Below are 144,179 nucleotides of genomic sequence, written 5' to 3'. Positions count from 1 at the left end.
TCGGACTAGGGAAGGACGGGGAAGTCGGCCGTGCCCTTTCAAAGGAACCATCCCGGCATTTGTCTTGAATGATTTGGGGAAATCACGGGAAACCTAAATCAGGATGGCCGGCCGCGGAATTGAACCGTCGCCCTCCCGAATGCTAGTATATAGTATGTCTCCGTCTTCCTGCAGCCTTGAAAATTGACAAACTGACACGAAAAATAGAGTTCTTCAGCTTCAGTTTTCACCCTGTAGCACTATTCGTAATTCCCAAATAGTGGTACGATCCTCCATAACAACATAATTTTTTGAGTAGAATTTCAAAAAATTAAAATCAATAGGAGAATACTGCTGATTTTTTCTAGTATTCAACCACTTATCACTTTTCAAATTACAGCACCGAGCAGTGGACGGACTAAGTTTTCCTTTATTTACCTATTTTCTTTCATATTTTGATTCTAAGTATCTTGAAACTGAGGAAGTCAAGATCCTTCAGCCTTTGTTCGGTTTTTAAGTTTATTACAGGAAATAATAGGAATAAAAGTAAACGAAAATCGGTTATTTCAGATACCAATTATTTTGAGCGATTTTAATACTCGGGCCGGCCCGTGTGGCCATGCGGTTCTAGGCGCTTCAGTCCGGAACCGCGTGACCGCTACGGTCGCAGGTACGAATCCTGCCTCGGGTATGGATGTGTGTGATATCCTTAGGTTAGTTAGGTTTAAGTAGTTCTAAGTTCTAGGTGACTGATGACCACAGATGATAAGTTCCATAGTGCTCAGAGCCATTTGAACCATTTAATAGTCGGGTTAAATTGGCGTTGAAGAAACCGGTATAACCGGAACTGTTTGTTCCACCGATAGCCGCCGTCCTTACCACAGTATGCGCACGGCGTCAAGCCCTTGTGAGAAAATTATACGGGGTAGCAACTTTAAAAAATGAAGCACATTGATTTGTAAAACAATATGCTGCTACTGCAACCTTTCATTTTTGCTAGTACCAAGGAATATGGCAAGAACTGGAAAGGGCACAACTTACCAAAGAACTTTCGGTGACTCTATCACTTTCTTTACCCTTATCAAATATGATGTTGTCTTTACTTCCGTGTTGATGAGGGCCTGGTAGCGTCAGTGGACGACGTTACTTTGCCACGAATTCGTCCGCCTTCTGTAGCGTCTATTTAGGACTCGCGAAACGAAGCAACGATATTAATTAATCTTGTACTGTTTTATCAACGTTTGACAGCGTGTTTATGTGATTGAATTTTAAATTGGCTATCGAACTTCTTCTGAAGCGTTTAGCGGACAAGTTATTTGACAGTTAGCAACAAAGTATTCACTGCGCTTCACTGCTTCTTTTGAATTATCGTTTTAATAATTAATGTTCTAAACTAAACACAGTGATGCATTCACCACTGGAACTGGAAGTGTAGCTAAACTCAACTTAAGGGGAGCCGGAACGATGAAAATGACAAAATTAACGTTTTTTGCTTTTTTTCATTATAAAATTATTTGGAGTTTTCTGAATAAAACAAATCAAGTTTCACCCTACTAAGTGAATTTTAAGTGTGTTTTTTATCGCTGCAAAGTTGACGCGCCGCGTAAACGGTTGTAGCGACTTGGTGTGTCACCTCTGACGGCGCCGCTCGCTGGCTGCAAGCAGGGTATATTTGTGGCATTAGACAGTGTTTTGTTTTCCATCGTTGTGTGGCTTTATCTCTGTGACAAGTGACTGATCATATCGGTAAACATAAACGCTATACCGTGTGTGTTGGCTTGTGGAGTTTGCTTTCTGTTCTTTAGCTGTTCAATTTTGCGTATTTGACGAATTTTGCTCGTATCTGTTTTATATATTTGGTTTGTGGATATCAATATGCCCCATTTCAGCAATCGAGTGTTTAAGAAAAGGCAAAATGAGTGGAAGAAGAAATCTTTTGTTGTTTCGAAGGCTGATGCTGCTCAGACTACTTCACCGACTACTCCAATGAATGTGATAGAACTTCTTCCAGCAAGAAACTTTGTGACAGCGAAGAAAAATTTGAAAACTAGTAAAGTGACAGTAATGATGTGAATGAAATAATTAACATTTCCTTGCTCTCTAATATTTTGAAACATAATGTATTATGCCAAGTTTGCAAAGAAAGAGGACTGGCATTGAAAATAAGTTCACACATTGGTTTGGCATGTAAAATGTTACTGAAGTGTAACAAATGTGCTGCAGAAGTTTCGTTTCCTAATTCTAACAGTATTCCTCGTAGTGGTAATAGTGGAAAGAAGGTGTATGATATAAATGTTAGGCTAGCGTATGGCTTGCGTTGCATTGGCAAGGGCAGTGTTGCAGGGACAGTGTTATGTGGAATTATGAACTTACCAAAACCACCAACAAAGTTTGGATTTTATAATGAATTGGTGGGATCTTGTGCTGAAGATATTGCTCAAGCAACAATTAAGAAAGCAGTTGAAGAAGCTGTGACAGATAATGGTAATTTTAGAGATTTAACTGTTGCTTTAGATGGATCATGGCAACGTAGAGATCATAAATCTCTGAATGGAGTTGTGACAGCTACCAGTGGAGACAGCTGCAAAGTATTTTAATATTGCTATTCTCTCAAAACATTGTAGATGTAAGGGCAATACCAAGGACGAACATAGTGAAAGTTGTGAAGCAAATTTTCACGGCATGAGGGGAGCGATGGAAGTAGAGGGAGTGAAAGCAATTATTTCCAGATCACACGAGTGGTGTAATGTACGATGCACTAACTACCTAGGAGACGATGATTCTAAGGGATATAAAGCTGTAGAGGAGCTCAAACCTTATGGCAATGAAATTCACATTAAAAAACAGGAGTGCATTGGACATGGTCAGAAGCGCATGGGGGCTCGCTTGCGCAAACTAAAGCGGACATTAGGCTCCCAGAAACTAAGTGATGGTACGACCGGTGGAGGAAGAGGAAGATTGACAGATGAAGCGATCGATAGATTGCAGAGGTATTACGGGTGTGCAATTAGGTAAAATACATGAAGCATTGAGCATATGAGGAGAGCAGTTTGGGCATTATTTTTTCATACTGAATCAACAAATGAGCACCCACAACATGCACTGTGCCCCACAGGTGATGACTCATGGTGTAAGTACCAATCAGGAAAGGAATATGCCCATAAAAACAGTTTGCCAAATGCTGTAATTGATGTAATTAAGCCCATAATCAGAGATTTAACACAGCCAAGTTTATTGGAAAAGTGTTTATATGGGAAAACACAAAATCAAAATGAAAGCGTAAATAATTTAATTTGGTTTATGATTCCCAAAAGAGTGTTTGTACAGATAAAAACATTGCATTTTGGAGTGTATGATGCAGTGGCAACATGCAATGAAGGAAACATTAGCAAATGTGATGTGCTGAAATTTCACAATGTAGATGTATTCGTGAAATGCAGTTGAACTAGACTACTCTTCATAAATACATCTACATTGTGAAATTGGTCTAATATTCCATGTGGTTGTCGTCTAACCAAGCGCTATTAGTGCAGCTTTAATAGGCCTGGATTCAAAATGAACTTCGTAATTCGAAACTAGTCGCCGACATTATAAAACGTGGCTGTGGCAAAATTTTTGTTTCACAAGTTGCTAGTCCTGCACTGACGTCATGTTGGAAATACGTAAGCAGTCTGTAGCCTGCCTTGTCAGGCGCAGTACCGTTGAAGATATGGTGCGACTTACACACCAGCAAAGTCTTCAAGTCTCGGGTTAAAATAATAGGCCATAGACGTCGTAACGGCTGGCCTCTTTAAGCTTGCTTGCTGCAAAGAGGTGCAATTGTTGCAATGTCATTATTTAGCCTTGCAACGATGGCTAATATTTTATAGAGACGCCTTAACTACTGCGGAAGTATTAATAAACATATTCTGCCAATAATTTGTGCATATTAATAGGAATGTCTTGCGGAGCTCACTAAGACTCGACTCCTCGCTATCATTGCTGGCTGGGCACCCTCCACCGCCCAAAATGGCTGCGGTAAACTTTTTTCCCCATAAAAGGTTGTCGCAAAGCGAAACGCTACAAGATCACCTTTAGCCCCTCTCTCAAAACTGCCCACCGGATCTGTCGACTGAGCCTTTTCCCTTGTAGGAAAGGCCAACACCAAACGGGACGATAAGGAAGAAAGATCAACCTTCCTCAGGCCTAGTGATTTCCTAGGTCTTTGGCAGAATTGCATTCTTTCCGCAACAGCAAATAATATCAAATTAAGCACGAGCTAAACCATACAGAATCGATTTTTTTTCATATTCTTAACTATAGAACACTAAAGTAATGGTGCATTTCCTACTCTAATTAAACTTTTGCAGACTCATTAAATAAACACTTCATGTCTCGACAATACACTACGTGCATGGAAATTAACATTGTTCCGTTATTAATCTGAAGGCTAACATAAGTATGTATGCAGGAGCCAACACGTACTGCGTAGGTGGGTGGAAGTCTGAAGCATTTCGAGATGAGGACTGTAGTGCGACAGACACAAACATTTACCGTCAAAAATTTGTTCTCCTGATTAGCGCATTGTTTGCTTACAAAAATCGTGATATAATCTTTTCACTGGATTTCGAGATCTTCTCCTATTCTAGTTTGAGTGACACAACTAAAATTGACCTAATATGCATGGAAAGTTATGTGTCCAGGTTAGTTGTGGCAAAATATATCCCAGCGCGGAATTCGTCTGGATGTACAATGAAAATTTTGTAAAACCACGAACGAAAATAATGCAACGCTCAAAAAATCTCGAGAAATCGGACTTTGAAGTTTTCCAAGTCTGTTTAATATCCTAACATAAGGTCGTTATTTCGAAGGAGTAATATGACTATTTGGAAGAATGTTCATCATGTGGCTGGCCCAGGTTCAGTTCCTACCTGGGGCAGGCCTTTAAACAAAGGTACAAAAACTACAGGCATTTCCATGAATCATAAAATATGTAAAGACGAAAAAATCCATTTGTAATGTATTTCTAATTTAAACAATCTTTATTAATAATCTTTTATAAAATACTGATAGTTAAGAATTTATATAGGGCGTTCCAAAAAAAAACATGGAAAAACTTTAGGGACAATTTCCCTATGCAGGAATAAGTAAAAAATGTGTAGTAAACATGGATTCTGAAATGCGTACTTTCTCTAAAATGCGCATTTTCAGAGCACTTGTTCATCTTCGATTCTATGAAACAGATCTCTTCCACTGCAAGGTCTTTGCTTTCCACATTTTGACCAAAACAAGAAAAAGTCTAGTAATCGTGGGGTCCAAAACGCATACTTTAAGAGCTATCATCATTTGTTCATCTTCGTTAGTGTGAAACACATCTTTTCTACTGAACAAGTGCTCATCGCTCTTGAGGTATGCAGAGCTGATGTTTACTAGATATTTTTTCTCGGTTAGGTCCGTACTACCTCCTCCCGAAATATGAGAAGCAAAGAGCTTTCAGTTGAAGAGATATGGTAGATAGTATCTCTTAAGGTATGCGCTTTAGAGCCCTTGTTTACTAATTATTTTTCCGTTGTACTGTTGTAAGGAACCTGTTGTTAAAACTTGTAGATATTTTTATGAGACACCCTATATTTGCAACGAACAATGGATGTTTTATCCAATGTGTAATTAGAAAAAAGCGAACATAGCGTTTTTCTTAAAAATTGCAATTAGATGCGTCTTAATCAGAATCTTTTCTGAGGGTATTTGTCTGGAGTGAAGCCATGTATCAAAGTGAAACATGGACGATAAACAGTTTAGACTAAAAGAGAATACAAGTATTCGAAATGTGGTGCTACAGAAGAATGTTGAAGGTTAGATTGGTCGATCACGTAACTAATGAGGAAGTACTGAATAGAATTGGCGACACACGAAATTTGTGGTACAACTTGACCAAAAGAAGGGGTCGGTTGATAGGACACATTCTGAGATATCAAGGGAACACCAATTAGGTATTGGAGGGAAGTGTGGGGGGTAAAAATCGTAGAGGGAGACCAAGAGGCGAATGAAATAAGCAGATTCAAAAACACTCGGGCTGGAGTAGTTATTCGGATGTGAAGAGGCTCGCACGGGATAGAGTAGCATGAGAAGCTGCATCAAACCTTTCTTCGGACTGAAGACCACCACAAAAACAATATAATCATAATATACTTGATGACTTTTCTATTGAAATGATGCAGGTATTCGAAATGAGTGGTGCTTGCAACAAGCGGTTGTATCTTCAGGGGATACCAACTAACAGGCCCTGTTGGAAGGGCTGGGGAAAATTATTGAACATCACTTATTACCAAGTACTCTTTATAACAGTTATTAACCAATAACAATTTCTTTTCCTTAACAGCAACTAGGAACAAGGCTCAACTTAAAAATCACATTAAAGATTAAACTTCACCCTTAAGAAAAGGCACTGTGCTGCGCCAAAACGCACGGGTTACGTTCGCCCTTACTAGTGCTGAGCATCTTACAAAATAAATGGTTCAAATGGTTCTGAGCATTATGGGACTTAACATCTACGGTCATCAGTCCCCTAGAACTTAGAACTACTTAAACCTAACTAACCTGAGCACTATGGGACTTAACATCTACGGTCATCAGTCCCCCTAGAACTTAGAACTATTTTAACCTAACTAACCTAAGGACATCACACAACACCCAGTCAACACGAGGCAGAGAAAATCCCTGACCCCGCCGGGAATCGAACCCGGGAACCCGGGCGCGGGAAGCGAGAACGCTACAGCACGGCCACAAGCTGCGGACGAGCATCTTACACGATAACTTAATAATAGCATCTGGTGGTTACAGTAAAGATACGTGTATGATGTATAAAGAAAAAAAATGTTGTAGATGAGCCGCGAACGTCGACGAAAAAACAGGTGGTGAACGCGCGCGACTTCAACGATGCAACAACTTGCCTTCGCTGGGTCCAGAGATGCTGCCTGGGCGACGTGCAGTAGCCGGCCGCTGTCGTAGAGAACCGACAGCAGCAACGAGTACTTAATTATCAAAAGTTGGCGTGGCGCTGCGTGTTTGTTCGTTTTAAATGGTTCCTATGGGATGACATAAGGAGTGAGTTAGTTCCCATGTAGACCTCTCACCGACTAAGTGGTTATATCGGTGTGCGCCTAGATCCGATTGTAGAGCGACCCACTGCGTGGTGTATTGAGGCACCGCAGTTGGCGGTTAAGGCTTGGGAGAGGCAAAGGAATTTAAATCGGTAGTACCAGCATCTTAATTTGGGTACAGTTCGCGGAGGCAGCGTGGCTATTTAGTCCGTTAGGCCTCTGCTCATATACGTGGCTGCGACGATTGTTTCCTCCCAACGCTGAATAACGGAATATACAGAGATTCTGTGGGATTTTCTGACAAGGGAACCTCCCCATCGCACCCCCCTCAGATTTAGTTATAAGTTGGCACAGTGGATAGGCCTTGAAAAACTGAACACAGATAAATTGAGAAAACAGGAAGAAGTTGTGTGGAACTGTGAAAAAATAAGCAAAATATACAAAATGAGTAGTTCGTGACAAGGTAGGCAACATCAAGGACACTAGGACCGCAGGAGCGCTGTGGTCTTGTGGTAACGTGAGCGGCTGCGGAACGAAAGGTCTTTGGTTCAAATCTTCCATCGAGTGAAAACTTTAATTTTTTATTTTCAGTTTATGTGACAAAACTCTTATGTTTTCATCACTTTTTTGGGAGTGATTATCACATCCACAAGAAAACCTAAATCGGGCAAGGTAGAAGAATCCTTTTACCCATTCGCCAAGTGCACAAGTTAGGTGGGTCGACAACATATTCCTGTCATGTGACGCACATGCCGTCACCAGTGTCGCATAGAATATATCAGATGTGTTTTCCTGTGGAGGAATCGGTTGACCTATGACCTTGCGATCAAATGTTTTCGGTTCCGATTGGAGAGGCACGTCCTTTCGCCTACTAATCGCACGGTTTTGCAATGCGGTCACAAAACACAGACACTAAACTTATTACAGTGAACAGAGACGTCAATGAACGAACGGACAGATAATAAATATGCAAAAATAAAGAAAGTAAAATTTTCACTCGTGGGAAAACTTGAACCAAGGACCTCTCCTTCTGCAGCTGCTCACGCTACCACGGGACCACGGCGCTACTGAGCTCACGTTTTCCTTGATGTTGCCTATGTGGCCCATGGACTACTCAGTTTGTATATTTTGCTTGTTTTTTCACAGTTCCACACAACTTCTTCCTGTTTTCTCAATTGATCTGTGTTCAGTTTATCAAGGCCTATCCACTGTGCCAAGTTATAACTAAATCTGAGGGGGGTGCGATGGGGAGGTTCCCTTGTGAGTAGTCGCTTGTGATACACTGGTTTTGGCGAATTTAGTTGCACGAGCTATCAATTGATTATCGCCTTGTGGATAGTTTCGGTCGTGAAGGTTGCTGTGGTTAATCCAGCGTGAGCCCGGTTAGAGAGAGAAGTAGATTTGAAGGTGCTGAGTTTATTGGAATCGGTGGAACCGATATCCTGTCCGTGTTGTACGATTAGTGGTCGCGGCTCGCCCAGAGGTAATTGGGTTGTTAGCCGTTTTGTTGAAGTGGTTTGGTATTGGTTGGTGTGTTTGTCGAGAAGGGAAAGTCTCGAATACACGTTCGTAGTTGTTGTTCAAACACCACTATCTTACAGCGGACCGAGAATTGGCTCGAATAAATACGAACTGTTCCACTATATTGTGATATGGTGCACCAGTAGTTGAGTGGATAAACGACGAGAAAATAAAGGAACCATTTTACAAGCAGCACGCAGCTAAACAAAAACTTGATTAGCCGAAGTGACGAGAGGCCGAATTCAAGTAGGGAACTTAGCGGGTCGTGTATTGTCAGCGCCTGAAGAGGTTCAGAATTGTTTTAAATTGTAACTTAAGGTTAGATTTAAAGTGGCGGTGGCACTTAGGCTTTTTGTTTAATTTTTTTATTACTGAATTTCCGTGTTGTGGGGTGTAGTCTTTGATGGTACTTGCTCACTTACGTGAATGAAATTGTATTGAAATACCTAGAGAAAATAAATTCAAGTTTTCTTGGGTTAACATAAACCTTACGTGTATTTAATTATTGTCTGGTGTGTGTACATATATTTTACGGGAAAAGAAAAGGGTCAATTCCAGATATTTTAATACCGCGTTGCACGATCCAAGTATGCGCTGGTATTTGTAAGTTTGCCTAATCAAAAGTTCATTGATTGAGTGGAACCACGATAAACCTACAGTGGGTAGATATCTAAAAAGTTAAAACGATTGCATTGATGGCAAGAGTGTCTCAGTAAATGCAAGTAGAATTGAAGTTGTCGTAATTTATTACGGAAAGGTTAACGATTACACCAAGGACAAAGATTATTAAATCTGTGAAGTACGTGATGTCGTATTATTTACATAGCAACGCTGGTTCAAATGGTTCAAATGGCTCTGAGCACTATGGGACTTAATGTCTGGCCGGCCGAAGTGGCCGTGCGGTTAAAGGCGCTGCAGTCTGGAACCGCAAGACCGCTACGGTCGCAGGTTCGAATCCTGCCTCGGGCTTGGATGTTCGTGATGTCCTTAGGTTAGTTAGGTTTAACTAGTTCTAAGTTCTAGGGGACTAATGACCTCAGCAGTTGAGTCCCATAGTGCTCAGAGCCATTTGAACCATTTTTGAACTTAATGTCTGTTGTCATCAGTCCCCTAGAACTTAGAACTACTTAAATCTAACTAACCTAAAGACATCACGCACATCCATCCCCGAGGCAGGATTCGAACCTGCGACCGTAGCAGTCGCGCGGTTCCGGACTGAGCGCCTAGAACCGCGAGACCACCGCGGCCGGCAGTAACGCTGGGCTACATGGAAAAAGATTTAGTGAGGGCATAAACTATTTCAATTCCTATTGATATTGGTGGAAGCGTCTTAGTACAAACTGGTCATAACACGACGGCATATGGAATAGGAATTTTGTAAGTAATTATAATCTTACGAGTCTTTTCCAGAGATAATGTACTGCGTTGTGAGAATTTCGTTGTGTGGGAGCATGGAGTAAATATCTCTGGAGTGAGCACTCACGTGCGCAGAACAGATGTTGTGTTGTCAACATACATTGTCGGCCTGGTCACGTGAACTCGGGACGTCGTGTGTTTGTTCGTATAGCGCCCTGTATATTTAGAATGTCACTACATCCCTAGTACTGACGGATTCTTTTCGTACGTTCGTGGATTATTTATATACGTTGCGCAGACATTTTAGCAGTATCCATTTGGTACCGGGAATAAACCAGCTACGTAACTTTTAAGGGCAAGTGATATTACATTCAGCTTCTTTACGATAGGTGTCATAGTTCAGATGTACTCGATTTTTGGTAGTTTTTGGTGTGATGCCGCACTTTATAGTATTACAGAGCCTGAAGTACATTTTTGCGGTGATAGTCCTGCAAAACGACTTGACAGTACGTTAGTACTTTCGCAAGTGTCCGAAAAACACCGAATTTACCACACATTAGCGATTATATCCCTGCTAATTCGTCCTTTTTTTCTTGTATTTCTGCGTATTTATTTTCTCGTTTTTGCGACCTAAAGCACAATTTTTCTTACTGGTGGCACTTTGAGGTATTTATTTAACGCATTTTAAGTACTTGCTCCCGGTTCATTAAATAAGTAGTAGACGGAGTAATCTATATACATAATTGACAAGTCACTGATAAATGCATGGAGGATAGTATTTACTGAAACAACTAACCTTTCCCTTTCCTGTTCCTCTAGAAAATTTACGAGAGGAAGCGATTGTTTGTAAGCTTTTGTACGAGCCGTAATATCTATTATATAGTCATAAAATCGTAGAAAAATGGGTCTACAGAATCAAGTCTTAATTATAATGCGTCTCGAAATTTTTAAACGTATACAGTGTCTCTTACTAAAATGAAAACTATAATTAGAGCTGTATGGAATGTACCCATGAAAAGTTACTATTCCTCCTTTCACATATTTTTCTTTGCATCCGTAGCAACAACGTAATTCACCATCGCTATTACACTATCAACAAACCGTGAAACACAACAAAAACTCTTGGTATTATAAACTTCAAACGCTGCAGAAAGCACACAGGCACAGCGAAGTCCCGAGATCATGTGACAATCCTGGTTTTGTTGATAACATGCGCAGAACGCAATGCTCACTCCAGAGATATTTACTCTATGTGTGGGAGAACACCTGAAAGCTAGTTGGGGCATTTATCTCGACCTAATATAAACAGGTACTGTATTTAAAGAGATTTGATGCTTACAAGGGAACCTCCCCATCGCACCCCCCTCAGATTTAGTTATAAGTTGGCACGGTGGATAGATCTTGAAAAACTGAACACAGATCGATCGAGAAAACAGGAAGAAGTTGTGTGGAACTATGAAAAAAATAAGCAAAATATACAAACTGAGTAGTCCATGCGCAAGATAGGCAACATCAAGGTTGGTATGGGCTCGGGAGCGTCGTGGTCACGTGGTTAGCGTGAGCAGCTGCGAAACGAGAGGTCCTTGGTTCAAGTCTTCCCTCGTATGAGAGGTTTTTTATTTACAGACGATTATTATTTGTCCGTCCGTCCGTCCGATGCGAGGTAACTGCGCCGTAGTACGGGGACGCTACACCTAAACAAACATATGTTTTGACAGAGCACAGGGAAAACTGTGCGACTGTGAAACTGTTGCATTCATTTGTTGCAGTTTATGTGACAAACTCTTATGTTTTCATCATTTTTTGGGAGTGGTTATCACATCCACAAGAAAACCTAAATCGGGCAAGGTAGAAGAATCTTTTTACCCATTCGCCAAGGGTACAAGTTAGGTGGGTCGACAACATATTCCTGTCATGTGACGCACATGCCGTCACCAGTGTCGTATAGAATATATCGGACGTGTTTTCCTGTGGAGGAATCGGTTGACTTACCACCTTTCGATCAAATGTTTTCGGTTCCCATTGGAGAGGCACGTCCTTTCGTATATTAATCGCATGGTTTTGCGGTGCGGTCACAAAACACAGACACTAAACGTATTACAGTGAACAGAGACGTCAATGAACGAACGGACAGATCGTAACTTTGCGAAAATAAAGAAAGTAAACTTTTCACTCGCGGGAAGACTTGAACTAATGACCTCTCGTTCCGCAGCTGCTCACGCTCACCACGGCACCACGGCGCTCCTGAGCGCAGACTAACCTTGATGTTGCCTATCTTGCGCACCGACTACTCAGTTTGTATGTTTTGCTTATTTTTTTCATAGTTCCACACAACTTCTTCCTGTTTTCTCGATTGATCTGTGTTCAGTTTTTCAAGGCATATCCACTGTGCCAACTTATAACTAAATCTGAGGGGGGGGTGCGATGGGGAGGTTCCCTTGTTAGATTCGACCAGTAGCTTAGATAACGAGAGTTGTTATCTAAATCGGCCTATATCGTAATTAATGCTTGATATTGGTGACCATTGTCATTAGAATGTTTGGATGTGTCTATTCGTAGTGTAATCGTGTCATTGTTCGATCTCGACGTTGTGTAAAGTAAGGGTACTGTCTTTCATTATTAGATGTTCGAGCCGTCTGCATAGTCAGTGGTTGAGGTTGCCGCAGTAGTAATTATACTAAGGGTGATCTGTCTTCAATTTGTTCCTTGAGAGTGCGATTACGCTACGAGGCGCTCCACTACGACCGGAATCTTCTTAAACCAGATAGTGATCCGCAGTAATAACATCGACTTTAAAATTAAAAACTGTACCTAATTAAAGCTGTAGTGGTCGATTGGTTCGCCCAAGTATTTTGGGTGGCAGGAAGCCATACATTAACGGCATAGCGACTTTGGTACAGTACGATCCATTGTCGTTGTACGTTCGATCTTGGGTACCGCCAGTCGGCGCGTTACAGCACCAAAAGTGAAATATCAGGAATGGAATACTTCAGATATTCATTACAGATTTTTAATTACAGTTCATCAAATCATTAAATGTTAACAATTTATAATGGAAGTCATGCCGAGTCTCACTATAAACTGAAAATTTACAATAGCGTAAGAGAGCGGCCTCACGTAAGGTCAGTACACAAACCCACAGACGACGTAAACCTCGGGACCCAACTCCCCGGCGATAACAAGTCGAGAGAGGATAAATACTTCACTACAAAATATACAGCAAAGTTCTCTTAAGCAGCGAACAGGTTGAATAAAACCGAAGCCTTTGTCCCGGTTGTAAAACAAATCCAATAACTTATTTGAAGTTAAGATTAAAGAGCCACTGAATGTTAATTCGCCTCAATATGCTAGATAAAGTTCACAGATTCTAACAAGCGACACACGTGAAACTGGAATTGCTACTTGCCAGGGATCAAAATTATTAGTATCTAAAATGTAGAGCAGATATCAGTATAATCTTCATAAATATAGGAGTGACCTTCAGACTAGCATCCACAATTTAGGCTATACAAATGGCCTTTTATTAACTTAATGATCACATCAAAGTTTCTCAATTGTGCTCAAGAAATTATTTTAACACAGTTTTACGTATAATTTAACAGAGGGAAGCATCATTTAAGCATCATATAAGGTATTCCACTTATTGCTTCTGAAGTTTGTTCTTCCCCAAGGAAGAGAGTTAAGCACGTACCACAAAACGTTTTAAAATCAGATTATATGGAAAATGGGTGAGCGAAATACAGCAGAGAAACTGAAAAATCGAGCGGAAGGCCAGAGCCAAGCGCTTCAGAAACATGCAGTAGCAGGCAATGGAGACATGTCTCCGGAGAACATACAAATGAGGCTCACCGTAAACACAAGGAATCGGAATCGCACTCTTTCCTCGACCAAGGAACCCAAAGAAGGCGTTGACTCGGCGACCGGCTAATCCTGTGGGCTACACCGAATTGGACCACATTCTCCGGGGGGAATCCGGGTGCTGCACGGACTATTACAGCAATGGCAGGAGAGGTGTCTGCGCCAGCACGGCACGCACCACATTACATCGAGAGCGCCGACCATCAACGCTAGCATCAGAAAATCCGTGTGCCCGCAATGCTGACCAGTCGCTCTCCAGGAAGCCCCTACATTCCACCGAACACACAATCCTCCATAACCGGCCAGTCCTGATCGCTTCCCTGCCTTTCAGCGCAACCCACTTCCTCTCTTCCACCAGAGTAGAAACCAAAGATCCTCTAACCGGGAAAGAACGTGCTCTACTCGGCGTTCGAAAGCTACCAAACTTTTTTTCTTTACTGAGTTTCAATTCCCCCCCAAGGGGGCGGGCTGACAGCAGCTTAGTACGCCGCTCTTCATCCTACAGAATTTGTTTTAAAAAGATGAAGATAATAAATAATAAAATCAGGCGATAAAATCGGTGACTTAAATGGTAAAAAGACGCAAAATCGTGGAATTTAAAACATAAAACAAAACGTTGATGATGCTAATAAAATATGTATGAAGCAGACAGGTAAAATAATAGACAGACAATTAAAAAACACAGTCTGGTTTCTGTTCGCAAGAGATATAAAATTCACACCTGCGACAGCATGATTTCTGTTCGCAACACATTGGAAAGACGAACAACACTGAACATTCACTTGAAGACTGCACTAAAAAATTGGCAAAAATGTGACATACCACAGCCGAGGGCAGACAGGGGGAACCTGGACAGATGATGGGAAAGGAAAGGGGGTGAAGTGAAGGAGAGGAAAAACGATGTGGGGGGAGGGGGAAAAGGAGCTGATGGAGGACGAGGACCCATAAGAGGGGGGGGGGGGGTGCTGGGCAGACGCGACAGGGAGTGGGGAAAGGCAGAGGAGGGGAATACAAAAGGACTCTGGGGGGGTGGGAGGAGGGAGGCAGAGAGAGGTTAGGCAGGGAGAAAACAGGATGGAAGGGGGGCAAGAGGGAGCCAGGGGAAAGGACAGAGGAAAGGAGGGGGGTCGAGGATCAGAGTTGATAGGAGGGATAAATGAAGGGAGAGAGGGCATCACCCAGGAGGGGGAGTTGGTGGAGCCATCTTGGGAAAGGAGATGAAGGGTGTAGAGATGGAGGGTAGGGGGGACACAACAGTGAAGGCGTGGCAGAGGGCGGTGATTGGAAAGGAGTGGAGCAACCAGGGAGTGAGGGGGATCAAGGCGGCAGGAGGTGTAGAGTATGCGGATATGTTAGAGGAATAGGAGCAGATGGGTGAAAGGAATGAGGTTGTAGATCCGCATGGGGGACGGGAGGCGTATACAGAAGGCGAGGCAGAGTGCATGGCGCTCGAGGATCTGGAGGGGCTACCAAACTCTGCTCACAGCTCAGATATGAGAAGGAGTATAGCCATATATGGAAGTGAAACATGGGCGATAACTAGTTTGGACAAGAAGAGAATAGAAGCTTTCGAAATGTGGTGCTACAGAATAATGCTGAAGATTAGATGGGTGGATCATATAACTAATGAGGAGGTATTGAATAGGATTGGGGAGAAGAGAACTTTGTGGCACAACGTGACTAGAAGAAGGAATCTGTTAGTAGGACATGTTCTGAGGCATCAAGGGATCACCAATTTAGTGTTGGAGGGCAGTGTGGAGGGTAAAAATCGTAGAGGGAGACCAAGAGATGAATACACTAAACAGATTCAGAAGGATGTAGGTTACAGTAGGTACTGGGAGATGAAGAAGCTTGCACAGGATAGAGTAGCATGCAGAGCTGCATCAAACCAGTCTCAGGACTGAAGACCACAACAACAAGTACTCATATCGCTTAAGGTAAGCACTTTACAGCCCTTGTTAACTGGATATTTATTTCTTGTACTGTTGTAAGTGTGATGTAGTCAGTCATACGACCACACCGCCACCTGAGAGATCGAACCGCCGGATGCGATCCTCTCGATAAACGGAACAGAAGAACGTCTGTGTTAGCCAGAGAGTACACAGGCAGTCGCAGTACTTATGCTCGCCGCGAGGCGTCGCTAGGCCACTTCATGTGCAGCAGGAGAGTAGTGCAGTTGCGCCAGTCTACAGTTTGTAGCCGTGCTCAGTGGTCAGGCAGCGTCGATGTTAGTAATCGTCTGCAGCTCAGTCATTGCTGCCACCAAGTCTTTGTAGCTCCGTTCCAAGTTAGTCTTCAATTTCTCCGGATTCGACATTCAAGATTACGAGAGATTAATTCGTCACTGCAAGATTTGTGACTTGTAAATTATGTCATTCTACAGACGCTTAGTCTAGTCGCGTCTTCTATAATTGTCAACCAACTGATCATAGACTACAGCAAAGTTAATGGCTGGCTCTGAGCACTATGCGACCTAACTTCTGAGGTCATCAGTCGCCTAGAACTTAGAACTAATTAAAACTAAAGAACCTAAGGACATCACACACATCCATGCCCGAGGCAGGATTCGAACCTGCGACCGTAGCAGTCGCTCCGTTCCAGACTGCAGTGCCTAGAACCGCACGGCCACTCCGGTCGGCAGCAAAGTTAAGTAATAAATACTTTCTTATTTTGTACTCCTGATAATTAATTGTGTTTTCCTGTTGTAGCTACGAAGCAGTCTTGGCATAGTGGAACACACGTTTCCACCTCCTTGGCTACCTCATATTTGCCACCCCATGTTGATGGACTCGATTATGGTGGAAGATGGAGAGACATCAGTAAGAAACCTATTCATACTGTTTGTCAGTGTTTTTCTGGGACACCATGTATTTACAATGAGAACTGGAGAATTTTATGCGATATGTGAGTAGATAAAGGAAGACACGAATTTTTTTTAAAAAATGGCAATTACGAGGGCTATTCGGAAAGTAATGAACAATAGGTCGCGAAATGTAAACCACTGTGAAAATCAAAACTTTTATTTGCAACAGTTAGCTACAACTTCCAGCTACTTACCTCCATAGTCGCCGATCCGACTTAGACGTTTGTCGTAACGTTGTACCAACTTTCCAGTACCCTCGTTATAGAAGGCAGCCACCAGTGCTTTCCGCCAATTTTCTTCGCTAGCCTACAGCTCGTTGTCTGTGTCAAAATGTTGTCTTCATAGCCAGCGGTTCGTGTGAGCAGAGATGAAACTCAGAGGGAGACAATTACGGGCTGTATTGTGGGTAATCAAACATTTCCCATTGAAAACGATGCAGGAGCATCTCCATTGCCCCTGCAGAATGCGGCTGAGAATTGTCATGAAGAAGAAAATTCACGACAGTTATGTACTGTTGGCTGCATAGCTTCAGGCCAAATTTCTTACCAGGCCCTCGTACTTGGCGGGAGACACTATTGTTCTAGGTATCTTCATACGCTCCCTGTGTCCTGAGAACTAAAAAGATCGACGTAATGCAATCGTCGGACATACTAGAGACACTGCCCAACACATCTGTGCAAAATTTCATCGGGTTTTCACTGTGGTTTCCATTCCGCGACCGATCGTTCCTTACTTTCCGAATAACGCTCGTAGATACATGCTAATCAGGGCATATTTGATGAATTTGGTGTTAAAATGACTTAGGTATTCGGTGAGCAGAAAAAAATGATACCCGAAACGAGACTGGAACTAGCGATCCAACAGTTATTAGTCGCGAGTCTCGAACGCTACCTATTTTGTTTTCCACCTTCATATACAGGGTTGTTATAATTACACTACTGGCCATTAAAATTGCTACACCAAAAAGAAATGCAGATGATAAACGGGTATTCATTGCACAAAAATATATTATACTAGAAATGACATGTGATTACATTTTCACACAATTTGGGTGTGTAGACCCTGAGAAATCAGTACCCAGAACAACCACCTCCGGCCGTAATAACGGCCTTGATGCGCCTGGGCATTGAGTCAAACAGAGCTTTGATGGCGTGTGCAGGTACAGCTGCCCATGCAGCTTCAACACGATACCACAGTTCATCAAGAGTAGTGACTAGCGTATTGTGACAAGCCAGTTGCTCGGCCACCATTGACCAGACATTCTCAATTGGTGAGAGGTCTGGAGAATGTGCTGGCCAGAGCAGCAATCGAACATTCTCTGTATCCAGAAAGGCCCGTGCAGGACCTGCAACATGCGGTCGTGCATTATCCTGCTGAAATGTAGGGTTTCGCAGGGATCGAATGAAGGGTAGAGCCATGGGTCGTAACACATCTGAAATGTAACGTCCAATGTTCAAAGTTCCGTCAATGCGAACAAGATGTGACCGAGACGTGTAACCAATGGCACCAGATACCATCACGCCGGGTGATACGCCAGTATGGCGATGACGAATACACGCTTCCAATGTGGGTTCACCGCGATGTCACCAAACACGGATGCCACCATCATGATGCTGTAAACAGAACCTGGATTCAGCCGAAAAAATGACGCTGTGTCATTCGTGCACCCAGGTTCTTCGTTGTGTACATCTTCTCAGGCGCTCCTGTCTACGGCGCAGCGTCAAGCGTAACCACAGGCATGGTCTCCGAACTGATAATCCATGCTGCTGCATACGTCGTCGAACTGTTCGTGCAAATGGTTGTTGTCTTGCAAACGTCCCCATCTGTTGACTCAGGGATCGAGACATGGCTGCACGACCCGTTACAGCTATGCGGAATAGATGCCTGTCATCTCGACTGCTAGTGATACGAGGCCGTTGGGATCCAGAACGGCGTTCCGTATTACCCTCCTGAAGCCACCGATTCCATATTCCGCTAACACTCATTGGATCTCGACCAACGCGAGCAGCAATGTCGCGATACGATAAACTGCAATCGCGATAGGCTACAATTCGGCCTTTATCAAAGTCGGAAACGTAATGGTACGCATTTCTCCTTCTTACACGAGACATCACAACAACGTTTCACCAGGCAACGCCGGTCAACTGCTGTTTGTGTATGAGTAATCGGTAGGAAACTTTCCTCATGTCAGCACGTTGCAGGTGTCGCCACCGGCGCCAACCTTGTGTGAATGCTCTGAAAAGCTAATCATTTGCATATCACAGCACCTTCTCCATCTCGGTTAAATTTCGCGTCTGTAGCGCGTCATCCGCGTGGTGTAGCAATTTTAATGGCCAGTAGTGTAAGTTTTCGCTACATGAGATAGTGTAGATGGTAAGCTGTTTACGGTATGCGTACCCAGCTGCATAGTAATGATGTTCAGACTGTAGGATTCCAGGATTTGGGTTCTTCAAATGGTTCAAATGGCTCTGAGCACTATGGGACTTACCATCTATGGTCATCAGTCCCCTAGAACTTAGAACTACTTAAACCTAACGAACCTAAGGACGTCACACAACACCCAGTCATCACGAGGCAGAGAAATTTGGTTTTTTACTAATGTTAGTGTCATGGCTTGTCATTAGACGCCGGTACTGGTACGGCAACGTAGGGTTGAAACACAAGCATCGGTGTGCCTTCCACTTGCAGACAGTCGACATGAGTGCGGACAAGGTGAGCAGGGCGTACTCGAAAAACTGTTTTATCACGACGACACCAACAGCGGTTCTGCTCTTCGCGAGTGTCGACATATTAAGGATTACGGGGAGGTCTTCTTTCCGCATCGGTGTTGCAGAACGTGATTCGAAAGTTGGAATCAACTGGCGATTTGGGAATTGCTCCCTGGAGAGGCCGACGGCCAATTGCAGCACACGTTGTTGAAGAAGATGCTTGTTGCCATGGCTGAGAATGTTGGGCGTAGAGTACTATATTCAGGCAGTGCTCGGTCTGTGTCACGACAGCTCAACATTCCGTGGTCTACATTTGTTTCTCGTGGCAGCAGAGCAATCTCTACGACTGTTCCGGGCTGTCGTGGATGTAGATGGTCGTCGCACTGAGCAACGTTTGTCACCTGGAATTTAAAGTTGGTACACAAGTAGCAGATTTTAGCGTCTCATGTGGAAATTCAAATGTGTTTACTTAAATGGTTTATTCTTCCGCATGTACAAATGCCTACACAAAGTTTCAATGTCCTATAATCACTACAGTGTCATCGAGGCCCTCTGTAGTAGCGGAAGTTATTACTCTGCTTTATTTATTTTATTTTATTTTACACTTTATCGAAATGTACCTCTGTTCAAACATTCGCAGAAGTAGGTAATCGAACCAAGGCCGCGAGCATTCAACCACAAAGCCACACTACCTGTGGAATAGTGGACCTTAGTTTCTATGTTAGAGAGGCTGGGAAAACTTCAAAGTCGATTTTTTGGACAATTTTTGACAGTTACATCGGCATGCCATGAAGAGTCGATTGAGCCGTGGTAAAAGTTGCTGTTTTGAAGAGCCCGCCGCAGCGCATAGTGTGAAGCAGTCGCCCTCCGTTTTTGGCGGTGGCGCCGCTGTGGCAATCGCAGCTTTGGTGTCTCCCTCTGGTGGGAAAGGGGAAAGGTTGCCTGTTCACGTGCACTTAAGGGGCGCTATGAGCTCGCTAGTAGGTCAGTCTGGGTCTGTCTCTCGTCCGCATTTGTTAGGCAGTTAGTGTCTGTCTGTCGTTCGGAGTGCTAGTATGTCTGTCGTTCGCATCAACCTTTAAAGCCGGCAAAATGAGAGTCTTTCCACTCCACCAGTAAGAGAACTCAGCGAGTGGTCGCCCGGTCGGGGCTTACTTCCTGTATGTGAGTCGGCGCGTTAGGCCGCCAGTCTGCTCGAGTTTGCTCAGGCAATGGTCATTGGCGGTTGGATCGATCGGTTGGTCGGTCACGCACTGAGACACAAGATGACTTGTCCGTCTTGAGGGACGGCGCATGTGAGGTCGCCACGTCAGTCCAGTGGGCCGCGGCGTGTAGCTAGGAGTAGTGACTTCGCGGTCGACACGAGAGCAACAGGAGTCAACCCACGACATCACTCTGGCCGGTGCGAGCTGCGACGCCGTGAGACGGGAGATGGGCGCGCCTTCCTGCGTCCGTTGAAGTGGCTGGCAGCGGACGGTTCGGGAGATCGATTTGGGGGTGCTGCGCCAGGTCTTCTCGAGAAATCGCAGTTTATTAGAAGTTAAGTGATTGGTGACATGTTGTTTGATTTACTCTTGTTAAATTCTACTTGCTTTCTTGGCGAGGTCACCAGTCGTTTTGCTTTGGCGTCGTCCCACCATTCTTCTCCGTTTGCCCACCCACGGGAAGGTGGTTGTTTATAAATTGGGTGGTCCGATTTTCCCTTGTGGAGTAGGGGCCGGTTAGAGCAACCTGCGGTTCGGGCTGTTCGGTAATCTCCCTATCAATCTACCGTAGGTTAGTAGCTGCCTCTGTCATGTTAGTCGGATTTGGTGTGTTAACGAATTTATTGCTTGGAGTGTAACGGCCTAATATCTGAAATAGGTTTTGATCTTTGGAAACTTTGATATTATTGCGTATGATCTTGAGAGGCAGTATCTGTGTACTGTAAAGCGTCTTAACTATTGTTTGGCCAACCTTGTAGAATTTAATATAAGATTGCATTTCATGGGCTTTTATTTAAATGATCATTTTAGTATATAAAGTTGCCACCCTTTCACCGCAAGACTTTTCTTAGAAGTTAAAATCAAGTTACACCTTCGGTGGCAAGGTTAATATTTTAATTGTTAGCGTTTTGTACCATTTCTATCCCTCCTACGGGGGGGTGCATAGTGTGTGTGCTTGTGTAAATTGTTAAAACTCTTAAAGTTGTCTGGTGTGTTGCAGATTTGCACCAGTGTAGTCTTTCAGAGGCTGTTGTGAGCGGTCGTAAATACGGCCGTGTGAAAAGGGAGCGGCAATGTTTTCTGCCCGAAAGCTCATACAGTCAAAACTTGTTTCTTTCTGCCTCTGAATAAATTGTAACTTTGATATTTAGAGGGTGCTTTCTGATTATAATTGTAAATCTGTTTCTTTTAAAAAATTCTTTTAGGCACTATTAAAGTGACTAAAATTTCCATTTGTTAAAAGGAATTTGGTTATGATTTCTATCAGTTACTCCCTGGCAACTACTTCCCTGCTTACATAGTGTGATTAAATGTGTTAATGTTCTTGACAAATAAAATAAATTCTTAAGAATATTCTTTGAAAATAAATCACGGTTCATCGATATTTGACTTCTGAACTTCACGCACTATTTATATAAAATATAGCAAAAATGAAGAAACGTGGAAAGCATTTTGCTCGCAGGTTTTAGCAATAATTAGAGTATATTTATCATTCTGAGCATGAGGACAGGGAAAATCGTTATAAAGAATACTATTGTTGTTATAAGAAACTGTGACTGGCAGTAGCATGCCCTGGGTAATTTGCATGTCTCTCTGTATTAACCTGGTGACGGATTTTTATTGATTATAAATGATTCTGGGGTGCATACAAATATGCAGAGCAACAGGAAACACTATGGCCAAGCAGGTCTGTGACCCGTGGACGGGATTGTGACAGGGGTGGCGTAAGATTCTTGAAAGTGAATTCGGGCTGGAATCCACAAGCGGTGGCAAGCATTGTCCTCCCACACGGCTCCTTGTGGCTGAGGTCTGGTCAAGGGTGGTACGGTGCCGCATGTGGCACTGAGCGGCACCTTTCCATGCGTTTCAGACTTGTTTCAAGATAAGTGCAGGCCACAGAAAGAAATTCTACCCTAATAGCGATTCTCTCTGAATTTCTCGAACCCAGTTCTGGGCAAACATACGGTTGTCGTACGTATTTGTGATATCACAAATGGTTCAAATGGCTCTGAGTACTATGGGACTTAACATCTGAGGTCATCAGTACCCTAGAAGTTAGAACTACTTAAACCTAACTAACCTAAGGACATCACACACATCCATGCCCGAGGCAGGATTCGAATCTGCGACCGTTGCGGTCGCGCGGTTCCAGACTGAAGCGCCTAGAACCGCTAGGCCACATCGGCAGGCTTGTGATATTAGATCCCAGCGTTGAAATGAATGCTTGTTGGTAGTAGGTGAGAGCGTCATGTGATTGGAGGCCGGAAGAGACTCGTTGTTTTTGGCGGGATTCTCTGTTGGAGGGAACCCTCGAGATTGGTCAGCAGTGGTCCGAAATTTTGCGGTTTGCGAATTGCAGTATTTGGCAGCAAGGAATATGCGTGAGTACCCCAAATGAAAGACTGGGCGATATGACGCGAGACTGTCGGGTTCGACATTACGATAGGACGTGAGGGTGTCCTCACCGATTTGGCGTACCTGCGCGGTAGAGACCGCCACATCTTGGAGTATACCGGGAGAGTGCCGTACGACTCTGTCCATGCGAAGGAACCAGACCGTCTGTAGCGCACAGCTTGGCGCAGCACAATCTTACTTACTGTTGTAAAAGGAAGAGACCCTTCATTCAGACACAAACACCATTCTGTGGACGCGCAGGCGGTGGCTAAGAAAGGGGTATCTACATCTACATCTACATCCATACTCCGCAAGCCACCTGACGGTGTGTGGCGGAGGGTACCTTGAGTACCTCTATTGGTTCTCCCTTCTATTCCAGTCCCGTATTGTTCGTGGAAAGAAAGATTATCGTTATGCCTCTGTGTGGGCTCTAATCTCTCTGATTTTATCCTCATGGTCTCTTCGCGAGATATACGTAGGAGGGAGCAATATACTGCTTGACTCCTCGGTGAAGGTATGTTCTCGAAACTTCAACAAAAGCCCGTACCGAGCTACTGAGCGTCTCTTCTGCAGAGTCTTACACTGGAGTTTATCTATCATCTCCGTAACGCTTTCGCGATTACTAAATGATCCTGTAACGAAGCGCGCTGCTCTCCGTTGGATCTTCTCTATCTCTTCTATCAACCCTATCTGGTGCGGATCCCACACTGGTGAGCAATACTCAAGCAGTGGGCGAACAAGTGTACTGTAACCTACTTCCTTTGTTTTCAGATTGCATTTCTCTAGGATTCTTCCAATGAATCTGTCTGGCATCTGCTTTACCGACGATCAACTTTATATGATCATTCCATTTTAAATCACGCCTAATGCCTACTCCCAGATAATTTATGGAATTAACTGCTTCCAGGGGACCCGCTATATTGTAGCTAAATGATAAAGGATCTTTCTTTCTATGTATTCGAAGCACATTACACTTGTCTACGTTGAGATTCAGTTGCCATTCCCTGCACCATGCGTCAATTCGCTGCAGATCCTCCTGCATTTCAGCACAATTTTCGATTGTTACGACCTCTCGATGTACCACAGCATCATCCGCAAAAACCCTCAGTGAACTTCCGATGTTATCCACAAGGTTATTTATGCATATTGTGATTAGCAACGGTCCTACGACACTCCCCTGCAGCACACCTGAAATCACTCTTACTTCTGAAGACTTCTCTCCATTGAGAATGACATGCTGCGTTCTGTTATCTAGGAACTCTTCAATCCAATCACACAATTGGTCTGATAGTCCATATGCTCTTACTTTGTTCATTAAACGACTGTGGGGAACTCTATCGAACGCCTTGCGGAAGTCAAGAAACACGGCATCTACCTGGGAACCCGTGTCTGTGGCCCTCTGAGTCTCGTGGACGAATAGCGCGAGCTGGGTTTCACACGATCGTCCTTTTCGAAACCCACGCTGATTCCTATAGAGTAGATTTCTAGTCTCCAGAAAAGTCATTATACTCGAACATAATAGTTGCTCCAAAATTCTACAACTGATCGACGTTAGACATATAGGTCTATCGTTCTGCACATCTGTTCGACGTCCCTTCGTGAAAACGGGGATGACCTGTGTCCTTTTCCAATCCTTTGGAACGCTATGTTCTTCTGCTCCAAAATTCTACAACTGATCAACGTTAGAGATATAGGTCTATAGTTCTGCACATTTGTTCGACGTCCCTTCTTGAAAACGGGGGTGACCTGTGCCCTTTTCCAATCCTTTGGAACGCTACGCTCTTCTAGAGACCTACGGTACACCGCTGCAAGAAGGGGGGGAAGTTCCTTCGCGTACTCTGTGTAAAATGGAACTGGTATCCCATCAGGTCCAGCGGCCTTTCCTCTTTTGAGCGATTTCAATTGTTTCTCTATCCCTCTGTCGTCTATTTCGATATCTGCCATTTTTTCATCTGTGCGACAACTTAGAGAAGCAGCTACAGTGCAGTCTTCCTCTGTGAAACAGCTTTGGAAAAAGGCATTTAGTATTTCGGCCTTTAGTCTGTCATCCTCTGTTTCATTACCATTTTGGTCACAGAGTGTCTGGACATTTTGTTTTGATCCAAAATTTCTTAGGATTTTCTGCCAAGTCAGTACATAGAACTTTACTTTAGAATTCATTGAACGAGTCTCGCATACCCCTCCTCACACTACATTTCGCTTCGCGTAATTTTTGTTTGTCTGCAAGGCTTTGGCTATGTTTATGTTTGCTGTGAAGTTCCCTTTGCTTCCGCAGCAGTTTTCTAATTCGGTTGTTGTACCACGGTGGCTTGACAGGAGTACGTGGAGGGCCAGTTTCACGTTAGGCTCCACAGATGTGGTTGTGTCTGCTCTTCCACTGATCTCTACGGTGGACCACGTGACCAGGAAAACCCTTCCGTTGGGCAGCACAATGGCTGCTCGTTCATCATGGCTGCTTTTCGCGTCCAGTGCAAAACTAAAGCTGACCCCAAAACTTAATAAATAATGAACCACATTTCTCACTGTATGGCCAGTAGACTCTTTTGAAGCGGAAAAACGGGCGATTGCGTGTGTGAAGACGCGCCTTCGATATCTGCATTAGTTATGAGTTATTTTGAGTTAAGTGTTACAAATAATTCCTGAACTGTAAAAATGAATATCTTGGCAATGCATTATGCGGCTGCAGCAAACGAGGTGTTTATGGATACATGTCGTAGAACTGTTTCGGACTATGATAGTAGTTTTACTGAAATCATATTTAAATGAGAGCCTGAGAAGTGGACTTCGTACCATTAAAACAGCTCTTCTTACTAAATAAATAGAGAAACATTGAAAATAGCGACAGTACTGTAAACTTTAGATATACAGAAAAATATTTAATATATAATTTAAATTGTTTGTTAATGCTCACACTCATAAATCCGAAAACGCATAAAAACCATAGAAATTATTGTTTATGAATAAACTCTGGCAGACAAAAGAAAACTGATAACAGCATAATATTTCTCGGAAAATAAGTGCATAAAAGATTTAAGAATTTCAGCAATTTTCGTGTTCAGTGGTTTAACTGGGTGAACAGCGGCATTTGAAGGGGAGTCTATGTTCGGACGCCGTTGGGGATCAGGCGGTGTGGGGTCTTGTTACGAGAAAGTTTTATCTGATGAGCGGTAAAATAGCCACTAGTTCGCGTGTGAATTATTCAGAGTTCCTACTTCCGGACATTGAAATTTTTCAGCATCTCGTGGACTTGTTACTCTTCGGGTTGCGTGTGACACAAGTCTTACGTAGAAGGTTTCAGTGTGTAGCCATTGCGAAATTTGAAATTTTTGGTACTTTGGAACTTTAATGGTTTTAGAAAGATAATTCACGCAATTTGTCGTGGTTTATTCAACCGCCTCCTAGATCTTAAGAAACTCGGTCAGGCTCTGAAGTTAATTTATTGTGAACTGTCTCTTTCAATTTTTCTATGTTCTTATTGGAAATTAACTCGAATTTATGAAACATTAAAAAATACGTGAGTGCGTATGTTATTTTTAAATACCAAGTCTTGCCTGCGTTAATATTAAATACTTTTGTCGAAGATTGGGTACATTTGCTACGAATGTGAGCTGGCGCTCCTTAGACGAAACGTAGCCAAACTTTTAAGTCCAACCGCATTCACGGGGGGGGGGCTATTGTAGTGTTTGTGCTGTGCAATGCGTGGGTAAATCGATTCACGCAAGAGCACCCGGGGACTCCGAGCTGATACAGAACTTGAAAGCAGTACATAATTCTGATTTTCGGCGAGTTGATAAGAGAGATTGTATTTTATTTCGTCATCCACAGCACATGCACACTTCCATACAACTCATAAGGTCGCACGGTGAGCATAATTCGCAGCACCGGCAGACTAGTTCAGTCTGATTTCACACTTGTGGAATGCTGGACGATCGCCTGTCTCATCTCCTTTGCCCTGGTAATGAATGTGTAGACTGCTGGGTTTTTAGTTATCAACTTCCAGCTACTGTTCCGATAGACAATTACGGGAGTAAATAGTTTTCAGTTATCACTGGACATCGAGAGAGTGTAAATTCTTAAGAGAGCAAGAAGTAATTTAACTGACAGTGGAGTGACACAGATTTCTATTTAATCTTAACGCAAACTAGGATAGCTATAACTATCACATGTTTTGATTATTTGTTTATGTGTTGATCCCATAAACGTTATTATTGTTGTGGTCTTCAGTCCTGAGAATGGTTTGATGCAGCTCTCCATGCTAATCTATCCTGTGCAAGCTCCTTCATCTCCCAGTACCTGCTGCAACCTACATCCTTCTGAATCTGCTTAGTGTATTCATCTCTTGGTCTCCCTCTTCGATTTTTACCCTCCACGCTGCCATCCAATGCTAAATTTGTGATCCCTTAATGCCTCACGACATGTCCTACCAACCGATCCCTTCTTCTAGTCAAGTTGTGCCACAAACTTCTCTTCTCCCAAATCCTATTCAATACCTCCTCATTAGTTACGTGATCTAACCACCTAATCTTCAACATTCTTCTGTAGCACCACGTTTCGAAAGCTTCTATTCTCTTCTTGTCCAAACTATTTATCGTCCATGTTTCACTTCCATACATGGCTACACTCCATACAAATACTTTCAGAAACGACTTCCTGACACTTAAATCTATACTCGATGTTAACAAATTTCTCTTCTTCAGAAACACTTTCCTTGCCATTGCCAGTCTTCATTTTATATCCTCTCTACTTCGACCATCATCATTTATTTTGGTCCCCAAATAGCAAAACTCCTTTACTACTTCAAGTGTCTCATTTCCTAATCTAATTCCCTCAGCATCACCCGACTTCATTCTACTACACTCCATTATCCATGCTTTACTTTTGTTGATGTTCTATCTTAGATCCCCCTTTCAAGACACTGTCCATTCCGTTCAACTTCTCTTCCAAGTCCTTTGCTGTCTCTGACAGAATTACAATGTCATCGGAGAACCTCAAAGTTTTTATTTCTTCTCCCTGGATTTTAATACCTACTCCAAATTTTTCTTTTGATTCCTTTACTGCTTGCTCAATATACAGATTGAATAACATCGGGGAGAGGCTACAACACTGTCTCACTCCCTTCCCAACCACTGCTTCCCTTTCATGCCCCTCGACTCTTATAACTGCCATCTGGTTTCTGTACAAATTGTAAATAGCCCTGTATTTTACCCCTGCCACCTTTAGAATTTGAAAGAGAGTATTCCAGTCAACATTGTCAAAAGCTTTCTCTAAGTCTACAAATGCTAGAAACGTAGGTTTGCCTTTCCTTAATCTTTCTTCTAAGATAAGTCGTAAGGTCAGTATTGCATCACGTGTTCCAACATTTCTACGGAATCCAAATTGATCTTCCCCGAGGTCGGCTTCTACTAGTTTTTCCATTGGTCTGTAAATAATTCGCCTTAGTATTTTGCAGCTGTGGCTTATTAAACTGATAGTTCGGTAATTTTCACATCTGTCAACACCTGCTTTCTTTGGGATTGGAATATTATATTCTTCTTGAAATCTTAGGGTATTTCGCCTGTCTCATATATCTTGCTCACCAGATGGTAGAGTTCTGTCAGGACTGGCGCTCCCAAGGCCGTCAGTAGTTCTAATGGAATGTAATTATGTAAACGTAATTATGAAGAAATATGAGTACTGAGTTTAATCATTGTTTTCTGTTCCGCCTCTTCACGTACGTTATATTGTGGGTCTTTGCAAGAAGGTGCTAGCAATCAAGTCTAAATAATAAACAACATAATACTCCAGTCACGTAGCGTGAGAGCGAAATTTTGTGCAAAATCACCACTTTAAGAGCTATGCCTAGGGCTGTAATTTTCGGGTTATTCATTTAACATCGCACGCAGACATTTAAAGCTTAGTTCTTATAGAGGTGGCGTACCCAATACTGGCTTTGGAAGATTAAGGAAAATTCTACACCGCTGGGTTTTGGCAGCCTCCATGTGGTCTCCTTGTGAGTGAGAAGTGTGCGAATGACTTGTACCATGGATACACCTACTGGCGAATATGTGAACCGGCTGACTCCAAGGTAGACTGCTAATGTCGTCATATAAGTTAAAAATCTACCACAAGTTCGTATCTCCATTCATGTTGAAAGTGTAATCTTGCAAAATGGGTTGAATACTTTTGATACACACCTTTTTTTCCTCTCTGTTATTCAGTTTAAATACAAGAAATCTCTAGGAAAAAATATGGACAGCATCTAGTAAATTACAAATAAATATTTCACTTGTTCTGCTGAAAATAAACGTCGTCGATACACTGTAATGATAGAGAACAGTTCACCTGTTAAGACATTTCTAAGAACCACGTAGCACGGACGCTGAACAGTCGTTCCTTCTTTAGTATGTCGTGCCTTGGCTTCGTTGGAGATGGGTTTTTCATTTTACGCCTGAGAGACAATAACCTTACTTTTCAAATGCCAACAATATTTACGATATTTTTTAGTTTCATGATACAAACTCATATTTAAAGGAAGGGAGGAGGATTAGGACTTCCTCTGACAATAATCTAATTAGAGACAGAGCACAAGTTTAGATTGTTTCAAGGATGGGGAAGGAAATGGCCATCCCTGTCAGAGGAACAAGTCAGACATTTACCTGGAGCGATTCAGCGAAATCATGTTAAACCTAAATGTGAATGGCTGTACGTGGATTTGAACCCTAGAATCAAATGATCAATTAATTTTTGTTTTGTTGCAATAAGTATAGCTATACTGATCCTGATAGCAATAATTATAGTAGTTTAGTAAGAAAAAATATTTAGTTCTTATATTTCCTAGAAGCAAGAGTAGAATGTGGACTTTGTAGAGTGAAGATGTGGCATTTCTATAACAAACTGTGAACCTGACTCTCATACAGTATGTTTTCTAGACAGCAGTTAAACGACAGGGATGATAAAATAAAAGAGCATTGGGTATCGGTCCATCAAATTTTTTTCCCATTTATCACATTTATTTTAAAAAAATACACAATTTTCGATTTTTCGAATGTAATGTTCGTAACATCAGAAAACACTATTTGGGCGTTCATACGCAAGTTGTGTAACGGGGACACTATGTTGAGACACCTATTACGTAAACGAAGTTTCACATGGTCTTGTGATAGAACGAAAACCCTTTTTAGGACGTTTTCACGGATCTCAGTAAACTGATTCCGTTTATTGTCTGCAGCCGACGGATGATACAGATAGAAGTCTCTCACCTGTAACAGAGAAGGCTGGATCAGGCTCAGTTGTGGTTCATACCACCGAAGTCATACATTGCATGATATAAGATCAATGTACTTCATGTGACTTAGAGAGTTTGGAAAACGTACAGTTAGGTAAATAGGGACGTGATTAACAGTGACTTGTTTAAAAGCACTGGAAGAAAAACCGGTTCACGTTTGAAATTTTTATGTGCAATAAGTATCAGGGTTTTCAATAACAGTGATTCATATGATTAACCATGAGGTGGTTCTTGTGCGCTTAATACACCTAGAATAACCTAAAAGACTAGTTCAGCTAATTTTCCCAGAAACAAATGTTATAATTTCTCTGGCTGAAAAAACAAAACTAAATTAAAAATGGCTCTGATCACTATGGGACTTGACTTCTGAGGTCATCAGTCCCCTAGAACTTAGGACTCCTTAAACCTAACTAACCTAAGGACATCACACACATCCATTCCCGAAGCAGGATTCGAACCTGCGACTGTAGTGGTCGCGCGGTTCCAGACTGTAGCGCCTAGAACCGCTCGGACACCCGGCCGGCTAAAACTAAATTAAAAGAATCGTGCTATTTGAAGAAACATCAATGCAACTAGCGTTTACAGAATCTGCAAGAAACATTTTACCGGCTGAGGTGTCAAAATCCTTAGAAACTTTTGTTCTGCATAGTATCAGTCAAGGGAATAGGGCCGTCTGTCCATGCTGAATTCTGCCTTCAGAAACTACGCCACGTAAGATGATCATATTGCAGTTCCTACTTTTGAATGTACCACAAGCGCCTAAACGATAACTACGGAAATGAAAAAGCATAGAGGTAGGAACAGTGCAAATCGCTCGCTAGAGGTACGACCACAATCGTTGATGCGGACCCCGTTAGATTCTGTAGTAAATAAGTGAATACGTACAGGGACTGGCGCCCATTCTGGCATCAGTTTACCGTAACTTGCAGGAATAACGAAGTGTACCACATTGTATGTCACCACAACCTAGGAGGGCTTTGCGGAAAGTAAAGTCTATTAGCCAACAAATAAATACTTAGATAGTTAAAACAAATTTAAAAGATCTTAAAACTATATCGCTGCATTACTACTTTATATCAGTAGCAGTCAGATTTATACATCAACCAGTTCGACTACTGGCCGTTAAAATTGATACACCACGAAGATGTGCTACGGACGCGAAATTTAACCGACAGGAAGAAGATGCCGTGATATGCAAATGATTGGCTTTTCAGAGCATTCACGCAAGGTTGGCGCCGGTGGCGACACCTACAACGTGCTGACATGAGGAAAGTTTCCTACCGATTTCTCATACACAAACAGCAGTTGACCGGCGTTGCCTGGTGAAACGTTGTTGTGATGCCTCGTGTAAGGAGGAGAAATGCGTACCATCACGTTTCCGACTTTGATAAAGGTCGTCGGATTGTATCCTATCACGCTTGCGGTTTATCGTATCGCGACATTGCTGCTCGCGTTGATTGAGATCCAATGACTGTTAGCAGAATATGGAATCGGTGGGTTCAGGAGGCTAATACGGAACGCCGTGCTGGATCCCAACGGTCTCGTATCACTAGCAGTCCAGATGACAGGCATCTTATCCACATGGCTGTAACGGATTGTGCAGCCACGTCTCGATCCCTGAGTCAACAGATGGGGATGTTTGCAAGATAACAACCATCTGCACGAACAGTTCGACGACGTTTGCAGCAGCATGGACTATCAGCTCGGAGACCATGGCTGCGGTTAACCTTGACGCTACATCACGGACAGGAGCGCCTGAGATGATGTACTCAACGACGAACCTGGGTGCACGAATGGCAAAACGTCATTTTTTCGGATGAATCCAAGTTCTGTTTACAGCATCGTGATGGTTGCATCCGTGTTTGGCATCATCGGAGTGAACGCACATTGGAAGCGTGTATTCGCCATCGCCATACTGGCGTATCACCCGGCGTGATGGTATGGGGTGCCATTGGTTACACGTCTCGGTCACATCTTGTTCGCATTGACGGCACTTTGAACAGTGGAAGTTACATTTCAGATGTGTTACGACCCGTGCCTCTACCCTTCATTCGATCCCTGCGAAACCCTACATTTCAGCAAGATAATGCACGACCGCATGTTGCAGATCCTGTACGGGCCTTTCTGGGTACAGAAAATGTTCGACTGCTGCCCTGGCCAGCACATTCTCCAGATCTCTCACCAATTGAAAACGTCTGGTCAATGGTGGCCGAGCAACTGGCTCGTCACAATACGCCAGTCACTATTCTTGATGAACTGTGGTATCGTGTTGAAGCTGCATGGGCGGCTGTACCTGTACACGCCATTCAAGCTCTGTTTGACTCAATGCCCAGGCGTATCAAGGTCGTTATTACGGGCAGAGGTGGTTGTTCTGGATACTGATTTCTCAGTATCTATGCACCCAAACTGCGTGAAAATGTAATCACATGTCAGTTCTAGTATAATATATTTGTGCAATGAATACCCGTTTATCATCTGCATTTCTTCTTGGTGTAGCAATTTTAATGGCCAGTAGCGTAAATGTCAAGCCACAGGTGTTTAACAAAACGCGTCGCTTGTTTTGAATGACTCCTTCCAGTTTACTTAATATGCCACAAAAGGCTTCAGAAGTTACTGTACTTTTACATTTCATTCTACCCACAATGAAGATTCCTTTAGCATACTAAATAAACAACAGCTATAAGCCATCTGGCTGGCGGAGGTGGTCATGTTTTTGTTTTGTTTGTTGGACTCTAAGATATGACTTTATACCATTATCTGCCGCCCTGTCTCCCGTCATCAGAGAAAACCGATGTCTCACCGCAATTGGTTGCTGACTACAGACAGACGGCCGCATATCTCATCATCACCATTGGCCTAACATTATTACGCTAAAGGTACTCACTGTACACACTCCGTCTGTATACGACACAAATTTCACGACGAATGTAGATTTCTTTTCAATTTTTTGAGCCATTGGTTTCCTCACTGGTTTGATGCGCCCCGCCACGAATTCCTATCCTGTGCCAACCTCTTCATCTTAGAGTAACACTTGCAACACACGACCTCAATTATTTGCTGGATGTTTTCCAATCTTAGTCTTCCTCTACAGTTTTCGCCCTCTACAGCCTCTAATATCAAGGAAATCATTCCCTGATGTCTTAACAGATGTCCTATCATCCTGAAGCTCCCTCGTGTCACCGTTTTTCACATATTCTTTTCTTCTCCAATTCTACGCAGAACCTTCTCATTCTTTACCTTACCCGTCCGCCAAATTTTCAACATTCGTTGACGCTTCGATTCTAGATATGTTTCAGATTTCTTACAGTCCATTGTTCACTAACATACAATGCTGTGTTCCAAACGCACATTCTCAAAAATTTCTTCCTCAAATTAAGGTTCAAATGGCACTGAGCACTATGGGACTTAACATCTGAGGTCATCAGTCCCGTAGAACTTAAAACTACTTAAACATAACTAACCTAAGGACACCACACACATCCATGCCCGAGGCAGGATTCGAACCTGCGACCGTGGCGGTAGTGTGGTTCCAGACTGCCGCGCCTAGAACCGCTCGGCCACTCCGGCCGGCTCAAATTAAGGCCTACGTTTGATATTAACAGAATTCTCTTGGCCAGGAATGCCCTTTTTGCCAGTGCTAGACTGCTCTCGATATCCTCCTTGCTCCGTCTGTCATTGGTTATTTATCTGCCTTCATCTACTTCGTGACTGTCAGTCCTGATGTTAAGTTTCTCGCTATTCTCTTTTCTGATACTTCTCATTACTTTCGTCTTTCTTTTATTTACTCTCAGTCCACTTTATGTTTATCATTAGGTTGTTCATTGAAATCAGCAGATCATGTAATTATTCTTTACTTTCACTCAGGATAGCAACGTCATCAGCAAATCGTATCACTGATATCCTTTAACCTTGAATTTTAATTCCACCCCTGATTCTTTCTTTTATTTCCATCATTGCTTCTTCTATGTCCGGAGTGAACAGTAAGGGTCTTGGTTCTTGCATATATTGTGTATTAACCGTTCTCCCTTTAGCTTACCTCTATACACTTTCTATACACCAACGTGAAGAGTGGTTTTGTTCCCAATTCCTCCAATAATTTTAGAAATTCTGATGGAATGTTATCTATCCCTTCTGCCTTATTTGATCTTAAGTCCTCCAGAGGTCTCTTAAGTTCCGATTCTAACACTGGATCCCCTATCTTTTCTAAATCGACTCTTGTTTCTCCTTCTATCACGTCAGACAAACCTTCTCTCTCATAGAGGTCATCAATGTAATCTTTCCACCTATCCACTCTCTCCTCTTCATTTAACGGTGGAATTCCCGTTGCACTCTTGAAGTTGACACCATTGCTTTTAATTTCACCAAAGGTTATTTTGACTTAGATATACTGAGTCAGTCCTCCCAACAAACATTTCTTTTTCGGTTTCTTCACATTTTTTCATGCAGCCGTTCCGTCTTAGCTTCCTTGCACTTCCTATTTGTTTCATTCCTCAACGATTTCTATTTCTGTTCTCCTGAACTTCTTTGAAAATTTTTATTCTTCCTTCTTTCATTGATCAACTGAAGTATTTCTTCTATTACCCATGGTTTCTTGGCGGCTACTTTCTTTGCACCTATGCTTTTCTTTCCAACTTCTGTGACTGCCCTTTTTAAAGGCGTCCATTCCTGCTCAACTGTACTGCCTACTGAGTTATTCCTTATTGCTGTTTCTATAGCCTTAGAGGACTTCAAGCGTATGTCATTCCTTAGTACTTCCATACCCCACTTCTCTGTGTATTGATTTTCGCTGACTAATCTCTGATACTCCAGCCTACTCTTGATCACTATTACACTGTGATCTGAGTCTACGCCTTACTGTCCAGTATCTGATTTCGGAATCTCTGTCTGACCATGATGTTATCTAAACAAAACGTTATCGGTTTTCAAGCAGCGTCAATTCGAATAGAATCCTCGAGCTTTCGGTGACCATCTCCGCCATCGTCGTCAGGAGTTCACTGATTGCCAGGCCCGTTTTTTTTTTTTCTTTATTGAATTTCGATTCCCCCCTAAGGGGACGGGCTGGCAGCAGCTTAGTATGCCGCTCTTCAGCCTATATACTTTGTTTTAAAAAGGAGAAGATAATATATAATAAAAAAACAGGCGACAAAATCGGAGACAAAAGGTAACATGGCGAAAAAATCGTGGAACTTAAAACAGAGAAACAAAGGGATGATGATGCTAATAAAATACGTATGAAGCAGACAGGTAAAATAATAGACAGACAATTAAAAAACACGGTGACAGTCTGGTTTCTGGTCGCAAAAGACATAAAATTCACACCCAGCGACAGCATGGTTTCTGTTCGCAACACGGGAAAAGACGAAACAACACTGAACAGTCACTGGAACACTGCACTAAAATATGACATACCACAGCCGAGAGCAGGTGGGTGGAAACTGGTCAGATGATGGTAAAACAAGAAAGGGGGGGAGGTGAGGCAAAGCGAAGGGGGGAGGGGGGGAAAGGAGCCAATGGAGGATGAGGACCCATAATAGGGGTGGGGAGTGCTGGGCAGACGCAACAGGGAGTGGGGAAGGCAGAGGACGGGAAGACAAAAGGACTCGGGGGGGGGGGGGGGGAGAAGGGAGAGGTTAGGTGGGGAGAACCACAGGATGGAAGGGGGGAAGAGGGAGCCCAGGGAAAGGACGGAGGAAAGGAGGGAGGATGAGGATCAGAGTTGATATGAGGGATAAATGGAGGGAGAGAGGGCATCATCTGGGAGGGGGAGTTGATGGAAGCCACCTTGGGATAGGAGATTAAGGGTGTAGAGATGGAGGGTAGGGGAGACACAACAGTGAAGATGTGGCAGGGGGTGGGGACGAGAGAGGAGAGGATCAACCAGGGGGTTAGGGGGATCAAGGCGGCGGGAGGTGTAGAGTATGCGAATATGTTCGAGGAGTAGGAGCAGATGGGGGAAAGGAATGAGGTCATAGAGAATCTGCGCGGGGGACGGGAGGCATATATGGAAGGGGAGGCGAAGTGCATGACGCTCAAGTATCTGGAGGGACTTATAGAATTTGGGGGGGGGGGGGGGGGCAGATATCCAGGTGGGACTGGCATAACAGAGGATGGGACGGATTGAGGATTTGTAGGTGTGGAGGACGGTAGAGGGGTGCAACTCCCATGTCCAGCTAGAGAGGAGTTTGAGGAGTCGGAGACGGTTGTGGTCTTTGGATTGGGTGGAGCGGAGATGAGGTTCAAATGGTTCAAATGGCTCTGAGCACTACGGGACTTAACATCTGTGGTCATCAGTCACCTAGAACTTAGAACTTCTTAAACCTAACTAACCTAAGGACATCACCCACATTCATGCCCGAGGCAGGATTCGAACCTGCGACCGTAGCAGTCACGCGGTTCCGGACTGAGCGCCTAGAACCGGCGGAGATGAGGGATCCAGGTGAGTTGACGGTCAATGGTGAGGCCAGGGTAGGTGAGGGTGGGGGTGAGCCAGGCCTGCTGCGGTTTCTCGCTTATATAGGCATGATGACATCATCAGCAGCCAATCAGATACACCCAATGTGGCGCGAGCGCGCAAGTCGACCCGTGCAGCTAGCGGAGCTATTGCCCGTGGCAGCACCGGTGACGTCAAGTGGCGCCAGGGGCAGGCGCTACGTTTGAAACTGCCGCTCCCGCGTCGCGCATCAGTCTTTGCTTTTTTTCGATGTCCAACGCCCGCCCCCATGCCCTGCTGAGTGTGTACCCCTGGTTTCTGTTGAAATTGTAGTTGTTTAAAGGCCGCCTCATTTATAACGGAGTCCCAATATGCAGACGCATGAGCCAACACTTTTGTATTTTCAAACTGTATTTTATGACCGTTTTCTAAGCAATGTCCCGCTATGGCCGACTTGTCAAGCTCCCTTTGTTTTGTATGGCGCTTGTGCTCAGTTCAACGCTCCGCAGCCGTGCGAATTGTTTGTCCGATATACATGCTGCCAAATTTACAGGTTACACCATATACGCCGGATACTCGAAGAACAACGTCGTCTTTAACAGGGCGCAACATGTCTGCGGAGCCTATATAACCGAGAAACCGTAGCTCAAATGGTTCAAATGGCTCTGAGCACTATGGTACTTAACATCTGAGGTCGTCAGTCCCCTAGAACTTAGAACTACTTAAACCTAACTAACCTAAGGACATCACACACATCCATGCCCGAGGCAGGATTCGAAAGTGCGACCGTAGCAGTCGTGCTGTTCTGGACCGAAGCGCCTAGAACCGCTCGGTCACCGCGGCCGGCGAAACCGTAGCAGCCGTGGCAGTCAGTGAACTCCTGACGACGATGACGGAGCTGGTAATCGAAAGCTCGAGGATATTATTGGAATTGACGCGGATTGAAAACCTAGAACGTTTTATTCATGTATGCCGTCGCGAAAGACTCCGAGGACATGTGATGTAATCTAACTGAAATCTTTCCGTATCATCCGGCCTTTTCCAAGTATATCTCCGGCCCTTGAAATTCTTGAACAAAGTATTCGCTATTACTATATGAACTTTATTACAGAACTCAATTGTCTCTCTCTTCTCTCTTTCCTTGTCCCAAGCCCCTATTATCCTGTAACCTTTTCTTCTCCTCCTTCCCCAACAACTGCACTCCAATCCCCCACGACTATTATAATTTCATATCCCTTTACACACTGTATTACCCTTTCAATATCCTCATACACTTTCTCTGTCTCTTCGTCTACAGTTTGCGACGTCGGCATGTATACCTGAACTATCGTTTTCGGAGTTTGTTTGCTGGCGATACTGATAAGGACAACCCTGTCACTGAACTGTTCACAGTATATCACTCTCTGCCCTACCTTCCTGTTCATCACGAATCCTATTCCCGCTATAGCATCTTCTACTGCTGTTAAAATTACCCTCTATTCATCTGACCAGAAATCCTTGTCTTCTTTCCACTTAACTTTACAACCATTACTACACCAACACCGAGCCTTTGCATTTTCATTTTCAGATTTTGTAGCTTTCCTAGCACGTTAAAGCTTCTGACATGTCACGCCCCGACTCGTAAGACATTATCCTCTCGTTGGTTATTCAATGTTTTTCTCACAGTCACCTCCCGTTTGGCAACCCCCTTCTAGAGACCGGAACTGGGGAGTATTCCGGAATCTTTTGCCAGTGGAGAGATCATCATGACACTTTCCCAATTACAGGCTACATGTCCTGTGGATACACGTTACGAGTTTTGCGGTTTCCAGTGCCTTATGCATCCTCACGTCGTTGGTCGTTGCTGATTCTTCCACCTTTAGGGGCAGTTTCCGACACTGGAACAAAAGAGAGCTCTGAACCTCTGACTGCTTCTCCACCCTCTTTGACAAGGCCGTGGTCAGAATGAGAGTACTTCTTATGCCGGAAGTCTTCGGCCGCCAATGTTGATTATTATTCAAAATTTAAGCAGCGCCGAGTTTCGAACGCTGGACCGAGGACGGTTTGTTTACCAATCATGGAAGCTACACCTAGACCACTGTTATAGAAGGGATGTGACATTTGGCAGTATTTTTAGTTGTGTCGCTCACTTTGAACGGCTCCTCTAGGCGAATGAGTTGTGATGCGGCTCTACCGCTATCGCAGCTCTAAGCACATTGGCGTACCGAGTTAAAAAGCGTACCGGCTGTTCTTTTTCCCCACAGTACATACAGGCACATGAAGTTGCGACACCACGAAGGTCTTGCCTTATTTTGTTGAAAGATAACGCCTCACAGTGACGTCGGAGATCGAGCACACCCACCGAGCTTATCATGTCAGAACTGTATTTACTGCTGTCGGAGTAACGGGCTTTTCGAACCGAAGGTGACCGTATTGCGTACCCAGTGACGTCTCCCTACCAACACGGCAGCTGCTGGGCGCATATGACAATGGTACCGATTCTGATACTGATACTGATACATCCGTCGTGATATTTGCAGTACCGTGACTCCTCTGAAACGACGACGTGGTAGTGCTCTTGTGCTGCCATTGCATCCCACACGTGGCGGTGCGCCTCTCTGTTCTTCCGTGTCCAGGAAAGCTGCAACATGGTCACTTTGCTCCACACGTTTCATTATCCGCGAGGATTCTCGTCCTGTAACCAACAATCCCATTTCCTGATTCAGGGTACGTGATGTGTCTATACAATCCTGAACGGCAGGGTTAGCATTGTGTATGTCCTCGCAGGCCTAGACGCTTGGGACAATGTAACTACGGCATGGCGTTGAGTGTGACCTTCCTTATTCCATCGATTCCATATTTGTATAACAGTCGCGGCATATCGACCTACCCGAGAAATAATCTCACTGAACGATAAAGAAGAATCCCGATAGGCCCGGATCCTGCTGCTGTCTAATCCCGACACATACTGACGGACGTTTCTCCTTCTTACACGAGGCATAACACGATCTTCTCTCAAATCACTAACATTCAAATCAGATTTACGAATGAGAAAGCTGCTACGTAATCATGCCTATATATATGGATTTCAGTTTGCATTAATCCTACCTATTTTCTGCGGTTGCGTTAATGCTAATCATTTGCACATGTCAGTATATAGAGACACAGGCACAAAGAGTCAGTTCCGACTCTGCGTTCGATATTGGAAGCAAGACTGAAGAAAATCAGAGACACGTTCATAGGATTTATCGACTTTATAAAAAGTGTTCGGCAATATAAAATGATACAAGATGTCCGAAATTCTGAGAAAAGTAGGGGTAAGCTATAATCGAAGACCAAGAGGGAACCAAGAGGAAACAGTAAGATTGAACGACCGAGAACGAAGTGCTCGGACTAAAATGGGTGTAAGACAGTTCAAAATGGTTCAAATGGCTCTGAGCACTATGGGACATCTGAGGTTCATCAGTCCCCTAGAACTTAGAACTAATTAAACCTAACTAACCTAAGGACATCACACACATCCATGCCCGAGGCAGGATTCGAACCTGCGACCGTAGCAGTCGCGCGGTTCCGGACTGAAGCGCCTAGAACCACTTGGCCACCGCGGCCGGCATGTAAGACAGTGATAATCTTTCGTTCCTACTGTTCAGTCTATACGTCGAAGAACCAATGAAGGAAATTAAAAAAAAATAGGTTTCAAGGTGAAACGATTCGGTGATGACATTGCTATCATCAACGAAAGTGAAGAAGAATTACAGGATGTGTTGATTGGAATTGTCTTGAGCAGTCTAAGGAGTACAGAATATAGACTGAGACTAAATAGAAGAAAGACGAAAGAAATGAGAAGTAGCAGAAACGCGAGCACCGAGAAACTTAACATCAGAAATGGGGACGGCGAAGTGGACGAAGTTAATGCACCAAAGTAGCCCATCAGGGACGGAGCAAGGAGGACATAAAGAGCAGACTAGCACTGACAAAGAGGGCATGCCTGGGCAACTATCAAACGTAGGACTTAATCTGAGGATGAAATTTCTGAGAATGTACGTTTGGAGCACAGCGCGATATTGTAGTGAAGCATGGAGTGTGGGACAACCGAAATAGAGGAGAATCGAACATTTGAGATGTGGTACTATAGATGAATGTTGAAAATCAGGTGGACTGATAAGGTAAGGAATGAGGAAACTAGTTTTAATAAATTATTGTCTCTTATTGATGTATTCACGATAGTTAGGAAGTGCTGTAGTCCGTAGCCGGCCATGAGTCGGAGAGCATTTCGTACGCTGTCTGGCTAGGTGACGAAGCGACCATATGTCGCGCGTAGTGGGGTGGGGCTCGGCGCTGGACCGTAGCAGCAGAGCTTCAGCCTGGGAAATATACATGACGGGAAGTACCGCCATCTTGGCGCCAAAGTCACCGATTTTGTTTATTTATATTTAATAATTAAAGTCATTTATGACAACATGAATACTAGGAGGAGCCTCTGGATGTTTAAAACCATCTATCATAATTTTGCGTCGTTAAAATTCACACCCGTTCATTAACAAATGCATATCTTAGTAAGTACGAACTTGATCGGAAATCCACGAACTGTGACGAAACTAGTAAGAGATACGGACTGCGCGCCAAAGTCTGCAGTCGGCGTTAAGAGCTCTTCCTGTCTTGTTCGATGGTAGCCATGATCTCGGTTACGTGACATGAGTGTTTCATTATGGATCTAATAGGAATGAAAGTGATATTACGGCATTCTGAATGTTAATTTCGAGTAAATAGATACGCCAAAGTTGATCGACAGCAATTTCAGGTAATTAGCTTCCACCGACAGAGACATCCAATGCGCCAATGAAGAATCTTTACGGGACGACATTTACGAGAGCTGCACCGCGCACAGGTAGGAGGAAATCCGACGACACGACCCACCAAGGCGGATCAAGGAAGGTCCGACTTACACTCGCAAATTCCGGGTGGAAATGCTGACCAGTTATACTGTACGTCACATATACCACCCTCTACGGACTCGCGGCTAAGCTGAGTAATAACAGTATCAGTTTAGAAGCGAAGGGATCTTGCAACAGGATGGCAGGATGTATGTCAAGACGTCAGGGAATGACTTCCATGGTACTAGAAGGGGCTGTAGAGGCTAAATACTGTAGAGGAAGACACAGATTTGAATACATCCAGCAAGTATTTGACGATGTAGGTTGCAATTGCTGCGCCGCCTTCACGGCGTTGCTGTTTTAATTGACAGCGGTATGCTCTTACTTCCCAACTTCCGTGGAAGGGGAACTTGCTTTCCACATCGCCCTCGTTCAAGAAAGGTCAGGTTATTGTTGATGCTTTTGTGGTCTTCAATCCGAAGACTGATTTGATGCTTTTCTCCACGCTGTTGCAACCTGTGCAAGTTTCTTTGTGTAATTAATGTAACAAACATCCATCTGAAGCTGCTTACCGTACATAAATAATGATCTCCGTCTACGATTTCTATTCACCTGCACTTCCCCCCATTACGAGATTGACGATCCCTTGGCGCATCAGGTTGTGTCCTGAACCTTCTTTTAGTCAGTTACGCAATCTATCAATCAAATCTTCAGCAGTCTTCTACAGCATCGTTTTTCAAAATCTTGTATTCTCTAACTGTCTTAACTGCTTATCATCCGCATTTCACTTCTGTACAAGGCCACATTCCAGACAAATACTTCCAGAGGAGACTTCATAACATATTTCTATTCGGTGATAGCAAATTCCTCTTTTTCAGAGTAGCTTTCCTTGTTATAGAAACTTTCGACTTTAAATATCCTCACTACTTCGACCACCATCAATTACTTTTGCTGCTCAAATAGTAGTGCTTACTTACTACTTCTAGTGTCTTATTTCCTAATATATATACCATATGACTTTCTGAAAAGCATCATCCACACAATTCCGAAGACGGCAAGAGCTGACAAGTGCGAGAATTATCGCACAATCAGCTTAACAGCTCATGCATCGAAGCTGCTTACAAGAATAATATACAGAAGAATGGAAAAGAAAATTGAGAATGCGCTAGGTGACGATCAGTTTGGCTTTAGGAAAATTAAAGGGACGAGAGAGGCAATTCTGACGTTACGACTAATAATGGAAGCAAGGCTAAAGGAAAATCAAGACACTTTCATATCATTTGTCGACCTGGAAAAAGCGTGCGACAATATAAAATGGTGCAAGCTGTTCGAGATTCTGCAAAAAATTAGGGATAAGCTATAGGGAGAGACGGGTCATATACAATATGTACAACAACCAAGAGGGAATAATAAGAGTGGACGATCAAGAACGAAGTGCTCGTATTAAGAAGGGTGTAAGACAAGGCTGTAGCCTTTCGCCCCTACTCTTCAATCTGTACATCGAGGAAGCAATGATGGAAATCAAAGAAAGGTTCAGGAGTGGAATTAAAATACAAGGTGAAAGGATATCAATGATACGATTCGCTGATGACATTGCTATCCTGAGTGAAAGTGAAGAAGAATTAAATGATCTGCTGAACGGAATGAACAGTCTAATGAGTACACAGTATGGTTTGAGAGTAAATCGGAGAAAGACGAACGTAATGAGAGGTAGTAGAAATGAGAACAGCAAGAACATCAGGATTGATGGTCACGAAGTCAATGAAGTTAAGGAATTCTGCTACCTAGGCAGTAAAATAACCAATGACGGACGGAGCAAGGAGGAATCGAAAGCAGACTCGCTATGGCAAAAAAGGCATTTCTGGCCAAGAGAAGTCTACTAATATCAAATACCGGCCTTAATTTGAGGAAGAAATTTCTGAGGGTGTACGTCTGGAGTACAGCATTGTATGGTTGTGAAACATGGACTGTGGGAAAACCGGAACAGAAGAGAATCGAAGCATTTGAGATGTGGTGCTATAGACGAATGTTGAAAATTAAGTAGACTGATAAGATAAGGAATGAGGAGGTTCTGCGCAGAATCGGAGAGGAAAGGAATATGTGGAAAACACTGATAAAGAGAAGGGACAGGATGATAGGACATCTGCTAAGACATGAGGGAATGACTTCCATGGTACTAGAGGGAGCTGTAGAGGGCAAAAACTGTAGAGGAAGACAGAGATTGGAATACGTCAAGCAAATAATTGAGGACGTAGGTTGCAAGTGCTACTCTGAGATGAAGAGGTTAGCACAGGAAAGGAATTCGTGGCGGGCCGCATCAAACCAGTCATTAGACTGATGATAAAAAAAAATCCATTAGCAACTCCTGTTTTGAAATATGTACTGCACTCGCGCAGGATAACATTTCTCAGTACGGAAGACCTCCTTCTATGAAATAACAGACGGAACGCCCGGCGGAAGATGTGTTTGGCGCGGCCACTTTGTCAGAGTTTAGCCGAGTTTTCGAGTGCTGGCCAGGTGGACGTACGAGGTGTCTACGTGGTGGATCTGTCAAACTTCGACGTGACCGGAAGTTACACTATCCTGGTCGGTTAAGCACACGCAATGCTAGTTTTTGTAGTATTTCACTCGTCTGTTCGTATGGAAGTTCCACGTCCTGGTCGTTCAAGCAGGCGCTATGCTACGTTTTGTGGCATTTTACTTGTCTTCTTGCATCGTGGCTGCTGTATAAGATAGAGAGTAGCCATTCATAAAGAGAGTAAAGAGCGAAACATGCTGATACCCACGACACGTCCGTACTTCTTACACAAATGACGCATTCAGTCACTAAAACAATATGCAACAGTCGTCTCCTATAAAGTTGATAGCATTAGTCATCTCCTATAATGATAACTGCATCTTGTTGAAATAGCCTACAGAGGTCATCGACACGTCGAAGAACTTGATGAGGCTCATCTCTCTATGCATTTACACTGTACATCTCCAACTACACGACTTCTTTGCAGTTCACACTTAAGTGCCTGTCAGAGGCACCTTCAGACTATTTCTCTACCCTTCGTACATCCATATTTAAATTGGATGAAGGTGGGTCACAGCTGGTATAATTTTTATTAGAAATTAAATTCCTCCAGCTGTACTTAAGATTTTATATTTACTTCACTACTAGTTTCGACGTTGTGTCAACGTCATCTTAAGGCCTGTTCACTTTGATGAAATCAGTTCTGTGTGGCTCAGTCTAGAAGTCCGCGGTGGGACCAACACGTGCTCCACTTGGATGGCGGGCAGTAACTCCATCCCGCCATCCCTCCATCCATGGGGAGCACGTGTTGGCCTCACTGTGGGCTTCTAGACCGAGCCACACGCAACTGATTGCATCAAAGCGTACGGGCCTGAAGATGGCGTTGACGCAACGTCGAAACTAGTAGCGAAGTAAATATAAAATCTTTAAGTACAGCTGGAGGAATTTCATTTTTAATAAAAACATTTCCCCGTCCCACTCTGTAACAGAGCGTGGGAAAAATGAAAACGTAAATCTTTCTGTACGAGTTTTTATTTCTCTTATGTTATTACAATGGTCATTTCTTCCTAAGTAGGTTGGCAGCAATGAATATTTTCATATTCAGAGGTGAATGGTGCTGATAGAACTTTCGTGAAAACGTGTCACCACAACGTAAAACGTCTTTGTTTTAATGATTGCTATCCAACTCGTTTGTCATATGTGTGACAGTCTCTCCCCTATTTGGCGTAAGTGTAAAACTAGCTGCCTTTTTTTTAACTTTTTCGATGTCCTCCGTCAACCCTATCTGGTAAGGATCCCATACCGCACATCACTACTCTAACAGAGGATGGCCAAGCATAGTGCAGGCTCTATACTTCAGTATAAACACAGGCAACTGAAATACTTATTTATTCTATAAACTGGTTTTCGAATCTTTTCCGGCTCGTCTTCAGATGGTGCACGACATGATACACGACTATATCGAGGTATAATTCTGGATGCTGCCTTGCGACAGTATGCGTGGCTTTTTTGTTAATATCCATGTATCAGTTGACTATTTCAAAGCGTGATTCTGGATGCTGGCTGTTGGCTGGCTTTCTTGTTGATATCCATCTGTCAGCTTCCATTGTGATGTACAGCTGGTAACAACACATCACTCACTTTTCACGCGGTATGTATGTATATACACCGTAGTTATGAAACTTTGCAAGCACCCAGCATGCGCTGTATAACTACTGCTTGTAGTAGAACAATCATATATTTGTACACATTTAATTAAAGGTACCTGCTTAACTAAGCTAAGGCAGTTATGCATAATAGCTTGGCAGTACATGCTAAAAATGTCGTTACTCACCACACACAATAATACAAGAGAATTTAATTCACATGTGTATATTTCTGAACTAGTTAACTTGGTTAAAGTACAGAAATATGTTTCACAAGCGGGAAGTGGAGACAAATTCACATAATAATCTCGTCTTCTTTGCATCAAAGATAGTATATTTTAAGTGTAATTCGCAATATTGCCTAAATGAAAAATCATCTGACCGCATTTTGTTTTATTATGACCGAACTACAAGTAGTTCTACAAGTGTATAAGACATGTACCAAATTAATCTGAGCACAAGAGCTTCATTTCAAACATCTACAAAACATTTAATCCGTATCATAAGCGTATTAGTTCTACTGAGTGTGGCACAAGTACCGACTATCTTACATCAGAGGAAAAAATGGGAAAAATTAAAGGAAGGATAGTAGAATATTGGGAAAGGAAAATGAAGTGAAAGAAGGGAGGAGTGTAAGCAGGAAGTCAGGATTTAAGACATGAGGAAAGGAAGGAACGAAGGCAAGAAATAAAGGAAGGAAAGAATGCTCAAGTATAATTTATCACAGCAGACAGAGCAGTAGCTCAGCTCGACAGGAACCCTCGTTTAATATGATAGAACCCTCCCCCCTACTGGTCGCAAGTGATTTCTGCAATCATGGAAAAAATTAAACGGATGTGGCCAGACTGGGATTTTAACTTTGCTTGTCCCATGTACGTAATCAGTTAATTTAACACAGCACCAGCTCAATTCGTATTGAAGAGGAAAAATGAAAACTAATGAAGATCCCTGTTGACGGTTAGAAACTTATTGAGGTGATTTCATTATAAATAACTTACATATTAAGGTACAACTGAGTCCAGGTGTCTGTTGTCTTGGAAAGAAATATAAAATCTTACGTTATTGATGCGTGCTATTAGAATATAGCCTCATGCTGCTGTTGGTCTATTTTATGCAAGCGATTATTTTGATCGTACTGATAGCCATCAAGGAATTCGTCTGGCTCATGGGACTGCTGATAAACGTCCGCATCGTTCCCAAAGTGGCTTTGCTGATATTGCTGCAAGTCCTGATTACTGATGGGAAACTGTTCCTTCTCATATTGCTGTACAATCTGTTCTGATCCAGGTTCTTGATGCTGCTGATATCGATCGTGACTATTGCCTTCAGTATCGTCTTGGTGTGCTTGCTGTTCTAAATCGCCTGAGCCGAAGATATTGCTCTGCTGGTACTGCTGCTGGTCATCGCTAGAATAAGATTGATCTTGTTTCTGGGGATACAAACTGATGTGTTCAAAATCTGAGTCAACATGTTGTTGGTTCTGCTGTTGAATTTGATCGTTGTTTTGGGTTTCGCCGAGTTGATATTGTTGCAGATCATCTCCAGAATCTAAAGACTGCTCTTGGTGTGTGTTCTGGCTAAGTTCAGAGTCAGAGTCTAATTCTTGCTGCGTCTGTTGCAGAATTTGATCTTCGCCCTGTTGATATTGTTGCAGATTTTCTCCGGAATCTGAAGACTGCTCTTGTTGCGTATGCTGGCTAAGTTCAAAATCAGAATCAGATTTCTTCTGTGTTTGTTGTAAATCTTGTTCTTCGTTGAGTGTACCACTTTGTTGATATTGCTGTAGATTTTCCCCAGAGTCTGAAAATTGATCTTGTTGTATATGCTGACTTAGTTGCGAATCAGAATCTAATTCCTGCTGTGTCTGTTGTAGGACTTGGTCTCCTACTGATGTATCGGTCTCTTGATACTGTTGCAGATTGTCTCCAGAATCGGAAGATTGATCCTGCTGTGAATGCTGACTGATTTGTTCATTATCAGAATTTTGCTCTTGCTGCGTCTGCTGTAGGACTCCATTTGATGTATCGGTCTGTTGATACTGTTGCAAATCGTCTCCAGAATCGGATGATCGATCTTGCTGTGTATGCTGACTGAGTTGTTCAGAATCAGAATCTAATTCTTGCTGTATCTGTTGTAGGTCTCCGTTTGATGCATCGGTCTGTTGATACTGTTGCAGATTGTCTCCAGAATTGGAAGATTGATCCTGTTGTGAATCCTGACTGATTTGTTCATTATCAGAATTTTGTTCTTGCTGCGTCTGCTGTAGGTCTCCATTTGATGTATCGGTCTGTTGATACTGTTGCAAATCGTCTCCAGAATCGGAAGATTGATCTTGCTGTGTAAGCTGACTGAGTTGTTCAGAATCAGAATCTAATTCTTGCTGTATCTGTTGTAGGTCTCCGTTTGATGCATCGTTCTGTTGATACTGTTGCAGATTGTCTCCAGATTCGGAAGATTGATCCTGCTGTGAATGCTGACTGATTTGTTCATTATCAGAATTTTGTTCTTGCTGCGTCTGCTGTAGGTCTCCATTTGATGTATCGGTCTGTTGATACTGTTGCAAATCGTCTCCAGAATCGGAAGATCGATCTTGCTGTGTATGCTGACTGAGTTGTTCAGAATCAGAATCTAATTCTTGCTGTATCTGTTGCAGGTCTCCGTTTGATGCATCGGTCTGTTGATACTGTTGCAGATTGTCTCCAGAATTGGAAGATTGATCCTGCTGTGAATCCTGACTGATTTGTTCATTATCAGAATTTTGTTCTTGCTGCGTCTGCTGTAGGTCTCCATTTGATGTATCGTTCTGTTGATACTGTTGCAAATCGTCTCCAGAATCGGAAGATTGATCTTGCTGTGTATGCTGACTGAGTTGTTCAGAATCAGAATCTAATTCTTGCTGTATCTGTTGTAGGTCTCCGTTTGATGCATCGTTCTGTTGATACTGTTGCAGATTGTCTCCAGATTCGGAAGATTGATCCTGCTGTGAATGCTGACTGATTTGTTCATTATCAGAATTTTGTTCTTGCTGCGTCTGCTGTAGGTCTCCATTTGATGTATCGGTCTGTTGATACTGTTGCAAATCGTCTACAGAATCGGAAGATCGATCTTGCTGTGTATGCTGACTGAGTTGTTCAGAATCAGAATCTAATTCTTGCTGTATCTGTTGTAGGTCTCCGTTTGATGCATCGGTCTGTTGATACTGTTGCAGATTGTCTCCAGAATTGGAAGATTGATCCTGCTGTGAATCCTGACTGATTTGTTCATTATCAGAATTTTGTTCTTGCTGCGTCTGCTGTAGGTCTCCATTTGATGTATCGGTCTGTTGATACTGTTGCAAATCGTCTCCAGAATCGGAAGATCGATCTTGCTGTGTATGCTGACTGAGTTGTTCAGAATCAGAATCTAATTCTTGCTGTATCTGTTGCAGGTCTCCGTTTGATGCATCGGTCTGTTGATACTGTTGCAGATTGTCTCCAGAATCGGAAGATTGATCCTGCTGTGAATGTTGACTGATTTGTTCATTATCAGAATCTAATTCTTGCTGTGTCTGTTGAAGGTCTTGGTTTTTGTTTGGTGTATCGATCTGTTGATGTTGTTGCACGACGTCTCCTGTATCTGAAATCTGGTCTTGCTGTGGATGCCAATTAACCTGTTCAGAATATTGATTTTGTAGTGATTGCTGTGCAATTTGATCTGCATCAGATGTCTCACTTTGCTGATACACCTGAAGACCTTCTTCAGATTCTTGTTGATCGTTTACCAGTTTACCAGACTGAGGATCTCCGTATTGATGAATCTGCTGTACCGCCTGATCGAAGTCTGCACTGGGGTCTTGATGCTGCTGCTGCTGGCTGTCGTCCAGGTCGTAATCGTAGCCCTGCTGGTACAGCTGCCCAGACTGGTCAAATGCGGGCATCTGGTTATGCTGCATCTGCTGCCACATCTCTTGCCTGTCTTTCAGGACATCTCTATACCATGCTGGCAAGCTGTACGCATTTGAACGTTGATGGTGTTGGTACGGCCGCAAAAGATCTCCTATTTCAGAGAACTTATCACCCGCGAATTTGAGCCCTGGTTCCAGCCTGCGGACTTGTTGGTACTGGTGTTGCACCTGGTCCACGTTCTGCATGTAGTCTTTCCTGTGGACAATGAGAAGCGATAAATTTTTAACTAATGTTCATTTCGTAGGTTAAACAAAGGTTAGCAAGCGAAGTCTACAGTATATACGAGCGTTATTCGGAAAGTAAGGTCCGCTAAGTCGCGAAATGGAAACGACAGCGAACATGGACGAAGTTTTGCGCAGATGTGTTGGGCCGTCTCTCTGGTGTGCCTGTCAATCGTGCCACGTAGCTCTATGCAGTTGTGAGCACAAGGTGAGAAAGTAAATATGTTTAGGAGAATTATGGGTGCCCAATGAGAAGTTTCGCCTGGTTTCATGCAACCCCACATAACGTAAGTGTAATGCATTTTCTTCTTCATGATAATTCGTGACCGTGCACTGCAGGGGCAGAGAGGGCGCCGCTGCAACGTATTCGATGAACGTGTTTGTTCGATCTGCATACACTACTGGCCATCAAAATTGCTACACCAAGAAGAAATGCAGATGATAAACGGGTGTTCATTGGACAAATATATTATACTAGAAATGACATGCAATTACATTTTCACGAAGTTTGGGTGCATAGATCCTGAGAAATCAGTACCCAGAATAACCACATCTTGCCGTAATAACGGCCTTGATACGCCTGGGCATTGAGACAAACAGAGCTTGGATGGCGTGTACAGGTACAGCTGCTCATGCAGCTTCAACACGATATCACAGTTCATGAAGAGTAGTGACTGGCGTATTGTGACGAGCCAGTTGCTCGGGGAACATTGACCAGACGTTTTCAATTGGTGAGAGATCTGGAGAATGTGCTGGCCTGGGCAGCAGTCGAACATTTTCTGTATCCAGAAAGGCCCGTACAGGACCTGCAACATGCGGTCGTGCATTATCCTGCTGAAATCTAGGGTTTCGCAGGGATCGAATGAAGGGGAGAGCCACGGGTCGTAACACATCTGAAATGTAACGTCCACTGTTCAAAGTGCCGCCAATGCGAACAAGTGGTGACCGAGACGTGCAACCAATGGCACCCCATACCATCACGCCGGGTGATACGCCAGTATGGCGATGACGAATAAACGCTTCCAATGTGCTTTCACCGCGATGTCGCCAAACACGGATGCGACCATCATGAGGCTGTAAACAGAACCTGGATTCATCCGAAAAAATGACGTTTTGCCATTCGTACACCCAGGTTCGTCGTTGAGTACACCATCGCAGGCGCTCCTGTCTGTGATGCAGCGTGAATGGTAACCACAGCCATGCTCTCCAAGCTGATAGTCCATGCTGCTGCAAACGTCGTCGAACTGTTCGTGCAGATGGTTGTTATCTTGCAAACGTCCCCAACTGTTGACTCAGGGATCGAAACGTGGCTGCACAATCCGTTACAGCCATGTGGATAAGATGCCTGTCATCTCGACTGCTAGTGATACGAGGCAGTTGGTATCGAGCACGGCGTTCTGTATTACCCTCCAGAACCCACCGATTCCATAATCTGCTAACAGTCATTGGATCTCGACCAACGCGAGCAGCAACGTCGTGATACGATAAACCGCAATCACGATAGGCTACAATCCGACCTTTATCAAAGTCGGAAACGTGATGGTAGGCATTTCTCCTCCTTACACGAGGCATCACAACAACGTTTCACCAGGCAACGCCGGTCAACTGCTGTTTGTGTATGAGAAATCGGTAGGAAACTTTCCTCATGTCAGCACGTTGTAGGTGTCGCCACCGGCGCCAACCTTGCGTGAATGCTCTGAAAAGCTAATCATTTGCATATCACGGCATCTTCTTCCTGTCGGTTAAATTTCGCGTCTGTAGAACGTCTTCTTCGTGGTGTAGCAATTTTAATGGCCAGCAGTGTACTTCCTTCTTCATGATAATTCGTGACGGTACACTGCAGGGGCAATGATGACGCCCCTGCAACGTATTCAATGAAAGTGTTTGTTCGAGCTGCGTATAAGACAGACTTGGCTCCCTCTGATGCTCATCTCTGCTCACATGAAACTCTGGCTACAACGACAACGAACTGCGGATCAGCGCAGAGAATTGAATGAAAGAACAGGTGGCTGTCTTGTATGACGAGGGTATTGGAAAGCTGCTACAATGCTATGACAAACGTTTCAGTCAGAGCGGTGACTTTATAAAGAAATAGATGGGAGGTGTAGCAAACTCCTGGAAATAAATCGTTTTTTTTCACTTTATTCTTCTATTTCGCAAGCAATCGTACCTTACTTTCCGAACTCGTATACATTTAAATATGCACAAAAAATCACATAAGACGTAACACCTCTTTTATTTCGTGAACGGTTCGACGTATCAGAACTAGTTTTCAGCGAATGGTACTGCAGAGACAGTCACGTAATTTTGTCGCATGTTTTATCTCCTTAACTCGTCCACTAGCCGAGCAACGGAGGTATGCTATTTCCTTTTTTCAAGTGTAATGATATATGTTTCTTAAAGGCAATCAAATGTTCTTGAAATAGAGAATACTGGGTAATATAGAAATTGTTAATGATGGCATATTAACTTTTTATAAAAGTATCGGAGAAGTGTACAACTTATACAACGACAGACTCCGTCGTTGTATAAGGTCCTCCTTCTGTTTATTTGTCTCCTCAGAAGCTGTCCGCTTACACATGTGTAAGTACAAATATCTGAAATAATATTTCTCTCATACGCTTGTAGATACAACACTCGTTGGACTCGTAGCTGACGCTGTATCTACGAGGAATAAAGTAGAGCCCAGAGGGAAACACCATAGTACCGTACGACTACCCTGTTGCTGCATATATCTACATCTACATAGATACTTCGCAAGCCACCGTACGGTGCGTGGCGAAGGGTACCCTGTACCACTAATTTCCTTTCCTGCTCCACTCGCCAATAGAGCAAGGGGAAAGTTACTGCCAGTATGCCTCCGTATGAGCCCTAATTTCTCGTATCTTATCTTTGTGGTCCTTACTCGCAGTGTATGTTAGCGGCAATACAATCGTTCGGCAGTCAGCTTCAAATGCCGGTTCTATAAATTTTCTCGAAAGGTTTTCTCGAAAAGAACGTCGCCTTCCCTCCAGGGATTCAAATTTGATCTCCCGAAGCCTCTCCGTGACACTTACGTATTGTTCGTGCCTACCGGTAACAAATCTAGCAGCCCGCCTCTGAATTGCTTTGATGTCTTCCTTCAGTCCGACCTGGTATGGATCCCAAACACTCGAGCAGTACTCGAGAATAGGTCGCACAAGCGTCCTATACGAGTTCTCCTTTACAGGCGAACCATTCTTTCCTAAAATTCTCCCAATAAACCAAAGTCGACCATGCCCCTTCCATGCCACAGTTCTCATATGCTCGATTTGCAACGTTGCGCCCAGATATTTAAACGAAGTGACTGTATTAAGCAGGACACTAGTAATACTGTATCCGAACATTACTGGTTTGTTTTTCTTAAGGGGCTCCGGAACGCCCTATACTTGCAATGTTAAAATAACGCTTATAAATTACATCTTTCCTCACAAAGTATTTGAGGTAGGAAGTTGAACTTTTTACAGATTATTTATTGGAATATGGGCTACAACTTAACACAGGGATTTTACAAAATTTTAGTTCAGTTATTTAAGATGATTTTTTTTCAATTGTAATGAAAATTCACAACATTTTTTTCCAATTTTTTATTTATATATTCAAAAATATACAGTTTTTTGGAAAAAGACTGTGTTAAATTATGCAGAAGGTACTGTGTAACATTTACTGAAAGTTTGAAACAAATATGTTTGGAAGATCCTTAGAAAACATGTAATTAGTATGAGAAAATAAAAGTTTTGGGAATCGAGCGACAAAGATTGGATTAACTTTTTAGTGCATTCCAGGTCCATAGGATGGATTATCTTCATCCTCTGCAAACTCCTCCTCCAGCTTCCTCTTGTTCCTCCTCCTGTTTACTCTTGCTTGTATTTCTAGACTCTTTACAGCCCTGTCTGCAGCCCGAAGGCGTTCCTTGTCTAAAGCAAGCATCGCTCGTACCATGTTAGAACCTATCTTCATTCCCATATTTCTAAATACCTTTGGCTTTCCAACATTTCTCCTTTTCTTAAAAGCCTTCAGAGGATTTCTAATAACTTTACTTTTACTCATTATTATACTTCAACAAAACAGAGACTCAAGAAACAGAATTAATTACGAATATTTTCGAGATAACGACACAGTAAATAAACATGAAACAATCGACAATCGCACCAGCGATATATATAGAACCATCACAGGTTAGCCACAACACATACTTTATCTCACATCACTAAAATGTACCTGATGAACACGGACGTTAATAATAACACCATTTGACAGCAGTTTAACAGCGCCACAGTGTGTCACGCCCATGTAGAACACATTTCAAAAATAATTTAAAAATAGTTGTAGTCTTCGGAATTGAATAAATTATATATCTATTAAAAGGTAATAGTCTGCAGATTCAGAAAACGCAAAAAAGTAAATATTGAACTTTTCATGATTTTGAGCCTTTGCGGAGCCCCTTAATCGTCCGCTTTAACCAACATTTTTCTACATTAAGGGCTGGCTGCCATTCATCAAACAAACTGGAAATTTTGTCGTCTTGTAACTTCCTACAGTCACTCAACTCCGATACTGTACCTTACATCACGGCATCATCAGAAAACAACAGCAGATTGCTAACCACACTGTCCGCCAAATCATTTACGTATACAGAGAATAAGAGCAGTCCTATCACATTTCCCTGGTTTATTTTCGACGATATACTTGTACTGATGAACACTCGCCGTCGAAAAAAAATTGTTCAAATGTGTGTGAAAACTTATGGGACTTAGCTGCTAAGGTCATCAGTCCCTAAGCTTACACACTGCTTAACCTACATTGTCCTAAGGACAAACACACACATAACCATGGCCGAGGGAGGACTCGAACCTCCGCCAGGACCAGCCGCACATTCGCCGTCGAGGACAACGTACTGGGTTCCGTTATTTAAGAAGTCTTCGAGCCACTCTCATACCTGTGAACTTGTTCCATATGCTCGTACCTTAGTTAACAGTCTGCAATCGGGCACCGTGTCAAATGCTTTCCGGAAATCTGGAAATATGGAATCTGCCTGTTGCCCTTCGTCCATTGTTGTCAGTATGTCAGGTGAGAAAAGGGCAAGCTGAGTTTCCCAACAGCGATGCTTTCTAAAACCGTGCTGATTCGTGGACATAAGCTGCTTAGCTTCAAGAAAGCTTGTTATATTCGAACTGAGAATATGTTCAAGGATTCTGCAGCAAACAGATATTGGGGATATTGGTCTGTAATTTTGCGGTCCGTTCTTTTACCTTTCTTATATACTGGAGTCACGTGCGCTTTTTTCCAGCTTCTTGGGACTCTGTGCTGGGCGAGAGATCACGGCAGATGCAAGCTAGATGAGAAGCCAATGCCGTGCGGTACTCTTTGCAAAATCGAATTGGGATTCCATCCGGACCTGGTGATTTATTTGCTTTCAAAACTTTCAATAGTTTCTCTACGTCAGGTATGTCCAGGTATGTCGTCCATATGGGAGTCTGTTCGATGGTCAAATGACTGTATGTTTGTACGATTCCCCTGTGTGAACGATTTCTTCAGTGTGAAATTTAAAACTTCGGTTTTCGTTATGTTATCTTCAGCCGCCACATCAGACTGATCGATAAGGGACGGGATGGAAGCCTTTGCTCGCTTAGCGATTTTACATAGGACCAGAATTTTCTCTGGTTCTCTGCCAGATCTTTCGCTAAGGAGCCTGACATGAGAAACCCATTTGGTGCTGCTTTTACTCGGAGTTTATTGCAAAAGGTTTGAGTACCATAATTATCAAACGTTATGTCATTGAACTTATCAAGTTATTTTGGTTCAAAAAATGGTTCAAATGGCTCTGAGCACTATGGGACTTAACTTCTGAGGTCATCAGTCCCCTAGAACTTAGAACTACTTAAACCTAACTAACCTAAGGACATCACACACATCCATGCTCGAGGCAGGATTCGAACCTGCGACCGTAGCGGTCGCACTGTTCCAGACTGGAGCGCCTAGAACCGCTCGGCCACTAACGGCCGGCAAAAATCTTTTGATCGTAGGTAAAAAAAAGTATATTGCTTCACTAAATAAAGCGCATTTGGTTCAAAATTTCGGTTGATACTATATTTAAAATGATTAAACATGCAAAAAGATTACGTTTCCCTTTTATAACACCGTTTACCGAAAACCTTTCGATATCTTGAACCATTCGCTAAATGAGTCAGAAATATGGTAATGGAAGTAGACTTGTCAGACACCTGTGCTTGAATAACAATCCTTGAAATTAACGCTATCTTGTTTCGGGAGACAACATCATTTTTCTTCCAGCTATTACTATTTCACTTCACCGAGCATATTCACACACTTTTGCATCAACTGAACTGACCTGTTACGGTCCTCGTAGCTCGGCTCTGCGTTGCATAGATCGCTACCGAAAGGCGTAGTTGCCAAATATACAGTCTGATTAAAGTATCCGAACACCCCACGGATTGCGGAATTGACCACTAGACGTCACGATGGATGAACCCGCCAGTAAGAAAGGAGGCGTGGAGTATTTTGTTGTCATTATATACTACTGAACACTAAAACTGCTACACCACGAAGATGACGTGCTACAGACGCGAAATTTAACCGACAGGAAGATGATGCTGTGACATGCAAATGATTAGCTTTTCAGAGCATTCTCCAAAGGTTGGCGCCGGTGGCGACACCTACAACGTGCTGACATGAGGAAAATTTCCAACCGATTTCTCATACACAAACAGCAGTTGACCGGTGTTGCCTGGTGAAACGTTGTTGTGATGCCTCGTGTAAGGAGGAAAAATGCCTACCATTACGTTTCCGACTTTGATAAAAGTCGGATTGTAGCCTATCGCGATTGCGATTTATCGTATCGCGACACTGCTGCTCGCGTTGGTCGACTGTTAGCAGAATATGGAAACGGTGGGTTCAGGATGGTAATACGGAACGCCGTGCTGGCTCCGAATGGCCTCGTATCACTAGCAGTCGAGATGACAGGCATCTTATCTGCATGGCTCTAACGGATCGTGCAGCCACGTCTCGATCCCTCAGTCAACAGATGGGGACCTTTGCAAGACAACAACCATCTGCAAGAACAGTTCGACGACGTTTGCAGCAGCATGGACTATCGGCTCGGAGACAATGGCTGCGGTTACCCTTGACGCTGCAGCACGGACAGGAGCGCCTGAGATGGTGTACTCAACGACGAACCTGGGTGCACCAATGGCAAAACGTAATTTTTTCGAATGAATCCAGGTTCTGTTTACAGCATCATGGAGGTCGCATCCGTGTTTGGCGACACTGCGGTGAACGCACATTGGAAGCGTGTATTCGTCATCGCCATACTGGCGTATCACCCGGCGTGATGGTATGGGGTGCCATTGGCTATACGTCTTGGTCATCTTTTGTTCGCATTGACGGCACTCTGAACACTGGACGTTACATTTCAGATGTGTTACGACCCGTGGCTCTACCCCCATTCGATCCCTGCGAAACCCTACATTTCAGCAGGATAATGCACGACCGCATGTTGCAGGTCCTGTACGGGCCTTTCTGGATACAGAAAATGTTCGACTGCTGCCCTGGCCACCACATTCTCCAGATCTCTCACCAATTGAAAACGCCTGGTCAATGGCGGCCGAGCAACTGGCTCGTCACAATACGCCAGTCACTATTCTTGTAGAACTGTGGTATCGTGTTGAAGGTGCATGGGCAGCTGTACCTGTACACGCCATCCAAGCTCTGTTTGACTCAATGCCCAGGCGTATCAAGGCCGTTATTACGGCCAGAGGTGGTTGTTCTGGGTGGTGATTTCTCAGAATCTATGCACCCAAACTGAATATATTTTTCCACTCAATACCCGTTTATCATCTGCATTTCTTCTTGGTGTAGCAATTTTAATGGCCAGTAGCGTATGAGCAGTATTAACAGAGGTGGTGAACTCAATGACTTCGTACTTGGATTAGACACTGGATGTCATCTAAGTAACAAACCCATCAGGAAAATTTAAAGCCTTCTTAAGATGACGGAGTCGACTGTTCACGGAATGATTGTAAAGTGGAAAGGCGTATGAACAGCCACAACGAAACTAGGCGTACGTCAAGTATTGATAGACAGCGAGCGCTTCAGAGACTGGTTGTAAAAAATCGCATGAAATCGGTGGAAGGAATCACTCTCAAGTTTCGAACGGCCGCGAGCAGTCCATGTAACATGACTACTGTCCGTGGCAAGTTAAAAGGCAATGGCGTACAATGGTTGAGGAGCTCCGTAAAAGTCACTTACTTCTGCAGTCATTATTGAGCGACGCTTCTGGACTGTAGATACCTCAAAACGAGTGACTTGAAATGATGAATCACGCTACTCCCTGTGGCAATCCGCTGGAAAACTCTGGATTTGACAATGTCTGGAGAACGTCTCCCGCCGCCTTATTTAGAGCCAACTGCGACGCAGAGAGAAGATGAGGTTACGGTGTGGGGGATGTGGTCCCCTTATTTCACTTAAGAAAACAATAACTGCTGAAGGACATTAGATATTTTACAGCATTGTGTAGTGTGTACAGTAGAGAAACAGTTCAGAGACGGATGATTTTTTGTATCAGCCTGACACTACACTCTGGCATATAGCAGTATTTGTAAGACAACGATTTGGAGAAAATAACATTCATGAGAATGACTGACCCATCCAGAGTCTCCATCTGAATCCTATTGGACACCTTCGGAACGAAACAGAACGTCGACTTCGCTGCAAGCCGTAGCCCTTCTTAAGTAATAGAACCCAGTACGTTGTCCTCGATGGTGAATGTTCATCGGAGGTGAGGGTATCATCTGGAGTGCCCCAGGGAAGTGTGGTAGGTCCGCTGTTGTTTTCTGTTTACATAAATGATCTTTTTGATAGGGTGGATAGCAATGTGCGGCTGTTTGCTGATGATGCTGTGGTGTACGGGAAGCTGTCGTCTTTGAGTTACTGTAGGAGGATACAAGATGACTTGGACAGGATTTGCGATTGGTGTAAAGAATGACAGCTAACTCTAAATATAGATAAATGTAAATTAATGCAGATGAATAGGAAAAACAATCCCGCAATGTTTGAATTCTCCATTAGTAGTGTAGCTCTTGACAAAGTCACGTCGATTAAATATTTGGGCGTAACATTGCAGAACGATATGAAGTGGGACAAGCGTGTAATGGCAGTTGTGGGGAAGGCGGATAGTCGTCTTCGGTTCATTGGTAGAATTTTGGAAAGATGTGGTTCATCTGTAAAGGAGACCGCCTATAAAACACTAATACAACCTATTCTTGAGTGCTGCTCGAGCGTTTGGGATCCCTATCAGGTCGGATTGAGGGAGGACATAGAAGCAATTCAGAGGTAAGCTGCTAGATTTGTTACTGGTAGGTTTGATCATCACGCGAGTGCTACGGAAATCCTTCAGGAACTCGGGTGGGAGTCTGTGGAGGAAAGGAGGCGTTCTTTTCGTGAATCGCTACTGAGGAAATTTAGAGGACCAGCATTTGAGGCTGACTGCAGTACAATTTTACTGCCGCCAACTTATATTTCACGGAAAGATCACAAAGATAAGATAAGGGAGATTAGGGCTCGTACAGAGGCATATAGGCAGTCATTTTTCCTCGTTCTCTTTGGGAGTGGAACAAGGAGAGAAGATGATAGTTGTGGTACGAGGTACCCTCCACCACCCACCGTATGGTGGATTGCGGAGTATGTATGTAGGTGTAGATGTAGATGTAGATCCAAAATCACTACAACCTCTGGTTTTAGCTCGTGAGTCAGAATGGATTGCCATTCCTCAGCAGACACCTTACTGAAATGTCCCCAGCAGAATTCAACCTATCATAATGGCGGAAGGTGCACACACGCCATATTACTATCCACTAACAGGTGTCCCCATACTTTTGATCAAATAGTACATATGCCTCGTACCTTCGTACAGCTTGCAATGTAAGTGCTGAAACTGTAACGAGCAATTATAAAACACGTGAAATCTTGGAAGATCAATACAGACGTATCAACTAGTCATCACCTAAATACTCATTGATTCTGACTGAAAGTGGACGAATAAACCATATGATATCAGTTTTAATTCAAATGAATTTTTGTTTAGTATAAAGTGACTTGACTATCTCCGACTAATGCAATAGCCATGCGGAGTGGCCGAGCGGTTAGAGGCACTATGACACGGATTCCGCCGCCCATCCAGCCAGAGGTTCGAGTCCTCCCTCGGGTGTGTGTGTCTTTAGCATAAGTTAGTTTAAGTAGTGTGTAAGTGTAGACACCGATGACTTCAGCAAGCATTCGTACATTTCAACTAATGCAGTAACAAAGAACAAATTGTATACAGAGGGAGGTATCCACTGTGGTTTTTACCCTCAAGTGCAAAAGAAACTCATATATGACTGCGTATTCAAATACAGAGATATGTAAAAAGGCAGAATACGGCGCTGCGGTCGGCAACGCCTACACAAGACAACAGGTGTCTGGCGCAGTTAGATCGGTTACTGCTGCTACATTGGCAGGTTATCAAGATTTAAGTGTGTTTGAACGTGGTGTTATAGTCGGCGCACGAGCGATGGGACGCAGCATCTCCGAAGTAGTGACGAAATGGGGATTATCCCGAACGAGAATTTCACCAGTGTACCGCGAATATCAGGAATCCGGTAAAACATCAAATCTCCGACATCGCTGCGGCCGGAAAAAGATCCTGCAAGAATGGGACCAACGACGACTGAAGAGAATCGTTCAACGTGACAGGAGTTCAACCCTTCCGCAAATTGCTGCAGATTTCAGTGCTGGTCCATCAACAACTGTCAGCGTGCGAACCATTCAACAAAACATTGATATGCGCTTTCGGAGCCGAAAGCGTCGTACTAGTGTTCCCCTTAGCTTTACGCCTCTCCTGGGCCCGTCAGCACCGACACAGGACTTTTGATGACTGGAAACATATCCCCTGCTCGGACGAGTCTCGTTTCAAATTGTATCGAGCAGATGGACGTGTACAGGTATGGGGACAACATCATGAATCCATGAAGCCTGCATGTCCGCTAGGTACCGTTCAAGCTGAAAGAGGCTCTGTAATAGTGTGGTGCGTGTACAGTTGGAGTGATATGGGACCCCTGATACATCTAGATACGACTCTGAGGGGTAACACGTAGGTAAGCATCGTGTGTGATCGCCTGCATCCATTCATGTCTATTGTGCATTCCGGCGGATTTGGGCAATTCTAGCAGGACAATGTGACACACCACACGTCCAGAATTGCTACCGAGTGGCTCCAGGAATACCCTTCCGAGTTTAAACACTTCTGCTGGCTACCAAACTCGCCAGACATGAACATTATTAAGCATATCTGGGATGCCTTGCAACGTGCTATTCAGAGGAGATCTCCACCCCCTCGTACTTCTACGTACTTACGGACAGCCCTGCAGGATTCATGGGGTCAGTTCCCTCCAGCACTACTACAGACATTAGAGTGCATTCCACGTGGTCTTGCGGCACTTCTGCGTACTTGAGGAGGCCCTTCACGATACTAGGCAGGTGTACCAGTTTCTTTGGCCTTTCAGTGTAGCTGCCCGTCATCTGGTTGAGTCTCGAGTGTCACAGGGCGAGCAAGCGAAATATGCTTAATAGGGACTGGCAGGGAGTCTTGTAAAGATTGCAAACGAAAGCACGTGCCCTTGTGCACATTCTGAGGTAAAAGTTTGCATGTGCTCATCGAGTGTCTTGGCCGCCAATATTTGCTGCGGCTACAGCATTTGCATGAAAATATTGGAAGCTCAGGGTGCAAAGTTTTCGGGCTTCATCTAGATGGAAATGTTGCACGCAGCAGCCAAACGTAACGGTGGCTCGTGGCATTATCTTCCACCACTACTGAGACGTGAAGAAGAAACCATCAGTCACCAAATTACACTGACAGCAATACAGCATCACCATCACCAAAGAAATGAACTTTTGCACAGTTTTAGGTAACTCAGAATTGTTAAGAAGCGCTGTCAGTGATTTCGATTCATGTGGTATAGTAAAATCTTTTTCTGAATACATGCGCGTTATTCAAATTATTTGTAAAGTTAATCACCTAAAGTCGATATACATCCAGTATCCTTACCATAATATTTTGTAAATATTTGTGTTTGTTTATAGTTGAAATTGTTACGACAACGCCTATGTCTCATGAGTCCAGTATTCAGTGACAGTGCAGTTGATCTTTCAGAGCTAATCTGTTTCATCTGCGTATGACAGTCGCATTGCTACTCCGCAGTTTAGCTGTCGAGTGATTTGTGATTTAGAATATTTAATTTTCAATAATTAGAATTTCACGTGTTGCGTAACTTTAAGGCGGTAGTTACAGTGCTTCGTACAATGTGAAAGCATTGATCCATATCCTCTCTAAGTGAAAGTCCTCTACACTAAACACAGGGCTTGTTCAGTTTAACGTAAATTCAGGTTCATTTGTGGAATATGAAATTCATTTGCTCCTTCACAGCTGGTAACGAAACCTTTGTATTCATAGTTCGATTTCAGAGGGATTGTCGGAAGTTTAGTTTGAAACTAGTTCTCTCCGAGTCTAAATATCGCTACGATGATTATGGAACCACTCGTAAAGACTATCGCTAAGGTAGGCGGTGCAGTATACGAACACTAGTGCGTTTATGTGTCTGCCACGATGCACTCTCCTATTATCATTGTGCTTTGGACAGAAGTTCATTCGCTTGTGATTGCTTTAAATGAAATATATATTCCGTTAGGATTTATTTCTTCTTTCTTTATTTTAGTGAATTGTTACCAATTCTAACAGATCTTCGCCATTAAGAACACACCCAGTGACAGGATACTGTGTTGCGTAGCCAGAGGGGACACAAAAGAAAAGAAGAAATCGCATTTCGGTTTTTGGTAAGATCAATGTGTAGTTTCATTTGTCTTAAATTTACAACATATAAAAATTAGTATATGCAGTACAGTCAGCCATTGCGAAAAAATTAACAACATCACCATGACCTTCAATCCACATAGCAAACTTATTATGGAGACTCAGTTTACAAACACATATCGAAAGAAGACATAAAGTTTTGTCAACAGGTACACTAGCAGCACAAGAGGAACTCCAAACGGATTAATTCGACTTCGAAGTTTTATAAGCCACACCATCTCGAGGAGGAATATTCTCCTGTGCCGTAATAAACATAGCATTTTTCTTGTCCTCCATGAACATCTACGGTCGTAAACGCAAAAACAAAATTAAATCCATGATAAACAGCAGGACCAGATAGAAGCGGTCCACGACGAATTCCTATCCTGTGCTAAACCCTTCACCTCAGATTAGATTTTTGTATTATTTTTTATTTTATTTATTTATTTATTTTGTCATCAGTCTTGTGACTGGCTTGATATGGGCCGCACCGAATTCCTCTCCTGTGCCAACGTCTTCACCTCGGAGTAGCATTCTCAACGTACGTCCTCAGTTACTCGGTGGATGTACTCCAATTTCTGTTTTCCTCTACAGCTTATATCCAAGTTTTAAATCTCTAAAAATATGTCCTACCATCCTGTGCCTTCTTCTTGTCAGTGATCAGTGTTTTCCACATGTCTCTTTCCTTTCTGATTCTCTGGAAAACCTCCTCACTCATTACCTTGACAATCCACATAATTTTCAACACTCTTCTGTAGCACCTCATCTCAAATTCTTCAATCCTGTTCTGGTTTTCCTACAGTCGATGCCTCAGTACCATACAACACGTTGCTACAAACGTACATTCTCAAAAATTTCGTCTTCAAATTTAGGCCTCTGTTAGATACAGGCAGACTTCTCTCGGCTTGGAACGAGGTATTTTCCAGTACTAGTCTGCTATTATGTTCTCCTTGCTCCGTCCGTTATGGGTTGTTTTGCTGCTTAGGTGATAGAATTCCTTCATCTACATCTTGATCACCATTCGTGATGTTAAGTTTCTCGCTGTTCTCATTTCTGCTACTTCTCGTTACTTTCGTCTTGCTTCCATTTACTCTCAATCCATATTCTATACTCATTAGATTGTTCATTCCATTAAGCAGATCACGTAATTCTTCTTCACTTTCACTCAGGATAGCAATGTCACCAGCGAATCGTATCATTGATATACTTTCACCTTGAATTTCAGTTCCACTCCTGAACCTTTCTTTTACTTCTATCATTGATTTTTCGATGTACAGATTGAACAGTAGGGGCGAAAGGTTACATCCCTGTCTTACACCCTTATAAATCCGAACACTTCGTTCTTCGTCGTCCATTCTTATTATTCCCTCTTGGCTCTTGTACATATTGTATATTACGCATCTCTTTCTATAGCTTACCCCTATTTTTCTCAGAATTTCGAACATCTCGCACCATTTTACATTGTCGAACGCTTTTTCCAGATCGACAGATCCTATGATCGTGTTTTGATTTTTCTTCGGTCTTGCTTCCATTATCAAGCACATCGTCAGAATTGCCTCTCTCGTGCCTTTACCTTTTCTAAAGCCAAACTGATCGTCATCTAACACATACTCCAATTTCTTTTCCATGCTTCTGTATATTGTTATTGTCAGACACTTGGATGCATAAGCTGTTAAGCTGATTGTGCGATAATTCTCGCACTTGTCGGCTCTTGCAGTCTTCGGAATTGTGTGGCTGATATTTTTCCGAAACTCCGATAGCATGTTGTCAGACTCATAAATTCTGCACACCAACCTGAATACTCGATTTGTTGCCACTTCCACAATGATTTTAGAAATTCTTATAGAATGTTAGCTATCCCTTTTGCCTTATTCGATCTTCCAAAGCGCTTTTAAATTCTGTTTCTAATACTGGATATCCTGTCTCTCCTACATCGACTCCTATTTCTCTTCTATCACGTCCTCAGACAAGTCTTCCTCCTGTTAGAGGCCCTCAGTGTACTGTTTCCACTCATCACCTCTCTCGTCTGCATTTAAGAATGGAATTCCGACTGTACTCTTGCTATTAATTTCATCGAAAGTTTTGTTGACTTTTTTGTATGCTGAGTCAGTCCTTCCAACAATTATTTCTTTTTTGATTTCTTCACATTTTTCAAGCAGCTACTGCGCCTTAACTTCATTGCACTTCGTATTTATTTCATTCATAAGCGACTTGTTTTTCTGTATTCCTGAATTTCCGTGAACATTTTTGTATCTCCTTTCATCGGCCGATTAAAATATTTTTTGTGTTACCCATGGTTTTTCCTCAGCTACCTTCTTTGTACCTACTTTTTTTCTTTCCAGCTTTTGTGACTGCCCTTTTTAGAAATGTCCTTTCCTCATTGACTGAACTGCCTACTCAGCCATTCCCTATCACAGTATCTGTACCGTCAGAGGATTTCAGGCGTATCTCTTCATTCCTTAGTACCTACGGGAATAAGTACACAGGCCAAAAGTTTTGTTCCAAAGTGTTTTAAAAGATATTTATTGAGCAAATAATATTAGATTTGTTAAGTTCAGAATGTGACTCCAACACCCTACTGTGTGCAGCCAGGAACAGCAGCTGACGCCAACTGTGTGCGTTGCCAATGGCAGTTTTTTGTGGCAAATAGCCGGGTCGCGAGCCGGTAACACTAAGAAACTGAATTAAAAAACGCCTTCAGTCACAACTTTTCGTGCTTTTTAAATTCACAATGCATTTCGGACCCTGTGGGTCCATCATCAGGTGTAATTTGTCTTAATACATGTTTTATTTCTTCTCTTGAATGAGGTAAAATGCGTACTCCTGTCACGGAAAGGTTTAATGTTAGGTTATTAATTTCGTAAGTCGAACTTTGAAGGTATGTGCAAAATAGTGGAACAGATGAACAGTGTAAACTTACCACATAATCCAAGGAAAGCGTTATTACCGTTTTAGCACCATCAAACATGCTTTTCTCCGTCGATTTCGAAAGTGCACTTCAGTCAAGAGGCACATTTGCACACACATGTTTCTAAACACTTCACAGACGTTTTTGTACATGTTGTTGTCAAAGATGAATTTATTGAATTTATTCGTAGTGCTAAAGATATAACTAGTAAACAATTGACACATGCAGGAAATAACTTTAGAATAGGTCTTTAAAATTAATGAAATAACTGTAGCTTGCGAAATCTGTTTGTTTATTTAACATAGATTCGGATTTTTTGATTTTGTGGAGGTATCTCTCCAGTTGTTCTAACAGATTTAGGGTCGTAGTTAAGTAGTAATACTAAACTGTTTTCAAGACTGTTGATGACATGTTTCGTTTCCAAAATTTGCTGTGCAATGACTGATTTTTCGAAATGGTTGAGCCTGGAAGCATTTATGTGTTCTTGAAATCTGATTTTGAAGTTTCTGCCTGTTTTCCCTACATAGTAGGCAGGACAGTTGGGGCATGTACACTCCGCTGCTGTCGTATGTTTCCGTATTTGGTTTTATGTTATAGATGAGCGAGTTCCCCAAATTATTATTAATTGAGAATGCAACTGTTACATTTGTTTTTCTGAAAAGGTTAGTGTTTTTTTGTATAATGAGGCCCAGGTATGGGATGTTAGTGAATATTTTCCCTTCTTTCACAGTGTGGCCATTCGTTGTCCTACTTTTGTGTATTTGTCTGCTTAAATTGTCAATTATTTTTTCTGTATAGCCACTACGCATGACAATGCTCTTTATTGTGTCTATCTCAGTCTCGATGGTGTTTCCTTCTAAATCAAGCGAGTGTACTGTGTGTAGCATGGACCTAAATGAAGCATGTTTCTGAGTGGTGGGATGGTATGATGAGTTGTACTGTGTTATGTCTGTGCATGTGCGTTTTCTGTGTATGCTGAACTTGTGTTTTTCTTGGTGGTTGGTGATTTTAAGATCCAGCAAATTGATGCTTTTGTGGTCCTGGTGTTCTATTGTGAATTTTATGTTTTGTGGAAAGAACTGAATACTGCTAGTAGTTATTTGACCTCATCTTTTGTTCCATCAAATAGCAGCAAGGTGTCGTCAACATATCTCCAGTATTATGTTATTTTACTTTTGAGTCTAGTGTCTTCATTAAAGAACTTACTTTCCAGATGATTGAGAAATATGTCTGTCAAAAAACTTGATATGCTACTGCCCATGGCAAGACCCTCATTCTGTTGGTAAACTTTCCCATTAAATGTAAAGTAATTGAGAGACACTATTAGCTGTAACATGTCCTTGACTTCTGATATTTCAGCAATTGACAGTTTTTTTTATGTTTTATTAAGTTTTCAAAGATTATGTTTATTGTTTCTTGAGTTGGTACTTTTGTAAATAGGTTAGTTACATCAAAAGAGTCAAACCTGGCACCTGCAGGATTATTTATATCCTTTACTTTAGTTGCTAATTCATTTGTGTTCCTAACTGAGTATGATTTATCAAACATAAAGGACTGTTTCAGAATTTCATTCAGTAATTTTGAGACCTTGGAGGCAGGTGTATTTTTAGAATTAACAATGGTCCTCAATGGAACATGGAGTTTATGGGTCTTAGGTTGAGCTGTTAGTCTTGGGGCTGTGGGGTTCATTAACTAATACATTACACCCATTAGAACTAAAAGCTGCTGAAGAATATGTTGAAAGTATTGTAAGCAAAATGCCAACTGAAATCACATACAGATACCAAAAGAAACTAGAAGCCTTGCAACTAAAACTGCATCAGCAACAGAACAACCAACCATCAAACAAACACAGGTTTATGAAAGAGTCATTAACCAAACTGGCATCGCCTTCAGTGAAAAAGAACACCATCTACTCAGGAAACGGCTAAAAAACAGTGTAAAACCCAGATTAAGTGACAATAACCTCCAAAACCTCATCATACACACTAAAAATGCAGCTGATTTAGCTGACCTAAATAACACTGAACTGTCTTAGCAAACAATATAAATAAAATTAGCCAGAAAAGCGTAAATGAGTATAATGAAACCGCCAAAGCAGTTTATAAAGCGACAAAGATGGTAAATAGCATAAACATGAAACTCAATCATAACAATCCCATGATTCTGAAAGCTGACAAAAACAGTTCTATAGTAACTCTGAACAAAGATGAATACATCACTAAAATAACATAACAGAGCTCAAACAAGATCCAATGATAAAATTCCAAAACGAAATCAGAAAAATGGTCAATAAATGCAATTTCCTCTTCACAGAAAAACAAGCAAAAACATGCATTTTAACACTCTAAGCGCCAAGCCCGTAAAATTTACGGGCCTGGGATCGCGCGAAAATCACCAAGCCCGTAAAATTTACGGGCCGCTACATTTAATTTCATTCAAAACACTGCAACGTTATTTCTACGGGTTTGGCCAGCGCTATACGTTTTTCAGATGTTTATTAACAAAATGCGTCCATAGATGTCACGGCAGCGCTGTAATTCATGTTAAAACTTATCTTTGCGTTCTCAGTCTGTATATCATTCAGTTGTTTGTCATCATGTTTCGGCGCGGTTTATCAGACGCAGAAATTGCGGATTTGATCAATCATAGCGACACTCTGGATAATGTAGAGAGTGATTCAGACGATTCTGAATGCAATGGTGTGTTTGAAGGTACGTATTTCCGAATTTTCCACGTAATTGTGCAGTACGCACATATCTGTTGAACATGTGTAAACGATGTATGTAGTTACACATAATGTGATATTCTTTTTAGAAGACGAGATTGATGACAGTTTGTCTTCAGATGAAGACGAGAATGATGTTGAAGGTGTTGCTTCAAATCCAGCAGCTGTGCCGTATCCGAAAGACAGTGAGTGGACTGCAGTTGACACCTACCGACCTCTGCCTGTCAACACGACACCCAGGCAGATACTAGTGGATATTGATGAGTCGAGTTCTGTACTGGATTGCAGTAAAGTGTTCCTTACTGACAGTGACGTAAATGAACTCAAGAGACAGACAAATTTGTATGCATCACAGACAATACAGAAGAAAAGAAGAGGAAATAATCTGAAGCCCCATTCAGTTTTGAGTTCGTGGAAGCCAGTGACTATAAGTGAGATGAGGCGTTTCTTGGGTATTATTTTCCACATGTGTGTTTCGAAAAAGCCAAAAATTGCGGACCATTGGAGCACTAATCCTGTTCTTAGTTGTAACTTTTGTCCCCATGTCATGAGCCGTTTGCGTTTCACTCAGATACTGTCATGCTTGCATCTTGTTGACAATTCAAATCAGAAAAAACCAGGCGAAGATGGATTTCATCCACTTTACAAAGTTTTGCCATATTATAATAATTTGAAGGAGCGATGTATCCAGGCATATCGTCCCTCAGAAAAAGTGACAATTGATGAAGGAATTTGCCCATTTCGAGGTCGTGTGAGTTTCCGTGTTTACATGCAAAATAAGCCTCATAAGTATGGACTGAAAGTATATGCTGTTGCTGAAGCCAGTAGTGGCTATGTTGTAAATTTTGAAGTTTATGCTGGTAAGCATATTGTTGACAATTCTTCGTCTGCGGTTATTTTGCGATTGTTGTCTGACAGCAGCTTGCTGAACAAAGGCCACACTGTGTATTTAGATCGATTTTATTCCAGTCCAGAGCTATTTCAGCAACTGGCAGAGAAAGGCACTGGAGCTGTTGGTACTGTGAACAAATCCAGGAAAGGATTGCCTAAAGATTTAGTATCTGCTAAGCTGAAAAAGGGCGAAATGTCTTTTCGGCGTAAAGATAATGTATTGGCAATGAAGTGGAAAGATAAGAGAGATGTGTATACATTGTCTACAAGGCATCAAGCAACATTTGGTACGCATACTAAGAGAAATGGGTCTGTAGTATTGAAACCACTTCAGGTACTTGATTACAACCTCAATAAAATTGGAGTGGATATTGGAGACCAACGCCTGCAGTACAATCCGTTCCAGCACAGAACTGTGAAATGGTGGCGAAAATTATATTTCCATTTGCTGCTTATGGGAGTATCAAATGCATTTTGGCTGTACAATGCAGTGCACAGGAAGAAAATTACAATAACAGACTTTATAACAGTGCTTGCAGTTCAGCTTGTTGAAGACGACACACTTGAATTCATTCCAAGAAATGAAGGAACTGTAGGTCGGCTAACAAAGAGACATTTTTTGCAGCACATACCTGCAACTACTAAGAAGTATGCTGCTCGTGTGTGTCACGTGTGCAGTTCCAGGAGCAAGAAACAGAGTGGCAAGGCTTCTCGCAAAGAGACACGATACGAATGTGAACAGTGTGGCGTTGCACTCTGCCTGGAACCTTGCTTTAAAATTTTCCACACTAAAAAACAATATGATTCTGTGTGAAATTTATATGTAATACTGTATACTATCAGAAACATGTAATGTAGTGCCACAATTTTGGTTAAAAATAAATCACAATTGTATTCCCTTATTCGTATGACTTTTTCTAAATTCTTAAAACATCTAAGTGATTTCTATAACTGTACCTTAAAGCTGTGCATTGTAAAGTAGTTTCTTTCACTCAGAATTAAAGTAGAAATGTGCAGCTTCAAGATGGTACCAAATTTGCCACAATCCAAACAGTAGATTTGATGCAGTAATTTTTTTAATATTGGTAAAATTGCCCGGTTTCTAGGGACGGGTGCATAAAATAGGCCTGGTACAGAGAGTGTTAATGAACCCCACAGCCCCAAGACTAAGAGCTCAACCTAAGACCCATAAAATCCATGTTCCATTGAGATACATTGTTAATTCTAAAAATACACCTGCCTCCAAAGAGGCCCAATTGCTGAGTGGAATTCTGAAACACTACTATACTTTTGAAAAATCATACTTGGTTAAGAATACAAATGAATTACCAACTAAAATAAAGGATATAAATGTTCCTGCAGGTGCCAGGTTTGACTCTTTTGATGTAACTAACCTATTTACAAATGGACCAACTCAAGAAACAATAAACATAATCTTTGAAAACTTAATGAAACATAAAAAACTGTCAATTGCTGAAATACCAGAAATCCAGGACATGTCACAGCTAATATCATCTGACAATTACTTTACATTTAATAGGAAAGTTTACCAACAGAATGAGCACTACGAATAAATTCAATAAATTCATCTTTGACAACAACATGTACAAAAATATCTGTGAAGTGTTTAGAAACATGTGTGTGCAAATGTGCCTCTCGACTGAAGTGACATGTACGAAAACGACGGAGAAAAGCATGTTTGATGGTGCTAAAACATTAAAAACGCTTTTTCTTGAATTATGTGGTAAGTTTACACTGTTCATCTGTTCCACTATTTTGCACATACCTTCAAAGTTCGACTTACGAAATTAATAACCTAACGTTAAACCTTTTCGTGACGGGAATATGCATTTCACCTCATTCAAGAAAACAAATGAAACAAGTATTAAGACAAATTACACCTGACGATGGACCCACAGGGTCTGAAATGCATCGTGTATTTACTAAAGCACGAAAAGTTATGACTGAAGGCGTTTTTTAATTCATACTTCCAGTGTATTGAATACAGTTACGTTTGAAGCTGCAAAATATGGATAAAATTAAAAAAAAATTGAACATCTGCTCAAGGATGGACTTATAGTGAAATGGTTATGCTCGGCTTCTTGGAGACTATTTTCAGCCGTTCATGGACTCAGTGACTTGATCGCTATGATGTTCCTAGGCAGCATTTACTCGTATTTTCAGGGATCGCTCAAAAATGGTTGCCGCTTTTCATCCCGTTAGTCCTAAGACCACTTAATTTCATTCACCAGCATCCGTTTTCAAAATACTTTGTCCCCTGCTTTTTTCATAATCATTTATGACATTTAATGAAACACTTCGTAGTGCAATTCTGTTTTTATCACAAATATAATGTGTTCCACGTGTAATCTTTGACGCCACTTTCAATTCAATGTTCTACCTCGTAAAAAAAGCGAATCAGTGCCGAATTACTACGGTAAGAAGCAGAAGACACCAAATTGAGTCATGTACAAATCCGGAAACCGAGAACGTTGGTCTCGTTTCGATTAACAGAAACGAATTCGTATTTGAGGCCTGCGGAGGGAGCACTGTGGAGCGAAAACTGAGGAGTGGCAACTGAGAACAGAGAACCGAGATTCGAGAATTGAGAAGCGAGAACGGAAATCGATTCTCAAGAACACCAAGAAGTCTTTGTAATCGAGTACTTCGTAGATCTCGGTTCTCAGATGACCCATCAGTGCAGGCTGCCAAACTTTTGAGGATCGGTGTTATGTGGAATATTAATGAATATTATATGTGAGTTTCAGGTAGACGTTAAGTAACACCGCATACGTGATGAGGAGAATATCATCTAGTGGTTTTCACGGGGAACAATCCATAGTGACACTGCCCACAGTCAGAATGATATTGAAACAACAGTCATGAATGCCAACTGCAACTGTAATGTGAAATGTGAGATTTAGGTAGACATTAAGTGACACTGGGGAAACTTGATGAGAAGAGGAACGTTAAATAGTAGTTCGCAGATGGTAATAATGAATCATTGAGGTATCAGCCATTAGATTTAAAGTGGCTCAAGAGTAACGTGTGAATGAAGAAAAAACAGTAAATGTAATTTACAATGTTTTACCTAGCTTCTTATGGTTTTCAAGGGGAACAAACGAGAGTGACAATGACTGTAGTGACAAAGGTTTTGTAACAATGGTTATGAGTGGCAACTGAAACTGTTAGAGCTGAAATGCTTGTTATATAAACACTGATTACATCTACGTAATTTTTCTTTCTGAATTACTTAATATAAGCCGTCTACATACTAATTATTATCCAAATGAATTGAAATGAGTAATAATCAGAGTTTATTAAATTAGCAACAAGAACCTAGATACTGGGCACACAATCAGCTTCCTATGTGTACCTACATGTGAGTTAAAACTCCTCTATAGAAACCGGTTGCCTCGATGAAACATCAGACCATAAATATCCTTAGAAATATAGGAAGGAGTCGGCGCGGAAGCTTACCCAGAACAGCCATCGTTGGTACACCAGATGGTGCTCCCATCGTCCGCACAGTGGCAAATGTCACAGCCGCTCTGGAAAGTCTGCCCCGGTGGACACAGCGTATCTGCAACATGAAAGGAATACCAGCTATGGCAGCTACACCTAGGCTCCCTCTACTAATGTAATTACGTTCAGCCTAGTGGCACTGTTGAAGTATACTGAGATTTTACAGCACATGAGGGAACTGGTCAACTCACCTCTCCTAAAACTCTAACAAATCCATGGAGCGTCCTCGGGAAACTAGAAACATGAATCCTGTGACTCGAAAATGAATTATTACTCTTAGATGTACATGAAATAATTTATCAGCAATCATGCCTGGTGGTTCAGTGGTAAACTGAAAGGTCGCGGATTCAAAATATGATCGTGTCACGGAAACATTTCAGTGTGTCTTTAACCTAGCCTTCAACTGCCAATGATGTGAAAATTCGACGAGACCGACAAGTGTGTTAGAATTCACGTTAAGTTGTCTATTTCCATGGTAGGACTGCTGTGGTACACTATGTGATCAAAAGTATCCGGACACCTGGCTCAAAATGGCTTACAAGTTCATAGCATCGGTAAAGATGGAATTAAATATGTTGTTAGCCCCCTTTAGCCTTGATGACAGCTTCCACTCTCGCAGGCATACGTCCAGTCAGACGCAGGAAGGTTTCTTGGGGGATGGCAGCCCATTCTTCACGGAGTGCTGCACTGAGGAGAGGTATCGATGTCGTTCGATGGGGCCTGGCACGACGTCGGCGTTTCAGAACATCCCAAAGGTGTTCTATAGGATTCAGGTCTGCGCAGGCCAGTCCATTACAGGGATGTTATTATCGTGTAAACACTCCGACACAGGCCGTGCATTGTGAGCAGACTCATGATCCTGTTGAAAGATGTAATCGCCATTCCCGAGTTGTTCTTCAACAGTGGGAAACAAGAAGGTGGTTAAAACATGAACGTAGGCCTGTGCTGTGATAGTGCCACGCAAAACAACAAAGGGTGCAAGCCTCCTCCATGAAAAACATGACCACACCATAACACCACCGCCTCCGAATTTCACTGTTGGCACTACACACGCTGGAAGATGACGTTCACGGCGAATTCACCACATTCACACCCTGCCATCGGATCGCCACATTGTGTACCGTGATTCGTCACTCCACACAACGTTCTTCCACTGTTCAATCATCCAATGTTTACTCTCCTTCCACCAAGTGAGACGTCGTTTGGCATGCACTGGTGTGACGTGTGGCTTATGAGCAGCCGCTCGACCATGAAATCCAAGTTTTCTCACCCCCCGCCTAACTGTCATAGTACTTGCAGTGGATCCTGATGCAGTTTGGAATTCCTGTGTGATGGTCTGGATAGATGTCTGCCTATTACACTTTGCGACCCTCTTCAACTGTCGGCAGTCTCTGTCAGTCAACAGACGAGGTCGACCTGTACGCTTTTGTGCTGTGCGTGTCCCTTCACGTTTCTACTTGACTATCACATCGGAAGCAGTGGACCTGGATATGTTTATGAGTGTGGAAATCTCGCTTACAGACGTGTGACACAAATGACACCCAACCACCTGACCACGTTCCAAGTCCGTGAGTTCCGCGGAGCGCCCCATTCCGCTTTCTCACGTTGTCTAATGATTACTGAGGTCACTGACATGGAGTACCTGGCAGTAGGTGGCAGCACAATGCACCTAATATGAAAATGTATATTTTTGGGGTGTCCGGTTACTTTTGATCACATAGTGTAGGTTAAGGACGCGCAAGTCGTCGAAATGTTGTCCAATAGGATTTTTACCAAGCTATTGAGCTCCACGGAATTACAGAAGAGTTGAATTTCTCTGTGCCAAAAGCTATTCTGGAATGACACACAAGGAAATTGTCAACTAATTGGAGAAGAGTAATACATCTACCTCATTCAGACATTGAAGCTAGAACGAAGATTGGGGAATTCGATGAATTCTGACGGTTATGGGAGGCTTCTGCGATTGTAGTACTAGCTCATTTGTCACATGATCTTATACACATATATTAATAATATTTTTGTTCGTCTGAAACATAAATTTTGTAATGCTAGTGAAGGAAAATCATGGGAAAAATACCTCTCTATTAGGTACGAATATGGGTCCAAAAGTAAAAGGCGGAGAACAGGAGTGAATACTTGCTAAGCCAGACACACCGAATCAGGAGTGTCGTGATCGACGAACAGTACATTCAGTCGGCTGCTAGATATCAGCCATTAGAAGTTGTACTGTGAGCAGACAGGCTGTAACGTCTATCGACAGATTTTATTTAAAATGCTTTAAACTTTTGACATTAAAAATTTATGTGAAAACTCTTGAAGCTTTTTAAGTAAAACAAAAGCTGTTAACATTCTGCACCTTTATTCTTCGTTTCTGTGTGCTTTCATCCCTCTGCCACCAGAGGACCCCGAATTTTAGCGCGTAATACAGCGGTGTGTAACGCAACTGTGCCATTGCGTGAGAAACAATGTACTGTAATCGAGTTTCGAATTCTATCCTGTATGTATTAATTGAAAGTTTATTTATTTATTTATCTTATGGCAACAACAGCAAACATTGACAGGTACATAAAGTTTAATTTTACATATATATCTAGTTAAATATTTACATATAGTTTAGTTTTACTTTTCGCACAAATTTTATACACATTTTTAAATTATGAAAATTACTACTTTCAAATTACTTACTACTTTAACTGATGTAATTGCAAGTTAAAAGAAAAAAAGACAGATACATTTAATCATAGTTCAATATCTAATAATTGAAGCCAACTAACAGCAGAGGAGTAGCATTAATAAAGTCATTATATGGTCCAGGATACTTCCCCTGAGGACAGTCTTTAACAATATGTTGAACACTTTGTTATTGGGCCCCACAATAACAGGCTGGAGAATCTCAGAGTCCCCACTTGTGCATCATAGCGTTGCACCTGGCGTGGCCAGTTCTTATTCTGTTCAGCCTTGTCCACTCACTTTTCTGCAGATGAAATCCTGGTAGGCTTGCAGCTGGGTCTTGGACTCCCTGATGTGCTACTGTTGTAGCATTCCACCTCCTGCGCACTCTTCTCTAATGTCGAACTTCTTATCGTTCCTTCCATTATGCCACAGTGGACTGCGAGATTTTAAGCGGTCTGGGGGAGGGTTGTTTAAGACTGTATGAACTGGGCGGTTTTTGTGGTAGTCAGGGTGGTGTAGTTTCCTTCATTCTCGATTGATTGCTTCTTGGCGTCGTATTTCAGGTGGTGGGGTGTTGCTGATAGTGTACAGCCAGGGGGTGGATTTTAATGTGCACTTGATAATCCTCATTGACTCGTTCAGGTGTACATCCAGCTTCCTCATGTGGCCACTATGTTGCCACACTGGAGCACAGTATTCGGCAAGTGGTTACACCAGCGTAAGTACTGCAGTACGTAGAGTCGATGCGCCGGTACCCCATGTTGTACCAGGTAGTTTGTTTACAATGTTGTGTCGGGTCTTTAGTTTTTGGCTTGTGTTTTCCTGTGGTGTCACCGCCAGACACCACACTTGCTAGGTGGTAGCTTTAAATCGGCCGCGGTCCATTAGTACATGTCGGACCCGCGTGTCGCCACTGTCAGTGATCGCAGACCGAGCCCCACCACACGGCAGGTCTCGAGAGATTTACTAGCACTCGCCCCAGTTGTACGGTCGACTTAGCTAGCGATGCAACACTGACGAAGCCTCGTTTATTTGCAGAGAAGATAGAATAGCCTTCAGCTAAGTCAATGGCTACGACCTAGCAAGGCGCCATAGCAATTGATAGTTATCGTATGAAGCATGTCTCATCAAGAACGATGTGTAAAAATGATGGATTGAAGTTAAGTATTCCAGAAGCTACGTACTTTTCTTTATAGCATTCATTACGTATCCTGTTTCAGACCTCACGCCATCCTGCGTGAGCTTATAGCGTGCATTTCGGCCTTCTCTAACAATATAACATTTCCAACGTTTTTTTATACGTCTGAGACTGATCTAGTGTGACACCGAGGTATTTAGGCTGGAAAACTATGTCTAACCTTTTGCTGGCAGAAGGTCACATCCAACTGCCGGTTTGCAATTCTGCTGTTTAGATGGAATGCTCAGACTTCCGTCTTTGCTGCATTTGGCTGGAGTCTCCAAGCTTTGTAGTATGTGTTGAGAGTTTCTAAGTCTCTAGATAACATAGCTTCTCCTTACTCAAGTGTGGTGGTTTGTACGGCTATGGCAAGGTTTTCGGCAAGCAAAATGTTTCACTAGCAGAGTTTGGCATGTTACTGTTGTACAGATTGAGAAATAGGGATTCTAGGACGGACCCTTGGAGGAGCCCATTTTTCAAGGTAAATGACTTGCTCTGTTTTTGTCCAACGCTAACCTTGAAGTAGTGGTTGGTTAACACATTTCCCACAAGCGTCGTCAGTTTCTTACTTGGGACATGAAAACCGCATGAAGGATGGTCGGTGACACTAACCCCAAAGCGTCGGATTGTTGCAGACGTCGCAGCCCTCGTGAGTGGCCAGGCATTGCCGTGCTGAAGGAGACGGTGATCCGTGTGTGGTGGATAGAATTCTCTCCTAAGATTACTTACCCATACTAGTTGAAAGGACCATATGGTTAAAATTTCTAAAACTTGAAGAACACCTTCGAGGACATCACCCTGACAACGATGAAGAGGTGCAAGGAGAGATGAGGTTGTGGCTCCGTCAACAAAGCAAAACATCCTTCGGTAACGGTATCAAGCAACTGGGCTCTCGTTGAGAGAAATGTGTTGGTTGCCAGGATGCTGTGCTGAGAAGTGAATATGCGGACATGAAGTACAAAAATGTGGTACGCTGTTGTTGTTGTGGTCTTCAGTCCAGAGACTGGTTTGATGCAGCTCTCCATGCTACTCTATCCTGTGCAAGCTTCTTCATCTCCCAGTGCCTACTGCGATCTACATCCTTCTGAATCTGTTTAGTGTATTAATCTCTTCGTCTCCCTCTACGATTTTTACCCTCCACGCTGCCCTCCAATACTAAATTGCTGATCCCTTGATGACTCAGAATATGTCATACCAACCGATCCCTTCTTCTAGTCAAATTGTGCCACAAACTTCTCTTCTCCCCGATTCTATTCAGTACCTCCTCATTAGTTATGTAATCTACCCATCTAATCTTCAGCGTTCTTCTCTAGCATCACACTATGAAAGCTTCTATTCTCTTCTTGTCTAAACTGTTTACCGTCCACGTTTCACTTCCATAAATGGCTACACTCCATGTAAATACTTTCAGAAACGACTTCCTGACAAGTAAATCTATACTCGGTGTTAACAAATTTCTCTTCTTCAGAAACGATTTCCTTGTCATTGCCAGCCTACATTTTATAACCTCTATACTTCGACCATCAACACCTATTTTGAACCCCAAATAGCAAAACTCATTTACTACTTTAAGCGTCTCATTGCCCAATCTAATTCCCTCAGCATCACCCGATTTAATTCGACTACATTCCATTGTCCTCGTTTTGCTTTTGTTGATGTTCATCTTATATCCTCCTTTCAAGACACTGTAAATTCCGTTCAGCTGCTCTTCCAAGTCCTTTGCTGTCTCTGACAAAATTACAATGTCATAAGCGAACCTTAAAGTTTTTATTTCTTCTCCATGGATTTTAATTCCTACTCCTAATTTTTCTTTTGTTTCCTTTACTGATTGCTCAATATACAGATTGAATTACATCGAGGGTAGGCTACAACCCTGTCTCACTCCCTTCCCAACCACTGCTTCCTTTCATGCCCCTCGACTCTTATAATTGCTATCTGGTTCCTGTACAAATTGTAAATAGCCTTTCGCTCCCTGTATTTTACCCCTGCCACCTTCAGAATTTTAAAGAGAGTATTCCAGTCAACGTTATTAAAAGTTTTCTCTAAGTCCACAAATGCTAGAAACGTAGGTTTGCCTTTCCTTAATCTATTTTCTAAGATGAGTCGTAGGGTCGGTATCGCCTCTCGTGTTCCAACATTTCTACGGAATCCAAACTGATCTTCCCCGAGGTCGGATTCTACCAGTTTTTCCATTCGTCTGTAAAGAATTCGTGTTAGTATTTTGCAGCTGTGGCTTGTTAAACTGATAGTTCGGTAATTTCCACATTTGTCAACAGCTGCTTTCTTTGGGATTGGAATTATTATATTCTTCTTGCAGTCTGAGGGTATTTCGCCTGTCTCATATATCTTGCTCACCAGGTGGTAGAGTTTTGTCAGGTCTGGCTCTTCCAAGGCTATCAGTAGTTTTAATGGAATGTAGTTACTCCCGTGGCCTTGTTTCGACTTAAGTCTTTCAGTGCTCTGCCAAACTCTTCACGCAGTATCGTATCTCCTGTTTCATCTTCATCTACATCCTCTTCCATTTCCATAATATTATCCTCAAGTGCATCGCCCTTGCATAGACCCTCTATATACTCCTTCCACCTTTCTGCTTTCCCTTCTTTGCTTAGAACTGGGTTTCCATCTGAGCTCTTGATATTCATACAAGTGGTTCTCTTTTCTCCAAAGGACTCTTTAATTTTCCTGTAGGCAGTACCTATCTTACCCCTAGTGAGATAAGACGCTACATCCTTACATTTGTCCTCTAGCCATCCCTGCTTAGCTATTCTGCTCTTCCTGTCGAACTCATTTTTGAGACTTTTGTATTCCTTTTTGCCTGCTTCATTTACTGCGTTTTGCACTTTCTCCTTTCATAAATTAAATTTAATATCTCTTCTGTTACCCAAGGATTTATATTAGCCTTCGTCTTTTTACCTACTTGATCCTCTGCTGCCTCCACTTCTTCATCCCTCAGAACTACCCATTCATCTTCTTCTGTATTTCTTTCCCCAATTTGTGACAATTATTCCCTTATGCTCTCCATGAAACTCAGTACAACCTCTGGTTCTTTCAGTTTATCCAGGTCCCATCTCCTTAAATTCCCACCTTTTTGCAGTTTCTTCAGTTTTAATCTACAGTTCATAACCAATAGATTGTGGTCAGAATCCACATCTGTCCCTGGAAATGTCTTACAATTTAAAACCTGGTTCCTGAATCTCTGTCTTACCATTATATAATCTATCTGATACCTTCTAGTATCTCCCGGCTTCCTCCATATATACAACCTTCTTTTATGATTCTTGAACCAAGTGTCAGCTATGATTAAGTTATGCTCTGTGCAAAATTCTACCAGGAAGCTTCCTCTTTCATACCTTACTCCCATTCCATATTCACCTACTACGTTTCCTTCTCGTCCTTTTCCTACTATCGAATTCCAGTCATCCATGACTATTAGATTTTCGTCTCCCTTCACTATCTGAATAATTTCTTTTATCTCATCATACATTTCATCAATCTCTTTGTCATCTGCGGAACTAGTTGGCATGTAAACTTGTACTACTGTGGTAGGCGTGGGCTTCGTATCTATCTTGGCCACAATAATGCGTTCACTATGCTGTTTGTAGTAGCTTACCCGCATTCCTATTTTTTTTATTCGTTATTAAACCTACCCCTGTATTACCCCTATTTGATTTTGTATTTATAACCCTGTATTCACCTGACCAAAAGTCTTGTTCCGCCTGCCACTGAACTTCACTAATTCCCACTACATCTAACTTTAACATATCCGTCTCTCTTTTTAAAATTATCTAACCTACCTGCCCGATTAAGGGACTGACATTCCACGCTCCTATCCGTAGAACGCCAGTTTCCTTTCTCCTGAGTACGCCCCACCTGAATATCCGAATGGGGGAGGATTTACCTCTGGAATATTTTACGCAAGAGGACGCCATCATTTAACCATTCAGTAAAGCTGCATGCCCTCGGAAAAAATTACGGCTGTAGTTTCCCCTTGCTTTCAACCGTTCGCAGTACCAGCACAGCAAGACCGTTTTGCTTAGTGTTACAAGGCCAGATCAGTCAATCATCCAGACTGTGACTCCTGCAACTACTCAGAAGTCTGCTGCCCCTCTTCAGGAACCACACGTTTGTCTGACCTCTCAACAGATACCCCTCCGTTGTGATTACACCTACGGTACGGCTATCTGTATCGCTGAGGCACGCAAAGTCCATGGTTAATAACATTTATTTTATTTAAAATGCTTTAAATTTTTCACATCAAAAATTCGGAGACATTACTTTTCTCATGCCCTCGTACGTTCTACTCGACTCATTGTCCCACTGTCTTGAGGCAAAGTAACCACTGGACTTGCATGCGCAAGGGTCAGAATTTTTTTTTCAGTATATGGATTTTCTGTTGCATATTGTTGTTCGAGCATCGACTAGCACACGTCACCTTATCTGAGACAGGTTCATAACCCGCATTCTCAGTTCTGAACTTTAGGATCGAAACAATAAACATATAAGAGAATAAAATACGAATGGTGATAAAAGTGCCTTGTTAATATTTTGTGAGTAATATAACGAATTTGATTTAAAAAAAAAAAAAAACAGAACAATAAGGTAGATGAATTAGGGCACTTTAGCAATATCAAAGTAAGACACTTGCTTTTTCTTGCAGTTTTAAAATAATCACTCCGTTTAAAAACTCTGCGAAAAGTATTTGAAAATAACTTTTAAAGCCGTCCATTATCTTCAACTGTGCCATGTTTGGTATATTTTTCGTGATTATTTTGTACACTGTGTACGGTGTTGATACCAGCACTGCTATGTTCCATTTCTCTTATTTGATGTGTGAGAGAAATTCTCAGTACTAAAATATTGAGGTAATAGATAATACACGCTACTATGGTGATTGAAGTTTCAGTCTGAAGTTTTATTCCACTTCTAAATTGTTCAGTGTTGATACCTTGTGAAATTGACTACATGCCTCTCTTTGCACAACGTGAATGAAAATTTAAAAATGGAGTGCTATTATTTCTGTGAATTAATGCGTTTATCCGATACTATTAAAGAAATGAAAGATAGATGTAAGTAAATATCCTAGTATGACTGGCGTGCGTTATTATAAGAATACCACAAAGGGCGTACTGCATTATTCATGATTAGTATCTCAGTGAAGTACTCGCGCTCTTCTGGAGTTTTATGATTTTGCACCTTCGGTGTAACTGTTCACGTATAGAGAATGTGTGGTCGTATTCGCGTCTGTTTCGTTTCATTAATATAACTAAAATCCGAGTTTTTTAGATAAAAGTCAAGGCAACACACACATGGTCCTAACCATCTTTCACTTTCGTGACAGATACAGTAACGAAAATTCTTACAATACGATCAAATTCATTTTCTAACAATAGTATAAAATACACACACGGGTGGAAGGGGGTATTATAAGCTGAAGAGAGGAAGACACAATGCACCTGTTTATTTCGAAAAGAAAGCTGTATTCAGAGTTGAAATTTGTTCGACGTCATGTAACATCAATAACAAGAATTTTATAAAATATCAATTTCTCAGTTTCAGTCACTTTTATGATCCGATATTGATCAGAACCAGTGCGTTTCGGCTGCCTGTTGCCATCATCATCTGCCTAACTGTTATTTATACATCGGTTTCAGTGACATGACGAGAAGGGTTCCTGCTGAGAGTGCCAGTGAGGTTATGTTCGAATGTTTATGTCCCAGTCTCGATAAATTAATTTACTTTATTGTGCTATAATCTAGATATTTTATATTTGGATAGTCTGGACGATATCATGACTTACATGTTGCGGGAATATATCCTTATCTGCCACTAGTAGCACAGGAACAGGCACAACACCATTACTTCACACAATAGTTGACATGTCAAAGATTATTCAACTGCTATGATACTACGTACTTTTAATTACTTGGATAGTAAGTACATGTACATGAACATTTACATCTACATCCATACTCCGCAAGTCACCTGACGGTGTGTGGCGGAGGGGACCTTGAGTACCTCTATCGGTTCTCCCTTCTATTCCAGTCTCGTATTGTTCGTGGAAAGAAAGATTCTCGGTATGCCTGTGTGGACTCCAGTCTCTCTGATTTTATCCTCATGGTCTCTTCGCGAGATATACGTAGGAGGGAGCAATATACTGCTTGACTCGTCGGTGAAGGTATGTTCTCGAAACTTCAACAAAAGCCCGTACCGAGCTAATGAGCGTCTCTCTTGCAGAGTCTTCCACTGGAGTTTATCTATCATCTCCATAACGCTTTCGCGATTACTAAATGATCCTGTAACGAAGCGCGCTGCTCTCCGTTGGATCTTCTCTATCTCCTCTATCAACCACACCGGTGAGCAGTATTCAAGCAGCGGGTGAACAAGTGTACTGTAACCTACTTCCTTTGTTTTCTGATTGCATTTCCTTAGGATTCTCCCAATGAATCTCATTCTGGCATCTGCTATACCGACGATTAATTTTATATGGTCATTCCATTTTAAATCACTCCTAGTGCCTACTCCCAGATAATTTATGGAATTAACTGCTTCCAGTTGCTGACCTGCTATGTTGTAGCTAAATGATAAAGGATCTTTCTTTCTATGTATTCGAAGCACATTACACTTGTCTACGTTGAGATTCAGTTGCCATTCGTTGCACCATGCGTCAATACGTTGCAGATCCTCCTGCATTTCAGTACAATTTTCCATTGTTACAACCTCTCCATATACCACAGCATCATCCGCAAAAAGCCTCAGTGAACTTCCGATGTTATCCACAGGTCATATATATTGTGAATAGCAACGGTCCTACGACACTCCCCTGCGGCACACCTGAAATCACTCTTACTTCGGAAGACTTCTATCCATTGAGAATGACATGCTGCGTTCTGTCATCTAGGAACTCTTCAATCCAATCACACAATTGGCCTGGTAGTCCATATGCTCTTACTTTGTTCATTAAACGACTGTGGGGAACTGTATCAAACGCCACGCGGAAGTGAAGAAACACGGCATCTACCTGGGAACCCGTGTCTATGGCCCTCTGAGTCCCGTGGACGAATAGCGCGAGCCGGGTTTCACACGATCGTCTTTTTCGAAACCCATGCTGGTTCCTACAGAGTAGATTCCTAGTCTCCAGAAAAGCCATTACACTCGAACGTAATACGTGTTCCGAAGTTCTACAACTGATAGACGTTAGAGAGATAGGTCTATAGCTCTGCACACCTGTTCGACGTCCCTTCTTGAAAACGGTGATGACCTGTGTCCTTTTCCAATCTTTTGGGACGCTACGCTCTTCTAGAGACCTGCGGTACACCACTGCAAGAAGGGGGGCAAATTCCTTCGCGTACTCTGTGTAAAATCGAACTGGTATCCCATCACGTCCAGCGGCCTTTCCTCTTTCGAGCGATTTTAATTGTTTTTCTATCCCTCTGTCATCTATTTCGATATATACCATTTTGTCATCTGTGCGACAATTTAGAGAAGGAACTACAGTGCAGTCTTCCACTGTGAAACAGCTTTGGGAAAAGGAATTTAGTATTTCGGCCTTTAGTCTGTCATCCTCTGTTTCAGTACCATTTTGGTCACAGAGTGTCTGGACATTATGTTTTGATGCACCTACAGCTTTGACATCAGACCAAAATTTCTTGGGATTTTCTGCCAAGTCAGTACACAGAACTTTACTTTCGAATCAACAACCAGTGCGTTTTTGTACAAACATATTTGCATCATGGCACATGTTAAACAGTTTGATAGATCAGTATTTATTAAGTTATGCAATATTATTCAGTTTCTTATTCAACCGAACCAGGTGTCTGTATTTCATTTTTGCATTATAGGACAAACATTCTTTAGGTTGCTTCATTGTTTATGGAAGAATGCGTTTCAACAATAAGAAAGCGGATCCGACACGGATTTTACCCTGCGCATCTCCACGAAATTCGAGTTTCACTGTCGCCACACTTCGAATATTGGACATAATACTTGGCAGGTCTGAATCTTCTGGCAATCGTCTGTTGCTGCCACACCAGTCTCCTGGCTAAATTTCATAAGGTAATCGTTAACCTTTGACAGCCAAACTCTAATTTCACACAGCAAGATATTTCCAGGAGATTGACATTGTCTGAATATTCCAAGATGGGAAAACACCGTCCTACGGAAATGGTGCTATTTCACAGACTTCAGTAGAAGTGCACACCGGTTATTACCTGGTATCAGTAGTCATTTGCTCGTTAGCTGGTTATTTGCAACCACAGCGTTAATGCCAAGTCTGTGTCATTCAGGCCTATGTCTAATGCTGAAACCGATAAAACTCACAACGGAGGTCATACGCTGTTACGAGAGTAATCCCAGATGTAACGTCTCTTACTTTTTTATAAGTACATAGAGATGTTTATTTCTACAATGGCTTACATCAGTTTACAGCTTGAACATTTAGCTATTTTTAGACATAATCACCATTTCTGTCGATGCATTTTTGTAGACGCTGTGGCAGTTTTTGTATTCCCATGTCATACCAGCTCGCCGCCATGCTGGCTGTTCAGAAAGTTATGAACCTCTTCTTTCACCTCGTCGTCGGAGCTGAATCGCTGGTACCACATTTAACGCTGACAGGTACTATGAGACTCTGAAGAAACTCGAACGGGCAATTCAGAACCGGAGAAGAGGAATGTTGAGCAAGGGCGTACACATTCTCCATGACAACGCTTGCCCACACATCGCTCGGCATACCGTTGCTCTACTGCAACAGCTTCAGTGGAACGTAATCACCCACCCACCCTATAGTCCTGACTTGGTGTCCAGTGACTATCACCTGTTCCCTAGGCTAAAAGAACATTTGACTGGAAAGTGATTCAGCTCCAATGACGAGGTGAAAGAAGAGGTTCACAACCTTTTGAACAACATAGCGGCGAGCTGGTATTGAAACGCCCCTTAGAAAAATTATACATGACTGTGCTTAAACTGACACACAGTACTTTTAGCGCAACGCAATCTGACTTTCAATAATCCCTATAAAAGAATGGCCCTGACTAACAATAACCTATACCTTTCATGAATCACTTACCTCACAAAAATCTTCGTTACTCAAACTATTGCAATACAGCGAGCGCCAATACTGCCAGCTAAATAAAAGATTCTAACTACTGAAGGCACTAACTACTGATAGGCATAGTTAGCAAATGAAAGATTTCGATAGAAACACACAATGTATTTACCTTAATAGTGTTCAAAAGTCATAATATATATAGCAGTTCATGACATCCATTCTTACAAATGTACTGTTTCTGATGGACACACGTCCAGATCATCCGCTCTCAAAACTCCGCCATCTCTCTCCCCACATCCACCACTGCTGGCAGCTCACCTCCAACTGCCCAACACTACAATAGCGACTTCCAACAATGCAAACCAGCCACAGAAGCAACGTCAGTGATTTTCATATAGAGCGCTACATGGCGTTACCAACATAAAAACCTAAACAGCCTACTTACAGTATGACATGGGCATACAAAAACTGCCACAGCGTCTATAAAAATGCATCGACAGAAATGGTGATTATGTCGAAAAATAGCTAAATGTTCAAGCTGTAAACTGATGTAAACCATTGTAGAAATAAACAGGTCTATGAACTTATAAAAAATAGGAGACCTTACTTTTGGGATAATTACTGACATGTAATGGTCAGTTGTCAAAGGAATATTTGGTTTAAATGTTTGAGTTATTCGGAGTGACAACATGTAATTAAAAATGGTCAGAACTAGAATGACAAACGTACCCTAATTACATCAAATATTTATTCAATTTGTGAGAACCTACATAACTTACCACTTAGAGGCCATGTAACAATATGCAAGAACACTCACCTCTGCGGAGTCGATGGAGTTCCCGGCACCGCCTCTGTGTGCAAGACTGGAACGACCCAAACTGGTCACACTTACAGGTGTTGCACTCCTTCCAGCTGACCTCGTTCGGGGTGCACAGCCGTATGATACCTGCGAACGAAGGTAACATCAGTTCGAAGCAGCAGCATAAGGGATAAGTCGTGTGCACCCGCACTGATTTGAGGCACTATCCTCAGTCAGACATTTCTGTCAAGTTTCTGTCATCGTCGGTGTTACTCACGTTCTTCTTCCTGAGGTGCAACAACGGTTGCTCTTAAAAGGATGAGGAGATACAGCCTGTACAAAATTATTAATTTACTTCTTGTTTCCTTTATTTTCCGGTTTGTAGGTGTAGCGCAATCAACAGTGGCCCTTTTGAAGTAGTGAACACGTACAGGTAAGTGAGGGCAATAACCTGCACGTTACGTCCTTAGCTGCCTTGCCGACATCTGCACGCTACAGTAACTTAGTAAGACACCGCCCTGTTTACTGCTAAATCAGTTTCTGGATTTACTTTCTCGAAAGTAATTATCAGTTAAAAACATCCACAGACATTTAAATCAGTTTATTACGTAAGACATACAGAGTTTTATCTAATAATCATGGACCAACAAAATACAAAAAAATGCTTCCAGAATGAGATTTTCACTCTGCAGCGGAGTGTGCGCTGATATGAAACTTTCCTGGCAGATTAAAACTGTGTGCCCGACCGAGACTCGAACTCGGGACCTTTGCCTTTCGCGGGCAAGTGCTCTACCGTCTTTTTTTTTTTTTTTTTGTTTTTTTTTTGGTCTCCATCACATGTATACGAGCAAATGAACGTGCCTGCGCTGTCAGGACACTAACTACAGTGGTTAGCTGCATTCACCTCCGTGGCAATGTCTTGCAGTCCTCCAAGCCTCTTGACTACAGGTACCGGTATGTGGCTCGATAACAAGTGGATAGACGCCGCATCTCTCTCGCCGTCAGGTGTTGCCGCGAGTCATACTTAACGTAGCTTTGTGCACGCGTCAGCGTAGCGTCAGTCGAGCAAAGACGAGACAAGTTGCATAAGACGAGCAACAAAAACGCGCAATTCCGGTACCGGGAATCGAACCCGGGCCTCCTGGGTGAGAGCCAGGTATCCTAGCCACTTTTTTTTTTTTTTTTTTTTTTTTTGCGGACAAGTGCTCTACCGTCTGAGCTACCGAAGCACGACTCACGCCCGATACTCCTAGCTTTACTTCTGCCAGTAACTCGTCTCTTACCTTCCAAACGTAACAGAAGCTCTCCTGCGAAACTTGCAGAACTAGCACTCCTGAATGAAACGATACTGCAGAGACATGGCTTAGCCACAGCCTGGGGGATGTTTCCAGAATGAGATTTTCACCTTGCAGCGGAGTGTGCGCTGATATGAAACTTCCTGGCAGATTAAAACAGTGTGCCCGACCGAGACTCGAACTCGGGATCTTTGCCTTTCGGGGGCAAGTGCTCTACCATCTGAACTACCGAGGCACGACTCACGCCCGGTACTCACAGCTTTACTTCTGCCAGTATCTCGTCTCCTACCTTCCAACCTTTACAGTAGCTCTCCTGCGAAGCTGTAAAGTTTGGAAGGTAGGAGACGAGATACTGGCAGAAGTAAAGCTGTGAGTAGCGGGCGTGAGTCGTGCTTCGGTAGCTCAGATGGCAGAACACTTGCCCGCGAAAGGCAAAGGTCCCGAGTTCGAGTCTCACTCGGGCACACAGTTTTAATCTGCTAGGAAGTTAAAAAAAATGCTGTTTAATTATTGTGAGACAATTGTTTTCTTTATGCTGTTACACCTACAGAGCGATTACTTACTGACATTTTAATGTTTACTCCATGTTTGACGAAACTGTAGTTTTGTCTAATAATTATGGCCCAACAAAAAAAGTGTGTTTAATTACTGAGAGACATTCGTTTTCTTTATGCTATTACACCTACTGAGCAACTGTTTACTGATATTTTAATGTTTACTCCATTTTTTGAGGAAACTATAGTTTACAGCCTTTAAACTCACAATTACGGACAACAGCTGTTTCACTTCCACATTAAAACACTGCCATTCTCCAATGCATGTGGCACTTTAGTCTACATCGCCTCATGTGTAACTCCGTAACCGTGCGATGTGGCCGTGCGGTTTGAAGCGCCATGTCACGGATTGCACGGCCCTTCCCGCCGGAGGTTCGAGTACTCCCTCGGGAATTGGTGTGTGTGTTGTTCTTAGGATAAGTTAGTTTAAGTAGTGCGTAAGTCTAGGGACCGATGACTTTAGCAGTTTGGTCCCTTAGGAACTCACACACTTTTGAACATTTTGTAACTCCGTCAGTTTCCTTCATTTCCACCAGCCTGTATTAGTGTGTTTCGCATTTAGTGTTGTTATTGGGGGAGGAGGAGGAGATTAGTGTTTAACGTCCCGTCGACAACGAGGTCATTAGAGACGGAGCGCAAGCTCGGGTGAGGGAAAGATGGGGAAGGAAATCGGCCGTGCCCTTTCAAAGGAACCATTCCGGCATTTGCCTGAAGCGATTTAGGGAAATCACGGAAAACCTAAATCAGGATGGCCGGAGACGGGATTGAACCGTCGTCCTCCCGAATGCGAGTCCAGTGTGCTAACCACTGCGCCACCTTGCTCGGTGTTGTTGTTATTGGGCCTGTTAGACTGTATAAGAGGTGCGAACAGCGTTCAGATATTGAGTGATCACTGTGAAGGAGAAGGAGAAACCGCGTTTCGTGTGAGACAGCATTATCAGCAGCTAACAGAGTGCGAAAGTGGCATCATTTATTGCTTGAATTTGGCCCGCTGGTCGAATCATGCAATATCTGCCGGGTATTCCACGCCTGACAACGACAAGGGAAGATCGCCGTAGTCTCCACCAAATTCATCTGCGACTGCTATCCGAGACCAAGCAACTCTGTGCCATCCCGCATCATTGGTCGGAGACCAGCAGCAGCCAGACGATGCGTAGGCTACCGTTAACACCACAGTACAATCGACCGGGTTTGGAGTGCCTACGTGGACGGTTAGCGTGTTCTGCTGACGAATGGCATCGCAGTGTGTTAAGTGCTGAACCACGGTGCTGCTGTAAGACAGATGACAATCGTAAATGTAACGGCACAACGGGAAGGACGGACGGCCTGCGTCATCACGTACTACCTGTCACGCGACTGTACTGAGGTATCATTTTTCAACAGGACAACGCTCATCAATAGATAGCACCTGTCTCTGTGAATAGTGCGCCATGTTTCCCGGACAGAACCGTGTGGGACCAGTTCTGGCATCCATTCGGCCCCAGCACCGGTATCTACTAACAATTGTGGGTTAACTTGCCTCACGAGGTGATACTACGACTTTATGAGACCCTCTTCAACGGAATAAGGGAGGCATAAGTATCTGCCAGAGGAGGTCCAATATCATATTGATTTGTGGGCTCATACTGCCAAGTTTTTGCAAATATTATACGATGTTATAATTAATGAACTAACATCACATTCCTTCTCAACCAGTGAAATTTCATTTCTTTTAGGCTTCCCGTTCGGAGCGTTCCATTTTTTGGTCAGTTTGTGTGTATTAATTAAAATTATTACTTGGATTTAATTTTGCATCATCATCTTCAAGTAGTCCCCTTGCTAGCGAATACAGTGACCTCAGTGTTCCTGCCACTTTTGAAATGCACCTTGGAAGATGACTTGCAGAGGGATTTCGTTGAAAGAAAGACCGGATCGACTCTAAGACGATGTTAAGTTCCCTGCAAATACGCAATGCTGCCTCTGTGTGCCTTGAGATATTTGTGGCACAAACTTTACCACAGTCCTTCTTATGTTCAATCCTTCTAACAGAATACTTTCACAGTCGTAAATTACGTGCGTACCTGACATTAAAGCATTGCCTCTAAACTCTTCACTCAACATTTGGTGCAATCGTGCAGCGATTCCTACTAGTTTAAAGCAAAAATTTATTCATGTACTTCCCTCCTTACAATAAGTTCCTCCTGCCACCGAACTTCACTAATTCCCACTTTATCTAACTTTAACCTATCCATTTCCCCTTTTAAATTGTCTAACCTACCTGCCCGATTAAGGGATCGGACATTACACGCTCCAATCCGTAGAACGCCTACAGGAAAATTAAAGAGACCTTTGGAGAAAAGAGAACCACTTGCATGAATATCAAGAGCTCAGATAGAAACCCAGTTCTAAGCAAAGAAGGGAAAGCAGAAAGGTGGAAGGAGTATATAGAGGGTCTATACAAGGGCGATGTTCTTGAGGACAATATTATGGAAATGAAAGAGGATGTAGACGAAGATGACGTGGGAGATATGATACTGCGTGAAGAGTTTGAGAGAGCACTGAAAGAGCTAAGTCCAAACAAGGCTCCGAGAGTAGACAACATTCCATTAGAACTACTGACAGCCTTGGAAGAGTCAGACCTGACAAAACTCTACCACCTGGTGAGCAAGATATATGAGACAGGCGAAATACCCTCAGACTTCAAGAAGAATGTAATAATTCCAATCCCAAACAAAGCAGCTGTTGAAAGATGTGAAAATTACCGAACTATTAGTTTAATAAATCACAGCTGCAAAATACTAACGCGAATTCTTTACAGATGAATGGAAAAACTGGTAGAAGCCGACCTCGGGGAAGATCAGTTTGGATTCCGTAGAAATGTTGGAACACGTAAGGCAATACTGACCCTACGACTTATCTTAGAAGAAAGATTAAGGAAAGGCAAACCTACGTTTATAGCATTTGTAGACTTAGAGAAAGCTTTTGACAATGTTGACTGGAATACTCTCTTTCAAATTCTGAAGGTGGTAGGGGTAAAATACAGGGAGCGAAAGGCTATTTACAATTTGTACAGAAACCAGATGGCAGTTATAAGAGTCGAGGGACACGAAGCAGTGGTTGGGAAGGGAGTGAGACAGGTTGTAGCCTCTCCCCGATGCTATTCAATCTGTATATTGAGCAATCAGTAAAGGAAACAAAAGAAAAATTTGGAGGAGGTATTAAAATCCATGGAGAAGAAATAATAATTTTGAGGTTCACCGATGACGTAATTCTGTCAAAGACAGCAAATGACTTGGAAGAGCAGTTGAACGGAATGGACAGTGTCTTGAAAGGAGGGTATAAGATGAATATCAACAAAAGCAAAACGAGGATAATTTATTTATTTATTTATTTATTTTTATTTATTGATTTATTTAACCTGGCAAGATTAGGGCCATCAGGCCCTCTCTTACATCTAACCAGGCATTCTATTTATTTTACATTCATATGTTTTAGTAGGCATGTTAAACTACATCTAGTACAAAAAGTGAAATAAACAATTTGAAAGGTACACCTGGAAATATACATACATATAGAGTTTATATTCTTAGGTCACAAGTACTGTTATAATTAGACATTATTGAAGAGACAGATTTTAGATAGGAGTGCCGGCAGCAGGGAGTATGAGGGAGACTGATGGTGAAGGGAGGAGAAGAATAGAGACATGATGAAACATAATTAAGGAAATATAAAGGAAAAGAAGATTGCTTGGCTAATAGAGAAAGATGAAGAGGAAGGCATCTCAGGAGCAAGATAGGAGACGCTAGCTTTGCTATTTGACAGATGGGGGGATTGTCCTTGTACATTAATTTTGTGGAGAACTTTGTGAGGATGATAGTAGGAAATGCTTCAACTTCTTCTTAAAAGCAGCAGGAGATCGAATTTTGCGCAAGGTAAGGGGCAGTTTGTTCCAGAGGCGGACAGCGGCAACTGAGAAGGAGTTTGCAAAAGTTTTTGTTTTGTGAGTGGGCACAGTTAGGATACCAAATAAGAGTGACCTCGTGTTTCGATTATGATGACATGACAGGTTTTTAATCTCTGAAGCAAGGTACTGGGGTGCTTGCGCGATGAGGAGTCGGTGGAGTAGACATAGAGTGTGGTAGTCACGCAGTTTGTCCGGCCGCAGCCACCCTAGCTCGGAGTATGAAGCACTAACATGATCATATCGGCGAATGTTGCAGGTGTAACGCACACAGGCATTGATGGTTAGCTCTAGCCGTCTTTTGTTTTCACTACTCATGCCTTGTTGAATCACATCACAATAGTGGAGGTTCGGTAGAACGAGTGCTTGCACGAGCTGGCGTTTCAAGTCCTGTGGAAATATGTTCCGAAACTTTTTGAGAGCATAGAGAGAAGCAGACGTCTTTCGGCACACTGCGACTGTATTCTCCGCCCAGTTGAGATGCTCATCCAAAGTTACACCCAAGTTCTTCACTGTTTTCTGATAATGGAATGTAGTCGAATTAAGTCGGATGATGCTTAGGAAATGAGACACTTAAAGTAGTAAAGGAGTTTTGGTATTTGGGGAGCAAAATAACTGATGATGGTCGAAGTAGAGAGGATATAAAATGCAAACTGGCAATGGCAATAAAGCGTTTCTGAAGAAGAGAAATTTGTTAACATGGAGTATAGATTTAAGTGTCAGGAAGTATTTTCTGAAAGTATTTGTATGGAGTGTAGCCATCGTCGTCGGCTGATACTCGTATCCGAGTTTTCATTTCTCTCCTGAGATTTCCTTTGTCACGGTTCAGGCGTGGAAGTGTCGTTGATGGCTTAGCAATCCAATCCTAGCGTGGAACAGGCGGCCACAGACATAACAGCTGATGGAAGGTGGAGGACGTGGCTGAGCCTGGAGGAGTTTACGTCTCTGGCGTTTGTCATTCTCAATTCTTCGACGTTCCAGCTCAAAGTTTTGAAGAGCATTTGAGGTAACTCAGCGCCAGCGACTTCGGTCTTCTGCTATTGTGGACCAGTTACTCGGATCGATGTTCAAGTTTTTCAGATTTTTCTTGTACTGATCCTTATAACGTTTGAGAGGGGCACCTCGTGGCCTTGGTGTACAGTGTTAGGTCTTTATTCAGGAAGACACGCTTTGTAAGACGACCAAATGCTACATGTGCAGCACGTAATCTATTCTCCACATCTTTTCCAGATGAGCAGTTGGATGACAGTATGCTTCCCTGGTAGAGGAAATGGTCCACTTGTTCCAAGAGTGTGTCGTAGATGGATATGCTGAAGTCAGGAACGGAGGAGCCAGGAGTTGGCTGCGCCATCACCTTTGTCTTTGGAATATTGATGGAGAGACCAAATCGTTCGTACGCCCTGCTGAAGGAATCAACTGACAGCTGTAACTCTGCAGGTGAATGAGCTGGAGAGGCATTGTCATCAGCATACTGCAGCTCTGTCACACGAGTGGTACTGGTGAACCTTTTTGAATGGAGTCTGGACTGGTTAAATAATCCTCCATCAAACCTGTACTTTAGTTCTATTCCTGCATTGTTTACGGTTGTCTCGTAAAGCATAGCTGCCAGATACAATGCAAATAATGTAGGTGCAAGAACGCATCCTTGTTTAAGCCCACTTGTTATTGGGAATTCACCAGTCATTTCATTCTGGCAGAGGACCTATCCAGTCATATCAACGTGGAGAGCTTCAATCAGGTCAACAAAATGTTCAGGGCAGCCGAAGCGTTTTAAGACCATCCACATGGCTTCTCTGGGAACTGTATCAAAGGCCTTTTCTAGATCGTAGAAAACAAGTAGTAAAGGCTTTTGCTGTTCTCTGCACTTCTCCTGTAGTTGTCGTGCACAGAAGATCATGTCAATTGTCCCTCTTGAAGGTCGAAACCCGTATTGAGACTCAGGTAGTATAGTCTCTGAAAGTGTCTGGAGGCGATTTAAAAGGATTCTTGCGAAAATTTTTCCAGTGACAGAGAGTAGAGATATTCCCCGGTAGTTACCACAGACGCTTCTGTCACCCTTTTTGAAGATGGTGACAATTGTGGAGTTCTTCAAGTCAGCTGGTACCTTGCGGGTTTCCCACATTAATATAATAAGTGAGAAGAGTCTAGTTTTTAGAGGCAAGCCGCCACCCTCAATAAGCTCCATCGGGATGCTGTCAGGTCCAGGAGCCTTCCCAGGTTTCACACTCTTGAGTGCCTTGCAAAATTCTTGAAAAGTTGGAGGATCAGCCAGCCAGGGTTTTGGAGGGTGCTGTGGGACATTTTTGAGAAAATCTCCAGTGGCAGTAGAAGGGCTGTTTAACAGTGAGCTGAAGTGCTCTTTCCAACGATTTAAGATGTCCTGACTTTCAGTAAGAATGGTGGAGTTGTCAGCAGCTTTCAGTGCTCCTGATGAGGAGCAGATAGGTCCATACAGCTCTTTAATACCAGCGTAAAAGCCACGCAGGTTCCTTACATCAGAAAGATTTTGGAGTTCTGTGGCTTTCTGTTGCCACCATTTGTTCTTGATTACTCGTATTTCACTTTGACATTTCTGCTTGAGTTCTTGAAAGTGTGCTTTCTTTTCTGCGCAGGATGGATCTTGAGCAAGGGATAGGTAAGCATCCCGCTTTGCATTGATGATGGCTTGGATTTCTCCGTGGTTGTCATCAAACCAGTCACTTCTTTTCCGTGCACTACAACCAACAACATTCTCAGCAGTTTCTTTGATGATGTTCTTTAATGTGGTCCATTCTTGTTCGACGTCATCTGTGGTTGCTGGAGCTTTGTTAAGTTGTTCAGACAGTATGTCTTGGAAGTGTGAGCGAACGTTTTTGTTGTTCAGGTTGCTTATGTTGAATTTTCTGCGTGGTGGGTTTGAAAAGTGGGATCGTGGCTTGCGATACTTTGGTACTCTCAAACGGCTGACTAAAAGTCTATGGTCCGTCCAGCACTCATCGATGTTTAGTGCTGCTTTTGTGATGAGAATGTCTTTCTTGTCACGTAATAACGTAGTCTATAAGATGCCAATGTTTGGAGCGTGGGTGCATCCATGTGGTCTTATAGCGGTTACGCAAACGGAATTGGGTATTGGAGATGAAAAACCATGTATGGACGATAAATAGTTTAGACAAGAAGAGAATAGAAGCTTTCGAAGTGTGGTGCTACAGAAGAATGCTGAAGATTAGATGGGTAGATCACATAACTAATGAGGAGGTATTGAATAGAATTGGGGAGAAGAGGAGTTTGTGGCACAACTTGACTAGAAGAAGGGATCGGTTGGTAGGACATATTCTGAGGCATCAAGGGATCACCAATTTAGTTCAAATGGTTCAAATGGCTCTGAGCACTATGGGACTTAACATCTTAGGTCATCAGTCCCCTAGCACTTAGAACTACTTAAACCTAACTAACCTAAAGACATCACACACATCCATGCCCGAGGCAGGATTCGAACCTGCGACCGTAGCAGTCCTGCTGTTTCGGACTGCAGCGCCTAGAACCGCAAGACCACCGCGGTCGGCCACCAATTTAGTACTGGAGGGCAGCGTGGAGGGTAAAAATCGTAGAGGGAGACCAAGAGGTGAACACACCAAGCAGATTCAGAAGGATGTAGGCTGCAGTAGGTGCTGGGAGATGAAGCTTGCACAGGATAGATTAGCATGGAGAGCTGCATCAAACCAGTCTCAGGACTGAAGACCACAACAACAACAACTTCCCTCCCTCACATAAGACATCGAAAAACTGCTAATTCACGTATACATGACAGTGGAAATGTGCTCGCTGACAACTATTCAAAGCAGTCAGCTCGCGGCAACTTTTCATAGTGATTCAAGAGGGTTGTATGGAGAGACACCTAGCGGAATTTCAGTGTACTTGCAACCACTTTCTAAACAAAAGTCAAAGTTCAGGAGCTTTTGTTTATCTCTTCGTAATATCCATACAGAAAGTGTGTACAGGTGATTTAGATACAGAGAATCAAATTCTGACATTTTAACTGTTATTGTCGTTCTTCATAGGAATGGGCTCAGTTCCAAGCATCCCTCCAACTTCGACTGTCCTTCCTTTAACAATACAGCGCTGTTTCCACGTAGAACGGGCTTATTTGCAGTATTACTAACGATGCATTATCCCTGCATGTAAGCGCTTGTTAGCCCAAATGATACATGTCGTTGCATACTTAAGGCTAATGCAGCTGGCTTTACAGGCTGCATCCTGAAAATAACGTCTTGACAGGATAGGTGATGCCGAATACAGCAGACGTTTCACATAACCAGTGGACGAGAAGGCACCGCTGTGTAGCTGTGGCCACAAAACGATAGCCAAAATCAGCGACGAAAGCACGGAAGTCTACACCATCGAAGAGTAAAAAAGGTTTAGAGGCCGCAGTAATCATTCGCAGCATGCCAGGAATTTTTGCGAGGGAGAAACAAAACATTTCTTCTTTGATGCCAACTTGTAGAGGCGTTGGAAGCAGAAATTGCGGACATTTTTTAAAAACTGTTTGAGAAAATTAGTATGTAATTTATATCCTCTTTTTCGTTAGCGTGGTAGATTACAGTTCCTGGCCTTGTTTGAATAAAAGTTCGTTCACGCCCTCAGTGAGAAGTTTAAACATTAAACTCTTTGGCGTCAGTATTCTTTAGTAAACACATTGCACTGAATGCTGTCGCATGTCGATTACCATGCTGTAGTGATGTACCTGTATTGCATCTTACTGTCTTCACAAAACAATTTCTATTAGTTATGCTAAATTTAGTGTACTTGACTCAATACTCACAAGCATCAGAGAAAAATCGCGTCTAACAATATTATCGGTGGCTAGAAACTGAAAAGTTTTCCTGGCTTCTAATTGTGCAGCGTGAACAATTACTTAGTTATTTAATCAGTAACGGCGCTCGCACAACGGATTTTAGCTGGGGAAAGGTATGTTAAACGCTGTATTTCTGACCTGTGGTTTCCTTTAGCAGATAATTTGAATTACGAAATTAGGCAGCTATCTTCTTTTATTCCTGATTTCGTTCTTAGCAACTGACTCTTCCCCTTCACTATTAGTTTACAACTTGCACTGATCATTTACTTTGTTGGTGAAATGCTGTCTGTAAATTACTTTTTAAATTAAATGCAATGCAAGTCTACAGTTCTAAGATGATCAGCAAGGTCTGTATTAGCTACTACATGTAATGTTACAAGCAGAGAGCAACAATAGTGAGTCTTATACCGTGTCTCTTTGTGGCTTGGTAGGTAATTGCGTAAGCGAAATACTACCGTAAATACCCAAAGATGCCGGGTTCAATCCTCTGTCATTCCTAATAATTTATTTGTCACATTATCTATCATTCGTTTAAGTTTGAAAGCAACTCCTTGCATTTCTAAGTCGGATGTGTTTCTATAACCTATTTTCTTTCCCCTGATGAGAATGTGTGCCAAAACAGGAGTATTTTATAATCGTATCGAATCTTAAACCAATAAGTTGCATTCATCAATGGTACTGTAACAATGGTGTTAACTGTAGCCTCGCCTTTTCTCCTGACTCTTGTAGGACATCTACCTGTTGAATAAAAGATAAAAAAATAGAGCACAGTATAATTTTCCTCTAAAAAAACAACTTAGGAGGTATCTAATTTTCTTACAATGTGTATCTACATGCGGTTGGCAAGTATTTTACAATAAAGAGTAGCAACTTAGATTTCAGATGTTTTCTGAGGCCATGGCAGAATTTGATGGCGGACGGTATTTGTTTCTGGATTTGCAACGCAGATAGTGCAGCATACACAAAGGTAAAGTACCTGTAAAGCAAATAGTCATATCAAAGTTTCGTTGTGAGTCCATCATTGTTTTGAAATATTTTAGAGACCACACATTTTGAACAATGAAACCGTATTGATATACTGATTTTGCTTATTCTCTTCTGTTCACAGATCCCCCTACGTATCTTCATTAAATAGTTCGTTACGTTTACTACATTGCGCCTCGTGAGAGGCATAATACGAGGGTTGGAACTTTAATAGCGGCAAGTATTTATTTACAGCTCGTACAAAATAGATACGTGTTTTAAAGTTTTACTGACCTTCAAAGTAGTCACCAGCTCTTTGTATAACCCGTTACCAGCGATGTGGAAGTCGTAGGATACTCTTAGCAAAAATGGTTCAAATGGCTCTGAGCACTATGCGACTTAACTTCTGAGATCATTAGTCGCCTAGAACTTAGAACTAATTAAACCTAACTAACCTAAGGACATCACACACATCCATGCCCGAGGCAGGATTCGAACCTGCGACCGTAGCGGTCGCTCGGCTCCAGACTGTAGCGCCTAGAACCGCAAGGCCACACCTGCCGGCTACTTTTAGCAGTGCCAGTTGTGTTGACAGTTCGAGCGGCGCGGTCTAATGCCCGATAAATTTGTAGCAGTTCTGAAGCGAATGCCATGAAGTGTTTCCTTCAGTTTAGAAGTCGAGTTGAACTTACGAGGGCTTAAGTCAGGGGTGGTATAGCACTTAGCAGCCCCATCAGTGAAACAAATAAGTAGCAGCTTGCACTGTACGCGCTTGAGCATTGTCCTGCAAAATGATAGTCAGGTTCTACAGAAAGTGTCATCACTTCTGTCCCTATGCTGTTCATTTTTGGAACACAACCTACGACCTGCTTAGAGACGGAAGTGAAGAGCTGCATCTAACCAGTCTTCGGACTCAAGACCACAACAACAACAACAACACATACGTTACTGAACTGCAGATGAATAGTAGAAAATTCATAACCGCAATTCGTCTGAGCAAAGATACTTCGCATCATCAGAAGTATTCCGGCCAACCATAGGTTCCAGGACAAGAAACTGGGAGAACGAAAAAGGAATGTCGAGTTAATGAAACATATATTTTGCGAAAGATATTGTACTGTGTACCTCTAGCGTAAATAAATTGGAAACAAGATTGGATGAAGGCAAAATCGAAACGTATCGAAAAGAAAATAGTTCAAAGTAATAGCGAATTTATAGAAGAAATATAGGAATTTTTATATTCGGATCAATTGAAGACAATGACTGGACTGACTAAGGAAAAAGTGTGAGAACGGTGTTGCTTTTGGAACACTACCTGTGTTTTCTGTAACTGTACTTTCAGTGTGACTGATAAGGAAAGTTTACAGTCAATGTGTTCTCCACTACTCCACTACTGCCGTATGTCAGCTAGAGATGGACATTGAATCTGAAATCCATTCAAACACCGTGGTTTACTCAGTGATCAACCGAGACATTCTGGGAAATACTACACTGCTAGCCATTAAAATTGCTACACCAAGAAGAAATGCAGATGATAAACGGGTATTCATTCGACAAATATACTAGAACTGACATGTGATTACATTTTCACGCAATTTGGGTGCATAGATCCTGAGAAATCAGTACCCAGAACAACCACCTCTGGCCGTAATAACGGCCTTGATACGCCTGGGCATTGAGTCAAACAGAGCTTGGATGGCGTGTACAGGTACAGCTGCCCATGCAGCTTCAACACGATACCACAGTTCATCAAGAGTAGTGACTGGCGTATTGTGACGAGCCAGTTGCTCGGCCACCATAGACCAGACGTTTTCAATTGGTGATACCTCCAACATGCGATCGTGCATTATCCTGCTGAAATGTAGGTTTTCGCAGGGATCGAATGAAGGGGAGAGCCACGGGTAGTAACACATCTTAAACGTAACGTCCAATGTTCATAGTGCCGTCAATGCGAACAAGAGGTGACCGAGACATGTAACCAATGGTACCACATACCATCACGCCAGGTGATACGCCACTATGGCGATGACGAATACACGCTTCCAGTGTGCGTTCACCGCGATGTCGCCAAACACGGATGCGACCATCATGATGCTGTAAACAGAACCTGGATTCATCTGTAAAAATGATGTTTTGCCATTTGCGCACCAAGATTCGTCGTTGAGCACACCATCGGAGGCGCTCCTGTCTGTGATGCAGCGTCAAGGGTAACCGCAGCCCTGGTCTCCGAGCTGATAGTCCACGCTCCTGCAAAAGTTGCCGAACTGTTCGTGCAGATGTTTGTTGTGTTTCATACGTCCCCATCTGTTGACTCAGGGAGCGAGGCGTGGCTACACGATCGGTTACAGCCATGCGGATAAGATGCCTGTCATCTCGACTGCTAGTGATACGAGGCCGTTGGGATCCAGCACGGCGTTCCGTATTACCCTCCTGAATCCACCGATTCCATATTCTGCTAACAGTCATTGAATCTCGACCCACGCGAGCAGCAGTGTCGCGATACGATAAACCGCAATGGCGACAGGCTACAATCCGACCTTTACCAAAGTCGGAAACGGCATTTCTCCTCCTTACACGAGGCATCACAACAACGTTTCACCAAGCAACGCCGGTCAACTGCTGTTTGTGTATGAGAAATCGGTTGGAAACTTTCCTCATGTCAGCACGTTTTAGGTGTCGCCACCGGTGCCAACCTCGTGTGAGTGCACTGAAGAGCTAATCATTTGCATATCACAGAGTCTTCTTTCTGTCGGTTAAAATTCGCGTCTGCAGCACGTCATGTTCGTGGTGTAGCAATTTTAATGGCCAGTAGTGTATGAGAGACAAGAAGACATAAAAATGGACAAGACAATAGGCTCAAGTGGAAGACGTAATTATAACCGTAATAAAAATCAAACTGTAGTGGGCAGGATCAGTAGCCAGGCAAATGGATGGCCCATAAACCGAGAATGTTCCCTGCCAGTTTACGAGAGATCAGAGAGGACAGAGATGATGGCCAAATAGCAGGGTCGGTACATGCCTTCAGAGAATATAATAGAGCACGTAAGATGACAGCCGTCGGGTCTTCACACGAAACAACGTGCTGCGAGGTGCGGTCCACACGGCTGAAAGGGGGCGTGGCACCGCACGCGAGCGGCTGTGATCGGCAGGTGGCGCTCCCAGCTGGAGACTGAGGCAAGGCGCTTTTCCATTCCAGCAGTACGGCTCTCGAATAAAGTATCCAGTAACCCGCACCTGGTTAAAAAACACTGTGTTCAGTACGCGAGTTGAGGGGTTTCCAATCATCACAGGCATAGCTTCCCTACGGTTATCTTCCAGCTGTCGGCGTTGTGTCAAACAGCGAACCTGCGTTTCTGTCTTATTATCAACACGACCATAGCTCTCTTCATCATACAGGGTTGTCCACTGATAGTGACCGGGCCAAATATCTCACGAAATAAGCGTTAAACGAGAAAACTACAAAGAACGAAACTTGTCTAACTTGAAGGGGGAAACCAGATGGCGCTATGGTTGGCCCGCTAGATGGCGCTGCCATAGGTCGAACGGATATCAACTGCGTTTTTTTTTTAAATAGGAACCCCCATTTTTTATTACATATTCGTGCAGTACGTAAAGAAATATGAATCTTTTAACTGGACCACTTTTTTCGCTTTGTGATAGATGGTGCTGTAATAGTCACATACGTATAAGTACGTGGTATCACGTAACATTCCTTCCGCCCCAGTAGCTGAGTGGTCAGCGTGACAGACTGTCAATCCTAAGCGCCCGGGTTCGATTCCCGGCTGGGTCGGAGATTTTCTCCGCTCAGGGACTGGGTGTTGTGTTGTCCTAATCATCATCATTTCACCCCATCGACGCGCAACTCGCCGAAGTGGCGTCAAATCGAAAGACTTGCACCAGGCGAGCGGTCTACCCGACGGGAGGCCCTCGTCACACGACATTACTATTATTACGTATTATTCCGCCAGTGCGGACGGTATTTGCTTCGTGGTACATAACCCTTGTTAAAATGGATCGTTTACCAATTGCGGAAAAGGTCGATATCGTGTTGATGTATGGCTATTATGATCAAAATGCTCAACGGCGTGTGCTGCGTATGCTGGTCGGTATCCTGGACGACATCATTCAAGTGTCCGGACCGTTCGCCGGATAGTTACGTTATTTAAGGAAACAGGAAATGTTCAACCACATGTGAAACGTCAGCCACGACCTGCAACAAATGATGATGCCCGAGTAGGTGTTTAAGCTGCTATCGCGGCTAATACGCACGTCAGTAGCAGACAAATTGCGCGAGAATCGGGAATCTCAAAAACGTCGGTGTTGAGAATGCTAGATCAACGTAAGTTGCACACGTACCATATTTCTATGCACCAGGAATTGCATGGCGACGACTATGAACATCGTGTACAGTTCTGACACTGGGTACAAGAGAAATTACGGGACGATAACAGATTTTTTGCACGCTTTCTATTTAACGACTATGTGTCATTCACCAACAGCGGTAACGTAAACCGGCATAATATGCACTATTGGGCAACGGGAAATCCACTATGGCTACGACAAGTGGAACATGAGCGAGAGTTGCGGGTTAATGTATGGTGCGGCATTATAGGAGGAAGGATAATTGGCCCCCATTTTATCGATGGCAATCTAAATGGTTTAATGTACGCCGATTTCCTACGTAATGTTCTACCGATGTTACCACAAGATGTTTCACTGCATGACAGAATGGCGATGTACTTCCAACATGATGGATGTCCGGCACATAGCTCGCGTGCAGTTGAAGCGGTATTGAATAGCATATTTCATGACAGGTGAATTGGTCGTCGAAACAGCATACCATGGCCCGCACGTTCACCGGATGTGTCGTCCCCGGATTTCTTTCTGTGGCGAACGTTGAAAGAATGGCTCTGAGCAGTATGGGACTTAACATCTATGGTCATCTATGGTCTAAGTCTAGAACTTAGAACTACTTAAACCTAACTAACCTAAGGACATCACACAACACCCAGTCATCACGAGGCAGAGAAAATCCCTGACCCCGCCGGGAATCGAACCCGGGAACCCGGGCGCGGGAATAACGTTGAAAGATATTTTCTACCGTGATCCACCGACAACGCCTGACAACATGCGTCAGCGCATTGTCAATGCATGTGCGAACATTACGGAAGGCGAACTACTCGCTGTTGAGAGGAATGTCGTTACACGTATTGCCAAATGCATTGAGGTTGACGGACATCATTTTGAGCATTTATTGCATGAATGTCGTATTTACAGGTAATCAATCCGTAAGAGCACGCGTTCTCAGAAATCATAAGTTCACAAAGGTACATGTATTGCATTGGAACAACCGAAATAAAATGTTCAAACGTAGCTAAGTTCTGTATTTTAATTTAAAAAACCTACCTCTTACCAATTATTCGTCTAAAATTGTGAGCCATATGTTTGTGACTATTACGGCGCCATCTATCACAAAGCCAAAAATGTGGTCCAACTAAAACATTCATATATATTTACGTACTACACGAAATGCAATAAAAATGGGGGTTCCTATTTTAAACAAACGCAGTTGATATCCGTTTGACGTATGGCAGCGCCATCTAGGGAGCAAACAACAGCGCCAGCTCGTTTCCCCCTTCAAGCTAGACAAGCTTCATTCTTTGTAGTTTTTTCGTTTGACGCTTATTTCGTGAAATATTTGGCCGTGTCAGGATGAATCGACCACCCTGAATAGATGTTTTCCTTCTTCCACCTCATGTCCCTACTTTATTACTTGCTCTTCACCTGAACAGTTAACTTCTTCAACTTTTTCTTTCTATTTGATCCATTCTCTACTGAAGTCATACATTTCTTTTACTTTATAAATTGTTATCATTCAAAAGGAATGTTATTTTGTGGGAAACGTACTTAACAGAATATTAACAAGATTACAGAACTATATAACTTGTGATGAAACCTTCTCGGGCTTCCATTCAGGTGACTGCGTCGAAATTCCGCGCCGTTTCGACGAGTGTCAAAAACTACAACTGCAAATGTCCGGTGTATGGGCGCCGGTACATTGGGCAAACAATGCCCTGCATCTCACAACCGTGCATGGAGCACATTAGATGCGCACGTCTGGGACATAAAAACAAATCTGTAGTGGCAGAACACAGCCTCAGTGAGGGACGTGCGTTCGAATTTGAAGAAACAAAAATGCGGCTTTTGACAGAAAAAAAATAGTTCAAATGGCTCTGAGCACTATGGGACTTAACATCTGAGGTCATCAGTCCCCTAGACTTAGAACTACTTAAACCTAACTAACCTAAGGACATCACACACATCCATGCCCGAGACAGGATTCGAACCTGCTATCGTAGCAGTCGCGCGCTTCCAAACTGAAGAGCCTAGAAACGCTCGGCCACATCGGCTGGCCCTTTTGACAGAGCATCATTAAAGAATAAACTGACAGTCTCGTCAACATGAACGGGAGATAACAGGTAAGTTCGGCATGGAACCGTGCACTAGAACCTTTACCAAGAACGCTAGCAGCAGTTGACGCTACTCGAGTCTGGGTGCATTGAATGCACCGAGAGTCGAATGAATCCGCTCCCCGCACCAAAGAAAGCTTGCAGCACTCCGCGCCTGGGGGAAGAGTTAGGGAGGGATGGCCGCCGATCGGGTGTATGTATGGGAGATTCGCTCAATCTCTGCACTTCTCCAGAAGGTGTTGAGAGTGGCACTAGTCGAAACGTCGCGGACGTCAAAACACGCAGATGGAAGCCCAAGAACATTTCATATATATATATATATATATATATATATATATATATATATATATATATATATATATATATATATTACTTACTTCACATATATATTACTTAAGTTCATCAGTATAGCTTGTTATTACTATTACTGCTAATACCGTTCTAATTATACTCAACTCAAATACCACACTGGAATAATACATTTTCCAATTAGTTTCTGCAGTCTAAGATGTTACTTGCTTCTTCTATCATTTATCTTTTAAAGAATTGCTTCTGTATTTCTTCTGTCACGACAAGATTTGTGCTACTTGATTCTCTGTCCTTTTCTTGGTTGGTAAATAGCTGTTAAGTGTCATTCATGCAGTAAATTTATTTGAAAAATTACTGAGTAAAATTTCTTCGAAGTGTTTTATTTATATTCGAAGCAGTCATTTTTTGTATGACTTTAACTAACCAAAGTGGTAAATTATTGTTTTGCAGGTAGCTGTTTTCAAAAGGATTGCAACCGCTACTGATCAATGATAAAACGATTAGAGCCCCATGTTGTCCTTTTCGTAAATTACTCACTCATTAGAGAAAGAACCTGTCTAAGTTTGAGTCAGAGGCCGTCGGCATTAACATTTTTCCATGGTGTAAGCATTTCAAGGAAGTCTCACGGTCAAAAGTGTATTGAACAATGTCGTGAGCCATTCATCATGCATTGGTCAAACATTCAGCGATGGGAGAACAGGTAGCTTAATTACTTAACATTGAAATAAATTGTTTTAGTAGCAACTACTCGGATAATGAGAAACATTCCCATCGCTGTTGGAATATTCCTTCATGACGCAAAATCTCTACGCGAAACTTTTAAATTACTCGCATCTTTAAATGCCACGTTGTTGAATGATTTCTTACTTTCATGTAATTTTCTCGAACTTGAAGGCACATTTCAACACACGCTTAGTGTTAGCTATAAACACACTCTACAAGGATAGGTGTTGACGTAATCTCTTTCCAAGATGATAAATATAAATAAATAAATTCATCCTCTCTATGTTGCATCCCATGGAAATGCCTATCACTTCCAGTAACTAACACCTTAAAACGGATTTAACTTTTTAAATTTTTATCTTGTTCACTTTTCTTTGTCGACTTTCTCTGAAACAATATATTTACTTACTTCAAAACTATTTTACTTGAAAGAATCACCATGGGAAAACAAAATCACTTCGTCACAAAACAGACCTGAGGAACTAATAATTGCACACGGTACTGGCCAATCTCTAAACCACTCTGTATCGCTATGACGGACTAAGACAGAAGTAATTTGCTACAGCCCACAAGATATCGAATAATCGGGAAGCTTCTTAGAACTGCACATGCAGGAATGATGTTACCAACAGTTCTGACATGCTGAGTTGTTGGGGAAGACGTGGTGCGAAGAAAACCGTTTCAAATGGATGGCATGCGTCCAGTAAGATGGTGCATTCTATAAGATAGTAAGCAGTTCAGCATCGATGAAATGTAGCATGGCAAAGAACAGAAGACGTGCACAAGAACCGCTTTTGAAGAGTGGGTAACCGATGAGAAAAATACGACATGCTAGAACTGCTTAAGTTGGCAATACTGCAAGATCGCTGTAGATATGAAGGTAGCTTAAGCAAATGTCGTATACCAGAAGAAGGACTTTAAGTCATCAAACAGCCCGCAGCCCTGTCAGTGTGCAGCTGACAGCGGGCATGGTGAGAAGAAGTGAAACGGACGGAAAGGAAAAAGTAAGTCGTGTGCAAAAGCACTAAACTAACGATGTGTGACCCAGAACTTCTTTCGGTATAATAAACGACGACTATGAAATTCATCCACCATTAAATATGCAGTACAAACTAACTGATGATGAGTTAATATAAAACGTTCAATGCATCCTACAACAATAAAATGTTGATTATGCAGTTACATGAAAGAGTGATAAATCCTAAACCTGTGGAAGACAGTGGAAGTTATCTCTTTATTGGAAAAGAACAGTAGAATCAAACGTTGTACAAGCAGAGCTTTAGTCTGCTGTATCCTGTGTACAAGATCTAGTCAAAAATCCGAAATAATAGAACAACAGTTCTTACTGAGTGAGTTCTGCAAGAAAGTTGATTTTGAAAAGTACTTTCTTCCATTGTTTTTTTGTAGTAAAACGACTCGTAGACAGAAGAAGAACATTTCATCTTTAAACCCACATTGTTATATATATATTTGGGTAGATAATCGAAATATGCTATGGGCACAATGAGTAACAGGGCTACAGGCCACACATCATAAGGGCAATCGAAAGCTTAATTAATGAAATAAAAATAGCGATAAATAATACTGAAGAAAGAGACAGATGAGATAAAAATCAGTCATTTTCATTGATGATTCCCTTATAACTGATAATCAGGGAGTTATTGAGGAAATCAAGATAAGTAATAATACAAGAAACTTAAGATAACTTCTAGCCACGAGTATTATGGTCAAGCGAAATGCGTATGGAATACAGTCTTAGAAACTCATTATGTCAGATGAAATTTATGGCCTCTGTTGATAAATATTAATACATATGTGGATAGTAACAAACAACACAATAGTTGAAGAGATGTCATATTTTACATATATTGGCTGTGGCACTATGTAAAGGGTGTAACGTTTATAAGTTGCAGATATTTTTGTGTGGGTACCTTAATATGTACACACATTAGTGTGATGATTGTTTCATGTCTCCCTCAAACATTCTTTTCAAAAACACATCACAAACTTTAAGAGCTGATGTTTTCTGCACGGTTGTTACTGCACCACTAAGTGGACTACGCCAGTCAGTATAGACTACCCGCATCGACGCTGCAACACCTGACCTGCTGCCAAGGGGAAAATTGGCGTTAATGGATGGCTCTTGCCACATGTACACTACTGGCCATTAAAATTGCTACACCAAAAAGAAATGCAGAAGATAATCGGGTATTCATTGGACAAATATATTATACTAGAACTGACATATGATTACATTTTCACACAATTTGGATGCATAGATCCTGAGAAATCGGTACCCAGAACAACCAGCTCTGGCTGTAATAGTGGCCTTGGTACGTCTGGGCAATGAGTCAAACAGAGCTTGGATGGCGTGTACAGGTACAGCTGCCCATGCAACTTCGACACGATACCACAGTTCATCAAGAGTAGTGACTGGCGTATTGTGACGAGCCAGTTGCTTGGCACCATTGACCAGACGTTTTCAGTTGGGGAGAGATCTGGAGAATGTGCTGGCCAGGGCAGCAGTCGAACATTTTATGTATCCAGAAAGGCCTGTACAGGACCTGCAACATGAGGTCGTGTATTATCCTGCTGTGATGTTGGGTTTCACAGGGATCGAATGAAGGGTAGAGCCACGGATAGTAACACATCTGAAATGTAACGTCCACTGTTCAAAGTGCCGTCAATACGAACAAGAGGTGACCGAGACGTGTCACCAATGGCACCCCGTACCATCACGCCGGGTGATACGCCAGTATGGTGATGACGAATACACGCTTCCAATGTGCTTTCACCGCGATGTCGCCAAACACGGATGCGACCATCGTGATGCCGTAAACAGAACTTGGATTCATCCGAAAAAAATGACGTTTTGCCATTCGTGCACGCAGGTTCGTCATCGAGTACACCATCGCAGGCTCTCCTGTCTGTGATGCAGCGTCAAGGGTAACCGCAGCGATGGTCTCCGAGCTGATAGTCTATGCAGCTGCAAACGTCGTCGAACTGTTCGTGCAGACGGTTGTTGTCTTGCAAACGTCCCCATCTGTTGACTCAGGGATCGAGACGTGGCTGCACGATCCGTTACAGCCATGAGGATAAGATGCCTTTCATCTCGACTGATAGTGATACGAGGATGTTGGGATGCAGCACGGCGTTCCGTATTACCCTCCTGAACACACCGATTCCACATTCTGCTAACAGTCATTGGATCTCAACCAACTCGAGTAGCAATTCCTTGATACGATAAACCGCAATCGCGATAGGCTACAATCCGACCTTTATCAAAGTCGTAAACGTGATGGTAGGCATTTCTCCTCCTTACACGAGGCATCACTACAACGTTTCACCAGGCAACGCCGGTCAACTGCTGTTTGTGTATGAGAAATCGGTTGGAAACTTTCCTCATGTCAGCACGTTGTAGGTGTCGTCACCGGCGCCAACCTCGTCTGAATGCTCTGAAAAGCTAATCATTTGCATATCACAGCATCTTCTTCCTGGCGGTTAAATTTCGCGTCTGTAGCACGTAATCTTCGTGGTGTAGCAATTTTAATATCCAGTAGTGTACTAGGAGGTATTACCAAACCTAAAAACGTAGAGCTTGCAACAGCTATCATTATCAGTCTGCAAATGATGTAAATACTGATGTAATGTTGCTCAGTATACTGTCCTCAGTCACCAACAGAAGTATCTGCACTTACTCCCCTTTACACCCTGTATTATATGATAACGATGTAGGAGAAAAACTGCATGTAGACTGACAAGAAGTGAAGCAGCCAGAAGCCAGAAGAGGTCATGGTTGCTAGTGAATGAGGGAACTCTTTCGGCACAACGATACGTCATGGGCATACGTGTTACCTCTGACATGACAGTATCGTGATCCCACTTTTCAACAGGACAATGCTCGCCTACTCACGGCACCTTCCTCTATGAACTGTCTGATGTTGAGGTAATTCCGTGACCTGCAAGATCCCCACCGTGTTCCCGACAGAACGCGTATGGGATCAGCTCATAAGGATGGAGGATGTTTGGTTCGTGGGGAGCTCAACTGCGCGTTCTTCAGCGTCCTTACAAAGTCCCAATCTTTACACAGACAAAACTAGCAACTTTCACGAATTATGATGATGAAATGATGAGGACAACACAAACACCCAGTCCCCAGACAGAGAAAATCCCCAACCCGGCCGGGAATCGAACCCGGGACCCCAGGATCAGCTCAAACGTCAACGCCATCAAAAAGGCAGTATCCAGGATATCAAGGAAGAGTTAGGGTTGTGGGCGAGCTTGTCTCAGGAGAGGACATAATGGCGTCCAGACACCCTTCCCAACCGAATCAGTGTATGCATCCATGCAAGAGGGTGTGCTTCGTCATACCGATAAGTGGATTCAGGCTGTAAGCTATTTTTGACTCGATTTTGTAATCACTGAAATAACACCACATACCCTCCCCATTTTGAAAGTTACATTTCGTTTCCTCCTGGCCATCTGTGTACCTAAATTTTTTGTCAGGATGTGTTTTCCAAGCAATTTGTGGAACAATAAACAGTATGCATAACTAAAAATCGAGGAATATACAAAAAATTAAATAATTAATTCATCTTAAACAGATCACCTCAAGGAACCCTATAACTATAACGATACTATGATTGTTGTGAGGAAGCAAGAGATGGAAAAATAAAAGGGAAAAGACAGCCTAACACGGACAAGATTCTTGAGTGGAGTTAAAGACTGTGCTAGAAGATATATAATTAGAAAGAAATGAATGTACGTTAATGGGGAAATAACTGAATACAAGTGTAGGTGGCAACAACATGTGAGTAGACTGAAGGATGGAAGACCTCCCGAGATAATCTTGTATTATAATACGAAAATAAGAACGGACAAAGGTCGGAGAGGGGAGTGGCGAACTTTGACGGAACATGCAGCTGAGTAATCCCTGTATGTAAGACGACGAAGATATGAAAATAGTTTTCCTAACCTGAACATCGTGAGAAATAATTCAGGTAACATTCAAATTTTGTGATGCGTGAATATTGTAGCAACTATTGCCCCTTTATGATTAGGTGCGGAAAAAAGAATAAAATGTCCTGCATTGTGAAAGTTTGCATTATTTAGAAGCTGGTAAAGCATTTCCAAGCCTCTCTTCCTGTACGGCGGTTTCGGAGAGGGAAGTTGTCGTCGGAAGAAAAGGAGGAAGTAAAAAGTACGTGTCGGAAGCCTCGCTAGCATACATGGAACTACACCGTCGCCTGGCAGTCTCAACAAGATAACAGTTACAGGAAACCAAAGCCACGGTGTGAGCACTAGCTTCATGGACACTAACAGAAAACCCACCATTAGATGCTAAATACGATACATCACTGACAGTGCGTGTGGCAACCACTAAGATGCGTGAGCTGTCATGTCAGGGGACTCTTAAAGTTAAGACTGTATAACGATCAAAGTAGGCATTGGACATAGAAAATAAAATTGTCATCAATACAGAGACTGTAATACCATCGTTAAGCCCAACTCTATGCGTTTTACTGTCTGGCGACGGTATACATTTCCGTCTAGTGCAATGTTTTGCTCCCTCACTAATCTGATCTTTTGCATTCCACTAGATGATGTTTCCTGTACGCCACAAAAATATTAACAGTAATTTCTTATGTGCTCTAACAACGGGTAATGAAGATAAGCTCAGAAGTAACTTACGCATGTCATGATAATTTCACCAATTTAGTTCCAGTGTGTAGTTACCGAGTGAGGTGCTTCTTAGGTGAAGACAATGGATTAATATCGTCAAGTTTTACACTACTATCTGAACAGCACAGCAGAAACACCCGCTCACAATACAGTAAAATTCTCTCTGTACCAGCACATAACACTGCCACATACCCTAAATCATTCACCGTATCCGTAACGGGAACAGTCTTCCACAAAATATCAGAGAAACCAAATCCCTTCCAATTTACAAAAGACAGCTAATTGTCCACCTTCTATTACAATAGCCATCTATCCCATACTCAGAATCGCAGCTTAGTCTCGCAAATTTCGTCTATCCCACAACTTTATTGTATTAGATTGCGGTAACACCCTCTTCCACCAGTACATAACTCATTCTGTAGTTAGTAGAAAAACACTGCGAAAAGCCATTTGCAACAGTGGCCGAAACGTCGGTGAATTTTACACACTGACAATGCAGTCACACACCCAGAAGAATTTTATTAACTGTGACAACGTCCGCGGAAGCCTACGCGCACAGCTTGAGATAAGTCTTTCAACAAACTGGCGGCTGACTCTGTTCCCATATCTGTATAATCCGAGTTAGTACGAGGGTGAGTCAAATGAAAATGTTAAATATTTTTTAAAATATTATTTATTGTGCAGAAGTGGTACAAAGCTGTATCACTTTTCAATACAATCTCCCCCACGCTTAATGCAAGTCCTCCAGCGCTTACAAAGTGCATAAATTCCTTTAGGAAAAAATTCTTTTGGTAGTCCGCGCAACCACTCATGCACCGTGTGGCGTACCTCTTCATCACAACGGAACGTCATTCCTCCCATTGCGTCTTTGAGTGGTCCAAATATATGGAAATCACTTGAGGCAAGGTCTGGTGAGTATGGTGGATGAGGAAGACACTGAAAATGCAGGTATGTGATTGTTGCAACTGTTGTACTTTGTGTGGGGCCTTGAATTGTCATGCTGCAAAAGGACACCTGCTGACAGAAATCCACGCCGCTTTGATTTGATTGCAGGCCGCAGATGATTTTTTAGGAGATCTGTGTATGATGCACTGGTGACAGTGGTCCCTCTAGGCATGTAATGCTCCAAAATGACGCCTTTTTTGTCCCAAAAGAAAGTTAGCATAACCTTCCCTGCTGATGGTTCTGTTCGAAACTTCTTTGTTTTTGGTGATGAGGAATGGCGCCATTCCTTGCTCGCTCTCTTCTTTTCCGGTTGGTGGAAGTGACCCCAGGTTTTGAGCCCAGTAACAATTCTTGCAAGGAAGCCATCACCTTCTCGTTCAAAGCGCCGAAGAAGTTCTTCACAAGCATCAACACGTCATTCTCTCATTTCAGGAGTCAGCTGCCGTGGCACCCATCTTACAGACACTTTGTGAAACTGGAGCACATCGTGCACAGTATGGTGTGCTGACCCATGACTAATCTGTAAACATGCTGCAATGTCATTCAGTGTCACTCGGCGGTTTTCCTTCATTATGGCTTCAACTGCTGCAATGTTCTGTGCAAACTCGTTGAGCCTGACCTGGACGAGGAGCATCTTCCACTGAAGTCACACTATTTGCGAACTTCCTACTCCATTCATAGACTTGCTGCTGTGACAAACGTGCATCACCGTATTGAACCTTCATTCGTCGATGAATTTCAATAGGTTTCACACCTCCACTACGCAAAAACCTAATAACAGAAGGCTTTTCTTGCCTGGTGCAAGTCGCAAGTGCGGCGGCCATCTTTATACTGATACTGCGATGGTATGAGTGCATCTGCACTATGCTGCCACCTACAGGCCATTCTGCGGGCTGTTTGCAGCACGCTTACCAACTTACAGGATAACGGCGCGAAATTTCGATTTGTTATTACAAATTTAAGATTTTCATTTGACTTACCCTCGTATTTCAGTTTACTTTTATCGGAATTTGATCCGTCTTTTACTTACTTTGTCTCTTGTCTTGACTCTGATTATTTTCTAAATCATTATTATCTTGAGATATTTATTGTTTCAGTCTACTGTTTGCAAATTCTGTTACAGTCTTCGTTATTATCCTGATGTTTCTGATACGTTTTTATGTACTTTAGTCTGTAAAATCTACGTCAGTATGAGTGCTTCCCTCTCCACTCTACAGTGCGTGGTGCAGAGTATATCGTACTAAAATAAGTCGTTTTCTGCCCTGTTCCGTCCGTATACTGAGGGAAGGTAAAATGATTGTTTATGTATCGTTGTACGCATCCATACACGCTGCATTTTATTCTCATGGTACTCAGCGAGACATACTATTGCGGCAGCATTTTGGCTGCTAATGGGAACAGGGGTGGGCCTGGATGTATCCTATGGTGAGCACAAAACAATGGCTCTGAGCACTATGGGACTTAACTGCCGTGGTCATCAGTCCCCTAGAACTTAAAACTACTCAAAACTAACTAACCTAAGGACATCACACACATCCATGCCCGAGGCAGGATTCGAATCTGCGACCGTAGCGGTCGCGCGGTTCCGGACTGCAGCGCCTAGAACCGCTCGGCCACTCAGGCCGGCTATGGTGAGCACAGCATGAGGCTGCGGAGCGTAATTGAACTGCTTAGTCGACGAGCGGCTCACAACATTGCTGCAGTGCTAGCAGTGTTGATACAAAACAGAGCACTTTCAACGATCAACAAAGCAAACTGTGCATTATATCTACAACAACAGGTGCCAAATTTGACATTCGTTAGAGACGAACCCAGGGAATTTCGCAGAGAAATAAGTAGCAGATGAAATATTAGCGTTTCTGCAAGATGAGTCAGTGGAATGTTGGATGTCGTATTGGTTCGAGTGTGTGGGCAATGTACTTGAGGAATACAATGATGACGATGCGTCCGTTACACGTGAAAGTGATACTGAAGCCGGCGTCGAACCACGTAGTTCATGACCCCTGTCGGACAGGTTGCCACAAATCCAGTCTCCAGTGAAACGTAGTAAAGGACAATCGTTGCCCATGGAGCGGACGCTAAACGTCATTACGTATGTGGATGATCTTCCACAGCATAGTAAAAAAGTAACTATGAAAAGACTGCGAATAAGTCCGCAGCAATATACCATGTAGTGTATAAGAAAAACTACGGATATTCAATGGAGGAGAAGGCGCACTTGTTACAGAAACTGGTGTTTGTGCGTTTGAAGGATGCTCGATACAATTTACAGGATTTGCATGATAATGGCCTACTACGATAGCAAATCACATTTTTCGCGGTACAGATTACATTGATTTCAAGGGAAGCAGTGGATGTTTGCTTAGCTTCAAACAGCGCAACACAATTGGAAGCACAAGGTAACGAAATTACAAACGAAATGTCAACTTTACGATGCGCAACAAACAGCGGAATCGACCAGAAAATTCGTAACGAGATAAACGAACTTATCCGATCGTTCAGTAAGGAATTTGGTTTTAACACGTAACAATCAGAATTTGGAGAGGAAACGCATGTGAAAGGAACCCTGGAAATTAGAGGCACCAAGAGAGTTGGATCAGATCAGCTAACATCGATGCCTTAACACATTCATATATAATTATCCCAATTGTTAATATAGGTGGTGAAATGGTTGGAAAGTTATTCATAGTGCTGTGAAAAGTTGGAGGTGTTGCGCTCCAAAAATAGTTCAAATGGCTCTAAGCACTATGGAACTTAACATCTGAGGTCATCAGTCCCCAAGACTTAGAACTACTTAAACCCAACTAACCTATCGACATCACACACATCCATGCCCGTGGCAGGATTCGAACCTGCGACCGTAGCATCAGCGCCGTTCCACGCTGAAGCGCCTAGAACCGCTCGGCCACAGCGGCCGGCTGTTGCGCTCCCTACGACTCTTTCTCGTGTGCATGATCTTGCAAGGGCAGTAGAGAATATTTACGTCACAGCAGGCAAGACTGGGAAAATACGCATAAGAGAACTACAGCTGCGGTACGAGCACTGCTTCAAGCCAACAGCTGGTCAAAATAACTTACTTTTGCTTGATTCCTGGTCTGCTTATAAAAGTCGTACTCCTTTAGAGAAAACATTGCAGTTTACGAACCACTCGACGAATGCAGTCTCTGAATGTTTGTTCTTTTTCCGTACCCGTAAAACATATCGTTGCACTATCTGCAGCTACGCCTTAAAGCTCCACGAAAGAGTGCCATCACATTCCATCAGTTCTCATCAGCACGGCACACCAACATGATTCTATGTGTGTTCTTTAAGAGTGAATACCTAGATGAACCAAGGAGATCGCCTTCGATCTTGATTCTTTCGATCTTTGTGATCACTTTGGCGTGCAATTTTTCAAAAATGGTTCAAATGGCTCTGAGTATTATGGGACTTAACCTCTGAGATCATCAGTCCCCCAGAACTTAGAACTGCTTAAACCTGACTAACCTAAGAACATCACACTCATCCAGGCCCGAGGCAGGATTCGAACCTGCGACCGCAGTGGTCGCGCGGCTCCCGACTGAAGCGCCTAGAACCGCTCGGCCACACCGGCCGGCGCAATTTTTCATTCGGTGTTCATAGTACAAGCTGACAATTTATTTTGAACGTTTCTTGAATGTCGGTTATATCCGTTTTGTGAAGTGTAATACATACATTCCATAGAAAATTGATCTCTGCACCTCCTGGACACTCATTTTCTGCACATGGTGAGTCATTACCTGCTAATATTTTGATGTCATAATTGTTAACACGATACTTTCAGATGAGTTTTTTAATGGCTCTGAGCACTATGGGACTTAACTTCTGTGGTCATCAGTCCCCTAGAACTTAGAACTACTTAAACCTAACTAACCTAAGGACATAACACACATCCATGCCCGAGGCAGGATTCGAACCTGCGACCGTAGTGGTCACGCGGTTCCAGACTGAAGCGCCTTTAACCGCACGGCCACACCGGCCGGCCAGATGAGTTTTACTGAAGGTTGAACTTGCAACCTCGCACTCAAGAGGTTGTTTGTGAGTCTTGCACGAGTACCGGATCTCAAAATTTTGGCAGTATGGTTTCTAGGGAACTATGTCGGTTTCTTTCCTGGCTTTCCTAAGTTCGCCAACCTCCTCTGTTACGCTTTCGATTAAGCTATTGTAAACTATTACTGTCTTAGCACCACTTGTTTAATTCCCTCCACTGTCTGTCGTCATGCGTTCTTGGTAAAGGCTCAAAGCACAGACACAGTCCTACAGATTGTTCGCATTAGCACCTTGCCTTTAATCTGGTTTACGAGACGTACTTCCTCAAAACCCTTGCAACAAATATAAATATATGAAGACAGTAACTGTTCTCGAAAGAACAGATACCATTGATGACTGTGCAGCTTCTCTACAATAAATAATAATTACTTGAAACCCTCAGCTGCCGACAGGTGTTGTTTATATACCTTCTTACCTTGTTCTTTAGAGAACAGTTACTATCTTCATATATATAGTTAAAGGCTTCCCAGCCATTGACCTTCGTCTGTGCGAATGCGCACAAGTTGCCCGAACTCTTACGGGAATCGTGACCTTAGTGTGCGCGAGTAATGAACGGATGGGCAAATATCTATTAGGTACATTACGTATGTAGATAGTGGACAGTTGGGAATGTGGGTCTCACGGGAAGCGTGCAAGGGATAAGTCCCTGCAGTCGCGTTATTCATTTGTGTCCTCGGTGGCTCCGATGGACAGAGCGTGTGTCATGTAAGCAGGAGATCCCGGGTTCGAGTTCCGGTCGGGGCACACATTTTCAGCTGCCCCATCGAGGTGTATCAACAACACCTGTCGGCAGCTGAGGGTTTCAACTAATTATCATTTAAATCTAAATATTCCATTCACGTTACTCATCAGATATTTCATATGTTAGTCTCATTTCATATCGCTTCTTGGTGTTACTCGAAAATAAGTGCCCCGAATAAAATGTCGTCACTCTCTAAAAAGTGCACACTGGTCACTTTGGAGCACTATATGCGGTGCAGAACTGGTCATATTGGGGTCACGTGACACTGCACAGCTGCCGTAAGTCATGGAAGTTATTCAGCAGTATGTCCACTCGCTTGCGTGGAATCTGTAATATGGGTCGACGACGATGTAACACAGAAAGGAACTGCCGTATTTTGACGTGCCCAGGACCACAGACTGAAAGACATTACCCGATTTGTTGATGTGCAGATGCTAGTGGCAGAGAATGCTGGTCCGTCTCTGCCAGATTCTGAACGAACGTTGCTAAGGGAACTGCAGGTAGTGGCGCTCTGGTATCGGATAGCTAGCAAAACGGTTGCTGCTCGCAGTGGTTCATACAGCTGGAGAATAGGCCAAACAGCACAGATGCTGGACGATAGCTGAGTAGAAGCGTGTAAAGTTGTTCGTCGAGTTGCCATTTTCTCTATTTTCAAAGCGATGCAAAGAGTCTAGTGCAAAGACTTTCCAACGAGGTGTTTCTCACGCATTAAGTTGCATGTTTATTTCAGACCGGAGGTAGTTCCGTGATCTACATCTACATTTATACTCCGCAAGCCACCCAACGGTGTGTGTGGCGGAGGGCACTTTACGTGCCACTGTCATTACCTCCCTTTCCTGTTCCAGTCGCGTATGGTTCGCGGGAAGAACAACTGCCGGAAAGCCTCCGTGCGCACTCGAATCTCTATAATTTTACATTCGTGATCTCCTCGGGAGGTATAAGTAGGGGGTAGCAATATATTCGGTACCTCATCCAGAAATGCACCCTCTCGAAACATGGACAGCAAGCTACACCGCGATGCAGAGCGCCTCTCTTGCAGAGTCTGCCACTTGAGTTTGCTAAACATCTCCGTAACGCTGTCACGCTTACCAAATAACCCTGTGACGAAACGCGCCGCTCTTCTTTGGATCTGTATCTCCTCTGTCAACCCGACCTGGTACGGATCCCGCACTGATGAACAATACTCAAGTATAGGTCGAACGATTGTTTTAGAAGCCACGTCCTTTGTTGATGGACTACATTTTCTATGGACTCTCCCAATGAATCTCAACCTAGCACCCGCCTTACCAACAATTAATTTTATATGATCATTCCACTTCAAATAGTTCCGTACGCATACTCCCAGTTATTTTACAGAAGTAACTGCTACCAGTGTCTGTTTCGCTGTCATATAATCATACAATAAAGGATCCTTCTTTATATGTATTCGAAATACATTACATATGTCTATGTTAAGGGTCAGTTGCCACTCCCTGCACCAAGTGCCTATCCGCTGCAGATCTTCCGGTATTTTGCTGCAATTTTCTAATGCTGCAACTTCTCAGTATGCTACAGAATCATCCGCGAAAAGCCGCTTGGAACTTCCGACACTATCTACTAGGACATTTATATATATTGTGCAAAGCAATGGTCCCACAACACTCCCCTGTGGCACGCCAGAGGTTACTTTAACGTCTGTAGATGTCTCTCCATTGAGAACAACATGCTGTGTTCTGTATGCTAAAAACTCTTCAATCCAGTCACACAGCTGGTCTGATATTCCGCAGGCTCTTACTTTGTATATCAGGCGACAATGCGAAACCGTATCGCACGCCTTCCGGAAGTAAAGAAAAATGGCATATACCTGGGAGCCCGTATCTAATATTTTCTGGGTCCCATGAACAGATAGAGCGAGTTGGGTCTCACACAATCGCTGTTTCCGGAATCCATGTCGATTCCTACAGAGTAGATTCTGGGTTTCCAGAAACAACATGATACGCGAGCAAAAAAACATGTTCTAAAACTCAACAACAGATCGATGTCAGAGATATAGGCCTATAGTTTTGCGCATCTGCTCGATGACCCTTCTTGAAAACTGGAACTACCTGTGATCTTTTCCAATCATTTGGAACCCTCCGTTCCTCTAGAGAGTTGCAGTACACGGCTGTTAGAAGGGGGGCAAGTTCCTTCGTGTACTCTGTGTAGAATCGAATTGCTATCCCGTCAGGTACAGTTGCTTTTCTATTCCTTGGACACTTATTTCGATGTCAGCCATTTTTTCGTTCGTGCGAGGTTTTAGAGAACGAACTGCAGTGCGGTCTTCCTCTGTGAAACAGCTTTGGAAAAGGTGTTTAGTAATTCAGCTTTACACGTGTCATCCTCTGTTTCAATGCCATTATCACCCCAGAGTGTCTGGCTATTCTGTTTCGATCCACTTACTGATTTAACGTAAGACCAGAACTTCCTAGGATTTTCTGTCAAGTCGGTACATAGAATTTTACTTTCGAATTCACTGAACGCTTCACGCATAGCACTTCTTACGCTAACTTTGACATCGTTTAGCTTCTGTCTGTCTGAGAGGTTTTGGTTGCGTTTAAATTTGAAGTGAAGCTCTCTTTGCTTTCTCAGTAGTTTCCTAACTTTGTTGTTGTACCACGGTGGGTTTTTCCCGTCCCTCACAGTTTTACTCGGCACGTACCTGTCTAAAACGCATTTTACGATTGCCTTGAACTTTTTCCATAAACACTCAACATTGTCAGTGTCGGAACAGAAATTTTCGTTTTGATTTGTTAGTTATCAGTAGGTCCAAGATGTTATCTCCACGAGTCGGTTCCCTGTTTAATTATTTGGTGCTAGTTTTTGCATCGACTCGGATCACCCATTCAGGATAACATAAACATGAATCGCGATGTTTATTTCGACATTTTCTATATCAGCTACATTCCCATGTTCCAAGATGGCAACAACGGTGTGAACAGGACTTCACGCCAACGTTCCCGATTTGAAAACCACTCTGCCGCCCTATCACACGTCAGCTGGTCCGGTAAATCACCCGACCTTAATTCCACGGAAAACGTCTGGCAGTAGTTACAACAGCGAGTGAAGCGCAGTAATCAACGGGCCCGCAGTTTGGTAGCCGTAAGGATACAAGCTGTGACGTGCATATAGCTTACCTGAACACCTTGTGCTCTCTTCCTCACCGTTTTTCACGGCATTAGCTTCGTGTTTCCCAGAGCTTATCAATTTTTTCCCAGTACGTTGAGGCGCGCTAATGATGTTCGCCACTAGTCATATAGTCGGACACTACAGAGTTATTCGTCTTTGTTATAGGCCTATACTGTGGTCCTTAGACTTGGTGTGCGTTGTGACGTGACGGTAAATATCTACATCTACATGAATAATGCAGTGTGCTCCCTGCCGCCGTTGGATAAGCAGCTGAGCAGCAAGTCGTATACTCCTAGCTCACTCGTTTGTTACATAGTTTAATTCTTAATTTCTTTGCGTGTTTTTGGTACTTGCATTGTTTAGTTCATAAATTTCGGGCGTATTATAATATTTGAGAGTTGTAGCATCGCGTTTTAGTACCTGAATAGTGTAAATTCGCGTAGTCGTTTGTCTACTGTTTTTGTTTTGAACGGCCAGTGTCGGTTGGCCACAGTCAGTGTGCTCCCTGCCGCCGTTGGATAAGCAGCTGAGCAGCAAGTCGTATACTCCTAGCTCACTCGTTTGTTACATAGTTTAATTCTTAATTTCTTTGCGTGTTTTTGGTACTTGCATTGTTTAACTCATAAATTTCGGGCGTATTATAGTATTTGAGAGTGTAGCATCGCGTTTTAGTACCTGAATAGTGTAATTTCGCTTAGTCTCCTTCCGCCACCGGGCAGTGTCAGCAGTGCGCAAGTAGCAGCATTACTGCATTTACTAGGCAATCTTGTATTTTAATAACCGTTTAAATTTTGTCGATTTGTTTGCGCTCTCTGTAGATTAGTTCAGACGTTCTTTGCAAAACAGTTTTTAGCATGGATAGGGACTGCAACTGCTGTGTTCGGATGCAGGCTGAGTTGGCATCCCTTCGCTCCCAGCTTCAGGCAGTGTTGGCTTCGGTCACACAGCTTGAGGGTGTTGCCAATGGGCATCACTGTGGGGGTCCGGATGGGGGTTTGTCGGGGACGGCCAGCTCGTCCCACGCATCCCCTGATCGGACTACGACTGTGGTTGCCCGGGATACTGCCCGCATTGAGGCTGATCCCTCACCTGTGGTAGAGTGGGAGGTCGTTTCAAGGTGTGGCAGGGGGCGAAAGACATTCCGGAGGGCTGAACGGAAAGCCTCTCCAGTTTGTCTGACGAACCGGTTTCAGGCTCTGTCTCAGGCTGATACTGATCTTCGGCCTGACACGGCTGCTTGTCCTGTTCCAGAGGTTGCCCCTCAGTCTGCAAGATCCGGGCAGTTGCAGATGGTGGGCTTACTGGTAGTTGGGAGCTCCAACGTCAGGGGCGTAATGGGGCCCCTTAGGGAAATGGCAGCAAGAGAGGGGAAGAAAACCAATGTGCACTCCGTGTGCATACCGGGGGGAGTCATTCCAGATGTGGAAAGGGTCCTTCCGGACGCCATGAAGGGTACAGGGTGCACCCATCTGCAGGTGGTCGCTCATGTCGGCACCAATGATGTGTGTCGCTATGGATCGGAGGAAATCCTCTCTGGCTTCCGGCGGCTATCTGATTTGGTGAAGACTGCCAGTCTCGCTAGCGGGATGAAAGCAGAGCTCACCATCTGCAGCATCGTCGACAGGACTGACTGCGGACCTTTGGTACAGAGCCGAGTTGAGGGTCTGAATCAGAGGCTGAGACGGTTCTGCGACCGTGTGGGCTGCAGATTCCTCGACTTGCGCCATAGGGTGGTGGGGTTTCGGGTTCCGCTGGATAGATCAGGAGTCCACTACACGCAACAAGCGGCTACACGGGTAGCAGGGGTAGTGTGGCGTGGGCTGGGCGGTTTTTTAGGTTAGATGGCCTTGGGCAAGTACAGAAAGGGCAACAGCCTCAACGGGTGCGGGGCAAAGTCAGGACATGCGGGGACCAAGCAGCAATCGGTATTGTAATTGTCAACTGTCGAAACTGCGTTGGTAAAGTACCGGAACTTCAAGCGCTGATAGAAAGCACCGAAGCTGAAATCGTTATAGGTACAGAAAGCTGGCTTAAGCCAGAGATAAATTCTGCCGAAATTTTTACAAAGGTACAGACGGTGTTTAGAAAGGATAGATTGCATGCAACCGGTGGTGGAGTGTTCGTCGCTGTTAGTAGTAGTTTATCCTGTAGTGAAGTAGAAGTGGATAGTTCCTGTTAATTATTATGGGTGGAGGTTACACTCAACAACCGAACTAGGTTAATAATTGGCTCCTTTTACCGACCTCCCGACTCAGCAGCATTAGTGGCAGAACAACTGAGAGAAAATTTGGAATACATTTCACATAAATTTTCTCAGCATGTTATAGTCTTAGGTGGAGATTTCAATTTACCAGATATAGACTGGGACACTCAGATGTTTAGGACGGGTGGTAGGGACAGAACATCGAGTGACATTATACTGAGTGCACTATCCGAAAATTACCTCGAGCAATTAAACAGAGAACCGACTCGTGGAGATAACATCTTGGACCTACTGACAACAAACACACCCGAACTTTTCGACTCTGTATGTACAGAACAGGGAATCAGTGATCATAAGGCCGTTGCAGCATCCCTGAATATGGAAGTTAATAGGAATATAAAAAAAGGGAGGAAGGTTTATCTGTTTAGCAAGAGTAATAGAAGGCAGATTTCAGACTACCTAACAGATCAAAACGAAAATTTCTGTTCCGACACTGACAATGTTGAGTGTTTATGGAAAAAGTTCAAGGCAATCGTAAAATGCGTTTTAGACAGGTACGTGCCGAGTAAAACTGTGAGGGACGGGAAAAACCCACCGTGGTACAACAACAAAGTTAGGAAACTACTGCGAAAGCAAAGAGAGCTCCACTCCAAGTTTAAACGCAGCCAAAACCTCTCAGACAAACAGAAGCTAAACGATGTCAAAGTTAGCGTAAGGAGGGCTATGCGTGAAGCGTTCATTGAATTCGAAAGTAAAATTCTATGTACCGACTTGACAGAAAATCCTAGGAAGTTCTGGTCTTACGTTAAATCAGTAAGTGGCTCGAAAAAGCATATTCAGACACTACGGGATGATGATGGCATTGAAACAGAGGATGACACGCGTAAAGCTGAAATACTAAACACCTTTTTCCAAAGCTGTTTCACAGAGGAAGACCGCACTGCAGTTCCTTCTCTAAATCCTCGCCCAATCGAAAAAAAGGCTGACATCGAAATAAGTGTCCAAGGAATAGAAAAGCAACTGGAATCACTCAAGAGAGGAAAGTCCACTGGACCTGACGGGATACCAATTCGATTCTACACAGAGTACGCGAAAGAACTTGCCCCCCTTCTAGCAGCCGTGTACCGCAAGTCTCTAGAGGAACGGAGAGTTCCAAATGATTGGAAAAGAGCACAGATAGTCCCAGTCTTCAAGAAGGGTCGTCGAACAGATGCGCAAAACTATAGACCTATATCTCTTACGTCGATCTCTTGCAGAATTTTAGAACATGTTTTTTGCTCGCGTATCATGTCATTTCTGGAAACCCAGAATCTACTATGTAGGAATCAACATGGATTCCGGAAACAACGATCGTGTGAGACCCAACTCGCCTTATTTGTTCATGAGACCCAGAAAATATTAGATACAGGCTCCCAGGTAGATGCTATTTTTCTTGACTTCCGGAAGGCGTTCGATACAGTTCCGCACTGTCGCCTGATAAACAAAGTAAGAGCATACGGAATATCAGACCAGCTGTGTGGCTGGAATGAAAAGTTTTTAGCAAACAGAACACAGCATGTTGTTATCAATGGAGAGACGTCTACAGACGTTAAAGTAACCTCTGGCGTGCCACAGGGGAGTGTTATGGGACCATTGCTTTTCACAATATATATAAATGACTTAGTAGATAGTGTCGGAAGTTCCATGCGGCTTTTCGCGGATGATGCTGTAGTATACAGAGAAGTTGCAGCATTAGAAAATTGTAGCGAAATGCAGGAAGATCTGCAGTGGATAGGCACTTGGTGCAGGGAGTGGCAACTGACCCTTAACATAGACAAATGTAATGTATTGCGAATACATAGAAAGAAGGATCCTTTATTGTATGATTATATGATAGCGGAACAAACACTGGTAGCAGTTACTTCTGCAAAATATCTGGAAGTATGCGTGCGGAACGATTTGAAGTGGAATGATCATATAAAATTAATTGTTGGTAAAGCGGGTACCAGGTTGAGATTCATTGGGAGAGTGGTTAGAAAATGTTGTCCATCAACAAAGGAGGTGGCTTACAAAACACTCGTTCGACCTATACTTGAGTATTGCTCATCAGTGTGGGATCCGTACCAGATCGGTCTGACGGAGGAGATAGAGAAGATCCAAAGAAGAGCGGCGCGTTTCGTCACAGGGTTATTTGGTAACCGTGATAGCGTTACGGAGATGTTTAATAAACTCAGGTGGCAGACTCTGCAAGAGAGGCGCTCTGCATCGCGGTGTAGCTTGCTCGCCAGGTTTCGAGAGGGTGCGCTTCTGGATGAGGTATCGAATATATTGCTTCCCCCTACTTATACCTCCCGAGGAGATCACGAATGTAAAATTAGAGAGATTGGAGCGCGCACGGAGGCTTTCAGACATTCGTTCTTCCCGCGAACCATACGCGACTGGAACAGGAAAGGGAGGTAATGACAGTGGCACGTAAAGTGCCCTCCGCCACACACCGTTGGGTGGCTTGCGGAGTATCAATGTAGATGTAGATGTAGAATCCACTTGACGGTATGTGACCGAGGGTACTTCTGGTTCAACAAACGCCGGACGGTGTGGCCGAGCGGATCTAGGCGCTTCAGTCTGGAACCGCGTGACTGCTACGGTCGCAGGTTCGAATTCAGCCTCGGGCATGGACGTGTGTGATGTCCTTAGGTTAGTTAGGTTTAAGTAGTTCTAAGTTCCATAGTGCTCAGAGCCATTTGAACCATTTTGTTTCAACAAACTGATGGTAACTTCCCTGTTCCACTCGGGAACGGCGCGTGGGAAGAATGAATGAGGGCAAGCCTCCGTAGCAGCTATAATTTCTCCATTTTCTTGTCGTGGCCATTTTGCGAGATGTATGTGGGAGGAAGTAATATGTATTCCGACTCTTCCCCGAAATTTCTCTCCCTGAATTTCATTAGTAATCCGTGAAACTAAACCCCTCACTTGTAATGTGTGCCACTGGAGTTTGTTGAGAATCTCGGTAATGGTCTCGCGCCGACTAAACGATCCCGTGACAAAACCCACCGCTCTTCGTTGGATCTTACCTATCTGTTCTATCAGTCCTACCTGGTAAGGGTCCTAGATTGATGAACAATCCTGAACGATAAATCAAACAGGCGGCTTGCAAGCCAGTCCCTACGTGAATGAATTACATGTCCTTCAGATTCATCCAGTGGGTCTCAGTCTGGCATCTACTTTTCCTACTATTTGTTTTCTGTGGTCACTCTACTTAAGGACGCTCTAGATAGATATTTTACTGCAGATACTGGTTCCAGCAATTTGTCATCAATAATGAAGTTGTACAGTAGTGGATTTTTTTTGTTATGTACGCGCAATATGTTACATTTATTTAAGTTCAGGGCCAACTGCCAGAGCCTGCACCATTGATCAATCTTCTGTAGGTCGTCATGAAAATTGATACTGTCTCCTGGCGGTTCTACGAGGGTAATCCCAAAAGTAAGGTCTCCTATATTTCTATAAGAACATAGACCTGTTTATTTCTATAATGGTTTACATCAGTTTATAGCTTGAACATTTAGCTATTTTTCGACATAATCATCATTTCCGTCGATGCATTTTTGTAGACGCTATGGCAGTTTTTGTAGGCCCATGTCATACCAGCTCGCCGCCATGCTGTTCAGAAAGTTATGAACCCCTAATTTCACTTCGTCGTCGGAGCTGAACCGCTGGAATCACAATTAGCGCCGACAGGTACTGTGAGAGTCTGAAAAAACTCAAACGGGCAATTCAGAACCGGAAAAGAGGAATGTTGATGAAGGGCGCACATATTCACCATGACAACGCTCGCCCACACTTCGCTCGGCAAACCGTTGTTCTCCTGTAACAGTTTCAGTGGAACATAATCATCCACCCACCCTATAGTCCTGACTTGTCGCCCAGTGACTATCACCTGTACCCTAGCTTAAAAGAATATTTGGCCGGAAAGCGATTCAGCTCCGACGACGAGGTGAAAGAAGAGGTTCATAACTTTCTGATCAGCATGGCAGCGAGCTGGTATGACATGGGCACACAAAACCTTCCACAGCGTCTACAAAAATCCATCGACAGAAATGGTGATTATGTCGGAAAATAGCTAAATGCTCAAGCTGTAAACTGATGTAAACCATTGTAGAAATAAACAGATATATGTACTTATGAAAAAAATAGACCTTACTTTTGGGATGACCCTCGTACTCGTAATGGTATCATCTGCGAACAGTCTTAAGGAACTTTCGACTTTTTGTGCTACATCATTTTTGTATACCGTGTACAAGAGTAGTGTCCTATCACACTTCCTTGTGGTACTCCGGAAATTACCTTTACATCTGTCGATTTTTTTTCCTTAAAAACCGACGCGTTGATTTCTCTTTGTAAGGAAGTCTTGAAACCAGTCGCTAACCTCGTCGGATACTAAGCTCGTATTTTTTTCACTAAACGGTAATGCCGAGCGCTGATAGCAAGCGGGGTGCACTCAGCCCTTGTGAGGCAAACTGAGGAACTACTTGACTGAGAAGGAGCGGCTCCGGCCTCGTAAACTCGTGCTGACCACAAGCCCCTCCATATCCGCATCCAGTGACGCCTGTGGGCTGAGGATGACACGGCGACAGATCGAAACCGTTGGACCTTCCAAGGCCTGTTCGGATGGAGTTCAGTTTTTTTTTTTTCCTTGACCAATGCTCATTAGATGACAAAGGAGTAGAAATTGGAGGAAGAAGAGTAGGGTGCTTGAGATTTGCTGATGACATGGTCCTTCTAGCCACAGGGGAAAAAGACTTACAGGATTTGGTGGACACCATTGCAACTAACGGAAAAAAATATGGAATGAAAATTAACACAAATAAAACAAAAGTATTGGCAATAGGAGGAAATAAGGAAATAAAAATTGTGCTGAATGGAGAAACACTAGAACAGGAGCAAAATTTTAAGTACCTTGGAAGCAGGATAGACACCGACTGGAAGTGCACCACAGAAATTAAAACAAGGATAGGAATGGCAAAAGAGGCGTCTTATAAGAAAAGGAGAATCTTCTGCAGCGGTCTGGACAGAGAACTCAGAAAGAGACTCATAAAATGTCTTGTATGGAGTGTTCTTCTATATGGCGCTGAAACATGGACTATGAGGAAAAAAGACAGAGAAAGGCGGAAGGCTTTTGAGATCTGGACATGGCGGAAGATGGAAAGAATAAATTGGATGGACAGAGTAAAAAATGAAGAGGTACTGAGAAGAGTGGGAGAGAAAAGACAGTTACTAGATGTAATAAAGAGAAGAAAAAGAAATTGGATTGGGCATATATTAAGAAAGAATGACGGACTGATAAAAACAGTTTTAGAAGGTTATGTAGAAGGGAAAAGGAAGCGAGGAAGGAAGAGATACCAGATACTGGATGACATGATGGACGGTACAACATACAGCAGCCTTAAGAAGGAAGCAATGGATCGCAGAAAATGGAGAGGCAAAGGACCTGCTAATATAGCAGATAACTGATGATGATGATGATTGCGGGACGGTGTCAAACGACTTCCTGAAGTCGGGACACTTGTACTCAAATTTTTATAGGGTCAGTTAGTTTTTGTCAGGTAAATAGAGATAACATTGTCTTTAAGAGTATAGCTGTCTTGCTTAAGCACAATTTTTGCTTCTAGGTAGAACATTCAGTTAATAATATGTGCTTCAGTGCTTCAATATGAAAAGAAGTGTTACAAAACAGTGGTACATGCGGTTCTGGAATGAGTTCAGTAATCTGTGTCCAACGTAAGTTACTTTACAGACGGTCTAAGAGCTGTTTCTTGACACATCAAAGAATCAGTGCAGTTATCGGGTGAAATGTAGTTGTTTTGTATTAAGAAGAACGATGGTTTTTATGTACATATGGCCACCTAAATATCCGGCATTTTGGTTATCTCGTAGTTGTGACGTAGCAGATTCATTTCGTTACAACTTTTTCAGTGGTTTAGTTCTCAGAGCGTCCTAAATGTTCCTGAGCGATCACAGTACAGGCAGCCAGTCACGAATCGAAGGGATAATACAGACTTTTAAAAAAATTCTAGAGCACTGACTTTATTACAAAGTAAATGCAACCTAAACATAAGACGCGATCAAACATTTACTGTTTGAGGGCGTTGCTGCAGGTATATGCATCAGATACGGGTTTATCAGCGCCTACATGTAGGCAAGCAATTAGTGTGGCATCCGTGACTTTCGGTCGTGCGAGCGGTAAATGCGGAAACGTGAACTATGGCGACGTTGTTACCAAATCCGCCCAAGCAGTACCAACATGACGCTATTCTTTCCTTGGCTGCCGAAGGACAAACGTCGGTACACACCCATCGGTGACTGAACAAAGAGTATGGCCTAGCATGTCTGTCGAAACCACCGATGTCGAAAGGTGAGCCGAAATTCGTCATAGCGAACGTCCCCACATCGCAAATGCCTTATAAAAGGCGCTCAAGGTTCTCCATTTCCTATCGGATGGAGATGTGCAACCGGCAGTTACGTTCTTCTTACGTAGCAGGTAACGGTGTTTTGCCAGACGGGTATCTCAATCTACCTCGCTGGGATGATTGCCTCAATGCTAAACGGAAATTTTGCCTAATCAGCATACCTACTTTGGAACTGTACGGCCTTAGAACGGAAACTTCTTTATCGCCCTTACACATCTTTTCAGTTGATTCAGACATGGATTAAATATTGGAGGAAGGACCAGCTACGCAACGACAGAAGAAGAGTAAATGAAAAAATCCTAAATAAACAGTTCTTACTTTTTTTATTTTTTATTTGTAGAATTTGTCGATCATTCTCATTGACTGTTCTCGAAGGAAAACACCACCTTATTGAGTAGTCTTCTCATGCGAAAAATGCCATTTGCAGGAAGGTGCACATGATTTCTCTATAAGGCCGATGCTAAACTGTATCTTGCGTCTTGATTGTGTGTTGGAAAATGTATGGTCGATTGTAGATGTTACGTTTAAAGTTGCTTGCCTTCAGATAACAGTAGCTACCGTTTGAACAACAGCTCCAAAAGACAATTCTAATCTTATCGCACTGCAATACGGACACCTGCATGGCATGTACCTAAATCTCTAAAAAAAAGCCGTGTTGCTAGGTATCTAAGATCACGTTAGTACTGCAGCTTTTCCACAATTTCCGTTTTAAAAGGAAATCAGGTGTCGAGAATGTCGAAAATCTGTCACTACTCCCCTTGAACAGAATGGCCTGCGTTCGACTTGAAACGCATTCCTTTCCGTGTATCACCAAGCGTGTACTCGCACTGGAGGGGTCCAACGCAATTCTGCTATTAATTTAAATGTGTTATCTTGAAAAGTATAAAACTTAAAAATTAAGTAATCTAACAATTCAGGGATGAAGGGTTAACATCCAGTCTCGAGAAAATTGCCTTTCTATAACGTCACTGCTTCGTTGAAATGGTAGCTCGGCACGTTTTCTTCAGTCATGGTGGTAAAACGGAATTCCGACATAGAGCCTACCAACTCTTGAACCAGAAAAACAAAATTAGGACTGCCGTAAGCTCTTATATGAATGATTTTCTTATTTTTGACTAGTTCAGATGTTGGATCTTCGTAAGATGTGCCAATATTATCAACATACCGGGTGATCAAAAAGTCAGTATAAATTTGAAAACTTAATAAACCACAGAATAATGTAGATAGAGAGGTAAAAAGTGACACACATGCTTGGAATGACATGGGGTTTTATTAGAACCACCCATATTGCTAGACGCGTGAAAGATCTCTTGCGCCCGTCGTTTGGTGATGATCGTGTGCTCAGCCGCCACTTTCGTCACGCTTGGCCTCCCATGTCCCCAGACCGTGCGATTATTGGCTTTGAGATTACCTGAAGTCGCAAGTGTATCGTGATCGACCGACATCTCTAGGGATGCTGAAAGACAACATCCGACGCCAATGCCTCACCATATCTCCAGACATGCTTTACAGTGCTGTTCACAACATTATTCCTCGACTACAGCTATTGTTGAGGAATGATGGTGGACATATTAAGCATTTTCTGTAAAGAACATGATCTTTGCTTTGTCTTACTTTGTTATGCTAATTACTGCTATTCTGATCAGATGAAGCGCCATCTGTCGGACATTTTTTGAACCTTTTTATTTCTTTGGTTCTAATAAAACCTCATATCATTCCAAGTGTGTGTGTCAACTTGTACCTCTCTGTCTACATTATTCCGTGAGTTATTCAGTTCTCAAATTTATACTGACTTTTTGATCACCCGGTATCACGGGAGGGACGTTCGTCGATATTTATCCAAAGGCACTATTTAGCCAGACATCGTACTTCAACAAACTAAGTTGTCACTATAGCCGATATATTTCTCGCGAGACAATTCAGAAACAACATTGATATTTGAAATTTTATGTATCTTTCACTTTTCAGTGCCAGTTCCAGAACTTTTACAGTAAGACTAGATACCCAGGGAGATCGTAACTTGTTATGCCGTAAAAATTCTGCAACTGCTACTGGAAAACGAAGGATATGTAAAAGTTTTTAAACTGGGCTATTTACGATGTGATGATAATTTCAGATTGATTCCAATAAATAACTAAAATTATTAAAATAACATTTAAATACCCGTGGAACACTGGCAGCAGAAGGCATTTCGACAACTCAGAGCCAAGTTTTGGGAATAGGAATTTCACAAGTTGGCACCTGAGTCTCAGACTCAGGGAAACCGCGAGTGCGGTAGCGGCGTTGTCGCCTTACCAGAGTTCACTTGCGCCGGTAGCGACAGCAGCGCCGCGGCGGCGCACAGCAGAACCACTGTCTTCATGGCGTCGCTTCGCTCAGGACACTGGGTATCGTGCGCGGCGGATCTGCCGTTATGTGGAGAAGCGCAGTGCGACCGCTTCCGCCCCCTGGCCGCCAGAGGAAGCGCACCGCGGTCGACTACCGCACCTGTGACGTTTTCCGTCCTAAGAACCCTCTGCAGCGTGCAGGTCGTTGTCCGCTGCACCCTCCCCACCAGCACAGACAAACATCTCACTGATCCGTAACTTCATTTTCCATTTAATCCCTTTTCCAGTTCATAACGGGGTTGGTACAGCAACCGGTTTTTGTCATACGAAGAAAAGAGTAGTCTTGGCTGCAGTGTTATTTATTCATATTATTATTATTATTTCCAATACGATCATATACAGCGGAAAGAAAGATAGTCACCGCATATTTGGGACAGGCTTTGCGGTTCAGAATAAAATAATGGCCAATGTGATGACACTAGAAAATGTGAATGAAAGAATATGCAACATCAGAATCAAAGGCAAATATAGAAACATCTCATTAATAAGTACAATTGAAATAAAACCGCCCTCAGTCACTATTTTTAACGAATTAACCGGATTTCAACACTGCTAAGAGTGTCTTCCTCAGAATTTAAATCAATGAATGGTCTATAACATGGTCACAGAATTATGATACAAGTATAAGTACAGAATCATCGTGAAAGACTGGCAGTAGTTATATGTCATTTGTAAAATAATAAATATGCCAAAAGGGCATTAGTCACAAAGATATTTAAGATAAAAAATTGTGATGGCGAGCCACTAAGGGCTGCTCGTTACTTACAGACTCCGTTCGCAACCTGTAACTGCGTAAGTAACGAGCAGCCCTTAGTGGCTCGCCATCACAATTTTTTATCTTAAATATCTTTGTGACTAATGCCCTTTTGGCATATTTATTATTTTACAAATGACATATAACTACTGCCAGTCTTTCACGATGATTCTGTACTTATACTCTGTATCATACGTTTTTAGTCTTAATTCTGTGACCATGTTATAGACCGTTCATTGATTTAAATTCTGAGGAAGACACTCTTGGCAGTGTTGAAACCCGGTTAATTCGTTAAAAATAGTGACCGAGGGCTGTTTTCTTTCAATTGCAACCATTCACGATCTCTGAATGTGCAGCCATGTACAAAATTTTGTCGTTAATAAGTGTCCATGCCCCTACTGTAGGCAAGGAGGGAGACATAAAAGACGAATTCTATGACAACCCAGACCAGATGTACTCCAGATTACCACAGTATGACATCAAAATTGTGATGGGAGACTCAAATGCCAAAATAGAACAAGAACAGCAACGGCAACCATGTATAGGCATATCCAGCCTTCACACTGAATCAAATGATAATGGTACAAGGCTTTTCAACTTCGCCACAGCTATAAACACGAAAATAGCAAGTACATCATTTCCCCATAAAGACATACATAAAGCAACATGGACCTCACCAGATGGATTAATTAGGAACCAAATAGACCATGTTTTGATACAGAAAACGCATAAAAAGGCAATAACAGATGTTAGGACAACGAGAGGGGCTGAGATAGGCTCAGACCGTTTTCTTGTGCTTATAAAGATGAAACAATCATCGCCAAAACCACCAAGTAAGAACAACTGTGGTAAAAGAACCCAAAGTGTAGATGTGAGTAGGCTAAAAGAGGAGGAGGTGAATAAACCGTTTAAGATTAAGCTTAAAAATAGATTCGCTGAATTAGAGAATGACAACAACAGGAAAGAAGATGAAGATATCAACACAAAATGGAAGAAGATGACAACAGTTATGAGGGAGACAGCGTATGAGCTACTAGGAGTTGATAATAATAGCAATATAAAGCGAAAAATCATGGTCCAATGAAACATGTAGAAAAGCAGTACAGGACAGGAAGAAAGCCAGACAGGCAATGATGAACAATAACAACCATGAAAACCAAACAACATACGGGAAAGCCACGAGAGAAATGAAGAGTATAATAAGGCGAGTGAAAAGAGCACTCATATATAAACAGGTAGAGAAGTCTGAGGAGGGCTATAACCAGAACAATAGTAAACAGTTTTACAGGACATTCAATAGCTATAGAAAAGAGTACAGAGCTCTAAGTCTGTGATAATGAAGGATGACAATGGAAAACTGATCACTATGAATGAAGGAAATTTAGAGAACTGGAGGAAATACTTCAAAGAACTGCTGAACAGCCCGGTAGATATCTACAACAATGAAAACATGGCAGAAAACAATCAGAATTACAACCATTAATCAAAGAACCAACTGTGAAGGAGGTGAAGGAGACAATATAATGACCAAAAAATGGAAAGGCCCTTGGCATTCATGACATCAGCAGAGCTCATCAAAGAAGGGGAGAGAAGCTACATGAATAGTTAGCCAAACTGATAAAAGAGGTATGGAGAAAAGAAGTAATGCTGGAGGAATGGAAAACTGCTGCTGTATGTCCGATATACAAGAAAGGAGACAAAATGCTGACACAGAACTGCATGCTCTAAACTAATGTCACGAATTATACTGAACAGGCTCAACCCATACATCGAGGAAATATTAGACACAGCACAAAGAGGATTCAGAAAATCTAAATCAACAATCTGCCAAATATTCACATTAAGACAAATTGTAGATAAGAACTGGGAGCACAATCATGGTACCTTTGGCCTGTTTATAGATTTCAACAAAGCATATGGCAGTATAGTAAGAGAAGAAATGTGGAGGATAATGGCAGAGCATGGGATACCTGACAAGCTGATAAAGCTAACTCAGATGTGTGTGATGGAATCTAAGTGTAGAGTGAAAGTACAGGGGGAGTTCTCAGAAGCATTTGAAGTAAAAGCAGGAGTGAGGGAGGGAGATATTATATCACCAACCCCGTTCAATATGGCCATCAGCAACACTCTGAGGAGAGTAACATGAGAAAGTGAAGGAGACACCATAGGAAGAAAAGAGAAATGTCCTGGCTTTTGCGGATGATATTGTGCTGATAGGAAATAACATGTAAGAACTGGAGAAAATGGGGACTGTGCTAACGAAAGAAGCAAAGAAACTAGGTCTAAGTATAAATGAAAGTATAACAAAGTTCCTGGTAGTAGGAAGAAGAGCTCATTTGGGATCAAACCATCTAAAAATCGGGAATCTAACAATACAGAGACAGACACATTCACGCACTTCGGTGTCAACATCAACCAAAAAAACCTGATAGAACAAGAGATAGTAACAAGAGCTATGCACAACATCATAAGATAGAAGTTACCATCTAGGCAGGCAATAATAAGAATATATCAGACCATCACCAAGTCAATAGTGTGCTACGCAAGTGATACATGGACCCTGACAAAGAAAACAGAGAAAAAACTCATCAGTTTTGAAAATAAAGTACAGAAAAATATATGGAATGAACAGTGGAGAATAAGGAAAAAAAGAGAACTCAGACAATTAGACACACTATCTGACATCGTAGAGAGTGTGAAAATTAAGAGACTAAGATGGTATGGACATGTGAGAAGGACAGGGGAGGGGGGGGGGGGAATGGTAATGAAGGCTGTAATGGATGGAGAAGCTGAAGGAAAGAGATGCAGGGATAATTCCATGGGAGATATGCAGATACTAGGTCATTTCTGCTTCAACATTCGTACACCAACGAGGAGAAGTCGGATATACTACTTTTATACGGTGGATGTAAACGAAATACGTTAAAAACAGTACAGGGCTATCTAAGGGGATCTTCAGTGTCCTAGGCGCCAGGCAACTGCACGAATTGTTACATCGCTAGTGCGGACAGCTGCTTGTACGTCGAAAAGAAGACAAGAAAGGGACTGCAACTGACAGAGAACACGAAAAGGCTGTTCTTACTGCGACGATAATGAATCCGCACAGTGGTAGAGGCATACTGTCCTGAATGTGGAATCGGTCAGACGAGTGTCATTCGCATCAAGCGCTTGACGACTGTAATTACGAACGTCGTACAGAATTTTGCCGGTTTGCCCTTCAGCAACCGAGAGGCGATCCTACGAATTCCAGCGGGCCGTTGTGGTCGAGCGGTTCTAGGCTCTTCAGTCCGGAACCGCGCTGCTGCTACGGTCGCAGGTTCGCATCCTGCCTCGGGCATGGATGTGTGTAGGTTCTTACCTTCGTTAGGTTTAAGTAATTCTACGTCTAGGGGACTGATGACCTCATATGTTAAGTCCCATAGTGGTTAGAGCCTACGAATTCCAAAGTGTACTCTTTACCGATGAAGGAACATTTACTGAACACGCTAATGTAAATTTTCATAACAAGCACTACTGCGCAGCAGAAAATCCACACTGGCTCCGTCAGTTGCTACATCAACGGCAGTAGAGCGTAAACGTATAGCACGGCATCATAGGAAGTTACAATAAGGGACCTTACTTCATCTCAGGCATTCATATGCACACCTTCTTACATTCTGCCGGTGGCGGAATGGTTTGCTTCTACCCGCCACAAATTCCTCTCCTGTGCCAACCTCTTCATCTCACAGTTGTACATGCAATGTACCTCCTCAATTATTTGCTGGATGGATTCCAATCTCTGTCTTCATCTACATTTTTTGCACTCTAAAGCTCCCTCTGGTACCATGGAAGTCATTTCCTCGCGTCATAACAGATCATCTTGCCCCTTCTCCTTGTCAGTGTTATTTACATATTTCTTTCCTCTCCCATTCTGCGCAGAACCTCCCCATTCCTTACCTTATCAGCCCACATAATTTTCAACATTCGTCTATAGCACCACATGTCTAATGATTCGATTATGTTCCGGTTTTCCCACAGTCCATGTTTCACTACCATACAATTCTGTGCTATAAAACATACATTCCCCGAAATTTCTTCGTGAAATTAAGGCCTATGTTTGATTCTAGTAGACTTCTCTTGGCCAGGAATGCCCTTTTTGCAGTTGCTAATCTGCTTTTGATAGCCTTCTTACTTCGCCCGTCATGGATTACTTTGCCGCCCAGGTAGTAGAATTCCTTAACTTCGTGTGCTTCGTAGCCATCAATTCTGATGTTAAGTTTTTCACTGTTCTCTTTTCTGCTACTTCTCATTACTGTCGTCTTTCTTCGCTTTACTCTCAGTCCATATTTTGTACTTATAACATTGTTAATTCCATTCAGAATATCATGCAATTCTTCTTCACTTTCACTCAGGATAGCAATGTCATCAGCGAATCGTATCATTGATATCCTTTCACCTTGGATTTTAATTCACTCCTGAACCTTTCTTTTATTTTCATCAGTGCTTCTTCGATGCGCAGATCGAACAATAGAGGAGAAAGACTACATCCCTGTCTTACAACCTTTTTAACCGATCCCTTCGTTCTTGGTCGTCCACACTTATTATTCCCTCTTCTCTCTTATAAATATTCTGTATTATCTATCTCTCCCTGTAGCTTACTCCTATTTTTCTTAGAATTTCGAGCATCTTGGACCATTTTACACTGTCGAACGCTTTTTCCAGGTCGACAAATTCCATGGACGTAGAGGTACCGCTGGATATTCGACTGTGTATGTGGCTGCAACACGACGGTTGTCCAGGTAACTGGTCCCATGTTGCGACGCAAAAACTGAATAAGAACTTTCCTGGAAGTTGGTGAGCACGAAATTCTGTTGCCAAATAGCCTGATAGATCCCCTGTTTTGACTCTTCTCGATTTATTTCTTTGGGGAGCACTCGAAGATGCTGTTTATGACGATGCCCCAACTATACCAGAGGATATGTGTCGTCGAGCCGCCAATGCATGCTTTACCATATCATCCACTGTAATTACAACTGTTCAGCGTTCTTTCGCACGGTGATTGTGAATGTGCCTTTCAGTCCATCGTCAACAGTTTAACCATATGCGTAAATAAAGGATAAAGATATTTTTTGGAAGACAAAGTTTATGTTAAGTGATTTGGGTGGTTACCAAATCATTATTGCCGCGCGGGATTAGCCGAGCGGTCTGAGGCGCTGCAGTCATGGACTGTGTGGCTGGTCTCGGCGGAGGTTCGAGTCCTCCCTCGGGCATGGGTGTGTGTGATTGTCCCTAGGATATTTTAGGTTAAGTAGTGTGTAAGCTTAGGGACTGATGACCTTAGCAGTTAAGTCCCGTAAGATTTCACACACATTTGAACATTTGAACAAATCATTATTAGTAAATTGTTTATTTCATTTACGTGTGTACGAAATTGCATCGCAGTGTCAAATAAGTCGACAGTGTGTATTGCGCGTAGCTGGTAACACTACATTACACTCTTACGTTCAGTGTGAAACGGCGGTGTGTTGAAGATATTTTACAACTTAGATATCGTGCTTGCTTGGCGGCCAAACGAAGTATTGAAACACATAAAATGTATTCGTTGTTGCGAATAAGGACAACCATCAGCTGTATATTGGAATGACGACTGAAAATTTATGCCGGACCGGGTCTCGAACCTGGATTTCCCCCTTATTTGATGCGGTCGCCTTAACATTTGGCTATCCGAGCATGACTCAGAGCCAAACCCAAATTTTCATATGTTGTAAACCATGTGCCTACAACTTGTACTCATACATCCGTTATGTATATTATTGTAGAGAGTAGACATTTACTTGATAGTCGCTTGCCCAATTTCGGCGGATAAATACGATATTGCAGTGCGTGCGTTATTCCCAATTACTATGGAAGGTTCCTTTGGACATTCATGCACGCCCGAAGCAACTTTGCATCGTAATTAGGAATAACACAGGCACTGCAGTAAGCCATGGTAAATATTGTAGTATTGAAACTGTTAGTCGGTAGTGACAGGTAATTAACATTTCACGATCTCGTGAGGAGGCGGGTTTGGGAGGGGTGTAGATTTTGATTTTAGGAAGATTCGGGTATTCACAGTGTTGTTGGCTATAATACTACTAGGGACACTCAATACTGGTATTCAGAGCTCCCCTATATTATTTCATGCTTTCCCATTTTAGCAATACATTTTTTACATATTGTTGTGTACATAGTTCCACGTAGTCAGCGCGTACACAACTTTCCCAATAGAGCGCGCCCCGCTAAGCACAACAGCGCAGATGCAGCGCTTGTCCATCTCCGCACTACGAGATGGCGCTGTCTTAGAGACGGACCAAATTCTGCTTCAATCTGCGTATTAATATGTCATACAGCCGATGAGATTGCTGCTAACGTAGAACATTTTCTCCTCGCGGATCACAATCGCGCAGTGATACCTGAACGCTCGAGGTATTATAATGAGTGTACAGACCTCCAATTAGTCAGTCTGCATTAGTCTGCATCAGTCTGCCTTAGTCTGCATTAGTCTGCATCAGTCTATAGTCAAGTTTCAGTCTGCGCCTAATAAGATTATCATATTCCTGTACATAGCCATGAAGAGAAATGTATAGACACTTTGTCAAGTATCAGAGATATGTGAGAATAAGATCAACGTACCAAGACCAAAGGAACTTCAGATTGTCAATTGTAAACAGCATCCAGAATCAAGTTACGTAATATCTATGATTTTTATTATTCTATGTGTGTGAAAATTATTATTATGTGTGTGAAAATTAATCAAGTTCTGTTTAAAGTTGGTCACTGTCAATCTGCTACTCTAAGCGTGCAAGTGGCATTTCTATCGTCTGACCTAATGGCAGAAGATAAACACGCCACGATAAGACCACGAGACATTTTGCTGACACTCGCCTACTTCGTTAGAGCGACAAGTCAAATAATCCGATGGTGTGTGTACCGAAGGTCTTACAGTACGCACGCCACACATATATTAGTTTCAAATTTTTAGTCATCCTAATTATTCTGGCCATTAACGTAATTTAAATTGTACTTGATACTCTATATTACAATTCCTTTGTTTATACCTGAACTATGCTGATGCTTTCCAGATCTGAGGACGGTAACTCTGATTTACCTAAACCGGCTATTGAGAATAAAGGTTATTATTAGAGATCTTGACAAAGAAGTTTATCTTCTCTAATCTTTTAATGTGAAAATTTTATCAGCAATTTTTTTAGAACACCAGTCATCTATAATAACTGTTGTGGTTTGTTGCTATTGTTGAACATTATCATAGCTCACTTCCTGCAGACGCATCTACCGAGAGCTCCATGGACTAGCCTTAGGGGCCTAGTATGTATGTTTTCATATACAGTGTGATGTGTGCAGCCAGAATATGTACTATACGTCCGGCATATTTACGATGTAAAGCTACACTGTAGGCCTGATCTCGTTTTGTGTGCACTGACCTGCTCCACATGCTGTAATAATGTATTCTGCTGCTTCCTCCTTATTTCCAGTGTTGGTTATGAATTTGTGGATAAAGTAGACTACACGTTTTTTTTTTTTAAGTACCTTTCGATTATCTTCTCTTTTACTCTATTTCATATGACACCATGCATTGTTTTTAAGGCTTTGACAAGGGACCTTAACCCGCTGGGATATTTTATGCGCTGTATCCCATGTGCCCACTGCTACCAAATATCAGTAAGTTGTTTTGTATTTTCTTGGTAATCCAGTATCACTAAATAATGTCACATCACTATTACGAAATTTTATTTCTTCCATAGATCAATCCGAAGAAACCTAAATAAAGGTGTGTGGATATTACGAGTCGTAGATCGATAATAACACATTTTTGCACTCGAATGAGCATTTATTTAAACACTGAACAAGCTGAATACAATATGGCTGTACGAACATAGGGCGCAGAGAGAGCTACAAAGAAGCAGAGTAAAAGATCATCAGGTACAAAGACATGGCGCTTCACCCCAGAGGCACCACAGTTGAAATGCTCATTGGGAAATAATAATACTTACTTACTTACTTATACTGGCCATATAAACCACAGCCAGTCGTTGGCCTCACTCAGTCCAGCCTTCCATATTTTTCCTGTCATCTGCATCCTGGAAAATATTTCATGCACATTAACGTAGGCAACCCAGCTTACAGCGTCCGCCCTTGGAGAAAATAACCTTAGTTAGGTTGCCTATCTTAAGGTGTATCAAATGACCCGACGGAAAAAAATACAGCACCAAGATGGAGTTGTGGGACATAAACGAAAGTTGGTAGGTGTGTTCCTACCTCTGAAAAGATGATTTCGCGCCATTTACAGCCTATAAAAATGGCTCTAGTAGCGCCACTTTGAGGGCGCAAATCGTCTTTGCTTTAAATACACGCTGTAACTATCGCAAGCGTTAGTTACCTTGCAACGTCCCCTTAGAAAAATTATAAATTACCTTGCTGGTAAACTCCTACGTTATTTGATACAGAGACAGCTGAGTAAAACTGTACGTACTCAGACTTTTCTCTCTTTACTTATTCTGATCATCAATAAACTGGCACACAATATTTTTAGCGCAACGCAATATGACTTTCAATAATCCCTATAAAAGAATGGCCCGGACTAACAATAACCTATACCTTTCAGGAATCACTTACCTCACAAAAATCATCGTTACTCGAACTACTGCAATAGAGTGAGCGCCATACTGTCAGCTAACTGAAAGGTTCTAACTACTGATAGGCATAGTTAGAAAATGAAAGATTTTGATAGAGAACAAACAAAGTATTTACGTTAATAATGTTCAGAAATCATTTTTTATATATATATATATATATATATATATCAGAAGTCAGTTCATGATATGCAGTCTTACAAATTTCCTCTTTCTGACGGACACACGTCCATATCGTCCGCTCTCAAAACTCTGACACCTCTCTCCCCACATCCACCACTGCTGGCGGCTCACCTCCAACTGCGCAACGCTACGCGCTGTTCACATCCAACTGCCCAACACTACAATAGCGAATATTCCAACAATGCAAACCAGCCACAGACTGCACACAGCACAGTCAGTGATTTTCATACAGAGCACTACGTGATTTTACTAACACAAAAATCTAAACAGCCTACTTACAACCTTTGAGATTGGACGTGGTGAGTTGTGCTAGTCAGGAATACCTTTACTGCGGCGAAGACACTTTTTATCAACACCTCAGTAAGTTTGAACGAGGTCGTGTAATAAGGCTACGACAAGCTGGATGTTTCTTCTGCGATATCGCAGAAAGACTTTGTAGGAATGTAGCTACTGTACATGACTGCTGGATGTGGTGGTTACTGGAAAGTCCAGTCTCAAGAGGACCGGACTCTGGACAGCCGCGTGGCACTGCCGAGAGGAAAGACCATAGTATTGGATACATGGCTCTGGCACATCTCAATGCATCTTCAGCGGCAACGTGAACAGCAGTTGGCATCACAGTGACGTAAGGAACTGTTACAGATCTATTAGTTCAGATACAGCTCCGAGCCAGACGTGCTGTAGTTGACCCCAAACCAACGCCATTTGAGACTCCAGTGGTGCCAAGCGATAGCTCACTGCAGGGTAAGGTCGAAGCCTGTTGTGTTTTCTGATAATGGCTGGTTCTGCCTCGGTGTCAGTGATGGCCGTGTGTTGGTTAGAAGGAAGCCACATAACGCTTGTATACATACCGCTGTTGTTACCGAACATGTTCTGCAGAATGTCAGCCAGATGCCTTGGCCTGCACAATCACCAGATCTGTCTCCAATCAAGCACACATGTAACATAATCGGATGAAAAATGCAACCTCATCCACAACCAGCATTAACTGTCCCCGTACTAAACCACCAAGTACAACAGACTTGGAACTCCAGCACACAAACTGACATCCGGCACCGGTATAGTAGAATGCACACACGTTTGTATGCTTTCATTCAACATTCTGGCGGTTACACCGATATTATTGTGCCAACTTTTCACATTTGCACTGACTTAATTCCCGCTTACGTTAACCTGTGATGGTGCAATGTTATTCAGTAGAATATGTTTCCCTCTTTTTTGAGTCATCAATATTCTGACTGGTTTGATGAAGCCCCTCCACGAATTCCTCTCCTGTGCCAACCTCTTCATCTCAGAGTACCACTTGCAACCTACGTCATCAATTATGTACCGGATGTACTCCAGTCTCTGCCTTCCTCTACAGTTTTTACGCACTACAGCTCCTTCTAATACCAACTAAAATATTATTCCCTGATGTCTTAACAGATATCCTATCATCCTGTCCCCTCCTCTTGTCAGTGTTTTCTATATACTCGTTTCTTCTCCGATTTTGCGCAGAACCTCCTCGTTTCTTATATTATCCGTCCACCGAATTTTCAACATTCTTGTGTAGCACCACATAGGAAATCCTTCGATTCTCTTCTTTTCCGGTTTTCCCACAGTGATGTTTCGATACCACACTGTGCTGCGTTCCAGACGTGCATTATCAGAAATTTCTTCCTCAAATTAAGGCCTATATGTGATACAAGTAGACTCGTCTTGGCCAGAATCCCCTTTTTGCCATTGCTATTCTGCTTTGATGTCCTCCTTGCTCCGTCTGTTATTTTGCTGCCTAGGTAGCAGAATTCCTTAAGTTCATTTACTTCTTGACCATCAATCCTGACGTTAAGTTTCACACTGTTCTCATCTGTTCTCATTTTTTCTACCTGTCATTACTTCAGTCTTTCTTTGATCTACTCACAATTCATATTCTGCACTCATTAGACTGTTCATTCCATTCAGCAGGTCATAAGACTCCACTTTCACTGAGAATTGGAATATCATCAGGAAATCGTATCATTGATGTCCTTTCACCTTGAATTTTAATTCCGCTCTTGGACCTTTCTTTTACTTCCATAATTGCTTTTTCGACGTATAGATTGAACGCTAAGGGCGAAAGCATTTCGTTCTTGGTCTTCCACTCTTAGCTCTCGTACTTGTATATTACCCGTATCTCCTTATAGCTTACCCGTACTTTTCTCAGAGTGTAGAACATCTGGGACGACTTTTCACTGTCGTACACGTTTTCCAGGTCGACAATCCTTTGAACGTGTCTTGATTTTTCTTTAGTCTTGCTTCCACTTTTAACCCTAACGTCAGGTCTACATCTTTGGTGCTCTTACCTTTCGTAAAGCCAAACTGAACAACACATATCATATCCTCAATTTTCTTTTCCATTCTTCTCTGTATTACTTTTGTCAGCAACTTACACGCATGAGCTGTTAAGCTGATTGTGCCATAATTCTCGCACTTCTCAGCTCTTGAGTCTCTGAAACTGTGTAGACTATATTTTTCCGAAAGTTCGACGGTATATCATACATTCTACATACCAGCATCTATCACATTAGGCAAATCTTCTCCCTCATAGATGCCTACAATGTTCTCTTTCCACTTATCCGCTGTCTCCTCTTCATTTAACAGTGGGGTTTTGACATTTATGTGTCGTAAGTCAGTCTTTCCCACAATAGTTTCTTTTTGGATTTCTTCACATGTTTCACTCAGCCACTTCGTTTTAACTTCCCTGCAGTTAATATTTATTTCATTCCGCAGCGACCTGTATTTCTGTGTTCCTGAGTTTCCCTGAACATTTTTGTACTTCCTTCTTTCATCGAGCAACTGTAGTATTTCTTCTGTTGCCTATGGTTTCTGCACAGTTGCTTTCTTTGTACCTATGTTTTTCTCTCCAACTTCCGTGATTGCCCTTTTTAGAGATGTCCATCCCTATTCAACTGAACTGCCTACTGAGCTATTTCTTATTGCAGTATCTATAGACTTTTTTGTGTGTTGATTCTTCCTGACTGATCTCTTACACTTCAGTCTACTCTTATAGGTTTGTTTCTTAGACAAAAATATTCCCGATATTTCATTACTTTACACTGATTATTTTTTGATGTTCCAGTTTTTTCCATCAATGTATTTTCCGTGACATTTTAACTTTCCCCACCATGGGAATCAACATTTATTTGCAAGGGAGACTACTGGAGATACTGTAATCATTGCCTGCCCTCTGATTAGTTAGTGACACCATTAACAGTAGTACAAATCCTTTAAGTAGATCGGTCATTGAAATCGCGATTTTGTAAGAGGAGGTACACAAATTCGAAATGTTATGGATGAGACGCCACTCTGGAAGCCCTGAAATCGAAATTGCAAATATCTTGAGAAATA

At 42.7% G+C, this 144,179-nt stretch overlaps 1 protein-coding gene and 1 long non-coding RNA gene across 10 annotated transcripts; one reads left to right on the top strand and one right to left on the bottom strand.

The window, feature by feature from the left end:
• Positions 1 to 29,915: 29,915 nt before the first annotated feature.
• Positions 29,916 to 131,194, bottom strand: LOC126418632 (dentin sialophosphoprotein-like). 9 transcript variants are annotated; one of them, XM_050085483.1, is made up of 7 exons: positions 131,116 to 131,194; positions 86,524 to 86,652; positions 72,766 to 72,868; positions 48,457 to 49,813; positions 48,070 to 48,198; positions 46,733 to 47,811; positions 29,916 to 30,201 (listed from the first exon to the last, which is right to left on the bottom strand). In XM_050085483.1, the coding sequence occupies exons 1-6, from the start codon at positions 131,180 to 131,182 to the stop codon at positions 46,750 to 46,752; spliced, it is 2,847 nt and encodes a 948-aa protein (XP_049941440.1). In that variant the 5' UTR covers positions 131,183 to 131,194; the 3' UTR covers positions 29,916 to 30,201; positions 46,733 to 46,749. The 9 variants fall into 9 exon arrangements, with proteins under 9 accessions (XP_049941440.1, XP_049941443.1, XP_049941442.1 ...); XM_050085486.1 differs by having other exon boundaries at positions 48,586 to 49,813; XM_050085485.1 differs by having other exon boundaries at positions 48,070 to 48,456; positions 48,715 to 49,813.
• Positions 47,821 to 49,240, top strand: LOC126418634 (uncharacterized). Its single transcript, XR_007575881.1, has 4 exons — positions 47,821 to 47,940; positions 48,070 to 48,198; positions 48,457 to 48,585; positions 49,102 to 49,240. It is a non-coding gene; the product is annotated as an uncharacterized LOC126418634 (long non-coding RNA).
• Positions 131,195 to 144,179: the final 12,985 nt, after the last annotated feature.

The sequence above is a fragment of the Schistocerca serialis genome, chromosome 9, assembly GCF_023864345.2.
Source record: "Schistocerca serialis cubense isolate TAMUIC-IGC-003099 chromosome 9, iqSchSeri2.2, whole genome shotgun sequence".
In the NCBI taxonomy this organism is placed as follows: Eukaryota; Metazoa; Arthropoda; class Insecta; order Orthoptera; family Acrididae; genus Schistocerca; species Schistocerca serialis.
The sequence above is the reverse complement of the archived record's forward strand: the minus strand, read 5'-3'. Positions and strand labels throughout refer to the sequence as shown.

What these genes read in the sequence shown, in the direction of transcription:
- LOC126418632 (XM_050085479.1), bottom strand. Translation starts at nt 131,182, where the DNA reads ATGAAGACAGTGGTTCTGCTGTGCGCCGCCGCGGCGCTGCTGTCGCTA. An exon ending in ACCAACGATGGCTGTTCTGG is followed by an intron (nt 49,814 to 72,765) that starts GTAAGCTTCCGC and finishes CATTGTCCACAG; the next exon opens with GAAAGACTACATGCAGAACG. An exon ending in ACGATGCATCAAACGGAGAC is followed by an intron (nt 47,812 to 48,069) that starts CTACAACAGATA and finishes TCAAACGGAGAC; the next exon opens with CTACAACAGATACAGCAAGA.